Raw genomic sequence first — 144,179 nt, 5'->3', positions numbered from 1 at the left:
GTTATCTGGGTTTCTCCTGTGATGACAGCAGAGATGTGACACGAGCACAAATCCAGTAGACAGTAAAAGTCCTTAATGGCAAACGTACGTGATGTCCCCGTCTGGTTCCATCCATAGCACTTTTACGCAGCGCATTGGGGAGGTTTGCCTCTGCGCGAGCCCCGAATTTGTATTTATTATTATTATTTTTTTTAATATATACCTGCGGGTTTCTGTTGTGCAACCAAAATATCAAATGAAATCGCAATCGCGTGGCGTCAAATGAAGTCAAATGACATGTCAAGGCAATTTTCTGTGTGTTGTTTGGATGCGTTTGGTGCACAACGCGTTCCAAATCAATAAACAAAATGCAGCGTCTCAATTAGCCATGAACTCACCTGCTTCGGCTTGGTCACGGGGGTTCTCCACGATCAGACGCGCTCCAACGCGCTCCGCGACTTCGTCCTGCCAATCATCCCGGTCCTTGGTGCTCCTATAGCCGCTTTTTTTTTTTAATTCAACGCGTCCCGTCCGGTCCCGGTCACCTCAGCGCACCCTCTTTGCCGAGCGCGCGACGGTGACCTGCTCCTCCCGCGCGCCACCCATCATCACTGAGGGACCGTATCACTGCCACGCGCTCCTCTCCTCCACCTCTGATGCTGATGATGCTGATGCTGCTGCTGCTGGTGGTGGTGGTGATGCTGGACCAGATGAGAAGAGAGAGAACGCGCGGTGGTGTGGTCTGAGCATGCGTAATACTGGCGCCCCCCCCCCCCCCCCCCCCCCCCCCCCCCCGCGCGCGCGCCTGCCAATAAGTCTCTCTCATATTCATATAATGATAATAATAATAATAATGGGGGGATGAGGAATAGAGGTCGTAAACAGGAGAAGACTTCAGGTGTCCTTGCAAGCAGCCGTGTAAAACAAGGGAGGCCAATGACAAATCAATGTCATTATGTCATTATCAAGAGCTTTGATTATATTCAGACATAAACTGTTGGTATAATTATGTAAATATGATGTCCGTCCCTGCTGGGGTTGCTCATGCGCTGGATTAGGATGTAATGAAATGTGTTGTATGAGTACAATGTTGAGCCTTAACCTCCAGATCTCAACCAAGAGCTAGATCAGTTGTCGTTTTAGTTATTTATGATTTGCCTCCATGTCGAGGGCATTGAGCTGGGATTTGATTACATGAAAAATCCTTCTGATGAAAATCCTGCATTGGAAAAAATAGATGGAATGGAAAGTACGTTTGGCAGCAGGAAAAAGGGCTAAATCACAAAGAAATGGGAACCAACCAGAGTCTTGGAGTCATTTTTCAAATAATCACAACTAGGGCTTATCGGAGGAGATAGGGGGAAAGTGGAATCAGATTTTTTTTTTAGCACGCAGGACATAACAGGATTACTCCAACATCCACGAATCAATCAAAATACAACTCAGAGAAATAATGATGAATTCCAAGTAGTTTGATTCTGCAACAGTTTATTTGTTAATGTATCTGGATTTCCATTAGACCTGTTTTTGTCCAGATTGAGACCTGGTTTAGTCTTGATAAAGACCTAGTTTAGTCTTGATTTAGACCTGGTTTAGTCCTGATTTTGACTTAGTTTAGTCCTGATTTAGACCTGGTTTAGTCCTGATATAGACCTAGTTTAGTCCTGATTTAGACCTGGTTTAGTCCTGATATAGACCTAGTTTAGTCCTGATTTAGACCTGGTTTAGTCTTGATTCACACCTAGTTTAGTCATGATATAGACCTGGTTTAGTCCTGATTTTGACCTAGTTTAGTCCTGATTTAGACCTAGTTTGCTCCAGATTTCGACCTAGTTTAGTCCTGATTTAGATCTAGTTTAGTCCTGATATAGACCTAGTTTAGTCCTGATTTAGACCTGGTTTAGTCCTGATATAGACCTAGTTTAGTCCTGATTTAGACCTGGTTTAGTCCTGATATGGACCTAGTTTAGTCCTTATTTAGACCTGGTTTAGTCCTGATATGGACCTAGTTTAGTCCTGATATGGACCTAGTTTAGTCCTTATTTAGACCTGGTTTAGTCCTGATATGGACCTAGTTTAGTCCTGATTTAGACCTGGTTTAGTCTTGATTCACACCTAGTTTATCTGGATTTTCAGGCCCTAACTGGGATTTAAGCCGCTGCTTAAATGTGCATTATTGCTGTGTAAAAAGGGGTTTCAAACTGCCAGTGTGAATGAACATGGAGATAATTAAGATCGTTATAACCCATATAAAATGTCGATGATTGAAGTAAAACATAATTGGTGTTTCTCTGTCCATGTTCCCGTCACATTTTTTAAAGTCTCACTCCTCCCAACACCGGCCGACCGTAAATTGCTTTGACATTTTGCTCCTGTACACATCTCGTGGGCTGTGCTCCATTCAAAGTCAAATTAACCTTTTGCCAAATACAGCCCAGTTCAGGTCCGTCGAGAAATCGTGTACGCTTCGTTCGAGAAAAATAACCGATTTTCCAGCTGAATTCAAAGAAAATTGCCACTTCAGTTTTGTTTGTTCCGTATTTCGATTTCAGACTTTACATTAGGCCTTAGTTATTTTATTACTTGGTTTACGGATCCGCCGCACTTTATTAATGATTTCTACAATATAAATAAAATAAATTATTATAATTTTTTTTTATAAAGTACCGCCGACAACGCAAAATAGCATTAAATGAAATATAAAAAGCGGTATTAAGTCAAAAGATAAGAGCGCGTGAAGCAATTTTTTTGTCAAAATCCTGCGGGAGTCTGCGCGCGGCCCCGGGAGAGCACGTGAAGATGCGCGCGCCCGTTTCCTTGTCTGCTAGGCGCATCGATTACTAACAAACACACATTTTAAACCCGTTTACCACAATTTCTCCAGCGCGTTTTGCCGTGACTAAGGCTGCGCACTTAGAAGCGTCTGTTCTACCGATGCAAAACACGCTAAATCTACTGTTACACTCACCTGCGCGTCACGTCTCCCCCCCTCCCGTGGTGCATTTTGGGTAAACGAGGGGAAAAAAATCTTTTGAAATTGAAATTACATTTATATTTCACCCGCCTGTTCAATATATTTAATTTAAAAATCCGTAAACCAAGTAATAAAATAACTACGGCCTTACATTGAATAAACTAATCAGAATGAACAACTTTTGAATATTGTTTTTGTGTAATTTTATTTAAAAAGCAAAATTGGTAAAACCAGTAGTTATTCTCTTCTTGGATTTGGATTAAAAATGGGAAAACTAAAGACAGAACCGTACACGTGTTCTCGAGCCACTGCCTCTCTGTTAACACTAAAACCACTGACCAGCCAATCGCAATCAACAAGACAGATGGCAGTCAATGTGGAAAACACACTCACACTTGTACATCGACTTCGCCATTAGCTGAAGCTTGTGGTTGAAACCTCTGAAAATGACCAGGAATTAAATGGTACTAAGGCAACAGCTTCTATGTTTGGCTAATTATAGGTTGTCTACATTAGGCTATTGTTTCCTAGTCAACCACATGCATTTTCTGTCTTAATCGCTAAGTCATTGTGACAAGTTGAATTACACAGATTATCTCCTCGACGTGGCACCTGTTTGTGAGTCAGATCTGGACTGTACACATTTAGGCGAAAAACTGAGCTTAAATTAGAGCCTAAAATAGAACTAAAGCCGGAACTAAACATGGATAAGGACAGGGCTGAACTAGAACAGGACCAAATCAAGTCGACATGAGAATTAAACTGATCCCAGGACAAATGTGAATACATGGATACAATGTCCTGGTTTAGGCAATTTTTCTTAGCTTTTGACTTTATTTGTCGAACTGATGGGTTAGGCTTTGTTGGTTTGTGTCCAGTTTAGTCCTGATTTAGACTTGGTTTAGTTCTGATATAGACTTATTGTAGTCCTGATTTAGTAAGTAAGTAAGAAGTAAGTAAGTAAGTAATTTTTATTTGTATAGCACATTTAAAATCCAAAGTGCTTCACAATGAAAAAGACAGAGATTAAAAGATGATTCAAACCGCAGACAACAACAGACAGTAACAAAAAACAAAGAAGAAACATACAGACATAGAGACATGATACAAGTGGCATCAAATTCCATTCCTTTCACAGGCTCAGTAGCTGTTAAAAGCAAGTCTGAAAAAAATGTTTTTTAAAAGAGATTTAAAAACAGTCACTGATGATGCTAATTTAAGGTCTTGAGGTAAACTGTTCCAGAGGCGCGGTGCACCTTTCTGTGTGCGGGCACGGGGTGTGTCCAGGGCTGTGTCCAGCTGTACGGGGTGTGTCCAGGGGTGTGTCCAGGTGTACAGGGTGTGTCCAGAGGTGTGTCCAGGAGTGCAGATCTTAGTGGGCTTGATGGAGTGTAAAAATTGAGCATGTTTGAGACATAACCTGGAGCCGGTCCATGTAGCGATTTAAAAACAGTCAATGCCGCTTTATACTGGATTCTAAATTTGACAGGAAGGCAATGCAAGGCCGCCAATGCTGGAGTGATGTGTTCGTATTTCTTTGACCCAGTAAGCAGTCTAGCGGCTGTGTTTTGTACTAACTGTAATCTTGAACGATATTATTAATTTACTCCAGTATAAAGGGCATTGCAATAGTCCAATATTTAAGTAATAAAAGCATGTATGACTTTCTCAAGGTCTACTGCAGTAAAACATGATTTTAATTTAGCTACAGTAAACTGCCCTTTATTTAGTCCTGATTTAGACCTGGTTTAGTCCTGATATAGACCTGGTTTAGTCCTGATTTAGACCTGGTTTAGTCTTGATATGGGCCTAATTTAGTCCTGATTTAGACCTGGTTTAGTCCTGATATAGACCTGGTTTAGTCCTGATATAGACCTGGTTTAGTCCTGATTTAGACCTGGTTTAGTCTTGATATAGGCCTGGTTTAGTCCTGATATATACATAGTTTAGTCCTGATTTAGACCTGGTTTAGTCCTGCTATAGACCCTAGTTTAGTCCTGATAAAGATCTGGTTTAGTCCTGATAAAGACCTGGTTTAGTCTTGATATAGGCCTGGTTTAGTCCTGATATATACATAGTTTAGTCCTGATTTAGACCTGGTTTAGTCCTGCTATAGACCCTAGTTTAGTCCTGATAAAGATCTGGTTTAGTCCTGATAAAGACCTGGTTTAGTCCTGATAAAGACCTGGTTTAGTCCTGATATAGACACAGGGTAAATTGATATTTAGACTTCTTATGCAAAAGCTATCAGTATAAAACCCAAAGTGTAAACAAAGATGGCCAATAAAAACAGGTCTAAGTCTTTAAATTCAGAAAAGGTTTGATTTAAATAATCAAGAGTAATGTTGGAAAAGTGGTCATAATGTTCCTTTAGAAATTGCTTTGCATAACTGCACACAGATCCTTGAGCGCTGAAAGAAATAAAGCGTTAAAGGGAGTATTTATAGTCCTGAATATGGAACAAAAATAAAATGTAATAAAGAAAAAGCAGTGCATGTTTAGAAGCCTCGTTAAAAAGTTTCCAGTGGCCTCATTCACTCGCATCCGCGTTACACAACTTTGAGGTTGCTCCAGATATTGCTGACAGTGGCTGTAATGACACAAGTCGCCATGATCACTGCAAATCGACCACTTTATACACAACACCGTACTTATTTCAGATACTTTCCAGACGGCAAAGTTACCAGCCTAATTAATCGCTTTCAGAGGTTTGCTTACACCCTTGAGTCCTGGCCTCCTTTAAAACCCAACATTATATAAATCAGGGATAGCATTTTGTTTCTTTAGTGAGTACAAACGACACACTGTTGAAACATTTACCAATATAATTATCCCATTATCATGATGAATATGTCGCCTGATGAAGTGCTGAAATATCCTTGAGCATGTTTGGATTAACTAACTGTAAAATCATCAAAGCGTCGAGTAAAAGTAACTGCTGATGTATGTTATTGTCCGTATTTATCAGTTTATTTGTTCATACTTTCCTTCAGTGTCTGTAGGAAACTTGTGAAGTGCAATGACTGAAATCCAATGCTGCATCTGAAGATCCATCTCCAGTTGTCGAGCGTGTTGCTGGAGGTTTGTCGCGTTGCTATTGAGAAACTGTGGTGGAAACTGGAAGATCGATCACAAATGAGGAGAACGTGCAAACTCCAGCAAGAGCGAGTCCATGTACGGTCTGTGATATGAAGCTGGGTGAGACTCTGCAAGTAAAAAGAATCTTTAATTTAGTTGTATCAGTGTGAAACTTCATCTGTGATTCACTTGTATAAATGTTAGAAAGGCATTTTATTTGTAAAAATTGACAAAAGAACACATATTTGCCGTATATGACACTGAAAATTTGATTGGGCCTGGTTTAAATGTCTTGGTCCATTTTGTTGACATGTTGACTTGTAACTGTCATAAAATGTCAAATTTTGCCAATTTTTTTACATTTAAAACTGTGATAAATCAGGAATCGAAAATATTAGAATAAGATATCTTCAAATCTTTTCGTTCAATCTATGAATTTCTTGTTTGGTACAAGTTTATGTCCCCTTGGGAGAAAAGTGCACTTTAATAAAAACAACCGATCCAATAAATCTTTGGATACAAGTTGATAAAATGTAATAATAAAACATTATGTGCAGATATGACAGTTTTTTTCTCATGTCTATGTGAAAGCTTATTTTTTGAGATCGCAAACTGACCAAAAAACAAAATATGGGAGAATTTTGCCTGTAGTATCTTAACATAAACCATAATATCCATTGCAATTGAAAAAAAACAACAACATATTGCTCATTCCCAACTTTCAGTACCACTTTAGAATAACTACACCTTAATTAGCCTTTATAAAGCATAAACAAAGACTTAATTCATAATGATCAACTAGTTTTATAAGAATACCAGTTATTAATTCAGTATTTACTAAAGTAAACTATGACTAAACACTTTCTTCACGCTTTATCAAGGTGTGATTGTTATAAACCCACAACCCTGACCGTTAAAGTGATGTTTAATTGAACTGAAAACATTGATTCGATGCAAGCCGCACATTCTTATTCTGTGCTGTGCGGCTGTTCCGCTCAACACCTGCTCTATTTTTAATCTCCTCTGACCTCACCGGTGGTGCTTCTGCAGCTCTGACGCGATTCACTGCCTCTCCGCACATTTTTCTCCGAGTCTCTCCAGCTTTCGCTCACTGCACAGCGCCGATGTAAAATGTATGAAGGCTGGAGCGCCGTGAGAAAACACGTTCAAGTCCTGCACAAACACTCGACACCGGGGTCCGACGCTCAGCTCCTCGACATGCGGTGGACAGGGCACAGATGGTGGTCCGTGACTGAAGCAATGCATCACAGTGGCAGCTTGAAATGACATTTTGAAGGGCCGTATCTGATGTGCTCAAGTGGCTCAAGTGTGCTCTATCTCTTTGGTTTGTGGATTTAAGTGTGCTGCAAAAATCACACGCTCCGGTCCGTCGATGCAGTCAAGCAACGATCAATAAGGATTATATCAAGATAATATTGTGTCATTCAAATTTAGTTTATTTAAAAAAAGACTCACCCATCAAAGTGTGACATGTTGAAAATGTATAACAGTGTATGTAAAACGTTAAAAAAGGTTGTCTAAACAAAATGTGTTCAGAACCATCTTGTGTGTGTGTGTTTTTGTGTTTTTTCAAGAAAGGGGCAGATATTTATAAGTTATATATGTTTTTCTTCTCTCTGCTCCTTTTTGATTGTAATGGTGATGATTGTAATGGTGATGATTGTAAGGTGATGTAATGGTTTTGATGTAAATAACACACACAATTGAAATAAATAATGAAAATAACACTTATAATTTACTGGGAGGCATGGTGGTCACTGTAATAAACACCCCAAAAATCAATAATTTAACTTAATTTTGTGATTTGATTTGTCTACAGCGAACATTTCTAAGCAGATAATTATGCAAACTGTTTTTGAAAAGCATTTGGGCCAAATGTATAGACCAATGCATAAACCTTATCAAAGATTTTGAAACCCGTATGAGACGACGGTTATATCATCCCGCAAATAAAAAAAGCAATAACAAAAAAACATTGAATAAATTTAAATGCAGAAGTTCATTTGTATCTTAACTCATGTGGGGCTTGGTTCGCTGCGAGCCCATTCAGGACGTCCTGGGACCCATCCCCAGATCTTGCGCGAAGAGGATCCGCTTATTTTGCAAGTTTTCACCAATAATGTGAAATCTTTTTGGGGAAAATAATAAAAAGTTCAGTCTGACTCAGCTCTTGTGATCTCAGCCTACGTCAGCAGAAGCACAGCCTAAACTGGACTGGACCGGACTGGGACTCACACAATCGCTCAGGCTTCATGTCTTTGGGTCCCGGATGGACATAAACTTCTTTGTCTAAACGTCTTCTTTCAACTCTCGGCTCCTTCCATTTATTCTACAACACCACGAGTAAGTTATTTGACAGAAACTGGATGAGTTCTGGATGATGGAAACCCACAATCCACATACCGTATTTTCCGCACTATAAGGCGCACTGGATTATAAGGCACATTAAGTGAAACAAAACGTGTACCACACAAAATCGCTCCGAGGTCGATAAGCACAACTAGAATGAACCCATATATAAAGCGCACTGGATTATAAGGAGCACTGTTATTTTTGGAGAAAGTTAGAGGCTTTTAAGTGTGCCTTATAGTGCAGAAATTACGGTATGTGTTTTTGTGCTCTGTAACATTGTAAGAACATTTTGGATTTAATTTGTCAGATTAGTGTATTTCAATCACAGGTATATTCTGATAGTTTTTTCCAGAAACAGTAACAGTTATAATACATGCAGCGAGACGGAAAAGGTGTGGGCTGAATTTTATGCTTTAAAAGTACAAGTGCGCATTTGTTATTCACAGAAAGCAAAAGAAAACTGTGTAGTATTAGTAGTAGTATAGTATTGTCACAAACTAAGATTCAGAATGCATCTATCTGCTGAGGATTATACATTTTAACTTGTTTTTAAATTGGGAGAGAGAGAGAGAGAGATACATGATTTAAGTGCATCTGTACAATATATACCATATTTTTTTCATCGTTTTGGCCGGGGTGCGACTTTTACTTATATTTATACTTATATACTTATACTTCGGAGCGACTTATATGTGATATTATTTGTTATTTTCACACTTGCAACCGCATTTTATACTCCAGTGCAACTTATATATGTTTTTTCTTCTCTGTTATGCATTTTTTGGCTGGTGCGACTTATACTCCGGGTGCGACTTATACTTATATACTTGTACTTATACTCCGGAGCGACTTATATGTGATATTATTTGTTATTTTCACACTTGCAACCGCATTTCATACTCCAGTGCAACTTATATATGTTTCTTCTTCTCTATTATGCATTTTTTGGCTGGTGCGACTTAATAATACCTTTAAAAACATCTCCGTTCCTCTACGTTTGCATTGCATCTCTTAGAGTCAATGATGTTGTTTCAGACATACAGTGAGTAACAAAATACTCAGATATCTTTAGCGTAAGTGGTGTGTGTACAGTATTCAGATTAGACCGCAGCGTTTCACTCACTCCGCCGCCGTGATGAATGCCTCTGTCTCGCGCCGCTCCGCTCGTTTCGGCTCCATCAGCTCCTCCGTAATGAGAACCGGCCTCAGACTTTGAATTGACGACGCCACGATTAGACTTCCATAAACATCCAGTCCCCAAAGCTCACATTCAAATCCAAAAAAAGTGAATTGAACCAAGCTATTTGAGCGCCAAGTACAGATAGCTTGATATATAGCTTCAATTTCAACAGTTAGCACAGGGATAAAATGATCAAAACTACATACAAACACAAATATATTCAAATTCATAGCCACGCACATGCAAAATGTACATATAATACTTCAATAGATACGAATAGCAGTGCAAAAAAACAATGTTGCCCTTGAGACGTTGTTATAATTCACCTCTGCGCCTGAGAGATGAAAGCATATTTTATTTTCATTTTTTTTCTGCGAATCATAAGCATTCTCTGCCTTTAGATCATTTTACACTTTTCATCTTTTCAGAGCTCAAAGGGCACTGCTCACCCCAATGTCGAAACAGATTGAAATTCTTTCTTCATACTTCGACACAACATGTTATTTCTTTTCTAATTCCTCAGCATTTTTTTCCACATTTCAACTATTCAAGTAATGAACACATTTTTGATTTGTTTATTTTTTTACGGCACGTTCTGTGACTCCTGCAACAGCAACTTTTGGGAGACTTTTATTCAACAGATTCCAACCTTGAAAGAGACATTTTTTATTTTTATTTTTTACTTTTTTTATAAAGTTTTATGCTATTTTGTGGGTAAACCTAGGCAAAACAACAACAACTAAAAACATACAAACCTGTTGAGGAGGCTGATGGGGCCTTATATGTATAATTATATGTTTTAATGTGGATTATTGATAGTAAGAATTAAATCATTTTGACACTTTTAATGAACGTTTGTATCACTTCTCACGTCTTCACATCATCTCTATCAATCACATCTGAATTTGCACGTAAAAGCAAATATGGTGCTGATTTTCCAATGTTTTCTTTTCAGTGCGTGTTATTCTTCTATTAAGAACACGTCGGACTATAAAGGTTGATGAGTTCATTAATAGTTCCTGTGCATCTGTATGATCCATGTTCCTGTCAACGTTTATGAGCCTTTTCAGCAAAAACAAGCACATTTCACCATCAGCATTATCGCGCTCTGTGGTTTCCGCTGGTTCCTTCATGTTGTTCTTTTATTACAGCCTCGTACAATTTCACGCTTCTATGGGCTGAATATATTAAAGGTGCACTATGTAACTTCGTCCATCTCAATGATTGTATCCATGGAGATGTTCTGTGCTTTGCCTGGATCGTTTGACATAATATGGCTTTAAATGTATCTCTATTGAGACATCGGGCTGAGTTACAGGTCATATCTGTGGAGAGGGGGGGACAGGCTCAAGATTGATGTTATTATGGAAGATTCCAGGCAAAGTAATAAAGTCTCCGTGGAGAAGAAAGGTTATAAAGTGCACAGTTAGTTAATAAAAGTCTGCGCCTCAGTCGTTCAGGTGAGTTCCACAGTAAAAGAAAATGGAATTCTGTCGACTGAACAAATGTGTCAAGAGTGAAGACGTTTAGCCGCTCATCAGAAAGATACAAGGCACTGAATGACAGAGGAACTGAAGAAGCCACTTATGTCTTCACTCTTAAAGCTTCTGAACAACTAACAGAATTACATTTTATTTTCCTCAGTAAAATCCAACATTATCTGATACAGATTCCGATCCTACAATAAATAGCAAAACACTCTTTTTCGATAATTCAACTCTATTCATTGTTTCTTTAACATTACCATGTGGTCTTATATTCACATATAGATCAGGACATTTCTAAAAAATATTTTAAAAAAGATCAAAAAGAATAAACCAGAGTTTGCATATTTCTCCTGGATGGGTTTTCTCTGGACACTTTGGCTTCCCCCATCAAAACAAAACATGCACAAAAGATAAAATCCTCCTGCTAACGTCCCGACCAAGCCAAGCTCAAGCACTGCTGGGCCCCTGAGTGCTGCACTGTGGCCCCATGAAGCACTGATGTGTCAACTGCTGAAGAGAAATGTCCCTCACGAGGAATGAATTAAGCATTCCTTAAATAGTCATGTAATCATACTTTATTATGGCACAATTATAAATACAAAAAGTTCTGAGTAAACCTATTATTTCTACAGTGATATTGTGAAAAAAATGATAATAATCAATTAGATAACATTCTTCTCGGGAGAAGCTGCAAAAGATACTCAGAGTTCTACACAAGTTGTAGCTTTCAATTCTAAATTATTCATACACACCGATGACAGACTTCCTACGCTTCTATCTATAATTTAAATATTTTATGCATTTTTAATCGTGGTGCATGAAAAGTTGAACACGTTGTTGAATCCAAAAAGAACTGATAGGATTCTCAATAGGATAAATGATATATATCAACTTGCACCATAAGTCAGTCATTCTGTAGAGTCAAACCTGTGGTGATTAATGTAACTAATTTATTCATTTTAATTCTAATAGTTTGTCTTATATGTTGTGTTTGTATATTTGCTTTATAAATCTCCAAATCGCACATCTTTATTACATCTTACCTTAAAGCAGTCATCTTATAATTGCATTTCTGGATTTCCCTTCTCGATCAATAAAATGCCGACCTAATCTTGGCAAATGTCCTGTTAATTTTCACTTGTTAATCTAAATGTTCCCAACGTTTCTCTTTTATTCTCTTTTGCTTTCCTCTCCCAAACTATATTTTCCCCTCCTGTTTCCCCAATCCAAACTGCAGCTACAGATCAGACGCTGCCCAGACTGAATGAACTCCAATACTCTAAAATGGCCTCTCCTTTTTGGCCGTAACCATGGAAACACTTCTACTTGTCCGCTCATCCTTCCCGTGAAATGCCCCGGAGCTAATGGATAAAGCAACGTATCATCTGTATTGGGAAAAGGAAAGGACCAGTTTGACAGAATATGTTGTGTTGGATTGTTATTACACGGTCACAGTCTTACTTTGCCATCTCTGAAACTCTTAGATATAATGTGTATTTGAGGGATAAACGCCATATATGTTAGAGTCAGGGTACTTGGTTCAGGTGGTAGAGTTGTTATCTCCTTAGTGCAACGTTAGAGGTTCAGCTCCATCTCTGACCTGTCCATTCTGCTTGACTTTACCTGTGGTCAGAGACGGTTGGCACAGATTCGCAGCCATGTCTCTGTTTGTTTGTTAAAATTGTGGCTACAGCGGCTAAAAATAGATTAGAGTCGAATTTAAACTCCGGTGACTTCTCATTCAATTCAGTCACTTCTAATTGTTAATGATGTATATTTATTTATTTATTTTATCTTTAATAGTTTTCCCCTCCATCCCTTGTTGGGTTTTGTCTATAGGAGTTTTTGTTTATAGGAGATCTTCTATTGAGAGTGTTTTTCAAACTTCCTATAAGTAATCTGTTATTTTCTTCTGTATCTACCTCTGTATCTACCTGCGTTGCAACAATGAAATTTCCCCATGCGTGGACAATAAAGGATTATCTCATCTTATCTTATTTTGAGAGGTCCATATCCAAGCATTCATTTCAAAACATTTAATTTTCTACTGCTTGTTTCCATTAGGAGTTGCTGATGACTGGAGCCTATCCCAGTGACTTTGGGCCTTAGGCGGGGCACACGGGGGCCAGCTCGTCACAGGTTTAACACAAAGTCATAGACAAACAATTACTCTCACATTTATTCCCTCGGGGCAATTTACAGTGGCCAATTTACATAAATCATGCATGTGTTTGGATGGTGGGAGGAGAGAACCACGGTAACGCGAGAAGGACATGCACCGTCTCTTTATTATTGTATTAACGCTTTGCAATCACGTGTCAGTAAAATAAATTGTTTTGAGCAGAGTTCAGACTTTGGAGAAACACATTTAAACCTTAGCATGGACTTAATTCACAATAACAAATGCAGTATTTTCCGGACTATAAGTCGCACCTTTTTTCATAGTTTTGCGACTTACACATATATTCATACTCCAGAGCAATTTATATGTGATATTATTTGTTATTTTCACACTTGCAGCTGCATTTCATACTCCAGTGCAACTTATACATGTTTTTTTTCTTCTCTATTATTCGTTTTTTGGCTGGTGCGACTTATACTCCGGTGCGACTTATACTCTGGAAAATACGGTAGTTTATTCAGAATGATTCAGGCTTATTAAATACTTAAAGAGCCTGTGTCTGATTTTTTTTTGCAAGTCATGAAGTATAATCTGTTGTGTTCCAGTGCAGAAATATTGTAAAAGCATCTATTTTGGGTGAAAATGAGACAACAGCCTGTTCTCTGCATCCAATGTTAGCGTTTTATTAAGCGGGAAGAGTGTCGTTAGCATGCTAATGTCTGTTAGCTCATAAACTCATCAGTGAATAATTAGGATGCTCTGAATGCAGTAGGTGAGGTGGAAAGCACAAATTTAAATGAATTAGATCTGTTTTTCACATTTTTCAAGTATAGCGCCTTTTATTGAAATGCCTGAATGATTCTTAACAAACTATTTGTTCATCGTCCACTAAGTTTTTATTCATGCACATTATTCATATTGTTGAAAGCCATCACATGCTATTAAGTATTGTCCCGGATGTCCTTGTTTCAGTGACTATTATAATCTAAACCTTCGATTTCACTTTGACAGTTCGACCTCGCTTCTCTGATCTGAAGCCAAACCGACAACATTGGAGAAACCCTTCAGGAGACATGCAGTGAATGTAATGCACTTGTACATTAGATATAGATGAAGGAACATTTGGTCAAGACAAAATGTGTGTCGATGATAATGTTACAGGAACCAAGCTGTAAAGCAACAGGACAAAACGTCACAAAAACTGAATGTCAAAATGATCATAACTTGCACAAACTACCTGACAACTATAATGAGACCTAAGGGGCATTAACTGGACATTAATGCGAGTTTTTTATGGACGTTTTCCCGCCGTTGTGTGTTGTGGCCATCAAAAATAAACAGTATTGGGCAAATAATAGTTTCCCAAAATATGCATTATTGAAGAGTCATGCAAATTCATACTTAAATGTCTGCTAAATATGATGTATTACTGCACAAAAGAGGACTAACAATTTTAAATGCTGTAGCGGAATTCACTGAAAATATAGGAGAAAATGTGTGAAATATGAATCGCAAGTAAGAATGATAAAAGCATGGTTGAATGACATTTCATAACTTACACTTTCTAGATGAAGATTTTGTGATATCATTTCTGTCTATAATATGCTAAAACATATTAATCTAATAATGATGTATTTTTAACTCATAAGTATATAAGATGAGATGTGGAGATGTGTTAATGTACTTATTTTTGGCAAGAGCTGGAATGAGTTATAAATGCAGGCAGAGGTTTCGCTAATTCTTTTGAAGTCCCTGTGATAAAGTCAAGGCATCATTAATACGAATCGGAAGCAAACGTTGTTATCCATCTCTGGGTTAATTCTCAGTGCACCGTTACATAATATATTACACATCAATCATCTGCCACGGGGGGAGAGCTGAATGTTTTTTAATGACGAGCTGTAATTGCGTTTCTTCCTGGTGTATAATATTAGCATTTATAAAGGGGTGTTTTATATTAATTACCACCATAAAAAACACCCTTTATTAAGCAACTTTTTGATTGTTGGTGTCACTGTTTTGGATTAAATTTACATTCATTTTTTACAGTATATTCATGCACACATAAAAACAAGATGCTATTTTGCAGAACTGTCAAAGTCTGTACAAAAGAACAATGAAATACACATGTAATATGTAATAAAATATAAAAGTTAGTGCCTTCTATAACTGTTTGGAAGGAAAGTCCCACAATCCTGCCCCAGACAAATGGAAGGAGTTGGAAGGATGGACACATTTCCAAATTTGTACGGTGTGACTTTTCTGTCAGAGGAGTTGCCATGGGAATGCCAGCTGCCAGGAATATTCCACAGAAAGGCATTTATCTTTTCACCAGGGAGCCAAGCATACTGTCATACTCAAAAGCAATTAAGGCCATATTCATGTGCATATAACTGGTAAATAAGAGTGTTTACTTACCATTAGTATTAGTATTATTTTTATTTTTTATATTATTAGTCTTATGCTAGCTATTTTTACTTTATTTTATTTTATTATTATTTACTTTATTTTTGTTTATTTTTTTATATTTTATTTTTATTTTATTTTTTTATTTCTATTTTTATCTTTTTATTTTATTTATTTATTTCCTCCATTCCCTATTAAGATATGAGAGGAGTTTTGTTAATAAGAGTTTTTTGTTTTGTTTATAAGAGTTCTTTTATTAAGATAAACTTGTACTTATACTTAAAACTTCCTATAAGTTATCTGTCCTTCCCTCTGTATCTACTGCGTTGTAACACCGAAATTTCCCCATGTGTGGACAATAAAGGATTATCTTATCTGATCTTATATGACATGACCGGGCTGAGTCAATGTTTCTGTAAAAATACAAATAAAATGAATGCATTATTTCAAGATTGGTCTGCATTCTGTCTATAATTAAGATCGGGCAGTGTCAAGGTCAGCTACTTTGATTCCCTTGCGTTCAATCAAACCTATAAAGGAAAGGTAAATGCTTCGCTCTTCTAAACATGTTTAAGAGAAGTTTAAATGTGGTTTGTGCTCTGTTGGGATTTAGGCAAGTTTATTTGTAGAGCACAATTCATACACAAGGCAATTCGAAGTGCTTCACATATGGAAAAAATGCATCAAAATCACAAAACAAATGAAGTATGTCGGTGTAATCCCTCATTCGTCCAGGCGTGTTCCATAGTAGAAAAAGCTTCAGTTGTAGTCATCTGGACTCAGTTTGAAAAAATAGACGTTTCAACTCTCATCCAAGAGTCATTGTCAATAAAAGAATTTAGATCGAGAACTCCGATATTAATACTGTTCTGTGGTAAGACCCGCCCATTGGGAGGAGCCTTCCTGAAGTAGAAAGAGTTGTTTGTTTCAACAAGGGGGGAGTTTCTGTTGAAACAAACAACTCTTTCTACTTCAGGAAGGCTCCTCCCAATGGGCGGGTCTTACCACAGAACAGTATTAATATCGGAGTTCTCGATCTAAATTCTTTTATTGACAATGACTCTTGGATGAGAGTCGAAACGTCTATTTTTTCAAACTGAGTCCAGATGACTACAACTGAAGCTTTTTCTACTATAAAACAAATGAAGACATAAAAGAGAAGAGTGCAACTCAAATCCGTCATATGCAAAGCTTTTAGCCAAGATTTGAACATTGTCAGAGTAGAATTTTAGTCGAGATTAGATATAGTCAGCTATGGACCTTTTGCATTTACGGTACAAAAACAAGGTCCGCTCAAGATTTTTTATTTAAAGCAGTAAAACAAGGTATGGTCAATAGTCTTGACTGCTTTTTGGCCCATTTACCTTTACGATTGCAGTACTTCCTTAAGTCCAATGATACGATTTAACACAAATTCAGTATATTGAAAGTATTGAGATATATTGGCACTGACACTGACTGAAATGGACTGAGCTGGAAGTTTCTTTATAGACTAAACACACACAACACACAAAGCATTTGATGAGGAACACGTTTCTCAGAAGAGGCGTGATAGCTTCTTTGAATAATCCAAAGTAGCCTTGCATATTCAAGGACAGAAAAATATTAAAGTGAATAGAAAGAAAGAAACAAACAAGATTTCATTCACAAATTGATTGTATTACACAGCACTGTCTGTATTTCCACTGTGACCTGAGGCTGTGTGTAATGTACTGCTGTATTTATGACCCCATGAATCTGACGTGGTGTGGACATGTCCTCCCACAACATAAATTATTTATATGGGATTTAGTTATGGGAGCTTGTACATGACATTATGGGCGACATTGACAAAACAACCGTACGAAGCACTTTGTACATCAATGTTGTGTTTTCAAAAAGAAAGCGTTGGAATTTAACAAGAATAATTCCAAATTGTGCTCAAAACTGCTCCCAGCAATAGCCTAAAGGAAAATAATAATGACTGAATTCAGGAATTAATTTTGAAATAGGTGAACACAAGCAACTGGGAGCTTAGGCAAAGTCTTTATTTCAATTGTTAGAACTAATTAAAAATATAAATGTACAATGACTCATCTTCAAACAGTTTATATTCTTGGGAGAAAGACGAAGAATAATAATTATATTAATAATATTAATATAATTATTATATAAGATATTTTACTGCCATTACATTATTTGGCAAGACACCTCACTCACTTGGGATGGATGAAAAGCTCTTTTATACTAAACCAATGCATTCAATGTGTAAAAATAGAATTGTGATGCGCAGGCACTATGTAAATATCAAATGTTGGTGGAATGGAACAGTCAAAACATAAGCGGCAGGGGAAAAAAGCAAACCTGCTTTAACTGCATTTTTAGACTTTGAGACCCAAGTAAAGCACATCGATGCCTCATAAGGCCATCCTGCACAAACTTCAGGTGTTTGCTTTCCGGGGGAAAATGCGTGTCTGTACTCATGGTTACGTAAGGAATCGCTTGCAACAAACAAGAATCAGACTCACAATTTCTTCTCCATGTATCATTGCATTCTGGAGTGCCCCAGGGTTGTGTTATTGGCCCAACCCGCCCCAAAGCTGTTCTGCGTTATTACCCCAAAGTGTTAGAACGAGCCCAGCCGCATGTGCTCACGACACGTTGTACACTCTTGCTCTAGCTACAGCGAGTACTGGGCCAGGACCCACAGGCATGAAATGTAATGCCCCAAAACTTTGTGATTATGTTTGTCAAACAGTCTGTCAGAAATATATAAGACAATCGGTTCTTTGATCGGGATTTTCAGGGTACTTCGCTCTCAAACTGATCCCAAGAGTCTCTAAAAGCACAGTAGGAGATAGAACGTTCTGTCCTGTCCATGTTAAAGAGGCCGACACAGTCTCTTCATTTAAGACCAGGCTTAAAACCTCTTTGAAATTGCTTATGGTCAGGACAGTAAGGAACAGAAAATCTATATTTTTCCAGCTACGCTGCCCTAGGAGCCACTTTGCTGGGGGAAGTATGGCAGCTTGAGCCCTCTCCGCTTCTGACTACTTTTCCTTTCAACAATACTGTCAGACACGGTCGATGCTGTAGATACGGATGTTCCTCAACTGCCTGAGGAACGCTCTCAACTCTAGATGAACAGTTCTGCATCTTCCTGGATGAACTTGTTAGATGAACCGCCCTCTCTCCTCCTGAGTGGTTCTGACTCCAAAGTCTATCTGCAAATTGAAGCGTGTCCACCAGTCCAGGGGACCAGGATCTCTCCTTCACTGTGGTTCTCCCGGAGGTTTCTACTTCCTCCCAAAGGGTTTTGTTAGTTTAGTTTTAGAGTGTCTAAGGACAGGGGATGTTGGAACATTGCTAATTTCCTATGAACATTGTTTAATCTGTTTTTCACTGTTGCCCTTCAAGGCAACTGCTGTTGTGATTATGGGCATTACAATAATACATTTAAGTGAATTGAAAAACTGAATTTCCTTAAATGAGGCAAAACAAAATGTGACATTCACTGACTCAAAATGTAAGCATCTTGTTTAGAAACTGTGTAAAAAGATTATGTGTTCAGATTACGTAAAACTGTATCCACCAAGAAATAACAAACTTGTAAACTTGGAATCTTTCTATCATCACATTAGTCCTGTTCTCAGGTCTCTGCACTGGCTCCTGTGGCTCAGAGAATAAACTTTAAAGCAGCTCTGCTTGTGGACAAGTCTCTCCATGGCCTAGCACCAAAATACATCTCAGACATGTTAGTGCCATATGAACCATCTCGGACTCTGAGGACCTCAGGGACCGGCCTCCTGCTAGTGCCCGGAGTCAGGACTAAACATGGACTGGCCTCCTGCTAGTGCCCAGAGTCAGGACTAAACATGGACCTGCCTCCTGCTGGTGCCAGAGTCAGGACTAAACATGGACCTGCCTCCTGCTGGTGCCAGAGTCAGGACTAAACATGGACCTGCCTCCTGCTGGTGCCAGAGTCAGGACTAAACATGGACATGCCTTCTGCTGGTGCCAGAGTCAGGACTAAACATGGACCTGCCTCCTGCTGGTGCCAGAGTCAGGACTAAACATGGACCGGCCTCCTGCTGGTGCCAGAGTCAGGACTAAACATGGACCGGCCTCCTGCTGGTGCCAGAGTCAGGACTGAACATGGACCGGCCTCCTGCTGGTGCCAGAGTCAGGACTAAACATGGACCGGCCTCCTGCTGGTGCCCAGAGTCAGGACTAAACATGGACCGGCCTCCTGCTGGTGCCAGAGTCAGGACTAAACATGGACCGGCCTCCTGCTGGTGCCAGAGTCAGGACTAAACATGGACCGGCCTCCTGCTGGTGCCAGAGTCAGGACTAAACATGGACCGGCCTCCTGCAGGTGCCCAGAGTCAGGACGAAACATGGACCGGCCTCCTGCTGGTGCCCAGAGTCAGGACTAAACATGGACCGGCCTCCTGCTGGTGCCAGAGTCAGGACTAAACATGGACCGGCCTCCTGCAGGTGCCCAGAGTCAGGACGAAACATGGACCGGCCTCCTGCTGGTGCCCAGAGTCAGGACTAAACATGGACCGGCCTCCTGCTGGTGCCCAGAGTCAGGACTAAACATGGACCGGCCTCCTGCTGGTGCCAGAGTCAGGACTAAACATGGACCGGCCTCTTGCAGGTGCCCAGAGTCAGGACGAAACATGGACCGGCCTCCTGCTGGTGCCCAGAGTCAGGACTAAACATGGACCGGCCTCCTGCTGGTGCCAGAGTCAGGACTAAACATGGACCGGCCTCCTGCTGGTGCCAGAGTCAGGGCTAAACATGGACCGGCCTCCTGCTGGTGCCAGAGTCAGGACTAACCATGGACCGGCCTCCTGCTGGTGCCCAGAGTCAGGACGAAACATGGACCGGCCTCCTGCTGGTGCCAGAGTCAGGATTAAACATGGACCGGCCTCCTGCAGGTGCCCAGAGTCAGGACGAAACATGGACCGGCCTCCTGCTGGTGCCCAGAGTCAGGACTAAACATGGACCGGCCTCCTGCTGGTGCCAGAGTCAGGACTAAAAATGGACCGGCCTCCTGCTGGTGCCCAGAGTCAGGACTAAACATGGACCGGCCTCCTGCTGGTGCCAGAGTCAGGACTAAAAATGGACCGGCCTCCTGCTGGTGCCCAGAGTCAGGACTAAAAATGGACCGGCCTCCTGCTGGTGCCAGAGTCAGGACTAAACATGGACCGGCCTCCTGCTGGTGCCCAGAGTCAGGACTAAACATGGACCGGGCTCTTGACTTAAAACTGTTTTGTTTAGCTGTGCATAAAACTGAAATTATTTAATTTGCACTCTTCTCTTTTTATGTCTTGTGATTTCTGTATTTGAATGCGTTTGTTCCTGTTGTGGGAAGCGCTCTGAATTGCCTTGTGTGCCTATTATAATATAATTAGATCTAGATTACTGCTCAGTGCTCATCTGTGGCTCTGTTGGGGCAGGAAAAAACTCACATGAACTGACTTGAACGCCTTCAACAGCGATGCACACGATTCTCCATTTGCTGCGGATTTTGATATTTCTCATGCTTTGATTAAACATTTTTGTACGTTAAATGATGACAAACTGTTTATTTAGTATCGTATTGCATTATCATATATTACCAAATAGAACTGGAGATTAAAATGTGTGTTGAACGGATACATTTCTGTTGCAAATACGTACTTACATTGTCACTATAATGTCAAAAAGACCAAACAATACATTTTGAGAGCTTTTGTTTGTTAATTCATTGTTTCCCTGAAAATGTTAGGGGCAAATATGAAAAGAAAGTCAGTCCAGCCCAAGTGAGCCAGGCCAAGTGGAGATCTCAACGCTGGACCTGAAATACACTGAACGGTTGTTATTAAAATTAGAGGCCAAAAAGTGACGTCTCTGGAGGAACAGACCAGAGTATTTGGCTATAGTGTTTCTGTCAACATATGAAAAACTCAAAACTCATTTTAAAAGTGAAGTAGAACTGTGTATTAAATTGTAATGGCCTATAGTGTCTTCAGACTTCTAATAAAGTTCATTTTATGTTACATTGCTCTAGTTAGTTTCTGAATGTCGCCCAGTCAGCTGATTATGTCCAGGTTGTGCCCCGTTTATGGCTCCTAGTTGCCAAGATACTGCTCCAGCCCCAGCAAAACCTGTTACACTGATGTAACAACACACAAATCCAATGGTATTAAGTTTAAAAAGTTGTATTGCAGTGTTTCACAAGTCTTGTAGTGACGTGTTGCTTGGCCTGGTTTGGATCTTGGAGCAGTTTGGATCTAGTTTCCACATGTAGTTTTCACTATTTGACAAAACTAGCAGTACTTTTAGTCCCTTTTAGTCAACTTTTAGTCAACAGAAATACCCGAAATACTGAAACTAGAGCTAGAGCTGAAACTAGAGCTGAAGCTGAAGCTAGATCTGAAGCTAGAGCTGAAACTAGAGCTGAAGCTAGAGCTGAAACTAGAGCTAGAGATGAAGCTAGAGCTGAAACTAGAGCTGAAACTAGAGCTGAAGCTGAAACTAGAGCTAGAGATGAAACTAGAGCTGAAGCTGAAACTAGAGCTGAAACTAGAGCTGAAGCTGAAACTAGAGCTAGAGCTGAAACTAGAGCTGAAGCTAGAGCTGAAGCTAGAGCTGAAACTATAGCTAGAGATGACGCTAGAGCTGAAACTAGAGCTGAAGCTGAAACTAGAGCTAGAGATGAAACTAGAGCTGAAACTAGAGCTAGAGCTGAAACTAGAGCTAGAGATGAGGCTAGAGCTGAAACTAGAGCTAGAGATGAAGCTAGAGCTGAAACTAGAGCTGAAACTGAAACTAGAGCTAGAGCTGAAACTAGAGCTGAAACTGGAGCTGAAGCTGAAACTAGAGCTGAAGCTGAAACTGGAGTCCAAAGCGGAGCTGGTTGTTGCAGAAACACCTGGAGCGTTGGCACTTTCAGTTTTATGAAAATAAACCGTTTCAGTTTTTCTGGAGCTGAAACTTCTGAAGTACTCCTTGTCAGAGTTTTAATTGTACGTCATTTTAGTCATACTTTTTTAGACATTGTGAATTTGTGTCACGGGTGAAAACTATGTTGAAATATTTCAGTTGACCAAATGAAAACACTCCCCCATCAATGTCATACAGGAATAATGTGCTGTAACAAAACAATTGATTTGAACTCCGTAATGAACCGCCCAGTGTGAAATCAGAAATAGACCATTCATTGATTGCGCCTTATAATCCAGTGCGCCTTATACGGTATATGAAAAATAATCAAAAATAGACCATTAACTGATTGCGCCTTATAATCCAGTGCGCCTTATAGTGTGGAAAATACGGTATTGTGAGATTGTGAAATACCATTTGCCAACCCCTCTTTATCAGTCAGCCGTGCTCGGTGGTTCAATATTAGGATTTATATTAGGATTAATACTGACCTCGAAGCGATTTTGTGTGGTACACGTTTTATTTCACTTATGCACCTTACATATGAAAAATAATCAAAAATAGACCATTCAATGACAGTGCGCCTTATAATCCAGTGCGCATTATACGGTATATGAAAAATAATCAAAAATAGACCATTAATTGATTGCCTTATAATCCAGTGCGCCTTATACAGTATATGAAAAATAATCAAAAATAGACCATTAATTGATTGCCTTATAATCCAGTGCGCCTTATACAGTATATGAAAAATAATCACAAACAGACCATTAATTGACAGTGCGCCTTATAGTGTGGAAAATACGGTATTGTGAGATTGTGAAATACCATTTGCCAACCCCTCTTTATCAGTCAGCCGTGGTCGGTGGTTCGAATCCCGCTCCAGCTATATAAAAACATTGGTAGAGCGGTCCGATCCCCAGGCCCGCAGGTTGTCGGTGCGATTCCATCTCCCACAGATGAATAATGCTGGTGTGAGAATGTACAGTTTGTAAAGAATGCCTCGAAGGTAGAAAAGCACAAACCAATAAATGTGACCTTTTACCTTTTACATATATCAAGCCAGCACAGATGGAAGGCTTCGTTTTGTGTGTGTGTGTGTGTGATTATAATGAGCATTTATTTTCAGGTTCGACCCTGAGACGAGGAACTGGCTGCAGCTTTTATGGAGAAGACGTGCGGTTGCTATGGCAAACACCTGCGCATCCAACGACAAGCAGACCTGTGCTTTTGAACGTGTGCGATTTGTGAGACATTAAAATAGAATAAAGAGAGATACTGTCAGCCTTATATTTCACATGTCTATTTACAGTCGTTTATCCACTGTTCAAATTTGATTGGTTTAATTTAATTGTTAGCATGAGCAAGAATACATTACATTCTGCATCAGTTCTTTAAGTTAGTAAGTTCATTAGTACATTATGGAACATAACAGAGCAAGAAGGGTATGTTCAACCAGAAAGACGTCATAAAAACATAAATAATCATTAGACGACTTAATTTATTCATTTTCTTACACAATCTGCAAATGAACAATACAGGCCAAGTCATTTTCCCAGCATAATTAAATGTTATTAAGTCAGATGAAACGCAGCAGTCCTTTCTCCATTAATGACACCTGATAAGACCAAACAAAGGACCGTACGGGCACATGTTTGATTGTTTCCTATGGCGTGATCAGATGGATGCGGGCGGCATAAGACCGGACTGAAGAGAATGAGTAATGCGAGAATACACAGGCGGCAATTGGGTTTAAACCACGTCCAAATCCTGCTCCAGGTCCACGGAGACGAATGACACGGGGCGTTTGCTCGTTTCTTTTTTGCCTTCAGATAATAAAGAGAATCAATGGTCAATTTGAAATGACTCACTCCCATTTTTTAAACTTGTAATCCAACTGATTCAGGGGGTTTAGAAGAAGTGCTGTAGTGAATGTGTCAAGATTATTAACACATGGTGAAGGTTTATTTCAGGCAATGGATATGTAATCATTCTTTTTGTACAGCACTGGAGATCACATCCACTGAAGAGTTGTATGATTCATGTTATAACACTGAGCCACAGCTCGTTCACAGCACATGACCTTATTCAAGTCGACCTATTATGCTATTTTATTCACACTATGTTTTATTACAAGCAGACACTTACAAGCAGTTATTGCACTATTAAACCTTGAATTTCACACATTGAGATGCCATAAATAGAGATAAAAACCTGTAGGCATGGAGTGCTAAAGTGCTAAAGTGCACACATGAGGGTCCTTTACAAGTGACTGGTTTTATTCCATGTGTGTCCAAATAAAACATCAATTGTTTTACTTTTCTTTTTGTATATTTTTAATAAAAAATATGTAACTTATATAGACTTAATTTTACAAAACAAAATTTACAATGCCAGGCATTAATCTTCGTACTTGGAGGTGATACTTCTGTGGCCACAGCTGCCCTGAGGTACAAGTGTAGCTGGCTTCACATCTACGCCTCTGGTGCCACTGACTGCCACCAATCGCTCACACAACGGTCATGTTCAGGGTGAAGTGTCTTGCCCAAGGGCACCATGACAGAATGAATCAAACAGTGGGTTTGAACTCTCTACAGTCTGTGGACATGTAAAAGCTTTAACATCCATCTATAACATCCATGTCACACTTGTGGATTCTTCAGGCTAAAAGTGTGTGTTACAGTGATTTAACGTCCAATTAAAAGGTCCAGACTCAGGCTCATTATAATGCTATTATCCCACTGGTCGTCTGCCTGTGGCCAGTGAACCACAGACTGACGACGTAAACAGAGGACAGTCTCCCGTTTCCTCACATGTGTCTCCTCACAGTGTCTCCTCACATGTGTCCCCTCACATGTGTCTCCTCACAGTGTCTCCTCAGTGTCTCCTCACATGTGTCTCCTCACATGTGTCTCCTCACATGTGAACAGTGTCTCCTCATAGGTGTCTCCTCACAGTGTCTCCTCAGTGTCTCCTCACATGTGTCCCCTCAAATGTGTCTCCACACAGTGTCTCCTTACATGTGTCTCCTCACACGTGTCCCCTCACACAGTGTCTCCTCACAGTGTCTCCTCACATGTGTCTCCTCACACGTGTCCCCTCACAGTGTCTCCTCACATGTGTCCCCTCATATGTGTCTCCTCACATGTGTCTGCGCTGTGTCGGCGGGTCCCTCCCATTCCGCCGCTCGCCCCTGAAGCGCGCCTCCGCAGCGGCCCGTCATGCGCGCCGTGTCCGCCAGAGGGCACCTGAGGCCCGGTCTGAGGCTGCGCCGCTCCCGCTGCATCACAGAGACGAGAGTACCACCAGATGGCGGTTTAGGATTGCTGCTCTTCTCGCAAGGCGCGGTTCCGCTCGCACGTCCAATTTTCAATATTAAAAAACGCACCTTATGAAAACAAAAATTGCTTTATTGTTCCGGTAGGAGATAATCGGCTCGGAGATGGTCGCTAAAGGTGAGTGCGCGGTGTTTTTGTGCGGGTTTTGTGCTGGGCAGGCAGACGGAGCACAGATTAAAGATGGTGGACGCAGACAGGGAAGACTGGCCGATGGGGGGATGGGCGCTAGCGGCTTTCTCTCTTCCTCAGTTGCATTACAGCCGTTGCTACCGGGGCTTTTAGCATCGGAGCTAGCCCCAAAAAAATGTCACCTCGACAGCGCGGAGAAGGCGCGCGCGCGGGGGCCGTGTGACACCCGTCCGCATCGGCCCCGCTCGACTCCGGCTTGTCAACAAACACAAGAAGACATCCATGTGACGTGTGGACATGCTTCTTTTTGTGTGTGTGTGTTGCTGCGTGCACGGAGCATCACCCCGTTTCCCTCGCGTGCACAGCCGTGTTATTGTGGTCGTGTGCGGCGTTTGCCCTCCTCTCGTTGCGGCGGTGCACGCGTTGCCACGTCGCCGGCTGCACTGTCCCGACGCGATGCATTCTTTTATTTGATTTGCACACACACTCTTCCATCTTTTCCCACTTTCCCCCCGCGTGTCAACATCATCTCCCCCGCGCGCGCTCCCTGTTCTTGCCTCAAGTTTGTGGAGTGCAAGCAGCTGACTTTTTAATGCGCAAACAAACACCTCATCGCCGGATTTGACGCCTTTCTGCAGCGTGATTTCCGTTTTATTTCTCCTGCACGCGTGGAGTGTTATGGCGCGCCTTTTCCCTCTGTTCCCGCCCCCTTCTGTGCGGGAAACGGGCAACATTTTAGCGGGGAAACGTGATCACGCGAGGGGGATGGGCTCCAGGGAGGTTTTTGCCCGGGCATGTTTGCACCGGTGCTCCGGTGTTGGCTGTCCGCTCCTGCCCGCCCCGTGCAGCGTGTTTGTCGGGTTGTTGTTGTGGGTCAAAGTGCCTCCAGTGTGGATCTCGGAGTGATTACATAACTGCATTGTTTACAGTCTGCAGCCCAGGGATTCTTCACATGGAAGTGTTGGATGTGTGGCTGTCTTCATGTCCTGAGTTGCAATTTGACATTTGTTTTTTTTTTTATTACAAGTGCAATATGTATTCTTGCATAGCTCTATGACAATTAATATTTATTACAACATATTAGTTCCATTTTGAACTCTATATATGCATGATCTGTGGTATGACAATAAAGGAATAATACCAAACTACTTCCCAAATACACTTGGCCTTGGACTGTCAAGACTCACAATGGAATCAGCCAAACAGTAGCTTAGTCCAGTGGTTCTCAAACTGGGGGGTCACGGCTACGGGTTCTACTTTCAGAGATTAACATAGTTTGTATAAATAATGGCTTTAAAACATGTATGCAGTCTGTATTTCAGTAATTATTGAGTCTATAACGTGAAACAGAGCTGAAAAAGTCTGATTTAAAAGTGCCGTTCAGGAGCAAGCCCAAAAAACCGCAACCTGCAACTCAACGTTTGCAAGTGACTGTACAAAGAATGGCGCTGTTCACCTGATTGTGCCCTGACCACTTTGTCCTCTTTTTGCCGCAGATTGGCACTTCCATTGTAAGGGCACTTCTGTTCTGCACCAATCACTGAAGTGGAGAACAAGGGAAAAGTCTTGCAGCTAAAATCTGCTATAATGTACATTTATTTGTGTAAAATACCCTATGTTCATGCGAGCAACAACGCACCGATTCTCTGGGCGGCCTGAAAACGATTTTTTAGTCTGTGTAGAACTTGTTTTCTCTGGAGGTCGTCAGCCCTATGTTCACTAATACAACCAGAAGGAGGATTACGTCAGATGGCGGCGCTCAGGGCAACTTCTGTAATAAAGTGGATACAGAAGCTGACTTTGCAACTAAGATTGCAGAAGTTTTTCAGGGGAATTATATCTGGATGATATGGGAAACATTGAAAACACATGGTTGACAACAAGGTAAATGTAGATTCTTCTTTGTTGCGCTACCAAATTAACTTATCTTGGCCTATTTCCTGAAAGTTAAATCAAACACTAGACATAAAGCTTTATAATTTGCTTATGTTTTGTGTTTGGGGTGGTGAATGCCCGCGGTTGGAACTGGCTTCAGATGGTAGAGCTCTCAGTCTGCTTTACCTGAAGTTTCCCTGACGGACACCATCCAATTCAATTTTCAATTTATTTTCGCAACGCCCAAAATCACAGCAGCAGTTTCCTCGAGAGGCGACAGTGAAAAACGGATCAAACAATGTTCATAGGGACTTGGACCAGCATTGCCCGTCACTGTTGGGTTCTATGGACTTCCCTGTCTGTACACGCTGATTTATGCCTATTTTATCTGAACGTCACAATATTCACAAATATGTCGTTTAAAACAGAGCTGGAGACAAATCTGAATTCTTTAGTGGAATTTGCTATTTAACTGCCAGATTGAAGATTGCCTGACCTGGTTTATGCTTGATATCTCTGTAAATACTGGACCTGTCTACATGCAACAGAAATCATCTCTGCCCCCACAATCAAACAAAACATATTTTTTCACTTTAGCTTCAAGTGTGCAATGCCGTTACATCAGTTAAACGACTTTAAGACTTTAAGATTACCGTAACAGGGCAAGTTTGTGCAGCCGATTTCCATTTTAACAAATACTGATAAGGTTTGCATTTGTGGATGCTAAATTCAGAGATTGCGTTCATAAACTGTAAACTTTGCCCATTCAAAGATATATTTAGTTTGAGATTGTTATTTGATATGGAAACTGTCTTTAATATCCATAGGTTGGACATATCTATTTATGAGTTTCCTCTCCCTTTTTAATGCAACATTTTGAGGACTTTTCCACCGTCAAAAGATATATTTGTTTTTCAGTTGTTAATGACTCTGGCTACGGCTCTACATTCACGTCATTTTGAAACCCATTATATAATTATCACTGCTGCGTATGAAGAGATTCAAGATGCCGTGTAGCGTTTTATGTGTGTTTTGTAAAGAGGTTGAGCAACATAACAAATAAGGCTGTGTGTGTGGACAAAAATAGGTCAGTGTACATGCGTGGGTGCTGTATGTAACATGTTTGGCCTATTTCCATTGCCATTATTTCTATATCAGGGATGGAACTGGGTCTAGTCAACTTACTTGGATGGTTTTAACTAGTAAAGGCAATAGATAGTTTGGATAAAAGTATAAATTGAGTTAACTTATTGATTACCCTTTGCTTTCTGGATACACTTGCTTCATCCAGTACAAATAACAGTTGGACAAAATGTATTCTAAACCACAATTTCGAAGTGTGTTTTTAACTTGTTGTCTCAATAATGAATGTGCAACAACGATTTTGCAACATTTATCATTCTTAACTTTCTCTCCAAAATATAAATACCCAAGTCTGGACGACACGAGCCTTTGTGTGTTTGTTTGATGTGTTTTGCAGTACATTTGAGGAAGAGTCAGTCATGTAACCACCCAACCCTTTACTTAGACTTAACAAACTGGTGTGGCGGGAGCAGTTTTCCCCGTGTGTCTTAAATCCTTTGGCTCGGTGCCGAAGTGCTTCCCCAGAGTTGAAATGGCTGTATTGTTGGAACTCGAGCTGTAGTTTTAATAACAGCAGAAAGTAACAGCAAAAGACAGAGATGTGTAACGCTGGTTTTCAGACGACTAAATGTTTTATACTCCATTTAAGAAAATGTATAGTCATCCCTCCATGGAGACATTTGTGCAACAGAAAGTGCCCTCACTAGAATAAAAATGCAAATGAGATGTCAGTTAGATAGAAATAAATCTAACATATTTGGTTTGTTTATGTAAATGATCTTGGTTAACATATTACTCATACAAAAATTCCTATAATTGGTACTGTGTAATGTCTGTTCCTTCCTTCCCCCATACGACGACATCATATTGTAGAATCTGAATATAATATATTATATTGATATACCTTTGAAGAAAGACGAGTTGTTTCAGTTCTGGATGTTGCATTCTATAGCTTTTGTTTTGAACCTCGAAACAGGAAATCTGTCTTTGGCCAACTCCTTGAGCAAAGGTGACAATGTGACAGTTTCAGAATCAGATCAGAATCACAAAAGGTTTATTGCCATTGTCAATGAACGAAACTCACAAAAACAGGAACTTGCATTGGTGATTCGGTGCAACATACAACGATGAACAGTGTGTGACAAATGTCAAGCACATTACATATTCCTCAGGGCTGTGTCATTATCCACATATGCCTCCACGGCTCTAGCTCCAGGATATAGATTTAAATGGTCCGTTTGCATGAACTCAGCTCTATATTTACTCAATGTTACTGAGGTTTCTTGGCTTCCACTGGAGCTACTGGCAGTAGTGGAAGAAGTATTCCGTTTTGTTAAGTAAGATACAGCTGCAATAAATTACTCAAGTAAAAGTCCATCCATCCATTTTCGACCGCTTTATCCGGGGCCGGGTCGCGGGGGCAGCAGTCTAATCAGGGACTCCCAGACTTCCTTCTCCCCAGACACTTCCTCTAACTCCTCCGGGGGGATCCCGAGGCGTTCCCAGGCCAGCCGAGAGACATAGTCTCTCCAGCGTGTCCTGGGTCTTCCCCGGGGCCTCTTCCCGGTGGGACATGCCCGGAACACCTCCCGAGGGAGGCGCCCAGGAGGCATCCGGAACAGATGCCCGAGCCACCTCAGCTGGCTCCTCTCGACATGGAGGAGCAGCGGCCGAGCTCCTCACCTTATCTTTAAGGGAGCGCCCAGCCACACGGCGGAGGAAACTCATTTCGACCGCTTGTATCCGCGATCTTGTCCTTTCGGTCATTACCCAAAGGTCATGACCATAGGTGAGGTCAGAACGTAGACCAAACGGTAAATAGAGAGCTTTGCCTTTCGACTCAGCTCCTTCTTCACCACAACGGTCCGATGCAGCGACTGCCTCACTGCAGCCGCTGCACCGATCCGCCTGTCGATCTCACGCTCCATCCTTCCCTCACTCGTGAACAAGACCCCGAGATACTTGAACTCCTCCACTTGGGGCAACAAGTGGAGGAGTTCAAGAAATCACATAGAAATAAGATAAGATAAGATCACCTTTATTTATCCCACAATGGGGAAATTCTAGTGTTGCAACACAGTAGGTACAGAAGTATAATAATAAAAAAACAGATAACTTATAAAAAACACTCTTGAAGAAAAAATCTTATACTCTTAATAAATATAACAATGATGACACTCTTATTTACAGCTGTTATATGGACAGAGAATATTGCACCAGGATGATTGACATTATGTCACAGTATTGTACATGATTATGACAGTATTGCACATGAGTATGACAGTATTACACATTATTATGAAGATGAATGTAAATAGTATACTAAGATAAAAGTACTGAAGTACTCATTTACAAATGTGCTTTAAGAGTTAAAGTATTATCAGATATAGAACTGTTAAAAGGCTAAATGTAGTGAATTTGCTGATTTTAAGCCTTTTTTAAAGTTTTGGCAGAATGCCACCATAAACCTGATAAATATTAAGACTTGATATAGTTCTCTTTGTCATTGTTTAGTTTGGTTAGCTAGATTTTGTGTAGTCTTCCTGGTTTAGTTTGGATAAACCTTTTATTACCTCAAGTTTAACCTTATACCCAGTTTAGGTTTAGTCATAGACCTGTACAAAATTGTTGTCCTGTTTTAAACTTTTACCATTATACCTGGTTTTAGTCTTGTTTTTAGACCTGAGTTGTGTCTTGATCAGTCCTGGATACTCTCTGGTCGTACTTTTACATGAATACTTTCAAACCATCCAGAACGAACTGCACAAATGTTTTCAAATGTTGAAGCCAGATGCAGCGTGAGTAAATAACCTGTTAATTACTTGTTTCCGTCGACAACCTGGGTCATTTGTTACTGGCGATTCTCCAAACAAACAAAATAGTGCTCTTTTCTTTCTTTTCACACTGTTGTCCAACGAGGTCATGGGTCGCTGAAGCCTATTTTTGCAACACTCACAGCCTGGACAATGGGCGATTAGTCACACAGCGTCGAGTACGTTTTCTCCTTTGCCACCAGTTTGTTTGGCATTTTTTAGTACAATCCTCCATTTTATCATTTTTTCCAACTTGGATTCGGGGAGAGTTTTGTTCAGTACGCATAATTTAATATAAACTTTAGGTTATGTATTGGCAACCCCCCCAATAAAAACATACACACAGCTTATTACTCATATTTATTCATTATATTGCTATACATGTATATTGTCAATGTTATGGGTAATAATGTTTTTATCTCATTTGTCTTAACTGCCTGATTAATATTACAGTCAAAATGTAATCAAGACATACATGGCATAGAACCAAAATATAAGATAATCCTTTATTGTCCCACATGGGGAAATATAAGTATATAAATAAAACCAAAAATAAGACATGAACCTAAAATACTGCACAATATCTTAAAAACTAAGGACAAAAAAAGTACCATATTTTCCGGAGTATAAGTTGCACCAGCCAAAAAAATGCATAATAGAGAAGAAAACTGGAGTATGAAATAAGATTGCAAGTTTGAAAATAACACATATCACATATAAGTCGCTCCGGAGTATAAGTCGCACCCCGGCCAAAACTATGAAAAAAGTTGCGACTTATCTGGAAAATACGGTATTTCCATTCATTTTTGTGATTGGCTTCATTCCATTTGGGCAAAGATTAATTGTCAAAATTATCCCAGCAAAGAAATGTATCACAATTACAACCGTTACTCTCTATCTTGAATGCATTTGTTTACTTGCGGTTACAGCAGTGAGGTGAACAGTAATGAGATGTGTTGTTCAGCGACGTCTCTGGTTTACCTGCTCGGCTCCGCTGCGTTCGCTCGACTGTGAAGCTGCCTCCATATTTCACCACCGGCTTCAGGGTTAGACACTGCCGTTGTCTATATTCTGCACATCACTGGTGCATGGATGAATGTACACCACCACTATGTACGGGTTCGACCTCACGTGCTTTAGTTGTGGGCTTCTAAAATCAGAAGACGATACCACAAACTAAGGTGGGAAACTGGCGTAAAATTGGGCTGTGCTGTGTAAATCAAAGTCCAATTGTTTAAAACTGGCAATAATAATCACAAGCTTATAGAAGTTTATCCGGTTTTCCTTGCCATATCACCAGCCCTAAGACGGTTACTTGTGCAGGTTCAACCTTGCACCGTGTTTACAGCGTCTATCTCTTGCTCATTAACATGCACTGCTCCTACCAAATAAATAATGTTTGCTTAGGGAGACATAAAATATACCGCTCCATGGAAAGATTTGAATGTGGTGTGAAAAATGCTTTTAGAATGTCTTTTGGAATGGGTTGAACTGGTGGCAGAATTCACGATAATGTGGTGAAATAAGGTTGAATAGCGTCTTTAGGCTTCCATTTTTTTGGGAAAGAAACTTGCAAACACTTTTAGGTTAGTCTTTTTCAGCTCTGTTTCACGTTATTGACTCAATAATGACTGATATGCACGCTGTATATATGTTTTAAAGCCGTTATTTATGTAAACTCCAGGTTTGTGTCACCATTGTGAGCAATGGCTTGGCTCAAATTCAAGTGCAAGAGGGACATATTTTCACATCTGTAAAAATTATAGTTGAATTTATTTTCTTTGGCCTTGGCTTTATCTTGTTGAGAATTGTAGACAGGCTAGAGCTGGATGAAAACCTGCTCTATGTTAAAGCTTCACCAAATAAAAGGGTTATAAAAGTATTATTACCGCACCATTTTTCCTTCTGAACGAAAGTAGCGTTTTGGTGGTTGGAGTTGTGGCTGTGTCGTTTGCTCTCTGCTTTGGGGAAACATTTCTCTTGCTCATATTTTGATCTACCGCTGCAGCAGTGACAGCCCCGCGTTTTTATACGAGGGCTGTGCAGAAGAAACGCGTTATTAAAGACGTTAGAGCATCAACCTGCACTGCCGACAGCTCCCCTCACATTCATACATTCATAATGCAAAAAAACACATTATTAATAAGAAGTAAAAATATTTTCTCGAGATTGGACTGTTGTTAGTAATTGCTCATGGCGTAATGTGTCATGGACCATGGACCTCTTGTGCAGTGCAGTTATTGGAAATAAGAGCATTTTAGAGAAATAGAAGCATTTCTTCCATGTCTTTACACTCCCTGATTAAATAAGTAATAAGTGTGCATGAGTGTGGTGACGGACTATTGTTGTTGGCCTTTTCTGTCAGTTAGTCTGCAATTATTACATTTATTTCTTTTGTACATTGAGACTTATATCTACAATTTCGAAAAGAAATGCTAATTTAGGGCTTCTGTATTGATTTTTCTTCAAATAAAGTGCATAATTTATCAGTTTGATACAATTTTGATTAAACAATGTCGCTATCTTTGTGATAACACATGTTTTATCATGAGTTTAGAATCTGTTTAGTCCAGATGAATAGTCCGCAATTATTTTCATAGTTCCATTTAATTCAGTTAATTGTCGCAGCCCCATGTGTAAATGATCTTTGGACATCTTGAAAGTTGCCATATATAATGAAGACATTTACTTATTACTGAAATTACTGTTAGGGATGGCATGATCTGGGCAAAATAATGAAAGATGAAAGATTATGGTGCGTTAAAAGAAGCGTATTGTCTGGTTCTTTGAGACGCATGGACCAGAACGTCTGATTGTGTAACTGTAGAAATCAGATTAAAAAATGATCATTGCCGTCGTTCGGGATGAAATACATCTGCGAGGCATTACATTAGACTTCCTGCCAGAAGATGATGTCGGCTTATAAAACCTGCGATTCGTTGCTTTATGAGGTACGTGTGAAACCGTGTCCCTCGTTTTATCAGGATCTCGTGGATTTAGCAGCTTGGTCTGTTTTCCGGCAGACAAATCCTTTTAGGTGCAAGGTTAACAACAAGTGACGCCACAGTGTTAGAAAATTCCACCTTCTCTTCTCTAGTGTCTGCTCTTTCTTGGCTCATTCATTTGTACACACTGTTACTTAATATTGATTCACGCGCAGCTGCCAAGTCAATTCTTTGGCTTTTGCAGAGTGGAAATAAAGTGGCTACAAAAGGACAGAAAGATTGGAGCGCCCCATTCAATGTGCTATTTGTGTTTTGATGGAAGAGTTTTAATAAGGATGGAGTTTGTCGTTAGGGCTGCTGTGCTAGTGCTAGAGTTACAAGCTAGCAGATTTAACTTACCGGTACTTCAAGTCAATCCTGTTTGACCAAGTTTCGATGTAATTATAATCAAAACATTAGTTATAGACAATTCAAATGTCTTTTTTGGTCATGATGTTAACAGATGAATGGTTTGTCTTCAAAGATAATGTATTATTTGAAAGGTAATGGAGATATGCAACTTCATCCAAAGGTTGTTTTCAATCTGCGGACCTAGTCTGAGAACTCCGATTTGTATCCTCCTCTGGGCTGCGTGAGCACTACCCACCGGGCGGAACCCCCTGATTGTAGCCTGTTCTGTTAACTGGACAATCTACGTTCCCACTCTCATCTATGGCCTAAAGAGGTAATGGCCACAAACGACAAAATCACGGACACAATCTAAATGAGTTTCCTCCTCAGGGTGGCTGGATGCTCCCTTAGAGATAGGATGAGGCGCTCAGTCACGCGGGAGGAGCTCGGAGTAGAGCCCGTGCTCCTCCACATAGCAAGTAGCCAGAGTTTGCTCGAGCATCTGGTGTTCTGGGCATGTCCCACCAGGAAGAGGCCTCGGGGAAGACCCAGGACACACTGAAGGAACTATTTCTTGACAATTTTGATGCTGATGAAAATACTCAACACAATATTTATAGGCAATAACTCAACACAATATTTATAGACACTAACTGATGAATGAAAATGAATCGCTGAAATCATTTGAACAGTAATGGTGTGGACTTTAAACATTTGCTCGAGCACTTCAGGGGATTCATTGAAACCAAGTCTTTTCAGAGGGACACAACATAAACGGAACATAAATGGATGATAGAAAAATGGTTCTTCCGATACATTATTAGTGAAAACCTCAAGTCTGTTTGGCATAATAAAGTCTTGTTCCATTGTAAACACTACTGTTGACTAGGCTGCTGTCCCGGTTCAGCTCGTACTCTCTGTTATCGGCTCATCTGCCACTTCAGCGTGTGGACGGGGGATTAAGGGGTTTCTCTGCTCCCTCTGACTCCAGCCGATTGTTTGACCATAACCTTCTGTATATCCCCAGACAATGTATTACCACCAACAACCTCCACTAGAGCTCAGCATGAGGCTCCTGCTGCTCCGGGTTTCTGCTCACTGCTGTCCGTCTAATAGGAAAAAGAAGTGACCGAATGAATCAAATGATCTGTTTTTCAAATTTGCAGATTTGAATTATTCGTCTGGGTAAATTGTCTGTTTAGGTCTCTTGGTTAAGATCAAAGTTAAGCACAGACTTTCCAATAGATGATGCTCTTGCTGCAATTTTATACATTTATCCAGGTTTGGGGCTAGCACAAGTAGTCATCTTACTAACTACTTTCTTTGCTGTTGCTTGATATGTGGGACAGTATATTGGTTTTATCATGTTGTTTTTAGTGCATTGATCCTAATTTCAACACGGTATTGAAATTTATGTGAACTCTATTTGAATACAGTATTTTCTGGATTATAAATCGCTCCGAAATATAAATTACACTAGCCAAAAATGCATAATAGAAAATAAAAAACATACATAAGTCGCATCTTTTGGAGAAATGTATTTGATAAAATCCAAGACCAAGAACAGACATTTCATCTTGAAATGGAATTTAAAATAATAACAGATTAGAGAACATGGTGAATAGGAGTACGTATACTAACGCTAACACCTTCAGCTACATGAGGCACAGACAGAACTGTGGTAAGTGTCTGGTATGTTAACGTAACATATGAACAGTTATTCAGATAACTATAGCATAAAGAACATGCTAACAAGTTTACCAAAGCATCAGTTTTACCCCAAATCACTAAATCCATTGAATTCTTCTTCCTCAGTGTCACTTCTAAACAACTCCACAAACTCCAGAGGAAGAGGAAGAGTAGATTCTTCTTCTGCGTTGTTTAGAGCCAAGAGCGCCCTCTTGCTGTTGTCAGTGTGAAAATGATCAACATACGAAATGCGGTTGCCAGTGTGAAAATAACGAATAATATCACATATAAATCGCTCTGGAGTATAAGTCGCACCCTGGCCAAAACTATGAAAAAAGGTGCGATTTATAGTCCGGAAAATACGGAAAATACACCATCGTCAGAACAACTGTTAATTCCCTTTGATTCACATCGTCAAATAGATTATCATTCCTCTAGTATGATGCTTGGCTTTATGAAAAGACACTTTCTGAATGTCAAAATACAGACAGAAACGACCAGATTAAAAGAACACGTACACACTCTTAAGCACGTTAAGATCATATATTTAACTTCAATACATTTTTCACTCCTAACAATTCTCATAATTATTATTTTTAGTTGCCTATGATTATATTCTGACCTGAATAATTACGGTTGTTGATTAACTGAATGTCTTGACATCCTTAATGGTCCACACTGTGCATATTTCACTTTCATTGCCTGTTGGTGACGGATGTATCTCGGTGCTTCCAGACTGTTTTCTGAGTCTAGTTGTTCAATAATAAAAAAGCCTGTTGTTTTTCTTTACACAGTACCGTCTTATTCAGTACTTTGATCTCAGCTGGAGCTTGCACATAGTTTTCCATAGTTTTCCCGGTTTTCTTGTAGCAGACAGATCTTTACAATGTCTCTCAATCGAAATCGCAATTTTAATAGTGGTTATTAGGCTGCAAATATTACGTAATATCATAGTATAGACTTCTACGAACTGGAAACTAGGGATGTCATAATACCAGATTTTAGTGTAGGGATTTAACAATTATTCATGAACATGACAAACAACAGAGAAATCTATAATTTTCTTTACTTTCAATTTTTCTAACATGTTAATATTCCTCAAGTTTGTGACCAGTTTCACAAAATCACCCTTTCTGAATGAAAACATAAAGTTAATGTGACAAAAACTGACATATAAAAGTACTTATAGATTTAGATGTATTTTTTGGACTATACAATTAATTAAAAAGCGGTAATTTTGCCTCTAAAATAGTCCTGATTATTCAATTTTTTTGTTACCTACGATTATATTGTGACCTGAATAATCACAATTATCCAAGAATCTAGATATTTTGAAAACAGAAATCGCAAAAAAATATCAGATAGTGCAGCCTTAACTGAAGTATGAAATGCAGTTGAAGGGGGTCTGCGTAACTTTTCTGCCAGTTTCTACCCGCCAAATAACACGTAATCGGACAGTGAATCTGCGTTATTGTTTGTTTGTGCACGAGCTTCACCTCTGGCCTAACAGACAAAGGTGCTCTGCAAATCTGGGCCAAGGTGAGTGCGCCAGCCGCAAATCAAAAGCACAAATTAGTTTATTTTTTCCCCCGTATTCCCTGCTGCTACTGGGCTTTCACACTCCCCCTCTCCCTGTTGCCTCTAAATCACCCCTTTCCCCCCTAACCCCATCCTCCAATTATACTGTAACCGCACAGAGCAGTCTGCCCATAAAGAAAGGGAAATTATACTATTTTTAATGTTGACAGTTCTTCTGATTATGCTTTGTTCATAGTATTTCTTTGGAGACTCGGAGGAAAAATCTACTTCTCAGCAAAGATGTAATCGCAGCATCTTTTCTCTCCCTTTGGCTTTGCTAAGATCAGGAAAAAAAAACCTATTAGCAGATGGTGTGGTGCAAGACCGCGTGATGCCACAATGTGTTATGTTAAAACCTGGCTTAAACCAGTTTTAATTATCGCAGTATAGACCTTGTTTATTATTATTTTAATTTTTTTACTTGGTCCAATTAGTAGAAAAAGTTCAGATCGAGATAACTAGTTACAGACACACTGACTTTATAAACCACAAGGGAAATTACTTTTAAAGAGCAATAGCATCCCTTAATACACACAATAAAACACAGAAGATACCAGAACGTGTGAATGCAATCAAATTAAGATAAAAGGATAATATAAATAAGCTTTAAGAAATATTTTTTTAACAAAAAGCAAAAACAAAAGATGGAATAAAAGTATAAATGTACCATATTTTCCGGACTATAAATGGCACCAGCCAAAAAATAACAAATAATATCACATATACAGTAAGTCGCTTCGGAGTATAAGATAAGATATTCCTTTATTGTCCCACATGGGGAAATTTCATTGGTGCAACGCAGGTAGATACAGAGGTAGATACAGAGGTAGGTATAAGTACAAGTATATAAGTATAAATTTATGTATAAATCACACCCCGGCCAAAACTATGAAAAAAGGTGCGACTTATAGTCCGGAAAATACGGGTATACACAAACTATTTTTTTTAATAAAATGAATAAAATAAATGATATGATGTTTTGTTTTCTGAATTTACACACTCCAAAACATGCAATGAGCTGAGAGAAGAGGTTTAATGACTCAGACAGAGCAGCAATCACACAAAAATGACACCAGAAATATGTAGATCTTAAGTTTTTAGATGGAAACACCCTTTTGTCTGTAAAAACTCAGCTCCAGGATGTTCTCAAATGGCCTCACTTCTGCTTTATCTGGGTAAAACTCTCATATTCACAGGCTTATTGCATCCTAAACAACTAATCGAGTACCAAAATACTTGTTTGTTGCTGGCCTATTGCTACAAGAATACTAACATCTACACGTTGGCCCTGCTACCACTGTAATCACTCAAACAGTAGTCAACATTGCACCTGTATTCTTCTGCTCTCGATGGATTTGTGTGTTTGCTGACATGTGGTTGACGCGTCGGACTCGTATAATCTCTCCCGTGACATGTGGGTAATCTGGTTAATCCCGGAGCCGGAGCCCTCTCGGTGTTTCAGGCCCAGCTCCGGTCTCTGCCCCGAGCCTGCGCGGAGCTGGCAGCTTGATAAAGTGCAATTATTGTGTCTGTGTCTAGCAGCTGTCCTGAGGGAGACTCTGGTTCAACACTACACTCTTTACTGTGAAGGTTTGCGGCTCCCAGGACCTCTCGTTCTTCACTCCCGTTAAATGAATGTTTGTGGAAAATGTACTTCGACAAATAGTATTGCGATGATATTAAAATTCCGATACTAAAATTACATTTTCTAAAGAGTAGATGGCGGTAAATGCACCTCTGCAACAACAAGATGACATTTTTTCTTACCATGACAAAACCAATTACTCTTTTAATAAACAAAATGTATTTCGACATATAATATTGGGATAATATTAAAATTCCGATGAAATTTCTAAAGTCTGAAGAATAAAGTAGATGGTGGTAAATGCACCTTTGCCATCAAAAGCAACAACAAAATGACTTTTTTCCCCAACCATGACAACAAAAGCAATGACACTGTTAAAAAAAAAAAAATGCATTTACCATGTATTTGTCCCATGGGTTTCAGCTTCCTGGTAAATGCAGCATTTTCAGGACTTTGCCCTCATACAAACGCTATGTTTTGTTTTATACTGTTGGTCACTATGGCAACAGTCCTAATTTCTCGTCACGCTGAAACCAATATGATTCTATTTTTGACTGATGATGATAATAAAACTCATTTTATACCTTAGCGAGAAGTAATGTCATTCTCTACTGAAAAATACTATTTATATTGACAGTAAATCCTCAAATGAGTATCTAGTTTCTGTGGAGGTTAGTATTAGTGTCTGTGCTGCAATTGTATGGATGAATATATAAATTAAGCATATACGGCAAAATGGTAACAACTTTACGAATGGAACATCTAAAAACCTTTGATGCGGTGACTAAACCTGCAATTGTCCATAACGACACCTCTCTCTGTCTGAGTGATTGGCGGCACTCGGAGAGTCCGTGGGCGCCGATCAGCAGCCACTTTTCCGTCCGTCTGCCAGGGACATTTGTGGCTATGCAGGTGTAGTTTGTCACGGAAGCGAGTGAATTTATTCATCAAAATGTGTTGCAAGAAAAGTCCTGAGAAAAAGAAAAACGTGCATAGAAAGCAAGTGAATTTCTTCCTCCATTAGTTTCATCACCGGCAGCTTTAACATTCCTGTTCTATTCCGCGTCTTAATGCCCTGAGCAAAAATAGTCATATCATTTTTTAAGTGTTTACCGAAGGCCAAATTCCTCTGGCTTCTTTAAATGTCTCTCCAGAACATCTTTATTTTCTGTGCCACTGCAGATTAACATAATTTTCTCATTTGGCTGCTTTCATCAGTGTCTGCTGCAGTGGAGATTTCTTTTGGACAAGAAAAGAAAGAAGCTGAAGACATGAGATGAGGCAGTTTGTTGTATAATTGGGAGTAACTATTGTAATTTAATTGGGCCATTATATATGTGAATAGAGATCAGTGGGATTATTCCGTTTGAGTACAAATTACTGTTGGAAATAATTATTTTGATCCATGTCATCGTTTTTAGATTTGAACTAAGAATTATTCTTTTTTCATACACTGTATATTTCTATTGGACGGCACTTAGGTAAGAGTCAAAGTAATTCACGGCTATTATTACCACTTTTTTGCAGATGCTATAAACCTAATATTGACCAAACATATATTATTTATTATTATTATTATTATTATTTTTTTTTTTTTATTCATTTTATTATTATTATTTTGGAACAACCCTTGTAAAAAGCAAAGTCTGAGTGAGAGAAAAAAAGCAATAGTATCTCAGAAGTTTTCAGTATTGTTATTATTTACCTCAGCCATGACATTTCTTTGCACATCCTCATGTTTTTCGGTGTCACTTGTCGCTCACATAACGCGACACCAGCTCCGTCACATGACCTGCGGCTCAGGACACGTTCAATCCTTTACAGCAGTCGCTTAGATGCAGCCATAGGTTAATTATTCACATGATATTGCAATATGGCCTTGGATTTGTAGATATATGTACTGCCACTGGCCCAAGTATTTCACACAGCTTTTATAACAGTAACTTTATATGATTGCCTAATGCTAAATATCCTGGTGGTATGTGGTCTTATGTTCATCATCCAACTAAGAATGTTAACAATGTGTAGTTAATCACAGATGAGTCAAGATCATGTGTCACTATTTAATCGTTTAAAAAAAGAGCAAGAATGTCACTAATTACTTTTTCATTAATAAAGAATGTTCATTGTTTTCACAGTTTGCAATAGTATTCAGTTGTGGCGCTTCTTCCCCAAATACATGCAACAGTAGAGTTTGATATTGTGACATCCCTGTACCCAACTGTGAAACGCACAGTTTTCTCTCCAACGTTAATACTTCTGTGGAGTGTAGTTCTGGGGTAAATGCTTAAAGACGGCGCATGATGCAAAATAGACGTTTTTAATCGTATTATAATAGTTTTCTCTTCTCATTAAACCACATCGCTCCGACAGTTTCACCGCTCCCCACTGATACACGCCCACTGCGCTTTACTTACTTAGTTCTGCGATTTTATTTTCATGTAGGATTCTTCAGCGTTAGCCATTTTAAATTGGGGAAAAAAAGAAAATCTGCTGTTTATTATCGTGAACAGAAAGCAGCACCTAATCATAGACATTCATAAACAACATGTGGTGAAGTAAGTCATTTTTTAGTTTCAATATTTCACAAAGTACAACATCTAACTATCACTGATCTTTCATGACACGTGCAGCAGTTTGTCGCCATTTCGAGTTTAAAACGACAAAGACACACACCGACGACCGCCGTAAAACGCACCCTGTTTTGATTGGATGATGAGGATGATGATGTCGTGTCTCGGTGTTTGTCGTGTCTCAGCTGTAGTTCATTTAAGCTCTCGCCGCTGCAGGCACGTGTATTTGATTACTGTACTTTGCCAGGCAATTAATAATGAACTAGCCATTATTGACGTTTAACTCGATAAGCGGTCAATAATCCCGGTGTGGAGCGACTGGTAAATGGATCCGTGGTTCAAACACCCTTTTGATTGTCGTAATTGAAAGTCTGGTCATGGTGATTGAATAAGCCCATGCAATAGTCAAACAAACCGTGGTACTTTTTAAAAATAATCTTACAAAGTACTTCATTGTCATACAACCCATTCGTAAAGATAGTAATAAAATAAAACATTCCATCACAATTAAGATAAGATAAGCCTTTATTTGTCCCACAATGGGGAAATTTCAGGGTTGCAACACAGAGTAGGTACAGACGTATAATGATAAAAAACAGGTAACTTATACAAAACACTCTTATAGAAAAACCTCTTAATAAAAATAATAATAACAATAATTTAACACTCTTTGACAATTGACAATATAAAAGTAGTTAAAGGTGAACTAACTATAGCATCCCATCTTAATTTCACAAAGAATTACTTAAAATAAAATTCTTGTTGTTAAAGATGTTAAGAAAATAATAAATGTTTGCCCTTACAGAGTCTCCTAGTATTTACAGTTATATGGTTTCTCACTATGCTTTGTTCTGCCAGTTGCGTTTGCATGTATTTAGCGCGTAATTAGCATTTCACAGAGAAATGGTCAGCGCTAGTGCAGGGGGAGGCAGAAAGACTACGAGTACATACAAGTTCTCAAAGCAGACTGCAAAGGTTTCTATTGCCTCCTGTTTGACCCTATCATTGCACCATGAGCCCATTACGCAACGTTAAATAGATCCGGTTAAACCTATTGGGCCGACCTGGCTCACTGTCCCGGGACACTGATCCGGTGGTAGCCCCAGAGCTGAGCCTGGAGCCACCTCGGGCCCCGGGTGTCTTCTGCCAGAGCTTAACTCTGTCGTAAAGTGGGGTTGTAAAGTATGCAGACCACAGCAGCTGGCAACGTGGACAGAGGAAAACCCAGTAAAAGACGATTTGGTTTTGGTTTTGGTCTGAAGGCTCATGTAAAAAAAAGTCCTTTAATGAAGCTCTCAAATAGACAATGTAACCACACACTTGTAGGACTGCATTTGAAAATCTAAAATCCATTGTTTTTGATATTTTAAGTGAAACCGTATTTAAATTTTTGGCGCTGTATTGGGAAAAATATGTCAGGAAAGACCCCATTTTCTTTGGCTGATTATATACAGTTTAAATAATGCACGGCACATTTTTAACACTTAAAAGTTTGTCAAATATACAGTTATTTCAAAATTGCCCCCAATTTGAGGCCGTAGTGTCTGTCGTCATGGAAACTGACCCTTTTGAAACCAAGCTTGTGCATCAAAAGAACTCACAAATAATTGAAAATGGCCACGCTCAAATTCAATTTCGATGTTAGAGGTTGAAATGCGCTGCCTCAAGTGCTCATGTGGTTTAAGATTAGTCTGTTATAATGACTCGGCTGTAAAGCGCGAAACACATTTAATACAAAGTAAGATTAATAGAGATTTAGCCTCGTGGAGGTGTAAGAAATGGGCTGCCACAACTTATTCAAACCTCTACTCATTTTACATGGGCTCATTTCTACAATTGGACACAACAAAACCAAGACTGCGTTTACAAAGCCTTGACTTGACCAGGACCGGTGTAACTTTTGGGAAAATGTACTGTACATTGTGATCGGTGATGCAAAAAGTCAAAAATAATTCCATCTCTCAATCTGTATTACTACAATATGAAGTTGAGCTGTGCAATTCATCACATTTCAATCAAGATTCAGTCCTGAAGCTTTTCCAGCACAATATTGAAAATTATTGCAATATACGACTGTTAAAGTACTGCAAATATCAATCTTATTGCACTATTTGAATATGCATTTTGACACAATCATTTCAGTTCCATTGGGTTATGTTCATGTCTTAATGTATTACTCAAAGTCTGTCAACATAAAAACTTAACAGAGACAAAACCGAGACTAAATCAAGGCTAATTTATAAGGAAAATCATGCATAAAATAACACTTTTCCTTTTTAAAAATAGTACATTTCTGTCAGATGGAGCAGCTTGCTGTTATTGCATTGTATTTAGTTTGATTCGATATTGATTATTGCATCAATCGATACGTTTGTGAAATATTGTGCCACCATTTTGAGGTTATTTATTGCATATTATTGTTAAAAGCATATAATTTTCCTTTAAACCTGGCTCATAGTCTCATAGTTGTTCAATAAAAGGAGAGAGTGACCATGAGTTTCCTTGTCATTTTTCATCGCTCGTACTAAATTTCTCTCCTGTTTTCAGTCCATGCTCTTGTGTTTGCTTTCCAGGAAAAGATTTTCTTAAATAACCGGTTTGGGAGCACTTAATGAAGCCTTGCTGTCAGACTTTCTCTGTTTGACAGGTAAAAATCTGTTTGGAAAGTTGCGGCACGGGCTATTTTCTAACTCTAATGATGGTGGAGCTCGTTTAAAGCGGATTCTGGTGCGCTGAAATCTAAAGATGTGCAAATGTTAAGTTTCAGTGTGCAAATGTTTAGATTTCTGAGGTTTGGCGATGCTGTTCCATTGTTACTAAAAATAATAGATGCAACAGTTGTGCACTGAAATGATCAGTTTGGTGAAGGAGCCGTCCTGGATCCACCCAGACATGGATACGTACGAAGGGAACGCCCACCGATGATGGACCTACGATGTTGGCGCGAAGCATAGTATTCATTTCAATGTAGAAGAGCTGCTCTATCACGTACTGTTCAACAACGACAAGAGCAAATGCAGACTTTAGGAGTTGTGTTGTAAAATAAAGTAAAAAAAGAATACAACTGGGCCCCTGGATCACTTTATTTAATACCCAACAACGCTAACGGCAGCAGAAGGCTAAATGAACCATGATGCTAGCGCCGCTTGCTGTATTTCAACATCTGCAGAACGATCAGTTTACTTTTGCTGGTTAACGACATGTCAACATCTGTTAAGACTTAATTGTGACTCGACTTAGTTGTGCTTGAATTACGCATAATTTGTCAGGAAGTGTCTTTGAAAGAGGGGGAAAAGTTGCGTTTGTATTGTCGACAAGGCGTTTCCCCCCCACGATGACGCGTTGCCCTCTTTTGACTTCCAAGTGCTGATGACCCAATGTTGATTAGTCTTTGAACTGCAATCAGAACGAACCGTCTTCAAAAATGTGTGATTTGGCTGTAAACATGAATTTGCTTGTTCAATATTTTAGTTTTAACTTGTAGAATTCCTTTTTTCCCCAATGCCAGTGGCGTAAACTCTCTTTCAAGCCTTATGTTATGTTGAGTTTATTTGCGGTAAATCTCATGCACGCTTTAGCCTCGATTGCTACATAAGAGTTGCTCAGTGCTGGCCTCCACCACTGTCTCTGGAGATAATGACCAATTATAGCAGACAGTGCAGGTTACAGTGGTGAGGAATTGGCCAGCGGGGACCAAGGAAGCGGTAGGCAAAGTGAGTGCGTTTGTGTGTGCGATTCCGAAAGGTATTTGTGCTTTAACAGGAGCCAGAAATACATCCAGCGGCTTCTGTGACCGCGGTGATGTAGGTTCTTCAGCGTGGAGAACAAAAAAGTTCAGTTTATTTGGTCAAAGTGGAAAATCAAATTGAGAATTCATGCAAAAAAAGTAAAAAAAAAAGTTTGCTATTGTGGATTTATTTGTATTTATTTATGTATTGCTGCAATTGAATATTGTCAGTACGTAACAAAGAACAACTTAATTCACTAATACTTTCTACAAGTTCCAAAATAATATCAAGTTTTGCCAAAAAAAAGTCTTAGATCGTGTCTCAAAACTGACTTTTTATATGTTTTATGTACAACACTGACAACTAGAGACTTAAAATAAATAAATACAATTTGGTTAAATTAAAAACCTTTGCATTGTTTGTTTCCTGCTTTAGTGTTAAAACTAGTATTAATAATTATAAGCACTTCTTATGATAAACGGTGAACGCTGCATTCAAAGGAGCTCTCACCTGGACTGGCCTAGCTTTAAGCACACTATTCCCCTTTGTTTACATAATTTGAATTGAATGTCAACTCTTTCTGGGTCAGTTGGGGGGTTATATCTTATCCTTTCATGCTAAAGAAGTACAACAGTTGAGTCTGGACAGAAGCCAGATAATGGAGCGAACACTGACAGTTTCATTCACATCCTATTTGCCCATTGAAGCAATTTTGGACGTCTCTAGGTCACAAAAGCCAACGGAGAACTCGGCTCAGTGTTTCTTCCATGCAAACCCTTTTATTAACAGTTATTCACCAAAAATAACCTTGCATCCTTGTCCTTTTCACAGATGAGAACGCACAACTTAATTGATCTCACATCGGAGAAATTAACTTGCAAATTGCGTTATCACGTGATATAATTAGTGGATATGGGACAGGATTAATGTGCGAGTTCTGGACACTAATGTATATCGTAATTTTCACCACTGTAAGATAAAATGAATGCCTTGGTGGTGATGTACTTTATGAGAGTACTTAAAGGTTTGTGTCTCCTGAATAACGTTTCAAACCTTTTACATAGGAATAATAATAATGATATTTTACAATACACTATGAACAAATGGATATTATTATTACATCTTCTCTTCTTCTTACCTTTTATATAACCTGCATATTCAAAAGGTTTTTTTTTAACATTGCCCTTGCGTACTGCTTCTTGGTCTTTAAGAATACAGTTTTAAATTATGTTTTTGTTCCAAACTCAAGGTCTTACAATAGAAAGTAAGTAGTTTGACTCAGATGGAAGTTGCAGCTGTTGTATTATTGTTGAATACAGTAAGAGTGTGCGATGTGATGCCTCAATGTTACCATGGTTGCAGCTCTTTATGTTTTGACCAAAGCCCGAACAGATCTATGGTGTTTTTAGATTCGCATCACCCGGTGTCTCATGGATTTGATTGGTCACTATAATTGTCCTGATAAAACATGTTTTATTGGTTTAGCGGCAGCTCAAGGCCATTGACATAAAGGACGTTTTACTGTCATGGTTTTCTCTGCTTATCATAGTGTAAAGAGCGTTTTCTTTTTATTTATATGTTTATATGCATTTCATAGGAGTGAAAGAAAACGTATAGGGTGGGCAATTTGTATTTACATGGGCAATATTTTCCACATTATTTTCACAACGCATCAGAAATTGAAAAAAAACAAACACAAAAAATTCAGGTTCACACAAAAAAAAAAACACAAAATTTCTTTAGAGATAAAACTATGCGGGATAACACTCTTAACGCTGTAATTCTAATTGTTTTAATTGTAGAAATTATTATCATTTCACCAGAATGACAATTGTGATATCTTAAAAAAGAAAAGAAAAGAAAAACAATCTTTACCTCCACCTCAAATTGGGACTTAAATTCAGTCTTCTTGCCAAAGTATTGATTTATTTTGTTTCATTCTGACTGTGAATGTCTTTATATTTTTGACACGGACCCTTGCTCCTCATCAGCTCTCAGGCTTGTTTTGATCGAGCCCTTCACTTGGATTTAGAGATCAAATCTAACGTACAGTCAAGCCCAGCGGGACGTCATTTAATGCATCTTCTTTATCCTGTCAACCCTGTGTTTAAACAGCAGACGAGAGATCAACTGATAAGATAAGATAATCCTTTATTGTCCACACATGGGGAAATTTCATTGTTGCAACGCAGTAGATACAGAGGAAAAGGACAGATAACTTATAGGAAGTTTAAAAAAACACTCTTAATAGAAGAACTCTTATGAACAAAAACTCTTATAAACAAAAACTCCTATAGACAAAACCTCTCATTTCCTAATAAGGAATGGAGGGGAAAAAATAAAGATAAAATAAAATAAGAACAGCTAGCGTAAGACAAGATAATACTAATAATAATGGTAAAATAAACACCATTTAAAAACTGGTAAAAGCCAAGCCAAGCTAAAGATGATAAATTATTCATATTCTTGCCATAATTGAGCAGCCCTAATTTCTACATGCAAAAATCAAAACAAAAGTAAGTAACAAGTAGTAACAAAAGTAACAAAAGCACCTCCCTTCAGACCGATGTAAAGCACTGATTTACCAGAACTCTGTCAGAACTGAAGAAGCGACTTGGATGAGCGGCGAAACATATTCTCTCTCAAAAACCTTTGGTCCAGTTGATTGATCAAATCCTGTTTCCGAGTGCGATTGAGCCGACCTACAAAGAGATGTAGCTAAAGACGGAATAAAACAAGATCCCGGGTCTCCACCTTAACTATCAGTTTCACTCAATCTCAGAAAACATGTCAAGTCCTTTCGACGCGGCGCTGATTGGCTCTCTGACCGCGTCCCTCCTCCCTCCCGAGCCCGCCCCCCTCGGCCAATCAAACGCGGCCCCCGCTGCCGGGCTTATGACCCGCGCCGTTACCATGGCGACGCCGGCCTGCCTCCCCGAGCTCCCGTCATGCATGTTAAGTGGCTCCAGGATGTTCCCGCGCTGTCTCTCCCTCTCTCTCACTTTACTCTCTCTCTCTCTCTCTCTCTTTCTCTCTCTCTCTCTCTCTCTCTCTCTCTCTCTCTTTCTTTCTTTCTCTCTCTCTCTCTCTCTCTCTCTCTCTCTCTCTCTCTCTCTCTCTTTCTTTCTCTCTCTCTCTCTCTCTCTCTCTCTCTCTCTCACTCTCACTCTCACTCTCACTCTGTGTCTTTCACTGTCTCTCACTCTGTCCTCTTTTTTTTTTTTAGATTTCTCATCTTTCTTTTTTCCCCTTTCTTTATTTCTTTCTTGGTTGGTTGGTTTCTTTCTTTCTTTCTCTTGTTTTTCTTTCTCCCACTTTGTTTTTCTCTACTTTTTAGTTCTCTTCTTTCTTTCCCCATCTTTCTCTCTAATTTCTTTCTTTCTTTGTTGGTTTCTTTCTTTCTTTTCTCTCTCTTTCTTATCTCATTGTTTCTCTCTACTTTTTCTCTCTATTTCTTTCTCTCTTTCTCTCTAATTTCTTTCTTTCTTTGTTGGTTTCTTTCTTTTCTCTTCTTTCTCTTTTGTTTTTCTTTCTCGTTGTTTCTCTACTTTTTCTCTCTCATTTTTCTCTTTCTTTCTTTCCCTCCCAATTCTTTCTTTCTCCCCTTTCCCCTTTTTCTTACTCTCTCTACCTCCCTCTATCATTCATTCATAAAGGTAGTTTGTCATCTTCATAAGAGGAAAAGATGCTTATGATTTATTCCCAGTACATTTAAAAGCAATTTCCTTTATTATTTATAGTATTTTTTATATATATTTAATTAGTTTGCTTCTTCGCTTTTCTAAGTTTTTGAATAAGGCTGTAGTAATTTGCCTCCATCCCCCATTCATAAAAGTGCACACACATGGCTGTAGTGTGAACTGCAGAGGTCCTGTCCCATCTGATCCCGTGTAAAGTCTCTCTGACCCTGGTGGTGACTTGAAGTATTACAACAACAAACCACTTTCCTTTACATCATGTGCTTATGTCTGACTGCATGTTGAGCAACTAAAAAAAGATGTCTTTGTTTCATTTAGACAAGTTATTCCAACAAGAAGGGCTCAAATGACCGCATTGTTTTTAGTATTTCTAACTTTATTTACAATTCATCACAACTTAGTTTACTGCTGTTTTCATTTGCCTGCTACAAATATATCTTAAAATTGTAAACACATATATAATTACTCCATTTAGTCTAAAGAAAATACGTGTTAACCTTCACATAGGAGGCGAGCCATAGCACAACTTCAGCCTCTGATATCACTTTGATGTTATTCTTCCCTCGTAATATCATTCTTATCGATCTGTTTTATAGTTTTACATTTTGTTCACACAACGGGTCATTATCATTTCTCAGGATAGCTGCCTCTTCATTTCCCGAGACTTCATTTAGAATATTAAAGTAGAGCTCACTCACAAAATGTGCTCCAGCAAAAGTGTCCACAATGTTTGGACAATGAAAAAATGCTCCTTTTTACTTCCAACTTTTGATTTAAAATGTGCAACATGCAACTTTTCTGGTGGAACGTATAAGAATGCATGTTTTTATTTTGCGATACACACACACATCTGTCATAACAAACAAGTTACAACATCTCCATGGCGACCAGCAGGAGCAGACCTAGCAGAAAAGTGACATAAGGCACCTTTATCATAACATACAACGATATGAAATGTGAACTATTTTTATGACTTCTATTGAACGTTCCGAGTTAAAAGTAGAACGTGACGAGGGAAGTCTTTAAAAAGTGATAGAGCATTACGTCTGGAGACTTCTTTCACAAATTATTCATGTCCTTCTGTCGGCGCTGCTGCTGTGGGAACGAGTACTTTTGTCAAACCTTTTGTTCTACTTTACAAAGCAAAGCCAAGTGTGTCCAAAGTGATACGCAATATAGTAGACTGTGTGTGCGAAGATAGAGTTGAATATACAGTAAAGGGTTTATTATGGTGGGATAAAATACACAAGATTAAATTAATTATATCTTCTGTTCAGGAGTCCCATAATATATATTGTGTGTAAATATACATTACTTTTAACAATTTTCCCAATTATTGAACAAAGTTATTTACATTAATGTGTATTATTCTTGTATAAAACTATATTGTTACATAAGGACTAATAAAATGGCTTAATATGAACAAACCTTCTTCAATCAATTGCATATATTTCGTGTGTAATTGCATTCTTGTCACTGAGTAGATTTAATTGTCCAGTAAAAATGTGATAATAATCAAATAACCCCCAAATTGGATCTGATTTTTGTGTTTTTAAACTTCCCTGTTCCCTTCCCTGTTAATCTATAGAAAGCGTTTGTATTTGAAAGACAAAATACAATTATTATTTATATTTTTGCCACATTATTTATGCAGTTTTTTCCTCGTCAAAACATGCACAGATATGAACAGAGAAAGAAGTTTAGAGTACTCACGTCAAATGTAACTGTTAACGTGACATTTCAATAATCCAATAACCCCTGAGATCATATAATTATCACATTTTTGGCATGTAAACATAGCCACTGATTTCTCATTCTCAGACACAGCACGGGCGCCTTGTGTGTTTCTGCTACTACTACTACTCCTGCTACTACTACTACCACTACCTCCCTTTCCCTCAATACAAACACTCTAGTACAAGTCAGTATTCAAATACACACTCTCTTAGCCTGCCCCCTACTGTTGCCCAGTGCTGCTCTCAAACACACATGAATGCAATTGCACACGCTACAGGCGCAAAAAACTCAAAATACTTCCAAAAATGTTACAAAAATATGCAAATACACGCTTTGCAATGGACAAAACTGAATTGAACATCCCAGAGCTCACGTTTCCGCGTTAAAACCTAATTAACCACTTGGAGAAATTGACTGGGTGGAGAACTTTGTGGATCATGCTGCCCCTAGTGGCGAGGTTGGGTTTTGCATCACGCTTTTGCCTCGTTCATTAGCATATTTAAATGAGTTCAGAACTAACAGTGCAATTATAAATGTTCTTGTCCTGTCTAGTGTGATGGTTTGACCTACTTTTACCCCAAAAAACTAAAGTTGTGAGCATTGTTACAGCAAGATTACATCATTTTCAGCGTCCAAAATATAGCAGAGATTACGTCATATATTTAAAAGTATTCTGTTAACCCTTCTGAAAACGCATTTTGGATATTGCGCGAGCCAAATAACCTTTAGTGTTCTTTTGCCAAGTGAAAATTGCTAAATGTCAAACTTTGTCATTTAGACCTTCACTGACTCATAATCTAATAAATATATAAACTTTTATTTTAACTTAAAAAAAAAAAATACATATATATATTAACAAATGCCGTGACTTTTGGAAATATTTTGAACCACACAATTACGTAATTCTCTTCTGTTCTGCACAATTTAAATTATTTTGAAGTTGCAGTTCTCAATGTGTCCAGTTGGTGTCCTCCTTGTTTCACTTTTCCCAACCAGTGTTTTGCTAAATTAACAGTTAGAATAATGTGTTGACCTCGTTAAAGATTGGAAACAAAGAATAAGTGCTTGTATTTTTGCTTTCACCTTCTTGAGGATCATTTTTGTGAACTTTGATCTTCAGGTTTGGGTTAAATCTCAAAGGAGTGTACAAATAATTCATGTACAAATAATTAATCATACGTTGGACTTTACCCTTTGTTGTCCTTGTTTGTAGTGGAAGAAACTTCTATCAAACTTCTATCTATGAATATTACTACAAATGGCAAATATTATTACATATATCGTTTGGACAAAGGATTTCAATATTATATTATGTGAATAGTATTGTTTGTGATTCTAGCTCGCCTCGTGTGACATTTTACGCTCGGGGCACAAACATTGATCTGTTCTTTTAAACACTCTTTTAACTGCCTCACTTAAACCGTTACAGTTGGTAATTGCAGTCATAACTATGAGTCACTGCATTGTTAAACGTAATTGTTATAATCTATTTAATGGCTGTTCTCATGTTCTGCTGCTGGGCTTTTATGGCCATGTCTTCTTCATAACCATTATTTCAATATTGTGACTAAGGCTGCGGTTACTGCAGGATTACTATGGTATTTTTCTATTTAAAAACAAATGAATAAGACTCTTTGTTTGAAAAAAAATATCAAAACGCCCAGAGAAATTATTCCTCAGAAAACTCAACTCCTCCAACAAATTATTAGGCAAGTTTTTCTGATTTTAATACAAAGAAAAAGGATTTATATCACAATGATAAACAATTTAATGTAATTTCTGATACAAAATAATAATATTTAAATTCGTTTTTCTACGTGGTCGTCTTCAAATTAATATATAGATTAAGAACGTGATAAAAGTCCAAAATTGTCCTATTTTTGGGATTTATTTTTAAATTTAATATAGATATTTTCTCATTTTATTTTTAGTATTGAGGAGTATATTATTTCTAATACTTTTGACAACTCATACAACACACAGAGTAATTCAAAGTGCTTTACAGAACAAGAAAAGGTGCATTAAAATCACAATACAAACAAATTATTACCTAAAAATCATTAAAAAATTGACTTTAAAAAGAATAGTCCAGTTAAAATCCTTAGTCACGTACAGTTAAAGAGAAGAACTACTATCACAATTACTGCAAATAGTTCTACTTAAATATAGTTAAATAGTTACTACTTAAATATAGTTACTACTTAAATATACTTACTACTTAAATATACTTACTACTTAAATATAGTTAAATAGTTACTACTTCGACCGTCACTACTACTACCACTCCCCGTTACCACGAGGTATCTGTACACAAACGATCAATATTCCCCGACTGAGCGTTGCTGTATCTCTGTGTGTTTTTGCAGGAGCTGGAGAGAGCTAAGTGCAGTCGCTCCTGGAACTTGCCCGGACACTTCCCCGTCCTTTTCCCCAAGCAGTGACCTCCGACCCCTGAAGAGACATCGACAGCGTTCTACCACAGCATCACCGACCGACCAAACGAGATGATCACCTCAGAACTGCCGGTGCTACAGTAAGTTTACACCGACCTGAAACATCTCGACGCCAACACCGTATCGAATACGATAGTGAACGTTGTTGAAAATGTCACGAAAAGATGTATTATTGGTGTGAATAAACGTGGGTTCTATTCTCACTACAAGCTTAAGTCATGTGTGGTTCTGGTTATTCTTTTTTATTTTACGCATAGACTTTCTCATTCACACACAAAGCTGGAACGAGGCATGAGTATTTAACATATATGTTTATTTTAAAATGAGTTTGGAAGCTCTATAAACGAAAACATTATAAACATATTCGTTTTTCTGGCTGAAACTGATGATTATTCTGGTAAACAATTAATCTGGCAATTATATCGATTGCAAAAGGCTCGTAAATGTGAGATTTTTTACCAAATTTGACAGAGATGAAGCTATAGAGATAATTGCATGAGAACATCTTCGGAGTATATTTACTGCTACATTTCCCCCCATTAAAAACACATTTTGTCTGAGTCATTAAACTATTATTCTCTCAGCACATTAGTTAACAATTCAGTTAGTCAATCGATGTGAACATATGTCTCCATCACTTACATCTTCTCTACATCGAAATGATTAAAGGCCATAGTATTTCTCACCTGGCAACGGTTCAGTGAGTAAGATTCAGTGAGTTTTTTTGTGTGTCGCAGGGACTCTTCCAACGAGTCGGGAGCCACAGACGCCGTGAGTCTGAGCATGAGCATGAGCGAGATCGAGGACCCGGAGGCCAAAGGCAAAAAGAAGAGAGGGCGACCCGGGAAACAAGCGCAGGTGAGGCTCCGAAGACCTTTGACCTTTTGTGGTGCACTTCACTTTCAAAGAGGGTGGTCTCTTAAAACCAATACAATTTACTTATAGACAATGAATCAAAACGTAGTGGCACTCAAGTCAGTTTAAAACACAAAAACATGCTCAAATCAAGGTAGTTTACGCCATTGAAACCATTTGTACTTCAAATTTTAACTATATCTGGATGATAAATATGATAAATAAAACATGTTTAGTGTAGCAAGGGTTAGGCTATCATTTACTTTATCTCAGAATTCACAACAATCAAATCAGTCCATACAATTCATGAATGATTATGATTGTTTTAGAAATTTGCTCTTAATAAGTATTAACAAATGGCATGTATGCAGTGGTGGAAAGAGTAGTGCGAAAGTACAAGTACAAGTACAGCTGCCAAAACCTTTCTTTACGTAAAAGTAATACGTGGACAGAGCCGCACTCAAAACTCTTTACTGTTTTTAAATGTAACTAATTACAATTACATGCTGAAATGTTACTGAATTACAAGTACATGTTTAAAGTTCTAATCAAAAAAGTACTCAAAACATTTACTCACTTAAAGTAAGTGAGTATTTGTAATTAAATACCTTCCATGATTTAACTTCTACCTCTCAGTCAGGAAAAAACATTGTATTGAGTCTTTGTGTTTTAAACTAATTTAGCATCTATAGAACAGTCTCTCAGAGTTGTTTCATTTCAATGCAAAAAAGAACAATAACTAATTAATACATTTTCTCAATCAGGCGGCTAATAAAAAGCCCCGGAGATCTCCGACGGACAAGCCCGTGAGCGTGGCCAGAGGTCGGGGCAAAGCCAACGGAGTGGCCCAACACAACGGGGACAGCACGGACCCCGTCACTCTGTTTGAAGTGGTCAAAGTGGGCAAGAGTGCCATGCAGGTCAGTGCGAAGGAGAGTGGTACATGTGGGGTGAAGCCTGGAGGATATGTACCGTATGTTCCGCACTATAAGGCGCACTTAAAAGCCTTTAATCTTCTCAAAAAACAACAGTGCACTTTATAATCCAGTGGGCCTTATATACAGATTAATTCTGATTGTATTTACTGACCTCGAAGCAATTTTTTGTGGTACGTTTTGTTTCACTTAATGCACCTTATAGTACGGAAAATACGGTTTGTAGTAAAATGATAGTTTTAAACTGTTAGCAAATGAAACGGGTTTAAATATTCCACAAAAATGCTGAAATTGTTAACTTTTTTATCTTATTTTTGTAAGACCTGAAAGATAAAAGACATATAATAATATAATAAACCAATAATAATAAACCAATAATATAATAAACCAAAAAATAAAGTAATCTCTATGTATGGTGTTATTTTTTTCCTTTAAAAACGATTTGATATACTATACCAATAAAACTTTTTAATCATGATCAGCTACATTTTAATATATAAAATAAACATAGGTCTCGGTTTAGTCTTTGGCAATTTGGTTGTTGTTGTGTTGTTCTTTTCTTGTTTGTTATTTACTTGTAAACTTATAAATGTACTTTTACATACAGATTTATTAGTTTTAATTGACTGCATCTTGCCGTTTCCAAACAAAATAATACAAATGTTTGTGCTTTCCAGTGTGTGGTGGACGACTGGATCGAGTCGTACAAACAGGACAGGGACATGGCTCTTCTCGACCTCATCAACTTCTTCATTCAGTGTTCAGGATGCAAAGGTATGACCCCAAATCAATACTTTTTTTTTATTTCATCTTGGGAAAACATAATATCTTCGACGACTATGACAAGTATGTGTGTCTTTCCAGGCACCGTCCGGATCGAGATGTTCAGGAACATGCAAAACGCAGAGATAATCCGCAAGATGACGGAGGAGTTTGACGAGGTAAAAACACTATTCAAACACTTAATTACATGTACTAGTAATGTTACAAATGGATTATGCTTTAAAAGATATGTCACTGCTGCTCTTTCTCCTCATAATTCGATCTGAAATGACAACTGTGATGTTTAATTTCCACTTCTGTAGAAATTCAAAACGCGTGTCTTGTTCTTACTTTACCAGAGCGTTAACGTTTGTGCCGCCTCTCTGTCTCCCTCTACAGGACAGTGGAGATTACCCCCTGACGATGCCCGGTCCCATGTGGAAGAAGTTTCGTTACAATTTCTGTGAGTTCATCGCGGTCCTGATCCGCCAGTGCCAGTACAGCATCATCTACGACGAGTACATGATGGACACGGTCATCTCGCTGCTCACCGGGCTCTCCGACTCCCAGGTCCGGGCCTTCAGACACACCTCCACACTCGCAGGTAATGGCTTTGAATCGTCTGGAGCATTGCTGAGATTGCTTTTTCCATATGGTTTAGTTTATCTTGAGGGCTCTTTAGTTTTTTTTTTTGTTTATTTCTGGTCAAAGGAGACGTTTTATGCCAAATCGACCGTGATATCATCGTTTTCTCTTCTCATTTACCCTAGTTCTCAGATTGTATTTTCGTAAACGGTGAAAGGATTCAACCTAATCCTGTAGCTATTTTTTTTTTTCAAATGGGGAAAATAAAATCAGCTTCTCGCCGCTGTGATCTGTCGCTATCCATAGTTGTCAGACGTCAGCGGATTTGTCTCTTTTACTAAGTTGTCGTAGCTCAATATTGTAATTTAAAATGTCCAAAATATAAACAAAAGATCCACCTGCGTCATATATAACAGACAAAGCATAATATGTATTTTTACTTCAATTATTTTGCATATTATTAGTATTTGTCTTCTTGGCTAGTTGTGTTTTTTTTCCTGTCTTTGTCTGTCTCTTGTCCTTTGTCTCTTATGTTGAAGGAGGTAAATTAATTAGTATATATTGCCCAATTTTTTGTTTTGTTTTTGTATGTCCTTAATTTCTTTTTGTTTCCTTATTTTGGAAGGAAAGTGCATGTTTTGCTGATTATCTATGTCCCTGTCTTATCTAAATAGTGCAATCCTAAATCACAAATAAAAACAATTATATATTTAAAATGAAAAAGCATAATATGTCTTTAGGTATTGCTTCAGTTTTAGTATTAAATTAGCATTTTTTTTATTCTCATTTTTGACTAACTAGGCTTTGGCTCATTCGGCCTCCTGCTTAGATACTAATTTCACTGGCTAGTTTAGTCCTAATTCAAACATTTTTAGTTCTTATTCAGCCTTGTATTAGTTAGTTTTTTGATCTGTTCAGTAAAAAAAGAGAAAATAACATTCTGACTTCCTGCCACAAACGCCAAAAAACACAAGCTACATCGAATACTCCTACACCTCTTTATAACAACCAGCCTCAACGTATTACTCCCAGCGTTGAAAAACGTTTGCGTTTGTGTCGTCGCAGCGATGAAGTTGATGACGGCGTTGGTGAACGTGGCGCTGAACCTGAGCATCCACCAGGACAACACCCAGAGGCAGTACGAGGCCGAGAGGAACAAGATCGCGGGGAAACGGGCCAACGAGAAGCTGGAGCTGCTGCTGCAAAAGAGGAAGGAGGTGAGGACAAACGGACATCTGTGCGTTTATATCACACACAAGAGATATGACACAAACACAGCACATCACAACTTGCAGAAAACAGGTTACCGTATTTTCGGGAGTATAAGTCGCACTGGAGTATAAGTCGCACCAGCCAAAAAATGCATAATAGAGAAGAAAGAAACATGTATAAGTTGCACTGGAGTATGAAATGCGGTTACAAGTGTGAAAATAACAGATAATATCACATATAAAGTCGCTCCGGAGTATAAGTATGTAAGTATAAATACAAGTTTAAGTTACACCCCGGCCAAAACTATGAAAAATACCGGAAAATGCGGTAAATAACTTTCCTCCTCAGTTATGTTCACGTTATTTCAAATTTCCTCGATTTTCTCTACCCTAAAATGGACTTTACTGAACTATAACTATATGATTACGTATTTATTTGATATAATGAATGTAATAAATAATCATCTTTTCATGTTTACCTGTGTCTGGATGTTGCTGAACTCGTCCTAAACTCCATCTAAACTCCGGTTTTCTCTTCACAGCTGCAAGAAAACCAAGACGAAATTGAGAACATGATGAACTCAATTTTCAAGGGCATCTTCGTGCATCGCTACAGGTACAAACGCCTTCACACGTCACACACGATAACGCTAAACCGCAGAGAGCGCTGACCGCCGCGCGCGTCTTTTCACAGGGACGCCATTGCGGAAATACGCGCCATTTGCATCGAGGAAATCGGCGTTTGGATGAAGATGTACAGCGACGCCTTCCTCAATGACAGTTATTTGAAATATGTGGGTTGGACACTACATGATCGGGTCAGTGTGACGGCTTAAAACCTTTAACTTTTGACTATTGTAAGGAACATTTATGGGGTGGTAAAAGGCTTAACTTTGAATGTGTCTTTACAGCAAGGAGAGGTGCGTCTCAAGTGCCTGAAGGCTTTGCAAAACCTCTACACCAACCGAGAGCTATTTCCTAAACTTGAGCTTTTCACAAACAGGTTCAAGGTAAAAACAAAGCATGCAAAATGTCGACGAATGCTACAAAACATTCAGTTCGGAGCAGATCACGTGAGAGTTTGTCGTTTGAACAGGACCGTATTGTGTCGATGACTCTGGATAAGGAGTACGACGTCGCTGTGGAGGCGATCAGACTGGTCACGCTTATCTTACAGTAAGTATTATTCAGCATTCTTCATACGTTTAGATGAGAAGAAAGGGGGTTTTGTACAAACTAGCAGGAAATGTATAAAAAATCTAGTATTTTTAAATGATATTCCTGAATAATTTGGTAAATCTGAAGTTGCAGGAGAAGAAATTGTAGCCCAAAAAAAATTGTACAAGTAGATGTACAAAGTATTGGTTCAAGAAACTACTAAAACTACTACTCAAGTAAAAATAATTGTCTGGACGTTACATCTGATTTATGATTCGAACTTAATGTAATTGGAAGGACAGAAAATGTAAATAATAAAAGGTATTTTAAAATGATATTCCACAAAAAAGGCAAGGCAAGTTTATTTGTAGAGCACATTTCATACACAAGGCAATTCAAAGTGCTTCACACAGGAGGAAAAAATACATTAAAATCACAAAGAAACTACAGAAACAGAAATACAATAAAATTAACTAAATAAAGAATAAAAATAAAAAACACCTAGCCAAATCCAAATTTATCTGACCACATTGGCAGGCATTCCAGAAAAAACTAAAAACTAAATCATGTCTGAATAAGCAGTGAAAGAAATACAGATTGTGTCAAACTAAAGCTTTTGTCACAAGTGGGAAGTGTAATAAAAACGTTGACACTGGTATGAGTACTGTTACACTGTCAAATATATAAAGTACTATGAACAATGTATGTACAATTTCTTTAAAAAGTTTATTGTAACTTAGTACTACCCGCAGAGTGCTTATCTTGTGAAATGTATTTTATTTATCTCCTAAAGGTAATATTAATCTGTTCATGAATCGCGTTCTGATAGATTTTCTTGTCGTATCACCCACCATTATGAACTAACTTGTACATAACGGTTTTAACAAACTACAATGCTTACTTTTAGGGGCAGTGAAGACGCCTTGTCGAATGAGGACTGTGAAAATGTGTACCACTTGGTTTACTCCGCCCACCGGCCTGTGGCGGTCGCCGCTGGAGAGTTCCTGCACAGAAAGTAAGCTCCACACGACCTGATGTTTAGCGTGTGGTATTAAGTGTCATATTTTACTCTAAATGTATGTGTCTGTGTACCTTGTCCTCAGGTTGTTCAGTCGCCATGATCCTCAGGCTGAAGAGGCTCTGGCCAAACGCAGAGGGAGGAGCAGCCCGAACGGAAACCTCATCCGCATGTTGGTGCTCTTCTTCCTGGAGAGTGAGGTAATCCATACAGTTATGATTATTGTATTAGAGTTCAGCACAGCGTATAGTGAGTGTTTTGTGCACACTGATGGGGATGGGCCGAGACACAATTCAAACGGACAAGACACAAGACAAGATGAGATTTTGACACAACTTTAAATAAATAATAAATTGTGCAGTTCAATTTACAATTTTGGCTTCACAACGTTTTCGCTGTCATTGTTGCATTTCAGGAGTGATTCTTAACCATAGAGTCAGGCCCAGAGTAGAGCCGCGAGCGTCTCCTTGAGGGCTGCACAATCAGTAAAATATCATATTTGAGCTATGGGTGTTAAAGGTTGGGCCTTGTTATAAAAAAAAAAGGTGAAGAAACCTTGGTGTAACTCAGCTGCGCTTCACCCCTCTTTTGGTTAATTGAATTTTACACAATACACAAACATCTGTCACTTATCTGTCTTATTCCTGTCCTCCCGTAGCTCCATGAACACGCAGCGTACCTTGTGGACTCGCTGTGGGAAAGTTCCCAGGAGCTGCTCAAAGACTGGGAGTGCATGACTGAGCTTCTGCTGGAGGAGCCTGTTCAGGGAGAGGAAGGTAAAGCTCAAGTTCACTGATGCAAGTCCTTTTTTTTTAAATTATTTAACCAACTAAAGGTTAGAGAATCAAACCGTGAAACAATCAGAAAGCAGATTAAACAATGATCACAGTATTAAGCAAATGGGTAACTGTCCCAGAGCATCCCCTGTTCTTAGACCCTCCTTCTCGGCATAAAACCCTGTGGAACCTCGAGGAGAACCACAGTGAAGGAGAGATCCTTTTTAGAATCATTTTACACCATAAAGTGGGACCAAACCTGGAACTAAACCTGGACTAGATCAAGATCACATTTCTACTTTTATTTTTTATGTAGTCAACACCTTATTTTCATGGTTTTATTTTATTATAGTTTATATTTTACTATTATTATTCATTGTATGTTACAACTATCACCAAATCTAGGTCCTGGATTATGAGTTTAGTTTACTGACAATGGCTTCAAATGTACTATATTCTGATTATAATTCTGACATAAAGGAAACATTCACACCATTTGGTGCCGGTTTGAGCCCAGTGTAATTCTGATACAGACTTCATTTGGTCTAGTTTTAGTTTAGTTTAGTTTATTTTAGTTCCAAGTTTATTCCTGGTTTAGTCCCAAATTGAATGTGGTGTTTGTGCAAGTGTGAACCCAGCCAACGTCTACATCAAGACTAAACCAGGACAAGTGTGAACAAACCCTGAAGAGGATAAAACAAATGATAAATTATGATACAAATCTTGTTAAACTCCAGCACGATTTCTTACTTGTGTCCACTCTCTTGTGTCTTTTTCCGCAGTACTATCGGACAGACAGGAGAGCGCCCTCATCGAGCTCATGGTTTGCACGATTCGTCAGGCTGCAGAGGCGCATCCTCCTGTCGGCCGCGGGACAGGCAAACGGGTAAAGCTTACTCTGCTGATGTAATAAAACGTTTATAACCTTTTTAAAACTGAAAATAAACAAGTCGTACATGGTTTGTTAAATATATTTCACTTTCATTCATTCCTTATACATGGATCTACTCCTTTCGAACGTTTTCTTTTCTTATGGTTGTTTCATTGTTGATTTTCAGTAAGTTTATTCTGTCTTTTTGTCCAGGTGTTGACAGCGAAGGAGAGGAAGACGCAGATAGACGATAAAAATAAACTGACAGAGCACTTCATCATGGCCTTACCTATGCTTTTGTCAAAGGTAAATGTGTAGCTGTTCTGTGTCGGTGTGAATGATGCGTTATCAGTTTGACACATGAGGTCTTCACTCTCCAGATAACTATTATCAGACTTTCTTTTGTCAAGTCGCATGTACAAACTCATGAATCTTACAAGAAAGAAAAGATAATCAGCACCAGATTTAGCGACTGCTGCTTTCCATCTGCAGGGAATATGTTTTATATTTTGTTGATTTGTCAAAAACGTGCTTATTCGACTCGGTTGAAGTTCATGTATTGCACAAAAAAGTACAATAATATCCCCTTTTACCCTTGTTTTGTAAATTACACTGCATTTTTTTTTTATTTCAACTAGTGTTTGTTGAGTTGTTAATGTTACCATCCTTCATGCAAGTGGTCATGATGTTTTGCCTTATCAATATAACGATATTTATACTATTTTGTGGCAATCCATCAGAAATGTGCTAAAATGTGCCCCTACAGTTCCTGCTTGAGGTTCAAGTCTTGCACAAAACATGAATGTACAATAAAATCAGCCACACAAATGCAAGAATGTCACTTTTATACCCTTGATATTTTATACCCTCTTTTCTTTGCAAACGTTTAGTATACTTTTTTATTTTAGACGATATACCTGGTAATGAAATTCCAAAAGAACGATTGCAACAGTATCTTTTTCTTTCTTTTCTTTTTAATAAACATTGCCGATCCCTACTAATCAGTTTATTTTCATCCACTTTATCATTTCAGTACCAGGCCGACTCGGAAAAAGTGGCCAACCTCCTCCAGATCCCGCAGTTCTTCGACCTGGACGTGTACAGCGCCGGCCGTATGGAGAAACATCTGGACGCCCTGCTGAAGCAGATCCGGCTGGTGGTGGAGAAACACATCGAGATGGATGTTTTGGAGGCCTGCAGTAAAACCTACAGCATCCTGTGCTCCGAGGAGTACACCATCATGAACCGCGTGGACATCGCGCGGTCGCAGCTCATCGACGAGATGACCGATCGCTTCGCACATTCGGTGGAAGATCTGCTGCAGGAGGTATGGCCCGGTTTGACCTTGGGTTTGGTGTGGTGACGTATACAACAACACGGACAAAAATCAGAAACAGCCCCTTTAAGGTCTTTTTTAGGCACATTTAGTTGAGCTGCATTTGTTTTGCCCCAGCACAGATGCATTATAAAAGCAGCTCTTATGGTCAAAATGAGTGTGCTGTTTGCTGTCTGCATCAAATTATAGAGCGTTTTATCACATGTTAGCATGCTAGTTGTTGCTATCTTCACCGTGATTGACAACCAAACTCTGCTGTGGCCTCTGAAAGTTGTGAAAAGTGTTGATAAATGAACTGCGGGAAATAATTAGCATGTTTGTAACGTTGAGGCGATAGTTCTGTTTTTTCACATTTTTAAGACGGTAAAATCTGGTTATAAGACGTTGTAACATGATAGTAACGCCAGGTAACACAAGTTGTTACTTTCTACTTAATGTGGTAGGTAGATTGTGAAGGAGTTGAACTCAAATTAAACTTCAACCCACATCAATATACGTGTCGGGGTGCAAATACAAGGCAACTTAAAAAATAGTACAAAGTAATAGTAAAAACCCTGCATAGCACAATCAGGGGGCAGATGTCCAAAACATTTCTGAAAATAGTCTTTTTCAGATCGCTTTTCTTTCTTTATTTGAACTAAAGTTACCAAGTTTTGATTTGTCAGATGCTTTTGAAACTGACATGAAAAGGTTACACTGATTAACAGGTTGTTTTGTTTTGTGAAGAAGTAAAAGTGTATATATTTATCTGCGTTCAGAAGTCTTGTGTATGTGGCTCTTTAAAGGTTTTGTGTTCTTACAGGCTGAAGAGGCCGATGACGATGACATCTACAATGTGTTGTCGACTTTGAAGAGACTCACAGCCTTTCATAAGTAAGTGTAAAACAGTAAATAAAGCCGCTTCAGGCCCAACAGCGTAAACATTCTTTTTTCTTTCCCTTTGTGTGCACAGCGCCCACGACCTGACGCGCTGGGACCTGTTTGGAAACTGTTACCGTCTCCTCAAAGCGGGGATCGAACAGGGCTCAATGCCGGAGCAGATCGCGGTCCAGGCGCTGCAGTGCTCTCACTACTCCATCCTCTGGCAGCTCGTCAAAGTCACAGAAGGGGCGCCCTCTAAGGTACTTCTAAAGATCTACAGATGTTAGACGTCTAAGTCATGTTCAAAGGTCCAATATTAGGGATGTCACAATATAAAATTTATGATTATTGGGAGGAAAAACAACACAATTGAACCGTTATTTGCAATTACTGAGGCAAAAACAACTGCAAAATCTGTCATTTTCTTTCTTTCTCATTGTCTTAACATGTTATTATTCCTCAAACTTTATAAAATTTGACTTTTTGGATGACAAATTAACATGAATGTGACAAAACGGCCTGATACAAACTTTTCAGGGACCATAGTTTGAATTAAAAAGGCTTAATTTTGCTTTTAAAATGGTCACAATTATTATTATTTTAGTCCTTATGATTCTGCTGTGACCTAAATAATCACAATTATTGATTAAACTAATAACCGTGACATCCCTAGTCCATATTGTCAGTCGCCCACTTGTATATGTCAGCAAGTGGGAATACATGAAGCTCCTCTGTGTTTATTAAGCCCATACCAGGCTCGTTTTAATAATTCCAGACTTTAAACTGCCTCCACTCCACATCTTATGAAAATATTTCTCTCTTGTCACATCTTCAAACAAACTAAAAACTACAAACCCAACCTTGTTTTGCAGATTGTGTTAGATAAGTAATGGATTAAGCATTATAATAGCTGTATTTATTCAAGTTTGCTCAGGCACTCGCTGTAGTTTATCCTCAAACGCCTGGTCTGTGACATATGGATCGGGACTGAAGCGTGCTCTCATTGTGACTCGTTCAAACACAGGACGATCTGTTGGCGCTGAGGCGAGTCGTCAAGTCGTTCCTGGCCGTGTGTCAACAGTGTCTGTCCAACGTCAACACTCCCGTCAAAGAACAGGTTATTATTTAAAACACCTTGACTGATTGATTGATTGATTGATTGATTGTCACTTCCTAAACACTCACTTTAACCATAATTTAATCACTCACTGCACTGTTCACTTTCTGCACTACATATGTAAATTCAACTGTAAATTTGTGTACATAGTAAGCCTATTTTTATTTTGATTCTTATTTTTTTTATCTTATAGCTTATTGTTATGTTTTATCCCATAGCAGATTTAAACTGTTTCTCTTTTTGACTTATTCATTGTTCATTGTTTTATGTTGCACCAAATCACCAAGACAAGTTACTATTTTTGTGAATTCTGTTCATTTAAAATGGCAATAAACCCCTTTCTCTTTTATGATTCTGAATAAAACAACCAGATTATACATTATACCCAGAGGCGTGCAATGAAGTATAGGTTTAATTTTAATAAATGGCATGAACTGTACTTAGTAACTATTTTTTTTTTTGTCGAGGGTTTTTACTTGTCCGTACTAAGTTAGTTGCACGTTTTAGTAAATAATATATAGTTACACACTTGGTTATAAGCTATCAGGTTTAGTTACATATGGTTTTATGTCGGTATAAAGTGGATTATGGATCAAATCTAACAAACAGAAAGTGGTTTAAACTGGAAAATCCATTTCCTAAACCAGAATAATTGAATAGCTTTCATTATACATTTTGTGTACATGACCAGGTTTAGTTGTACTTGTGTGTACTTTATCCATGAAATTAAGTGTAAGTACACTTAATCCTTCAGCAATAGAAGCAAGTCAGTAGTATTGAATTGAGGGATCCGAAACAGGAACAACAAAACATGAATATTCTTTTGTCATGGAGTCTATTATTTACAAAACCTGCCAACCCGGTAGTTCAGCAGCTCACATTTCAGTCGTGGAAAGTGAATTCTCCTGTTTAAAGTTTAAAATGTGCACTGTTAACTCGATCTTAAATTTAAAAAGACATATTTCCAGAGCCATTCATTCACAAACCTGTCCCGTCTCTCTCCTGCGCAGGCGTTCATGCTGCTGTGCGACCTCCTGATGATCTTCAGTCACCAGCTGGTGTCCGGGGGCCGCGAGGGGCTCCAGCCGCTCGTCTTTAACCCCGACAGCGCCCTCCAGAACGAGCTGCTCAACTTTGTCCTGGACCACGTCTTCATCGACCAGGACGACGAGAGCCAGAGCATAGGTGAGGAGCGGGGCGCGTTTAAATCACGCAAGAGGAATGAAATACTGTAGATAACGAAAGGTTAGAGGTTAAATGTAAAGGTAAAGGCACCGAGACAGAAAAGACATTCAAATCACTATACGACCTACTACTAAACAACAGATGGAATAAAGTAGAAACTGTATAAAAACTGTGAAAGTTACAAAACGTACGGATTTAGCTGACAGCTTTATATTAAACTCTGAAGATAAAAAACACCAGTAATCTAACATAAATAATGAATCAAGGATGATATATATATATTTTACACATGAATTGCTGTAGTAGAAATATTGCAGACTGTATTACTCAGCATAATTGTTCATTTTAAAGCTTTGCAAATGTGGAATAATTTGGTTTTTTTTCCCCCTGTTAGGCCTTAATTATTTTATTACTTGGTTTACGGATCCGCCGCACTTAGATTATTGATTTCTACAATATAAATAAAATAAATTATCTTTTTTTTTTTTATATATATAAAGTACCGCCGACAAAGCAAAATAGAATTAAATTAAATGTAAAAAGCGGTGCGTTTTAGGCAAACCCAGAAGAAAACATCTTTTGAAATTGAAATTATATTTTTATAATTATATTCCGTCCGCCTGTGCAATATGTTTCATTTAAAAAAACGTAAACCAAGTAATAACTGCGGCCTTATTAAAAATCATATTCCGGTGTTTGTGAGATTGTAACGTTCATACCTTTTGTGCAGAGGGAGACGAGGAGGATGAGGCCAACAAGATCGAGGCCCTCCACAAAAGAAGGAACCTCCTGGCGGCGTTCTGCAAACTCATCATCTTCGACATCGTGGACATGCCCGCCGCGGCCGACATCTTCAAACACTACATGAAGGTCTGTCAAACTGCCGTCATCTAGACGCGCACATTAGGGTTAAAATCACGACTGTATGCTCATATCATCTTTCTCTCTCAGTATTACAACGACTACGGAGACATCATCAAGGAGACTTTGAGTAAAACCAGGCAGACGGACAAGATTCTCTGCGCAAAGACACTCATCCTCAGTTTGCAGCAGGTGAGACCTAAAGCCGAGTAGTTGTTTTGTGTAATCAAGGGGACATATCATCATTTTTTATATTATTTTAGTATTAATATATATGTACATTATTTTAGTATTGAACCATAACATAAGTAGATCATCATTTTACTTTTTGTGTGTTGTAAACTGCAATATTTGCCTAAAACGGCTTTGTAATAGAAACAGGTTTATTGACTTCCTGTTCAAAAAATGCAGAACTGATAAGCTCCGCCTCTTTACTGTGACATTTCACTATGAGCTGCGGATTTTCATTTGCACGTTTTCATTTTGAAAAGTGTCTACCTGACATTTTAGAACTCTACATGTATCACACAGAACACAGAATAGTACATACAGGAGGCTGTGGGAGGGGCTAGAGCAGGGGTGGGCAATTATTTTCCTCTGAGGGCCATATTCGAATCCAGGCCAGCCCGCAATCATTGGTGTGAAAAATAATAAATATTAAATATCAAATAAAATATCACTTTTCTGTCAAATATAGGCTATTGAATCTATTATTTAATTAATTTCACGTCATATTTATTAAAGATACAAGTGCAGACAGATGCTTGAGGGCAAAAAAAAAAAAAAAAATATTATTATATTAAAATATTACTTTGCATGTTTGGCGGGCCGGATTATAAAGACAAACGGGCGACATGTGGCCCGCGGGCCGCAGTTTGCCCAGCCCTGGGATAGGAGGTGGGTAAAAACAGGAATTTTCAGAGCACTCGAGCCTTAGTTGCAGGACATAACAGAATTTTAACAAATAGATATGCATAAACAAACATGAATCAATAAATAACTTTGTTAAAAGGTTGAAAAGCTAAGTAAAGAGTAATATGTCCTCTTTAATATATACATTTGGAAAATATAAGGGTTTTATTTGCACTAAATCTTAAAAGTTTGACAAGCTTCCAACAAGACAAAATTTGAATTAAAAACAAATTTTATGCCTTTTTAGTATTTATAATTTGGAGCACACTGGTTTATAGTTGGTCCTTTCTGCCTAACATAGATTTATTAATGATTAAAAAATGAGTGCATAAAAATGTCAGTGATTTGATCAGTTACTGTACTTGTGCCCTTGGACAATACACTTCTCGCTCATTGCCCGCTGCAGTTATAGTTACGTGGACAATACCTATAAACACTGTATATACTGGATGTTTTTTCGGGTATGAAACGGTTGTATTAAACTGTATCAAATCAATCAGTGTATAAAGGCTTCAGACTGAGCACGTGTCTGTGTTGCAGTTGTTCAATGAGCTGCTGCAGGACCAGGGCCCGAACCTGGACCGGACGTCTTCTCACGTGAGCGGCATCAAAGAGCTGGCCCGACGCTTCGCCCTCACCTTCGGCCTGGACCAGATCAAGACCAGGGAGGCTGTGGCCACGTTACACAAGTAAGACCACAGCGAGTCTGAAGAGATGATAGAATATGAGCTAAGAACTAACAAAAACAGTGAGCTTTTTACTCTCCACCCAGTGTGGCTAGTCTTTCTCTAAAGTTATTTGACAACTAGGGTTTTTACTAGCCACAGCCAAGTTAGGCCTTAGTTATTTTATTACTTGGTTTACGGATCCGCCGCACTCAGATTATTGATTTCTACAATATAAATAAAATCAATTATTATCATTTTTTTATATTTTGCTCGCCTGTGCAATATATTTCATAAAAAAAATCCGTAAACCAAGTAATAAGATAACTGCGGCCTTAGTTGTAAGTTTTGGTTAAAAAAAATGATATTTACATACACTTGAAATTTATAGTTTTTATTTTTCATTGTGGTTTTATGTCTGTTCAGGGAATTGGCGGTTTACATGAGCAAATTCATCTTCTAAACATGAAGATATTATATTATAAATAAGTGTACAATCAACCAAGACCAAACTTCAGCCATAAATAAACAGGTTATTTATGAAATTCAACTGGCTAAAGGGCCAAATGTATTGCGAAAATCAAATCTAACAGCATTTTGTGGTTTTGACTCTAACCTGTGCACTTCTGTTAAAGGGATGGGATCGAGTTTTCCTTCAAGTACCAGAACCCCAGAGGCCCGGAGTTTCCCCCCATCAACCTGGCCTTCCTCGAGGTCCTCAGCGAGTTCTCCTCCAAACTCATCCGCCAGGACAAAAAGACTGTGTAAGTACAATCTAAATCCACTGTGTTCAGAGTTTCAGTGCAGACGCAGGCCAACTCTGCCGTCTTGATATATAAAACTATAGAAAGACGGTTTGCACAGAATAACCAAGGACTGACGCGAAGTGATCAGTCTGTTTTGTATTTTACTTTTTTGTAAGTTGAAAATGAAACTGCAATCAATTTTAAAAGGGTGGAAGTTACAGCGCGGTGTAATAACCACATGGTAACTTGGTAATTAATAAATCTGTCTAACGGTTTTGACCAAAGAAGACGCGAAAATCAGAACGTGGCACTGTTTTTAGTTCTCTTGATACTAAAATGTTCACTCAATCTTGATACTAAAGGAAAGGATTGATACAGATTTAAAAAACATCACTTTTTATACAGTAGAATGTAATTTTAAATACAAAATAGTCATGTTTTTTGAGTAGTAGCATACGGTCTTATACCTGTTCTGATACTGTAGTTCAAGACCATTCTAAAACTCTTCAGGAAAGGTTTCAATACTTGTTTTAGTATCAGTTAGTGTGTCTGGGTATTGTTTTGTTCTTTTCACAACCCGGCTGTGCTGCTTTTGAGTATTTCTTTCCCCTCCCAGACGTCATTTAACTTGAATTCCTCACGTTTCCTCAGCCACTCGTACCTGGAGAAGTTCATGTCGGAGTCGATGTCGGAGCGCCGGGAGGACATCTGGCTGCCCCTGATCTCCTACAGGAACAGCCTACTGACGGGCGGGGACGAGGACCACATGTCCGTCACCTCTGGGTCCAGCAGCAAACCAGGATCGGTGCGCAGCAAGAAGGGACGGCCGCCCGTGCATAAGAAACGCATCGAGGGTGAGGCAGCTTTGAACACTACACAATCCAGCCAATGCATTATTTTAACTGGAAACGGATGAGCAAAGACTATGTTTACAATAATATATCTGAGAAAATGCTGCTTTTAAATCATGTTTTGCTAAATAAAGGAATCAATTTGTAATTTTTTGCAGAGGAGAGCAGCGTGGAGGGCTCGTGGCTGATGCGTAATGACACTCTACCGACACCGGGGGCGCTGCAGACCCCTCAGCTCACGTCGACAGTGCTCCGGGAGAACAGACCGGCCGAGCACATGGCAGACCCCGACTCAGAGCCGGGGTCAGAGAACGACTTTGTACACAAGTGAGTGTCCGGATGCGATGTACATTTTTACTTTTTTAACCGTGTTTCAATTGTGTTTGCGCCTCAAAAACAACATTATTACCCTTTGTGTGTAACTAAAACCTGGAAAAGCTCTAGTGTTTTAGCTCCACGCACCCTCACAGTACTAAATCTTTTCATTTCAAAGCTTATATGGCCTTCACTGTAAAGCATCGTGTGAACTATAGTCAAGCTGCTAATTTGTTGTTTCCAAAATACTTCAATCCCGACTGTGACCAGCAGAGGGAGTCAGACACTTGAGAGTCACTGTTTAAATGGAAAGTGGTCCACCTTTTCCTTACATGTGAACGTTGTTAAGTTAGAAAAATGCCAGATATAAGGCCAAACGAAAGCGAAACGTGACCATGTTTTTGGGCGCTTAGTCCTCAGATGCAGATGTCGTGGCTCGGACAGCAGAAGATGGAGGAGGTGAACAGGAAGGACCGATCAGGAATGAACTACATCAAGTCTCGCAGCAATCAAGGCGTGCGGCAGACGGTGTAAGTAGTTCCTTAATCATTTTAATATGACTATTTTGGAAAATGTTCATGGGGCTGTGCAATTTATCGCAAAAATATCGATGTTGCAATATTTGCTCATGCAATCATCGTTATCGAAAGAAAATAAATATATCACAGACAAAGTTCGATTTTTTTTTTTTTTAAGTCTTCAACATTTTCCATAATTTTAAGTTTTAATTTAGTCTTGGTTTAGTGCCTGTTAAGTTTTATTTTGCGTCATGTTTGAATAGTGTTTTAAGGCTAGTGATTTAACTAGCATTTAACTAATAACATAAATAATTTAGATATTCCTGAGCGTATTGTGTCAAAAGGTATTAACATATTGCAATAATATCGTTATCGCAAAACAAAACGCGGTTATCGAATATCACATCTTTCTGTCATTTGGCGCAGCCCTAAGTGTGTATTTAATGTCACTTTGAGAACGACTGGGGTTCAGACTGAAGATGGCGCTGTCGCTCTTTTCAGGCGAGGTTTGATGGAGGACGACGCAGAGCCGATCTTTGAGGACGTGATGATGTCGTCGAGAGGTCAGCTGGAGGACATGAACGAGGAGTTTGAGGACACTATGGTCATCGACCTGGTAAGACGTCTGGTCCTGGTTTGAATCGAGTTCAGTCCTGATGAAGAGTTTGTTTGGTCTTGCTCTAGTTTTAAGATAAGATATTCCTTTATTGTCCACACATGGGGACATTTCAGTGTTGCAACGCAGTAGATACAGGGGAAAGGACAGAAAACTTATCAACACTCCTCTCATATCTTAATAGGGAATGGAGGAAAAAAAAAAAGAGAAAGATATAAATATTAAAAGTAAAGTAAAAATAGCTAGCATAAGACTAAATAATACTAATGGTAAGTAAACTCTTAACCCTCTTATTTACATCAGTTATATGCACATGAATATGGCCTTAATTGCATGTGAGTATGACAGTAATTGCACATGAATATGACGGTATTGCACATGGTTAAGTCAGTATTGCACATGGTTAAGTCAGTATTGCACATGAATATGACAGTATTGCACATGGTTAAGTCAGTATTGCACATGGTTAAGTCAGTATTGCACATGGTTAAGTCAGTATTGCACATGAATATGACGGTATTGCACATGGTTAAGTCAGTATTGCACATGGTTAAGTCAGTATTGCACATGGTTAAGTCAGTATTGCACATGAATATGACGGTATTGCACATGGTTAAGTCAGTATTGCACATGGTTAAGTCAGTATTGCACATGAATATGACGGTATTGCACATGGTTAAGTCAGTATTGCACATGGTTAAGTCAGTATTGCACATGAATATGACGGTATTGCACATGGTTAAGTCAGTATTGCACATGGTTAAGTCAGTATTGCACATGGGGTGCACATGGTTAAGTCAGTATTGCACATGGTTAAGTCAGTATTGCACATGAATATGACAGTATTGCACATGGTTAAGTCAGTATTGCACATGGTTAAGTCAGTATTGCACGTGTTCAGGGCTAAACAGTGTTTGTTATAAAGTCTGACAGCAGCAGGAAGGAAAGACCTGTGAAACCTCTCCTTCACACAGCAAAGGAGAGGTTTAGTATTGGATAGATTTAATATTGTTTGCAGATGGAGACCAAGACGATACAAAAACGAGACACACACAGTAATGTTAATCATGAGGAGAAAATAGCAGAATATGTTATGTACTACAGTGTAATCCCATCACAACTTGATAGCAAAAGCAATAGGTGTCATAAATAGTGTAATGGGCTGAGAGTTTGTGATTGGACAAATTCAGATCTTATTAGGCCCGAGCGCCACAAGCTGGCGAGAGGCCTATTAATCTCGTAAGGCCGTGCGAAGCACGGCTGCGAAAGTGCGCACGTAGTGCGCACGAAATCGAGCGCGAAGCGCTCGCCCACTTCCAAACACTCACTAACGCACTCCTCCACTCATGCACGCCCCGTGCATACTAATTAGTTGTAGGAAAATGGAACATTACCGTTGTAAACGGGCGAAGCCCGTGCAAAAGTTCGCACTAAACGAGCACTTTACATTGGGATGACGACCGCGAAGCGGTCGTCATCCCCATATAAAGCACTCATTTGCGCTAAGTAGCTCACGAATACGTTCCCCATCTCTTGCATGTTCCGTGCATATAAGCATGTAATGCAAAAATTGAACATTATTACTGTATAGAGGGCCAAAAACACAAAGTGGGCGGAGCCCACTCAAAATTATCGAAAGTACCCGTCAGTGACCAGGGACCCACACCATGAGGTAGGAAAGCGCGAGCGCTTTCCGAAAATGTATAGTTTATGATATTTGAAAAATGGGAAACATTGTTTTCGCATCGGAATATTATTCTTTCTTTCTTTCTTTCTTTCTTTCTTCTTCTTCTCGGGACCAACCCCCCTATTTTTCACCCAGTGAACATTGACGAAAAGTCACAAAAATTTGCACACCTCTAAAAATCGTGCCTCTCTACATTCTGGCTATTTCCCTTTTCTAAAATAAAAAAAATTGGCGCGTCAGCGCCACCAAATGTACCAAAAATGCATTGAGAGATGGGAAATGACCCAAAAAGAATCTGATCGTAGAATCATGAAATTTGGCGCAGAGGTAGATGGTGACAAGAGAAGTAAAAAATATTATTACGGCAACGCCGTCCCCCGAACCAAATGTCGGCCATATTGCTTCAAAAATGGCTAAACATGACTTCGGAGTCTTTCCAAACGTCGTACTTTTACGAACTCCTCCCAGGGCGTTGGCCCTAAAAAGCTGAAATTTGGTGAAAATGCTACTGAGGAGTGGGACATCAAAAGTTATCCAAATTACATTGATACCTCTCACGGTCTCTGTGCGGCGAAGCCGCAAACTGTAACTAAAATTTCAGAAATCTCCCATATTTAAAATTTCTGCCGTTTGCGCAGATAAAGTCCGAATTGCGTCAAATTAGAATCAGTTGTTAAACTCTTTGCCCTAAACCTACTTGAAGTGAAATAAATTCATTTGGCGCCACAGCGCCCCCTACAGATTTTATATGGAGGTTAAATGTTTAGTTTTGCGAAATTATATGAAATTTGACACACAACTCAATTTTAGCATCCCCATCAAAAAAGTCAATGAGACCCATGTCATAATTGTTATGGCGTTGCCGTAACGATGACCGAAACCTCCCATGTTATTCCAATGGGGCCAGAACATGTTTACACTTTAGACTTTCACAAACTCCTCCCAGGGCGTCAGCCCTATTAACCTGAAATTTGGTGAGACTCATCTTCAGGACCATCAAAAGTTATCCACATTTTCATTCAAAGAGTCACGGTGTCTGTGCGGCAAAGCCGCACATTTTGCCAAGAATTCAAAATAAAATTGCTTTTTGATGGTAAAACAAAGGGGAGAACATGTGACAGCGTCACAGATTCAGCAGTAGGCGTGATAAAAGGACAATTGGGGCGCGTTAGCGCCCCCTCCTCTTGCGGCGTGGCGGCGGTGTGGCGGCGGCGTGGCGAGGGCCGATCATTGCCGCTTGCGGCTATATTTATTATTATTTAGCAATTCTTTTCAGCATCTGCAAAACCATTTCACACTAATTTTACCTTTGACACAACAGACAGACCTTGCCAAATAAATTATATGTATTATTTAGTTGTGTCTTTGAACTAGACACACAGTTACAGCATATGTGGTTTATTACAGAAGAAAGTGCATCTGATTTTCATGACATGAAAATAATTTAATAAATAAATAAAAATACCTTAGCAACTGGTCCACATATAATTACATTCGAAAAATAATAAATCCTTCATAACACTGTACATATTTCTTGCTTTTTGCATAATGATAAGACAGGTACTATTTTTATTTAACATTTGTGCTTTAAATCCTTTCAGTATTAAATTATCTATTCCTGTCTTGTGTTATATAATTCCATCAATCCTGTGTTATTGAACATATGCAGCGCTTTAGGGCAGTCTATCTGTTCATAAATGTGCTATATATATTTGACCTTTGACCTGTATTTTTAGCCCCCATCCAGAAACAGACGAGAAAGAGCCGAGCTAAGACCAGACTTCTTTGATTCAGCTGCTATGATTGAAGATGAATCGGTTTGTAGTTTTTATTTAATTTAAGAACCTTTAAGATAGTATTTTATTTTTTAATTTTACCTGACTCTCTCTCTCGTTCCTCCTTTGCAGGGTTTCAGCATGCAGATGTTCTGATTTGGTAAAAATAACAACCCCACAGAGATAGTATTATTATCAGGATTCAAATCAGGACTTTAAGCGGTTTTGGGACGTCTCCGACACCCGTCAATCAAACTGTTACAAAGGAGAAAAGAACATTGTCGCGTCTTCTTTCTTTGCCGATGGGACGTTTGTGAAGTTCATCCACCGTCGTCCGGGTTCCTCTCCTCGTCCACATTTCAAACGCGGGGGATTCTGCGGGAGCCGTGGTGTCCTGCTCTCTCTCCCCCCCTGCTCGGCCTGTTAGCGTGTTAGCAGTAACTTCGAAGGCGCTTTTCGGTCCAGCTGTTCCTCCGGCTAATCCCGACGTGGGACGGGTGTACAGTTTTCTTGGGATTGGACCGCGGACACTCACTGTACAGCTCCCGGTTTTGGTGTTGCACTTGGATCCGCCTGGTTCGACATAGAGGATCACTATTAAATGTTCTATATCTTTGCTCTTACTATCCCGATGCGTCTCCCTCCGCCTTCGAGGAGAGTTCAGCGGTGCTGCGCGAGTGAATGACGATTAGGGCTGACGAAATAGTATTAAAAATATACTTGCTGTGATGTGCTGTGGCTTTTAATTCATGGGAGGAATTAGGACCGTTGCAATTAACAATTCAAAAGAACCATGAATACAATTTTAGCAATCAAACTTGAACCCCGCCTAAGGCCCGAAGTCACTGGGATAGGCTCCAGTCACCCGCGACCCCGAAAGGGAACAAGCGGTAGAAAATGGATGGATGGATGGAAACTTGAATAAAATCACGCCAATTGCTTTAGTTAAAATGTGTCCAATTCAAGCTTAATTTGCCAGATTCAAACTAAATTACAACTCAACCTTTTCTGAACAGATTTTAGAGGTGTTATCTTATTAAAAAAAACATTGTAGGGCTGTGCAATGAATCAAGTTTTAGTAACACGTTGCATAAATCATGTGTAAGAAATGCCTTTTTGTCTGTGTTCTTACTTATTAGACTATACTTCCTTACGTTTTTGTTCAGTAAGTAATTGTTCAGAATAATCATGAATACATTTATATCATGAACGAATAGCTCACCATTTCTGGGGCGTTTTGCCATTGCATTGGCTGATTAAAGTAGACGAGCATATTCATATTTTGCAGCCCTAATTGTCATGAAGTGGACAGTCACGCGTGAAGTGAACGACGCAAAGGCCTTGGACTTGTTGGACGGCTCCTTCACTCAGATCTCAGTTCGGCACACACACCACTCCTGTTCCACGTTTTTAAGCAAAATATAAAAAGACAATAAACATATTTTAAAAATCAGTAGCTTTAGTACGAAAAAGGTTTTAAGTGTTTTTGTTTCGTCCGATGTTTGTACAGCCTTTTCTTGATATGTATTATCTCGTTTGTTGCCAAACCTTGTGGCCTACATACTCCCGCATATTTGTAACTCATGCTATAGGATTTAAAAGCGTCGTATGGTTTCGATTGTACCCGGTTCACACACTTAAAAACTCGAGATTTAAAAGTATTTCACAGATTTTATTCCTACAACAGTGTTATTTAATCTGACGTTCGTATATCAGTGCCGTGATGGGTCTCGATGGCTTGTTTGAATGTGTTCATATCATTATTCGCTCATTGTTAAACCAATCACAGCCTCGTCACGTTTGGCTGCACGGCGTCTCCCCCTGTAAATAATCAGGAGGCAGGCGAGTTGGCACCACGTCGCTCTCGAAGCTCCCGAAGCCTGTTTTTGTTTAAGCCTAAATTCTTTTTAATAAAATAAAACTTGTAATCAGTTTATTGAACATTGTTGTGGGTGTGTGTGTTTTCTTATAGTTACTTTTATTTTTACTGTATTTTATCAACTTTAAGGACATTGAAATCGACTGTCATGAGAATTATTTGGTTGTGAGAAGTAAAGTTGTCAAAATGATCTATATTCAGATGCTTCAATATATCAAATCAATACAAAAAATGCATCAAAACTAGATATTTAAAGAAGTATCAATACAAGTTACACCGTACTGAATGAGTTTGACATTTTTGTAAGAGTGAAACATCTGTGAAGTGAGTGAAGGTGATGACATTTAACTGGAAGGTTCCTGGTCCGATTCAAGCATCTGCCTGGTCATAATATATTGAACATTGTTGTGGGTGTGAGTTTTCTTATAAAGATGTACTTTTATTTTTACTGTATTTTCACAACTTTAATGAGGACTTCATAATTAGGGGCAGGTATCTACTGTCATGAGAATTATTTAGTTGTGAGAAGTAGTTGTCAAAATAATCTATATTCAGATACTAATCAATACAAAAAATTGCATCAAAACTAGATTTAAACAAGTATCATTATGAGTGAGTTTGACATTTTGACACTAGAAGGTAAGAACACTATGTGAGAGGAGTGAAACATGAGGAAACTCTTGAGTTAAAGGTGGTGCCTTTTAACTGGAAGGTTCCCGGTCCGATTCAAGCGTCTGCCCGGTCGTATCGTCGTGTGACGGGAGAAGAAACTGTGCCCACCTCTTCTGTATGAACGTCGTGTCGAGGTTCTGGGCGCGGATTGGCTGCAACATCTGTAAGCGCAACCATCCACCATGAGGTCAGCAGTTCGAACCCCTAATCAGACCTTTGCTTATGAATGAATGTCGTGTTTGGAGAGTGCAGTAAAGTGGAACGCTTAGACACCATCAACTTGTAAAGTGAAATAAAAGTATTGTTCTCAAGTTAAACATTTCCACCATAGGAAACAGTGCTATATATATATAATTCACAGCATTATAATTGTAGCATTATAATGGTTGCATACAAATTCTGCTGAAAAGGCATGAGACCGATTTATTAATCCAATTTCAAAGTAACCATTATCTTTATGAACAGGATTTCTGCTGTTTAAAATAATCAATTCCATGTTGGACAGTACAATCTCAATAACAAATAACTTTATTCATCCCTTAGTGGCAATTTAATTAACCTCATAATAACCTCTGTATTAGTAATGGCATCTTCAAATCTAGTGTCATAATCAACATGGATGTATTTATTATTACAAAGACGAGCAGATGTCGATCATTTAAAAAGGCACGGACGTTTCCTGACCTCAAAAAACAAGTCAAAGTCAAATCTATAAAAGATGTACAGTGTCGACTGGTTTCCAACACAACCGTTTTCACAGACCGCGACCGACACGACCACAGCTCTGCACTTTTATCTCACATTTCCAACAGCATCATACATTCTGACACAAACTGTTCTTTTCCCATTGGAGTGGTAATTCAAAACTGCGAGAGGGTCCAAACTCATCCATCTCGAGTATCCCCTCTAGTCCACCATGTGAAGGAAGTCTTTGACCCCCAAGTGCTTTGTAATCTTGCATCCGTAACAGTCTTTCACAGAGGAATGTTGGCGTGCTTCTTCCAGGGGTTGGTCTGCCGTTTACTGGCCAGAACCTCTAGATCTCTGCAAATCTTCTTTCGGGTTGTTGCTGGCTCGATGATGTCGTCCACGAAACCTTGAGGTAAACACACAGCGGGATAACGTTAAAGTCAGCGATTACAGATTTATGAAGAGGAAAATATTTGCGGTAAGATTATAAGATGGATTTTGGATGAACCTCGGACAGCGGCGGGGAAGGGATTTGCAAACTTCTCCACGTATTCCGCCTCCGCCTCCGCCTGGTTCTCCTTCCCTCTGAAGATGATCTGAACGGCGCCCTGAGAAAAGACACAGAACATGTCACAAAAAGAGCAGCTGGTGCACGATTTACCTTCTTTTCATTCTTGCTTTAATTACAGTTGCTTTATCTATGTCTTGTACGAAAATAATAATAATTAGGAAATAAAATGGCTAGTTAAATGTGCACTATGTAACGTTTTGGGTGGAGGGTCTGCCGCCTGCTTATTCCCATAGAGATGGTATTGATTGGCCTAGAATGTTCCACGGTATGGCATTCAACTCATCTCCATGGAGACAAGCAGGTGACAACACTAGGTCAAGTTGCAGGTCAGATCTGTCAAATGAGGAACACGGCCACGGTGAGAAGGCATGTTTTTAATACGTTTTTAGCAATAAAAACACCCACACATGCAAGATATATTAACCTAATGCCATATTGTGGAACATTTCAGGCATTTCAATGACGCACCACCAGAAATATTACACCTTTAAACTGAACTTAGAGTCTGTGTAGGGTTTCTTTAGTTAATGGCATAGTAAATATACCTTCGTTACCATCATTATTATTAACTAAAATCATTATTTATTTATTCTACTGACAGAAAAAACACATCATACGGCCAGTTGTGTAATAATTGCGACCAATCAAATGAAAAGAGAATCATTCATTTTGTTTTATCACTGGCTATAATTGCTAAAATGCTAATGCTAATGCTAATGACTATGCTTCTTCTCACAGAAATGCAACTTAGGCATAACATTTGCCACTGTGACATCTCGATCATGATGGTTTTTGTTCTGTGCAGACCTTTTTTTTTTCCATATACGTTTTGTGTCGTTGTTGTACATACCTTCGCACCCATCACAGCAACCTCAGCCGAGGGCCAGGCGTAGTTCACGTCTCCTCTTAGATGTTTGGAGCTCATCACGTCGTAAGCTCCACCGTAAGCCTGAAACATCCACGATAAAAGAGGTCACATCGCTAAAGAAGTGGTGAAGGTGACATTAAAGGGTAGAAGAGCTTTTTCAGTTTTAAAAAGGTCCCAGATCATGCAAAATCGACTTTTCAGAGCTTTTAGCCTTCTTACAGTGCTATTTGTGCCTCATATATGTGCCCAAAGTGGTTTTTTGATTGATTCCCGCAGTTTTTAAGCTAGATAACAGTCTATATCCTTTCCTCGGATCTGCAAATGGACGGGGGCTACCCACAAGGGCGCGTCATAATCACGGACCTGCCACACCATTCCCCCTTCTCCCTCACAACACTTATTATTATCAAATATACCCTGAGAATAGACTACGAAACAGGAAATATAGCATGATATGGGATATTTAAGAAGGAGCGTTTGCAGACAAAAACAACCATCATTTTGTTTATTCTGCCATATAGTTTGGCTGTTTGATTATCCCAGTTCAGACCTGATAAGTACAGGTTTAGTCCTGGTTTGAACCCAAATAAGTCCAGTTTGTGTGTTGCATATTCGTAACTACAACTTTCCCATAAACAAGTGGTACCAAATATAGCGCTGTTATGCATCTTTCGTCCTGTTATGTGACGGTTGTGTACAGTAGACCGATACTTCCACTTCCTCTTATACATACCTTTCTCGTAATTATAGTAATTTTGGGAACTGTTGCCTCTGCAAAAGCGTACAGCAGTTTAGCTCCATGTCTGATGATGCCTCCATACTCCTGTGCCGTGCCTGAAGAAGATCACAATAGAGACAGTTACTTTTGTATTTATAGATGAAAACACAAGACGAATATAGCTGTGAGCAATTGAAAATAAAAATGAGTACATTGCAGTTTTTACGGGCGAAAAATAGGACCAAACAGAAGATAAACTGGGCCAAAATGAGAATGCATAAGGTGTAGAGTCACATTTAAAAGGAATACCTGGCAGGAAGCCCGGCACATCTACAAAAGTGATGATAGGAATGTTGAAAGCGTCACAAAAGCGCACAAAGCGAGCTCCTTTTACTGACGAGTTAATATCAAGACAACCTGGGGAAAAAAGGAAAACCAATAAACATCTCATTCTATTAAACATTACAAATTGAGTTACACAGAGACTTACCAGACGCCACTTTAGGCTGGTTTCCCACAATGCCCACAGTGCGTCCGTTCATTCGAGCAAATCCAACCACTATGTTCTTGGCGTAGTTCGGCATGATTTCGAAAAACTCCCTTTCGTCAGCGATCTGGACAGACCAATGGGAGCAATTACATTAACTGCATGTGCATTATTGTTAAATCATTGGCTTGTGTAGACCTGTAGATGATGGTCAGCAAAAAATGATTACGTCAATGTGCTGAATGGTATTTAACCCGCACTGCATTTATTCATTTTTTAAGTATTTATCCATGTATTTTTTAACATATTTTGCTTGTTTTGCCATCTGTGCAGCACTTGGGAGACTTTGTGTTGGTAAAATGTGCTATACAAATAAAGTTGCATTGGATTTAGAGTGGTGTGGTGACATAAAACAAACTACAGTGCGCCAAAGGACACAGTCACTCAGCAGGTTCAACATGTGTGCGGTGTTTCAGTTGAGACACCACTAGGGATTCGACAATTAAAATCGGAATAATTGTGACAAATTTCAAATCGTCGCTATTTTGACTGTCGACTTTCAAACGCACGCCAAAAGAACAGCTGCAGTATCAAACCAACATCATAAAATAGATAATTAATTAATTAATAGCACACTTTATTTGTATATATTTGCCATCTAGAAGCCTTGAGGTAACATATTTTTTATCTGGTTGAACAAATTGAACACAATATTTGACCGATTTCAAAAGTGAGTGAGACTTACAGCATGTATAATGTCCAACATGTCATAGGCTTTGGTCGACTCAAATGGAACAATTGTGTCCAAAAATGGCACAAGGCGATCACTACGAACAGATGAATATGAATCAATAAATAAAATTAAATTAAAAATTAAATTAAATTAAAAAAATAATAATAATTAAAACAAATTAACGCTCAGTTCAGATGACGTGCAGTGGGTTTTAAGTTATGTTTGTGGGGTCTTTTCACCTTGGGTCGTGGCACTCTCTGATCGGCGCTGCGTCTTTATTGCTGAGGGGCAGGAAGTTGAAAAACTCCCTCAAGTTGAGCAGGGCATCGATGTCGTTTTCAAATGCACGATGAGCCACGCCTAAAAAGACAAAGCATGTTCAGGCTTTATTCTTTCTACTCTGTGTCTTGTGGGTTCATAGCGTGTTGTTGGACATGTACAGTGCTGTAATATAATGCAAAGCTAACCAGAGACGGTGGTGTGCGTTTTCGCTCCTCCCAGCTCCTCCTGAGTCACGTCTTCATTCGTGACGGACTTTACCACATCTGGACCCGTAATGAACAGGTACGATGTGTCCTATAAAACCACATTTGGTGTTAATTATAGTAGATAATAGTGGCAAACGTGTATGTGTACAGAGCTCAACAAGCTTGCCCAGTTTTAAAGTAAATTTGCCATTCATTTTTCTCATAGTTTAAAGATGTGACTGAGGATAACCAGCTTTGTGGTTATTAATTTCTAAATGTGGTTGTTTTCAATTTAAAAAAAACAACAACAACCACATATTTAATACTTAAAAATATTGTTAACATTAACAACAGATTTTAGATCAAATTTGTAGCGTTGACCGAATAGCCTCGAATAAGCTTTCAAAGTTTTATTATACATGTTTTTTTTTCCTTTTCTCAGAAAATCTATGGGAAAAATGAATGGTACATTTACTTCGAGAACATAGTTGGTTGGGCTCCCTACCTTAACCATGAATGTAAAATCAGTCAGTGCCGGGGAGTAGACGGCTCCTCCAGCACAGGGGCCCATGATGAGGGAGATCTGAGGCACCACACCGGATGCCAAAACATTTCTCTGAATAAGAAATCCAAACAAAAAACACATGTGTCTTGAACTGTTCAGCATCATAGATCATTTCCAGTTTTATCATTTTTTTGTTATTGTCAGTTTTAATTTAAGGATTCTCGGATGTAGTGAGTTTTTGTACCAGGAAAATATCTGCGTATCCTGCAAGAGACTCGACTCCCTCTTGGATTCGAGCTCCTCCAGAGTCATTTAAGCCGATCACTGGGGCCCCGACCGTCATGGCCTGGTCCATTATCTAAACAGAGAATACATTTATCGATTTATTTTATATCATAACGTGAATACTACTGATTAAATGTCAGCACATATCTTACTTTGCATATTTTTTGTGCATGTGCTCCAGACAAGCTACCACCGAACACAGTGAAGTCCTGAAAATAAGAGATAACACATATATAAACATACATAAAAACAGACACTCCCTCAGCATGTGGTTGCCCCACTTGGGCCCTCAACAGAGTTAAAAGAGCCAAAAAACTGTTTATTTTGAACCGGGCAACACTTGAAGACAAAAAACTGATTCACGCTAATTCAGAATTACAGAGCACTGTGTATCTTCATCTCAAAGACACAAACCACTGTTTGAAGACAGTGAGAGTCAAAAAATAGTGTCCAGATGACTACAACAGCATTTTTTTCTACGATGGAAGACTCCTGGACAAATGCGGGATTACACAGACTCAGAATAATAGTTTAAAAAATGATACTATACCTGGCTGAATACATAAACAAGACGTCCATTAATTCTACCTCGGCCGGTCACCACGCTGTCACCAGGGAACTAAAACAAACACACATTAATCCGATTGTTTTGTGAAAACTCACAAAAACTTTGTATAAGTAACTGTACTTTGTTTCTGTCCTGCTCCATGCCAAAGTCAGAGCAGCGATGCTCCACAAACATGTCAGACTCCACGAAGGACTCTGGGTCCAGCAGAAGTTCTACTCGCTCCCTCGCGGTCAGTTTTCCCTGCAGCATACGACGTAAGGTATTGAATATTGTCATGACTTATTAAATTACAGTTCATACACTTAACATGCACTAACACACAGACTCCCAGGCTGTGACTAAATGGCATAAAACTGCAATGACTACATTACTCCTCCTTATTTTTGGATTTCTTTGCTGTAGGCCTGTTCGTAATGGCTACATATATATTTATCATATTCCCATCTGCGGCTTGCTAAACTATTGTATTTGTCATCTTTTACAAGCATGTTTTTGACAGGTGCAACAGACATTTTAGTTGTATAGTAAAGAGCAGTGTTTCTCAAACTGTGGTACAGGGCGCCCTTTGCAATTTAAGCATTTTACATTCTATTGATGTTTTTATCCTCCTTGAGGTTTATCATGAGAATGACTTTTTCTGTGGTTTGTCAAATTTTAAATTGTGTTTTCACTAAACTTAGGCCTGAAAAAGCCCAGGTTTGGATCTGGTGATACTCGAAAAGCCAAATATTATTAATGGTCTTTGGTGTGTTGACATGTTAACATGTTTAGAACTCTGAATTGAGTTCTTTCAAGAGTTTGAGTGACAAATATTGCAAGAATTAATCTGGCTGGCCACGTTAGTGAAAAGTCTGGCATAGAACAATAATATTAACACAAATGAATACCACAATACGTTTTAGACATTATGTCAATCCAACAAAAATGTGATAAAACAGGTATTTTGCATTTGTTAAGGTTTGAGAATCAGAACTATGTGAAATGTCTGTTAAAACAAGTGCAGAAATATAAATATATAGAGTTTACAACTCCCATTTGCATTTCTATTCCGCTATTTTTTGTATTATGAACTTTTAACTCTGGATCTAAAAGGTAAAAAAGCATAACTTTCAAACAACATTCATGATCATTAGTATTTTGTGAGACTACTCGACTCTAATAGGATCTGCAAGAAAAATAAACTTATCACGACTTTCTAACAAGTGGCTAACAGGTTGAATTTTAGCATAGCAAGGTTACATTTCACTGAAAGCATTAAGTAGGTCATCATCTAAAAGTCAGTCGCAAATGGAAATCATATGTTAGTAATTCAGCTGCTTGAACTGAAATAAAATGAAGTTTCAATCAAGTACAACAAAGACGATTGAGCTCTGTTGTTATTACCCTTTTGTGCTGGGCATCGATTCTGTGTTGACCTCCGCCAACTACCGCAGCCTTCCGTTTGTTTTCGATCCTCTCTTTCACGGACAGATGAGTGACCGAGTACCAGCGGCTGTGCCTGGGCCCGCTGCATTGTTGAACCGTCTGCACATGTTTGAACTGGGCCAAACTCCTGAACGACGTCCTCAGTCCATGAAGAACTCCGCAGCTGCTTCGAGCCACACCGAGCGCCGCCATGTTTTTTCTGCGTACACAGTGACAGGGGGTGGGGCACGCACGACGGAGATTTCAGCCAATGGGGACCGGGGGATGGTGCTCTCAGCCAATCAGAAAATCAGATATTATTTATGGTTCCGGTCGGTGAAATCGTGATCGACACATCCATGTAAAAGATCATAATATAATGCAAATTGATGGGTATGAATGTTAAAGCAGAACTACCTAATCATATGTAATGTTGACAGGTCAAAACGGATACATTTGGATGATGGCATGGTAAAAAAAAATATACATAGCAAGTCCACCAAAAGGGAAGATAACATTTTAATTGATTGTGTTGTACAGAAACATGCAATAATAAATAGCTTATTCCCCAGCAAATGTGGCATTGTAGCCCCTTAACATCACTCATGTGCTATTCTCGATCATTCTACTCAGTATTTCCACCATGACAACAGATTGTGTAAGAATATATGCAGTAACAATAAATTTCCATGATGTTCGCCGTCAATTCATCAATTTGCACATCCTTCGTGGACCTGTAACCAGGGTAACACGGTGAAATATCGCGTGAGTATCCCCAGCCAACATGCGAACAACTCTCGCGTGATCTTCATGCCTGTCGCTTTGAAGAAAAAAAGTCGAATAGCAAATGATTGATGCTTTGGGAAAACGGCTCGTTAGCTATGTTTATAGAGGCGACCACAACATCTTATCCTATCGTGAATATAATCTGCAGAGTTTCACACGGGATCTTGAAAATCCCTTCTATATTTGCAGCTGAGAGCGACTCCAGGGGCTCGGGATCACCGTAGATTTCTGCTTGCAATTTGGTTAGCCGCGCTAACGCTAACTGGTTAGCTTTGTTTACATGAAGTGCGCGCCTGGATCACTGCTATTTTCCCTCTAAACACATTTGGACATTTTAAGGCGGTACATTGACCACTACTGCATCAAAGAAGACCCTCTTTTGGATTCTGCTTGGATTTTATGTTCCCACAAGTCAACTCTGGTTTTAAACGCTTGGCTGATGTCAGGAGCTAGCATCAACACGGCAATGCTAACCTTTGGATCATGAATCGTTTGATCACGTAATTCTTTGTTGGGACTAATGCGTCCACGGGCGCAATGTGAGTAGATAGAGCAAGGCCGCGCACATTTCTGACCCACTACGAACCCCCTATTCTTCTAAAACTGTGCTTTGTTGACACACAATGCATTGAACAGGCGGTGCTAACATTAGATAGCCACCTGCCGTGTGAACGTGCGTGTGTAGCCCCCTCACGATGATCGCAGCTTGTGCTGTTTATTAATAATTCATACGATGGATGCATTGAGACACTCGGGTGACTGATTGCTTCACTACGCGGTGTTGTTTCTTCGGGGCTCGGTCTTGGCCTTTCTCAGCCGCAGCGAGTAGATTTTCCCCGGACCGTGTTTCCAGAGCAGCGGAGGAGCGATGAACGGACTGAACGCCACCGCTCTGTACGTGTCCGCCAGCCGGGCCGTGCTTCAGTGTGACCCGCGGCAGCCGCACTCCTTGTCCGACATGTTCACACTCCTGCCGTTCTTACGACAGTCATTGTCGTGCTTCGTCTGTGGTGAGTACCGCCCCGTGCGCGTTATTACCGCGTCCTTATCATAATGTCATCCCGGCGCGGCGCAAGTAAAGCACTAATAACACGCTTCTGTTATTGACGTCCGTGGGCGTGCGTGTGATTGATCGTGCTCGCGCCGCGGTCTCCTTGGTAACCGCAGTCGTCTGTGCTCGAGTCAGGACAGATGACTCCTCTGTTGTTGTGTTGCTGCAGAACCATGTGTTTCTATTCATGCTTTATTTACATATTATTTTGCGCAGAGAGTGCCCCATTAACACTGGCTCAGCTTGTGCATCCAAGCGCCCAGTATTGACACAATTACTTCAAACACTTTAATCTATGATAGGGAGATCAGTTAAGATATTTTAAGCATAACATATTTGTCATCCAAAAATGCTTAATATAGCTTCCTCTTATATTTGAGTGTACATTACTATTGGTTATTATGATGGTATGTCTCTGTCAAATGCATTAACAAAAACACTGTGCACTTGTTAATAGTTGCTGTTCTTGTCTCAGGTAAACTTCTCCAGGACCCCATCTCTCCTGCACATCCAGACTGTGGGCACAGCGTCTGCTCGGGCTGTAAAGGCCAGAAGATGCGGGTCAGACTGTCGTGTAATCGATGTAAGGACTACTCTTTGTTCCAGGAGAACAAGCAGCTGTCTCTGCTTGTGCAGTGCTATAGGAAGCTCTGTGTGTATGTGCTGCACTCGCCGCTGTTGCAGTCTATCAGCAGTGTGGGAGGCTCTCCGGAAGTCATGGCCTTGTTAGACGAGGTGTTGGTGTCTGAAGAGGTGATAGATGATCTAAACTTGGTGCAGGAGGAGATGTTTTCTACTGCTCCAGAGTCCCTCACGCCGACCGAAGCGCCAGCGATGTCCACTGAGGTTACTGCTGTTTCTCAGAGCTCCTCAGACACACCATGTTCAAACGGACCACAGGAGTGTAATGGGGAGCTGCTGGAGGACCTGGACCCCTCGTCTCCTGAGCTAGAGGTGTGTGAGCTGGTGGAGGAGCCGCCCACTGCCCTCTCCGTGTCTACTGCGGGCTGTGGGGGCCTGGAACTGAGTCTGACCACTGCTCCTCTAACCACAAGCACAGGCACCATTTGCTCTCTCAGGGATGGGGACGCTGGCAGCAGGGAGCTGGAGGAAGGAGAGGTGCTGCTCCTCAGTGTGGAGGAGGTCTTACAGACTTTAGACCCTCTTCAGCCTGGCAGAGACTCTCCTCATTCAGAAAGGACACTCTTAGGCTCAGACCGAGGGCACACACAGATGTACATTCAGTTGGACTCAACCCATAACTACACACAGATCCAAACAGACAGGACTAACACAGTGACAGCACATGGTGCTTACACACACACACCCACCCTTGACCCTCCACCGATCCGCCTTAACCGCAAACGCTCCCGTTCAGAGAGCGACAGAGAGAAGATCAAGCCCCTGCCCATCTCCTCCATCCTTCAGGGCTCCACATCTCATGTACATACTAACCCCTCCCACACAATGCTGCACACACAGCCCTCTGTGCCCTCTATAACTGTCCCAGCACACACGTACTCCTCCCTCTCCAACGGGACTCCTCCCAAAACCAGTCGACCTGTACAGAACCACAGTAAAGCCAGGAAGCATGTCGACCCAAACCCTAAAAAGCCCCATGCCAAGCCTCGTAGCAGTGGAGGCTCCAAATCCAAGGACCGTAACAAAGAACAGCGTCTGATGTCAGGCTGCATCATCCCCACCGCACCCGTCCGGCCTCCATACAAGAAACCAGTGGAGAAGAAGGGTTGCAAGTGCGGCCGGGCCACACAGAACCCCTCTGTGCTCACCTGCAGGGGGCAGCGCTGCCCTTGTTACTCAAACCGCAAGGTGAGAAAATTAACTTACTAAGTATAGCACAGCATTATTATTATTATAAGGTCAACTTTTGTACTGGCATAGATGAATTCTGAAATCATTTCAAATGTGTATATTTCTGGCAGGCCTGTCTGGACTGTATATGTCGCGGATGCCAGAACTCCTACATGGCAAACGGTGAGAAGAAATTGGAGGCGTTTGCGGTGCCAGAGAAGGCGCTGGAGCAGACGCGGCTCACTCTGGGCATAAACCTGACGAGCATCACGGCAGCGGCTGCACTCCGTAACCCGGCAACCACCAGCATCCGCGGCAACACCCTCCTCAATGTCACCACGGCGACAGGCTCACCAGTACCCACAGCCTTCCTGTCGCCCAGCTCGCCACAGGAGCCAAGCTATGAGGACAGTCTGGAGCTGCTCATTGGATAATGAAAAAGAACAAAAACAAACAAAAAACGGAGAGCTTGTCGATTTGAATGTGAGAACTGGTTATTTTTGTCAATCTGCACCACCCTCCTCAAACCAGTGGGGGGCGACTAAGGCAGCTATGGTTCTGTCCTGTATGTTCTCTGCTCTTCTGTGTTGAAAATGCTGAGTGGTAAGACTAGCATGGGTGTGCCAAAGCCTCCTGTTTTGTGCCTGTGTGTTCCTGTATGTAACTGCCTGTCCCCAGTTCAACATTTCTCTCTTTGGTTCCCACGTTTTGACCGCTAGGGGGGTGTTTTTCCCCCTCTCTCAAATAGAAAGACCACATCCATACTGTATACAGCAATATTAGGAAACTGTATCCGATTTTTCCACACGAGCCTACCAGGTTTTTTTTTTTAAATGTATGATCAAGTATTTCTGTCTCCAGCTACCAGTATCATGACAACCAATACTAACCCCTGTATGTTAATTGTGAACGAATCTTGTGATTAATCTATGGACCATTGTTTTTCCCCACACACGAGACTGTATGCCTTTTTTATAGATCATCAACCTTCACTCAAACCACGTACTGTCGAAAGGAGATTGAATTCGTCTCCACGGCGACCGTGCGGGGGCAGCAAAATAATGTGTACACAACATAGATTTACTGTGTCGTCAACGTGCGAGGTACATCGTAGACTAAGCGCATCGTTTCATTGATTGGCCAAATGACGAGCTAAAAAAGAAAAAAAATCCCACTCATCGGTTACCATAGCAATAGAAGCACCAAACAAGGAGCCTTCCGAGCCCTTGTGCACACACGTTTACAATATTGTTTTCTATATTATAACGAGGGTTGTACATGGTTGTGTGCTTAGATGAACTAAAGCCATAGGTTGTTATTGACAAGATTATACTATACCTTACCCTCTGTGCGTGCATTTACCTTTTCGCCTGTAGTGTCCCCGACTGATGATACAAGACCAACTCAAACTATTTTTGATACCAAATGTTCAATAACTGCTTCCACTGTACTTGTGTTTAACTTGTTTTTCGTTCAGCACCTTCACGCCCGTCTAAAACCCACCCCAAGGCCGCTCGCTGTCCCCATGTTATTGTTTACCGTCTCAGCTCAAACGACATCCTTTTATGAATGAAGTCAAGTCACAGCGACCAAAACCATGACCGATGCATCTTTGACCAGTGAGGAAGCAGTGAGCGGGTAGCGCAACCGTGTGATCGGAAAGCAACCTTTGTTCTGCGTTGTTTCAAAATGTCTTTTGTTTGGGCATTACTTGAACCCCAGTTGAGTTTTGGTATTGTTTTTTTTTTTGTTTTCATGTAAAAGCTCTTGCATAAGGAGCGACTTATTATTGCTGAAACATTCACTGCCATAATATGGAAATGTGTATTACAACATGAAATAAAAGATAGTTTTTTACTTTTTCAGTTTGTTGCCTTTTTGTCTAACTAAAGTATATGTTAAAATGTGACCGGCCTGTGGCGTTCCTGGAGTCACAGCTCAAGATTTGAAGAAGGATTTATTCTGGCAACTTTTGACAATCAAATGCAGGGAATTTCATGCTGTAAGAAAATATAGCGTAACCTGTAGATACTGAGCATAATTATATGTCATAATATTGTCATGAATACTGAGGGTTTAAAATGTTTGCGGCAACTTGATACAAATGTAAAGATATTAATACATAGTTATTTTTTTCCAGTGCAACCACCAAACACTAATATTGAACATTACACTCAGAATCTTGTGAGAAAACACATGGTAAAAAAATCATTTATTTATCCGTATGACAATATATTATATTTGACACTGTACAAACTCTATACAAAAATCACATACTTTTGTACATAACTCAATTCTCATGGATTGCCTCATTTTCCACATCATAAGCTACATTGCTGCATACAAATTGAAACTCACATACTTAAAAGGTGCAGATATGACTTTTCTGGCTTGCCTGGAATGTTCCATAATAAGGCATTAAACTTACACATCTTGCGTTTTCTAGCCTTGGAAAAACAGGCAAACATCTCCACGGACACAGGCAGGTGGCCAACCCTCCACTTACACCGTGTACCTCTAAGTTGTGTATAAATCAAGTCAATATTGACACGGCGGCAGCTTTCAACAAGCCATTATTGACCAGCAATAAATGTCAATGTTTGTTCGGCGTAGTATATCGTTTTGTGATGTTTTCCTTGTGCATGAAAACACTCCCACAAGTCTCTCCTTTTTGATCCTGTTCAGAAATTCTTAACCGTTCCATTGCCGTCTGGTTGAAATTGTCCACATGAACCAGTCTCAATTCTTTCTCCTCGTCTCCATTCTTGGATCATTAAATGCACATCTCCTGTTGGTCCAGCTCTGCCACAGTTGAAGATCGACTCTCTTTCTGTATTATGTTTAAGGTACTTGAACCCTGGTTGAGTATTTCCCTTTTGGCACGGTTTCAAAAATGTCTTTCCTTTGGGCATTACCGCTCTGGAACCGGTCTCGGTTCAGCTAGCGCTTTCAAAATTTTTCTGTAGTCGCAATGTTTTTCTTTTCATTTCTATCCCACAAGAAAGGCCCCAAAATAGCTGGCCCTCCCGTCCATCTCCATCGTGCTGGCGTTGCTGACGGTGATGAAGAGGCGGTCTGCCGGTTGGAGGAAGGCGGTCCCGGCCTGGTGGAGGGAGAACAGCCCGGGCTCCTGACCCCGGGGCCAGCACACGCTCCGGGAGGACTTCATCAGGAGAATGGGCACCGTGTATGAGCTCATCTGGGCACCACAAAGCAAAGCCAGTGTTACATATTGCACCAAAAGTAAGTCATGAAAACGTAAACTGGTGTCATATTGCACAATGGTGAGCGTCATTCAAAGGACCGGCTCTTTTTGTATTTATATATATTTAAGAAGCCTGTCTGTTCACTATATTTATATGCATACATTTAAGATAAGATAAGATAACTTATAGGAAGTTTGAAAAAAAACTCTTAATGGAAGAACTCTTATAAACAAAACAAAAACTCTTATTAACAAAACTCCTCATATCTTAAAAGGGAATGGAGGGGGAAAAAATTCAAAATAAAAAGATAAAGATAGAAATAAAAATAAAATAATAATAAAATAAAACAAAGTAAAGTAAAGTAAAAAATAGACAAAATAATACTAATAATAATAATGGTAAAGTAAACACTCTTATTTACATCAGTTATATGCACATGAATATGGCCTTAATTGCTTGTGAGTACGACAGTAATTGCACATGAATATGACGGTATTGCACATGGTTAAGTCAGTATTGCACATGGTTAAGTCAGTATTGCACATGAATATGACGGTATTGCACATGGCTAAGTCAGTATTGCACATGAATATGACGGTATTGCACATGGCTATGTCAGTATTGCACATGAATATGACGGTATTGCACATGGTTAAGTCAGTATTGCACATGAATATGACGGTATTGCACATGGTTAAGTCAGTCAGTATTGCACATGTTCAGGGCTGACAGTGTTTGTTATACAGTCTGGCAGCAGCAGGAAGGAAAGACCTGCGGAACCTCAATGTGAACCTCATATGAACACAATATGAAGATTTTATTCAATTTGTCCAAACGCGTTTCTTTGTATTTCAATAATAGCAGCCGAACACATGTGGAGTGTTGCATAATCTGCTTTGATGCTGTTTTTGGAGTTTGTTCAGAGGAAATTTGTGTAAAATTATGGTCTCTTTTGAAAAGTTAGATCCGTTCTCTTAAAAGAGTCATGATCAAATTATTTGATCATGACATCGCTAGAAGAATCCTCTTATAAACATTTGATGGCACATAAACATTGTGTACCAGCAAATATTAATTCATTATTCTATTTTTTCCAGCACTTCAAGTTGTCTAGATAAACACATATCAATATCATCATTTTAATTGGCAAAACAGCCACATTCAGGTCCAAACATGCCACAGTGTATGAATAGAAACATCTGAAACACGGACATTAGCTTCATCTTCTACGTTATGCTGCTGTATCTCTTCATAATCGAACCTTTTTGTAGATGTACTGGATCAGCTCTGCTCCGTCCTCCATCCTGGCCTCCCCGGCCTCCACCTCCGCCTCCCCAGTAGAGGGCAGTCTGAAGTACGTCTGGGCGTAGACGTAGTAGAGCCCGGCCTTGGGCACCAGCAGCTCTCCTCCCTTCAGCTCCATGTTCAGCAGGAAGGACAGGCCCCGCTGCCCCTCCCACGCTCGGATACGCTCCCCCAGGTAACCCCTACTGCCCCGCGAGCCTGGAGAAACACAACGGGACACAGGAATTACTCAATATTCATGTCAAAATCACTGTATTTTCTCAGCTAATAATTACAATATCAACTTAAATCATAGTAAAGGCATAAATATAATCATAAATCATAGTATATATATTTCAGAGTGGGTTGGAAGTGGCTCAAGCTCACTGGCTGGATCGTTTGACCAAAAACCAGCAGGTTGTCGGTTGAATCCCGGCACCAAACAGTGAAAAAATACATTCGTTGTGTCTATTTGTGTGTAAAATGGCAATAAATAAATGTGTGTATGTTAATGTTGAGAAAAGTAATATTGAAACGTATAAAATGAATCAAAAAAGCGTGAAAGAAATGGGAGAAAAAAGATCATTGTGATGAATAAGTGCGGTTGGAACAGCTGAATAAAGTATCTACAATAATATAGTAAATTAAAGGTGCATCATGTAACTCTTCTTGTGTAACCTCCTTGTCCTCATTGAGATTTTTGCTTTACCTAATGTTCTACTTTTGATTTAAACATTTATCTATTAATTTCATGCAAGTTTTAAGTTATTGCAAGCTTTTCAAGGTATTTAAAGCAATAAACTCACCTCTAATCGAACAATAGTTTAATGCCGCACTGTGTAACATTCATGGTAAATAAGAAACGACTTATTAACTTCATAAGGAGTGAGCATAAACACAGAGACTACCGAAACAAACCGCCCGCCAAAATAAACACTTTCAATTCTCTCTTTCAGTTGCGCGCGTAATGAGTAATCCGGTAAACAATGGCTGCAGGAAACGCGCCTGTGTCGGGCTCACAAAAGGGCACGCAGCTGCGGTTTGATGGACGCAGGTATGAGGATTAAACGGGGAGCAGCCGGGAGCACATTCTTCCTCTCTGCCCTCAGAAGTCCTCAGGGCCCGGACGAGGAACGCACACGCTTTAAAAGATGTGCTTTGTGACGGATCGGAAGTCACTGATCGCACACGTCCAAACCCTTCTGGCACTTTTCCATGTGTCAGAGCATCGCATGATAACAACGTGACTTTAAAGGTGCATTACATAACTTTTCTGCTGGAGGGTGGGCCACTTGCTTTTTTTATTTAGTTCATTTGATTGTATTTTGTTCATTTTATTGTATTTCTGTCATTTCGTTGTGATTTTAATGCATTTTTTCCTGCTGTGTGAAGCACTTTGAATTGCCTTGTGTATGAAATGTGCTCTACAAATAAACTTGCCTTGCCTTGCCTTGCCTTTTCTCCTTGCTTTCTCTATCTCCATGGAGACAACACCGGGTCAAGCAAGTTACAGGTCAGATCTATAGAGAGGCAACCCCGCTCAGAGTAAGAATGGCACAATTATTATTATTTTTGAGCAAGAAAACACCTATAATGAATTTACATGCAAGCTAGATAAGTTTAATGTTTTAATGTGGAAAATTCCCCAGTAAAGCATCTCCATGGAGACAAGCAAGTTCAGCTGCCCACTGGAAATCTTACATAATTTACCTTTAAACCTGTGTTACCAGCCTTTACTGTTGTAATGAGTAAAATCCCTGACAGAGTATACATCACTCACTTTGTGACAAAATCAGACCCCTGCGTGCTGTCTGCATTTAATAATGAAGTATTTTATCCAGCCCAGCTTTCCTCTGCCTTCTGTGAATGACTGTGAGGTGAAATGTGAATGAATATTAATGATGTACCAAAGCTCGGAACGAGTTAGAGTTAAATACATAAGTTCTTCTTTCATTTCTTTAACATTTGCCTTTAGATTTGATGATATGACAATAGCAAAAGGTCATATTCAACATATAATGCAGTAATGTGCAGATGTAATACTGTGATTAAAATCAGGGTGGAATAAAAACAACTATAAAACTCCTAAATCAACTTTTTAAACCTAAATTGATGGGCTGCTTTGATCCTTTTGCGCTCATGATGATTCCCTCACCTTCGGCTGCTGAGGTCTCAGTGGACGATGCGACTCCGGTCACATGAGCCGCCACTTTGGAAAGAGGAACGCCGCGAATCGCAGGACGCAAGAGCGGCAACTTGACCGGCACCTCACCTGGAACAGAACACGCATTTCATATTTAGATCAAGTTTAGCGATCTAATACATGTAGATGAGCTATTTGGACATACTTTTCATAGTTTTGGAGATCTCTTTTTGAATTTTGTTTTCCATTGCCTAAAAAGAGGAAATAGATTTTAGTTTGTTGTGCTTTGTGAACACACATTTATTGCACACATATTTAAGTCAAAAAAGATGATTTCAATGACAATGTACTACTTGCATAGCATAGTATTTCTCTCTATTGACCCTTTTTAAAGGTGCACTATGTCACTTTTCTGGTAGAAGGTACGCCACGTGCTTGTCGTCATGAAGATGTTATTTTACCTTTACCAGTCAAAACAGTAAGAAGAAATGATTATTTACAATGTTGCTTGGGGGTGCTTTAAACGCGCAGTGAACTCAGAAACAATTTGCTTTAACATAAATTAATACAGAGTGAGAATAAATCAGCTGTCAGTCTTTAACATGTCCTTTAGCTTTAATTTAAAAGCAGAGGAAAAAAACATAGATTCCAGTTTCAACAAGTTCCAATCATCAGCAGCGGCGGCACATGTCAAATGTCATGAAGCTGAAAGAGGACCTGACCTTGTGACCTTTTAACTCCATAAGCTGCAGGTATCGAGTTCCGCGGATCGAGATGCTAGTGCTTCGACTCAAATGTTTCACAATATGGCATTAAACTCCCCCTTTGCACTTTATCAGCTACAGGCCTGACAGCAAAACAATCCTAAAAAAACAAGCATTCTTACGGCGCGCGGAGTCGCCTTTCCACAAATCTGACCTGTAACGGATAAAGTGTAAACTCCCATTTCAAAGCCCAAGCCATAACATCACCATGGAGACAAGCAGAAGAGTCACGCAGTGCACCTTTAAAGCCTGCAACACTAAAATGATATAGAAACAGAAGGCAATAGTGGATGGACCTTCTCTATGTGGGAGTGGAGCTGTTGTGTGACTTGCCAGCAGGGGTCGCTCTTCTTCCCCTCGGCGGCGCTGTCCCGGAGCCCGGAGGGTGGATTTGAGTTCATCAAACAAGACACGCTGCTCCTGGAAAAACTCTCCTTCATCTGACAACAAGAGAAAGGCAAAAAAGAACTAAAAACGACACTGAAAACGCGTGCGTAAAATGCCAAACGCCACTGACGCGCCACCAACAATCAGTATTCTCACTCAGAAATGTGCCTTTTTCGTGCAATAATGTATAATGTGATGGTAAATGTTGCACAATTGTTACGCAGCATCACTTTTGGACTTCACATTGCATCTTATTACAGTGAATCCGGTCGCGCCAGTGCAAGAAATGGCTTGAGTAGCAGCGCCAACGCCACTTTGTGCCACTGTAACGAAGTCATGTCAAGAAAAGGACACTGTACCGACGCTTTTTAGAGGCGCATTGCACGACATTTAAGCCCAGATCATGACAATCGAACCCGCAACGCGTCTCTCCCTCACACTTACCGTGCTGAGGACCTGGCTGAAGTACATGAAACTGACAGAAACGGCGATGGTTTGAATCAGCACGGCCCCGAGTATAATCATTCCCAGACACTGCGGCGAGACGAACGCTGCCATGTCAACGCGTGTATCGTGCAGGGGGGGGGAGATAAAAGTACAGAGATCGGTGCGGGGAAAAACGAAAAAGAAGTGGAGTAAAGTTCGTTTTGCTCCGCAGCGTCCCGGGACAAGTCAGATCAAGCTCCGCCGCATTTCTGTTGCGGAGCGCGAGGCAGCGGTGCGCGAAAAAGAAAAGGAGAGCGGGTTTTCTGGAGGAGGAGCGCGAAGAGAAAGAGGGAGAGAGAGAGAGAGTGAGAGTGAGGAGCTGTGGAGGTATAAAAGTGATACTGGATATAGGTTATGGGAGAGATGGGAGAGAGAGGGAGGCTGGAGGGGCGCAGCAGGAGGGGGTCTGTAACGGGACACTGAGGTGGTCCGTCGTGTGCGTGTTTTTGCGCCACTTTTGTTTAGTTTAGTATTGATTTTTGGTTTGGTTTGTCCTGTGGTTGATTCACGTGGTTTTGTGCTGGCTTTGTCCTTCTGTTTCACTGGGAGATGTGTAGCCCTGGAATGGCAATAAAACATGCTATTAATCCATGTTGAATGACTAGTTTATTGCTTTTGGAAGCGCATCTGACAGAAATGAAGACATGTAAAAATGATTTGCACAGAAGTGTTTAATGAAGTCGATTTGATTGTCATATCCATGTGCATATAACTGCTGTAAATAAGAGTGTTTACTTTTGCCACTATTACTATTATTATTTTTGTCTTAGGTTATTTTATTTTTTCTTTCTATTCCTTATAAAGAATATGAGAAGTTCTGTCTTTAAGAGTTCCTTTGTTTATAAGAGTTTTTTGTTTATAAGAGTTTTTCTATTAAGTTTTTATTTAAACTTTCCTATAAGTTTATCTGTTCTTTTACTTCTGTATTACTATTATGTAATACTATTATGTATTACTATTATTATTTTTGTCTTATTTGTAATCTTTCTGGCCGATCTTTTTCTGCCCTGTAATTCTTTTAATTCCTTAAAGCTGCACAATGTAACATTTCAGAAAGAGGGTCTGCCACCTGCTTGTCTCATTGATCTTTTTGGAGAGCAGGTGGTTCAGGCCGAGTTATAAGTCAGATCTGTGGAGAAGTCGGCCCACATTAACGTTTACGCTTACGTTTTTTGAGTTTTTGTTTGTTTAATGCCATTTTGTGAAACATTCCAGCCTAAGCTTCCGCCAGAAAAGCAGCGTCGTGCACCTTTAACTGTCCCACCAATTAGAATTAGTGGTTCAAAATGAATATAAAAATGGTGATGACTTTATAGATGCTGATAGTATAATCGTTTCCATGTTTCCACAGTCTGAACTTTTAAAAAATGTTAATATGTGCCCCAGATGTGGCTCCAAATAATTTTGATTGTTGTTCACACACAACGTTGAGCAGTTTTTTTGTTTTTTTTTGTTGCATTAAACACAATTTTGAGAGGCTTATTATTCCCAGAGAGAAAAGCACTTTGATGCACCAGGACTGGCTTTATGGATCCCAGCTGAAGGCAAAGTGTAATTATCCAGGTTACATCAGGCCTTGCAATAAAACATGAAAGATACAGAGATCATATGTGATTGGAACAACGTGTTTCATTTTAAATGCAACCACAAGTCTGTTCTTCTACTGGACTTTGCGTGATTCACGTCAACTTCCTGTTTTTAGGTGCCACTATAAACACTTATTAACACTTAGCACAATACTTTTATTTCAGAATGGATTTATTTTCTTTCTTTTTGAACATTTGTGTCTCTTTCTACGCCACAGATACATAAATATACAGTCTTCTGCTTTGAGTTTCAAGTTTTTATGTGAAATGTAGTTTATTTTTGTAGCATACGGGAACATTTTACAGTTTGTTCTTGTAAAATGAAGCACTGAACAAACAGCTATAACAGATCATTTATCATCTATACAAGGACGTTTTTGTGAGTGTGTGAATTTTTATTTATTTCTGTCCCGAAGGCTTTATTTGACAGACAGATGGGGTGTGAAATGGAGAGAGAAAAAGGTGGAGACATTCCCCAAAGCAAATTCACAATGTGTGCAACATCTTCACAACTGCGCCACCGACAAGCGAGAAGTGTGCTCTCTGAACATACTCATTTTACTGAGACAAAACTTCATGTTGTCTCACTTCCCAGGGCTCCAAGTCAAGTCGAGTGTATGTGATCAAGTCAAGTCTCATGTGATCAAAGAAGTGACTCATCTGCCTTGTGTTCACACCGCTTGAAATTACATAATTTTTTTTATTTTCAGTTGCGTTCAGAGGCAAAACGTTGAGAGAGTGTGCGTTTCAAACCGCCGTAAAAGGCTGTATACTGTATATCGATGCATTTCTGGCCTCGATTGAAGGAAAGACGATCATACTTTTAGATTATTATCATGATTTTCTGAAGTATGTCGACGTTTGTTATCAGAGAATACGCTTCCTGGAAATCTATTATACATTCCTTGCAGCGGCATGTACTGACCTTTGACCCTTGACCCTTCCCCGACCCCAGCGTTTGCAGGTTTCCGGGTACAGCTGTTCACCTTTTGGATGAGACAAAACTGTCATTCCACTCATGATATATGGCAGTCGCAGGAATGAATCGCTCGACCTTTTGAGGAAATATGCCTGTACTTTTCTGCACTTTTTCCTCTGCTTCTTCTGGAGATATCGCATCAAATCGTCTGTATGAAAGTGAACGGCTGACACAAAATACTGACTGCGGTTGGACTACGTACCAACGACCACGTTTTTCCCATTTTAAATATAAAAGTACAAAACATAACATTTCCATTTGAATAGATTGTGAATTGTCATTAGGGGTCGTCAAAGGGCGCGGCACTGAGTTAGATTAACATACAGTGTACACAGGCCTATGTATTTACACAGTTGTGATAATAACTATTACGTGCAATATGAAGAAATATTATACTTTAATGTATTCTAAATATTATGCCTTCTGGTTTATAATGTTTTCTCCCATTTTACTGCACTACTGTACAGTATTTATAGCATTTCTTACTCATTCCGCAGTCTAAAGACAACTTTAAGTGTCCAAGTGCTCCCGGGACAATTCAAATGCAAACAGAATGTATTTTTACATCAACACACCTTGAACTCTGGCCTGCTCCTTGGCTCCTTTTTGGTGCTTTGTCGTCAGTATTATTGTATACGGTGCAAGAATGTGAAAATAATGATGAATAAAACTGATATTTACAGCTATGATATCATTATAGTAAAGATTTCTTAGGGACGGGAAGAGGCACGATTACCAAAAAGAAAGAATAATAAAAGATTTGACATAATACTATAGATAATAAATTGTGCTGTCAATTTCACAATTTCAGTTTCTAAAATTCTGCTTTTTTTAATTTAATATTTTTGCCGACATTGGAACTGCTACTTTTTTCAAAATGTTGTTTTGTTTTTGGCAAATGTAACACACACATCTGCTTTTACGACTTTACTGAATCTGGTAAGCAAAAATTGGTCATAATAATGTATAGAGGTTTATACAGATAATAATTTTGTTAATGGACATTTGAAAGGGGCTCACTTTTATTTCTAAGTGATTCACAGAGTATATTTACAGCCCAAATCAGTTTTTTCATCAAATTTGCACATTTACAGTGTCATTTCACTGCTCAATCTGGTTAAATCCCTTCTCTCAGCACATTCGACATTTTATAGTCGCCGCTTTGTCTAGATAGTACTAATAATTTCCGATATGTTGACGATTATTTCAATTATAGATTTCCAGTTCGTTGTTTCTCGCCTGAATCATATCGTCTCAACTGCAACTAAAATGTCTAAAAAAACGCTTTTAAGACACGTCTAGCACTTTCGCTCAGTAAGTAAAGGTTACACGTAAAAGAAGTTGTGTTACTGTTTGCCTGTTTCCTGCCATTGTGCGCTGATCTGAGAGTGGCGGCCGATTAGTGCCAAATGACCCACATAGTTAGGATTTCACTGGAGCTGCGCCGAGTGATTTCTCTCTCCCGGGAGTCATTCAAAACCAACCATTTCACCTTGAGTCGCTCCTGATCTTTTCATTTTCCGACCTCTAACTCTTGGTCTATTGTCGTCGTGAGGAAGTAGGGAGTTCACGAGAAGCGTATGGACCAAGCTCCCACTGCGAAGAGCACGCAATACCACTAAGAGAGTACTTCAAGAGAGAGCGGACTGAAGTACAAGAGAGTACTTCAAGAGAGAGCGGCCTGAAGTACAAGAGAATACTTCAAGAGAGAGCGGCCTGAAGTACAAGAGAATACTTCAAGAGAGAGCGGCCTGAAGTACAAGAGAATACTTCAAGAGAGAGCGGCCTGAAGTACAAGAGAATACTTCAAGAGAGAGCGGCCTGAAGTACAAGAGAGTACTTCAAGAGAGAGCGGACTGAAGTACAAGAGAGTACTTCAAGAGAGAGCGGCCTGAAGTACAAGAGAATACTTCAAGAGAGAGCGGCCTGAAGTACAAGAGAATACTTCAAGAGAGAGCGGCCTGAAGTACAAGAGAATACTTCAAGAGAGAGCGGCCTGAAGTACAAGAGAATACTTCAAGAGAGAGCGGACTGAAGTACAAGAGAGTACTTCAAGAGAGAGCGGCCTGAAGTACAAGAGAGTACTTCAAGAGAGAGCGGACTGAAGTACAAGAGAGTACTTCAAGAGAGAGCGGCCTGAAGTACAAGAGAATACTTCAAGAGAGAGCGGCCTGAAGTACAAGAGAATACTTCAAGAGAGAGCGGCCTGAAGTACAAGAGAATACTTCAAGAGAGAGTGGCCTGAAGTACAAGAGAATACTTCAAGAGAGAGCGGCCTGAAGTACAAGAGAATACTTCAAGAGAGAGCGGCCTGAAGTACAAAAGAATACTTTAAAGTGCAAGAGAATACTTCAAGAGAGAGCGGCCTGAAGTACAAGAGAATACTTTAAAGTACAAGAGAATACTTCAAGAGAGAGCGGCCTGAAGTACAAGAGAATACTTCAAGAGAGAGTGGCCTGAAGTACAAGAGAATACTTCAAGAGAGAGCGGCCTGAAGTACAAGAGAATACTTCAAGAGAGAGCAGACTAAAGCACAAGAGAATACTTTAAAGTACAAGAGAATACTTCAAGAGAGAGCGGCCTGAAGTACAAGAGAATACTTCAAGAGAGAGCGGCCTGAAGTACAAGAGAATACTTCAAGAGAGAGCGGACTAAAGTACAAGAGAATACTTCAAGAGAGAGCGGCCTGAAGTACAAGAGAATACTTCAAGAGAGAGCGGACTAAAGTACAAGAGAATACTTTAAAGTACAAGAGAATACTTCAAGAGAGAGCGGCCTCAAGTACAAGAGAATACATTAAAGTACAAGAGAATACTTTAAAGTACAAGAGAATACTTTAAAGTACAAGAGAATACTTTAAAGTACAAGAGAATAATTCAAGAGAGAGCGGCCTGAAGTACAAGAGAACACTTCAAGAGAGAGCGGCCTGAAGTACAAGAGAATACTTCAAGAGAGAGCGGCCTGAAGTACAAGAAAATACTTCAAGAGAGAGCGGCTTAAAGTACAAGAGAATACTTCAAGAGAGAGCGGCCTCAAAAGTACAAGAGAGTACTTCAAGAGAGAGCGGCCTCAAAAGTACAAGAGAGTACTTCAAGAGAGAGCGGCCTAAAGTACAAGAGAATACTTCAAGAGAGAGCGGCCTGAAGTACAAGAGAATACTTCAAGAGAGAGCGGCCTGAAGTACAAGAAAATACTTCAAGAGAGAGCGGCTTAAAGTACAAGAGAATACTTCAAGAGAGAGCGGCCTCAAAAGTACAAGAGAGTACTTCAAGAGAGAGCGGCCTCAAAAGTACAAGAGAATACTTCAAGAGAGAGCGGCCTGAAGTACAAGAGAATACTTCAAGAGAGAACGGCCTAAAGTACAAGAGAATACTTCAAGAGAGAACGGCCTAAAGTACAAGAGAATACTTCAAGAGAGAGCGGCTTAAAGTACAAGAGAATACTTCAAGAGAGAGCGGCCTAAAGTACATTTTCTTGTTTTCTGTACGAATAAAGCGCTTTGTAAAGGTGTAAAAGAGTTAAACAATTCCACAAAAACCATGTAACCTCTAGTCAAAATAAAGGTTTGGTTAAAGCTACACTATGTAACTTTTCTGATGAAGTGTCAGCTGCATGCTTGTTTCCATGGAGACGTTGTTGCTTTGCCAGGGATGTTTCAAAGTACGACAATAAACTATGAAACTGCATTTATTTAATTCAAAAACACACATCATTAAATGCTCATTCATTTTAAATATTCCAGACACAGCGAAAACATCTCCATGGAAACGAGCGCCTGAAAAGTGACATAGTGCACCTTTAAATGAAGAGTGTTTCTACCTCTATTAGTGTTGGTTCTGATGCTACAAATACATTAGAAGTACTATTATTATTTGTTATTTTGCTTTCTACTTTTATTCAGGCAAATACTTTGATACTACTGATGACGTTTTGTTTTATTACTAACCCCTTTAGAAGCAGCTTAGTCCATATTTCATATTTCACCCACAAAACTGACACTTTATGTTTATGTTTTCCGCCAGGCTTCCATCAGTCTGTCCCAGGGCAGCTGTGACTGTAGAAGTATCTTACCACCACTTCTGTTGCTCACTACATCGGCTGCTACTGCTATCATAACTTTTCTCTTGCAACAGCAATTATTTATGGGGTGGTTTTCTTACTACAAGCCAAGAATTGTAACCAGAAAATAATTATCACATCCTAATAAAAAGAAATAAAACATAAACATGTGGACGTGCTACATCAAATCTGTGCAATTTACCCACAACAAACAAACAAACAAACAAACAAACAAACTCCATCATCAAAGTCTGAACTCACCTCAAACAACTCAAACTACTACTACTACTACTACTACTACTACTACTACTACTACTACTGCTACTACTACTACTACTACTACTACTACTACTACTACTACTACTACTACTACTACTACTACTACTACTACTACTACTACTGCTACTACTACTACTACTACTACTACTACTACTACTGCTACTACTACTACTACTACTGCTACTACTACCACTACTACTACTACTACTACTACTACTACTGCTACTACAACTACTACTACTACTACTGCTACTGCTACTACTGCTACTACTACTACTACTACTACTACTACTACTACTACTACTACTACTACTACTTCTACTACTACAACTTCTACTACTTCTTCTACTACAACTCAAACTACTACTACTACTACTACTATTACTTCTACTTCTACTACTACTACTACTACTACTACTACTACTACTACTACTGCTACTACTTCTACTACTTCTACTACTACTACTACTTCTACTACTACTTCTACTACTGCTACTACTTCTACTACTACTACTACTTCTACTACTACTTCTACTACTGCTACTACTTCTACTACTACAACTTCTACTACTTCTACTACGACTCAAACTGCTACTACTACTACCACTACTTCTACTTCTACTTCTACTTCTACTACTTCTACTTCTACTTCTACTTCTACTTCTACTAATTCTACTTCTACTTCTACTTCTACTACTACTACTACTACTACTTCTACCACTACTTCTACTACTGCTACTACTTCTACGACTACAACTTCTACTACTTCTTCTACTACACCTCAAACTACTACTACTACTACTACTACTACTACTTCTTCTACTACAACTTCTACTTCCACTACTACTACTACTTCTACTTCTACTACTTCTACTTCTGCATCTACTACTATTACTACTACTATTACTACTACTACTACTACTACTTTTACTTCTACTACTACTACTGCTACTACTACTACTACTACTACTACTTCAAAGCGTCGCATTGACTATTTGAAACTATTTGAAACAACAACTACTATTACTACTAAAGGGAAACCTGTTTTCCCCTCATAAAACCAGGTAAATATAGATGTGTTGTGAAACATGTAGAAGTCATGCAAGTGGTATTCTGCACTACACCTGAACATTTAACAATACTTTACTTTTATATAGTATATTTAGATTTTCTCCAACGCATGCCCGTTTTTATGCTATATGTTGTGTTTTTATTACTGTTCGTTGTCATGTGTCGCGCCGAATCCTGTGTGTGTGTATTTTGTTCATCGACAGTGGCAATAAAACCCTTTTCCGATTGTGATTCCTGATCTTGTGCAGCGTTCAGTGCCCCCGCCGAGTTCCCAGGCCTGTCATAAAGTGAGTAGGAAGTGAGCTGCAGCGTGTCCCGAGGCCTGGAAGCCGACACCATGAGAGAGAGGTGCGCGTCCTCTGTCCCACCGTAACAACAAACTTTAAGAAGGTGTGAGAGATGAAATACAGGACGCACTCATGTCTCATATCGAGTTACGCCGCTGTTCCATTAAGTCACCTACATGTTTTTAATGTTGTAAGACTGTGTTAGCTTGAACATAATATCAGAATGTACAAAAAAACACTTGCGTTTAAAGGTGCATTTATGGGAGGGGTAAAAGTGTTACTTGTAGGGCTGTGTGAATAATACAGTTTTAAATGAGACTAATCTTTCTCTTTTTTTTTTTTTTTTACATTTCTTTTTTCCTTCAAGTTTTTCAATTTAAATGTACACAATCCATAATAACGGGGGACATGAGCTGAAACCAAAGGAAAATGATATTGATGTGTTGTGAGGAGAATAATACTGTATTTTTTGGACTGTAAGTCGCACCTTTTTTCATAGTTTTGGCCGGGGTGCGACTTCAGACTACTCCAGAGCGACTTATATGTGATATTATTTGTTATTTTCACACTTGCAACCGCATTTCATACTCCAGAGCAACTTATACATGTTTTTTTCTTCTCTATTATGCATTTTTTGGCTGGTGCGACTTATACTCCGGGTGCGACTTATACTTATGTTTATACTTATATCTTGTACAACTGGTGCGACTTATATTCCAATGCGACTTATATATGTTTTTTATTCTCTATTATGCCTTTTTTGACTGGTGCGAGTTATACTTATATTTATACTTATACTTATACTCCGGAGCGACTTATATGTGATATTATTTGTAATTTTAACACTTGAAACCACATTTCATACTCCAGTGCGACTTATATGTTTTTTTCTTCTCTATTATGCATTTTTTGGCTGGTGCGACTTATACTCCGGTGCGACTTATACTCTGGAAAATACGGTAATAGTAATGGCACAATGTGGGAAAACATAAATGAGGTTTTGACGTAGTAAGTCCAGCAAAGACGTCCCATCTTGCCCAAAATGTTTCAAATTTTTCCAGTTTCAAGTCAAGTCTGAAAGTAATTTTTTCCATGTGTCTGATGTCTGTTGTAATGTCAATCCAGTCCTTAATCGTCGGGGGGATTTGCGTCATCCATTTCCTTGTGATGGCTTTTTTTCCCCTGCTGCCACAAGTATATTCCAAAGATATTCGTTTATTGTGTCCACGGCGGGAGTTTTGAGGCCCAAGTCCATTGTTCTGAAGTCTATTGGGACGGTAACATCAAATATAGTCTGTAAATACTTTTGAACAACAGGACAGTCCCAAGAGACTAATCTTTCTCATCGTCTTTGATCAGTTTGGGTCTTTTTTTTTGGGTTAATTTAGTCAGTTAAAGCAATGTTCAAGAGTTCAAACATTGAAGGAAGACATTGTGTTGTGTTGAATTGTAATTATTAACAGTCGGCCTTGTTGTATATTCAGAATCCTGCAAAAAAGTACGGGTGAAATGCCAATTACAGGTTCTCATGTTTTTCTATAATGACTTGTTTTGGTGGGATGGTCCCGCATCATACATCATAGTTTTAAGTGGCAGATTGTGGAGAAAAATGTGAAACAAAAAATGTTTACGGGAAGTAAAGCTGAGTTCAATCCCTCTGTCTGTGTCATCAATAAGTGACTTTGGATTGAAAATGAGATCATTTAAATGCATTTCTCTGACAATATTAACTCTAATTTAACAAAGTAAAGGTGTTATAAGGTATTTTAATGTGTCGAATCATAACTATTGTGTAATTTATATGGATATCAGCCCTTGTTTACATATAAACTCTACCAAACTGAGGAATATTTGTGTGTAAAATCTTAAATATAAACATGTTCTGTACAGTTAATGAAAAGTATAGTCTAACCTGTCATATGCATATGGTAAACTTAATTATCTTATATAGAAATGTGTCTTTTTCCAGATCTTGAGCTTGGCTTGGTCAGGACTAACTGGAGCGTTTGCCTATTGTGCATGTTTTCAGATGAATGCGCAAAGGAAACCCACCAGACACGAGGAGAACATGCAAACTTCACACAAAAAGACCCCATCAGCTTGAACATCGAGCCCAGCACCGTCTGGCAGCAACTTCTGATGAAACAGACGAACTAAAGACTAAATTAAACACTAAATAAGTCTATAAAGGGGCCTCTGCTGGTCTCCATGAAGATGTCCTTGTGCCTGGCATGTTCCACATCATTATCGTGTGAACGCTTGGATTCCACAGCTCGCCAGTCGTCTCGGTTCACAGCTTTTCTGATCGCACCCACGTAGTTCACTCCTCTCCGTTGTCTGTTATTTTCTGTCCAAATTAATCGTGGTTTTCCCCTGCCCCTTTGTGCTGCTGTCCTCCCTTCAGGATGGACTCTTTGTAAGGCCTAAATGTGACCTAAAAACTCTTTCTTTTCTGGATTTTCTGCACAGCCAATTTGTCTTCTCATGTCCCTGTTGCTAACTTTGTTCTACAGGTCCACATCACAAAACGCTCTCAAGCTATCTCTTGTTTGTTTTGGAATAGTTTCTCATCCATACAGGTGTTAAGGGTGCAGTTTGGCAGTATGGAATTAAACATATTTTTAATTAATTAATTAATTTATTTATTTCTAAATGTTTTTTTATTATTATTATTATTATTATTTTTTTAATTATTATTATCATTTATTTTTTGCTTTTGTTTTTGATTTGATTTGATTTGATTTTTTTTTAATTTTTAATTTTAATTTTAATCCTTATTAAGAATATGAGAGGTTTTGTCTTTAAGAGTTTTGCTTATTAGAGTTTTTCTAGTAAGAGTGTTTTCAAGCTTCCTATAAGTTATCTATTCTTTTACTTCTGTATCTACTTGTGTTGCAAGTAATTGCACAAATTTCCTATTGTGTGGACAAATAAAGGAATATCTTATCTCCATGGAGACAAGCAGGTGACTCCAGGCCAAGTCACAGTTCAGACCAGTGCACGTTATACGCTTATGCATGTCGACACATATGATGAGAAATAACAACAATGCCTGCTCTTCAACAAACGCCTTTAACGAATACCACACTGTCGAACGCGAAGACGAAAAGTTACATGGTGCACCTTTACGATGGGCCTCTCGCAGTAACCACGGCGCGGAGCATGACATCATGTTTAACTTTGACAGCTCTCTCCTTCAGTGAAGAAACACATGTGCACCGCCATGAACTGTGACGCACTCCGGCCCAAAACCCAAACCTGTTATCAGTTAAAAGCTTCTATAAACCCTGCCCAATACCCCACGGGAATATTAACATCAGATAGGACCCCATCACTCCTACACGTACTCCCCAGACGCTTCCCTCCCCAGCAAGTCCTCTGAATAAAAGTTGTGGAATCTCCCCGAATTCCTGCGTTAAGGCTACAGCTGGCTATTGTCTCGTTTATGAAACAAAGAAAGTGCAAGAGCAGCACAATGCGCGACCCAGCTGCCAAAGAGGTTAGCGCCAGTGTGAGTGAGCGAGGGTGTTCCCCGCACAGGAAAGGTCCCAGTACGAGTACAAGAGCATAGAGATGACATGATGTAATACACGCATAGGTTAGAGTTTAATGTTGCTGCGCACTCGAAAAGAGGAAGAAAATAGACCAGGCAGATGTATTTAAAGAAATGTCAGTGGCTATGTTTGAACGCGCTGGACTGGAAGAGTTTCTAAATACAGCGAGCAAAGATATGTGTTCAGAACTTCATTGGGTGGTATTTAGAAAACTTTACTAATATCATAAGAATAAGTGGCAGTACTTTATCACGCAGTTTAGGCTTTAGGTGTTAGAGAAGAAAATAGAATATACAGCTCTGATAGTGAGTGCAGGCAGGGTTTTTCTTCCCAGATCAGATAAATAAATGCATATACTATCATTTAATGCAATTCAATGTGAAGTATTCTGTAATTACATACATTTTCAAAGTATTCTTCCCAAAACCGCTGATGGCTCTACAAGTCCAGGGGTAAATGCTCTTGAGAACATGTGTTGTAGGGCAGTGATGAACAACAGAGTTTTCCTAAAACCTGCTTGCATTGTAGTATTTTAGAATGAGGGATGTAATAATAACTCAAATAGTGCGATATCGTCTCTCACAATGATATCATGGGCTGTCACTATATATCAAATTATTATCTTGTTTTGTTTTGTTGCAGTAGCAGCAGTTAAAAAAACAGAGGGAACTACATGACCTTTTGCTCTATTTCAGTGCAGACAATATGAATAAACAACTGTTACTTGTACTTTAATACTTTATTTCTTTGGAATATGAGTCAATATTCATACCAAAAGCTTTTCAGGGCATTTTAAAAGAAAAAAGTAGCAGATCTACAATTCTGTTTGCCTCTTCTCAGTATTGCTTATACTCAATGTTGTTACTAAAGCAGCACAAAAAAAAAAAAAACCTGAAGTAAAAGTATTCCATGAAAAATTATACTTAAATAAAATTCGAAATAGAAAAATTAATACAAAATTATAGGTATTTCACATTGATTTTGAGTGTTGAATTGTGATTTTAAATTAATGTATTACTTTTTCATTTTTATTTATATATTTCTGTTTGCATAAGGCCCAGATTTATACTCCAACCCCTAAAACATGCTCAAAAATGACCCCTCAGCTCAAAATACGAAGAAATCAAATTCAAAAGTATCTGTAAAATGACCTGGGTAAAGTACAGATACCGGAAAGGAAAGACAAAAATACTTTTATACTTCATTAACATGTACCTGGAGTCTGGGTGGGCTTCTATAAGTACTTCGATTCAGCCATAAATAGGATGATGCTTCAGGTAGGAGTTTATTGTACATTAAATTATCATACATCAATTCCATATCTAAGCCTGTATGAACTTTACTCCAGCATCTTTCCAGTCACAGCAGTGGAATACTTTACACTTGCTTATCGACTCCCCTCTTTACGTTGACCCACTTAACATATAGGACATATAGGACAAGTTAATGATGGACAAGCTGTGACCACGTACAGCGTGTGTGACTCGGGCCGGTCGCTAGAGGGCGCTGTTGGGAGGAGCAGAAATGCCAGGATAACGTTGATTCTTTGTGGAAGGTGAGGGACATGTTGGAGCAGGTTCTCTGTGGAAACTGTGGTTACAGCCGCAGGGGTCGGATCAGTGTTGAGTAATTGTGATGTAATATAAGAAAAAACAACAACCGTCAAATGAGAAATGTGTGTGTGAAGATGAGCTGTCGTGGCTTTAACAGAATGACAGTTACATAAACTTATTTTAAGTCCAGGCCACAGGTAGTGCTCACTTACATTTACTCTAATGTCATGTCATTTCCTCTAATTTACTCACATTTACTCACATGTACTCACATTTCTTCACATTTTACTCACATTTACGCTCATTTACTCACATTTACGCTCATTTACTCACATTTACTCACATTTACTCACATTTCTTCACATTTCTTCACATTTACTCACATTTATTCACATTTATTCACATTTATTCACATTTCCTCACATTTCCTCACATTTCTTCACATTTCTTCACATTTACTCTCATTTCCTCTCATTTCCTCACATTTCCTCACATTTCTTCACATTTCTTGACATTTCTTCACATTTATTCACATTTATTCACATTTCCTCACATTTCCTCACATTTCCTCACATTTCTTCACATTTCTTCACATTTCCTCACATTTATTCACATTTATTCACATTTACGCTCATTTACTCACATTTACTCACATTTACTCACATTTACTCACATTTCTTCACATTTCTTCACATTTACTCACATTTATTCACATTTATTCACATTTATTCATATTTACTCACATTTCCTCACATTTCTTCACATTTACTCTCATTTCCTCTCATTTCCTCACATTTCCTCACATTTATTCACATTTCTTCACATTTCTTGACATTTCTTCACATTTACTCACATTTATTCACATTTATTCACATTTCCTCACATTTCCTCACATTTCCTCACATTTATTCACATTTCTTCACATTTCCTCACATTTATTCACATTTATTCACATTTACGCTCATTTACTCACATTTATTCACATTTATTCACATTTCCTCACATTTCCTCACATTTCCTCACATTTCTTCACATTTCTTCACATTTCTTGACATTTATTCACATTTCTTCACATTTCTTCATATTTACTCACATTTCTTCACATTTTCTCACATTTATTCACATTTCTTCACATTTCTTCACATTTACTCTGATTTACTCTCATTTACTCACATTTCCTCACAATTCCTCACATTTATTAACATTTCTTGACATTTCTTGACATTTCTTCACATTTACTCACATTTATTCACATTTATTCACATTTCCTCACATTTCCTCACATTTCCTCACATTTATTCACATTTCTTCACATTTCCTCACATTTATTCACATTTATTCACATTTACGCTCATTTACTCACATTTATTCACATTTATTCACATTTCCTCACATTTCCTCACATTTCCTCACATTTCTTCACATTTCTTCACATTTCTTGACATTTATTCACATTTCTTCACATTTCTTCATATTTACTCACATTTCTTCACATTTTCTCACATTTATTCACATTTCTTCACATTTCTTCACATTTACTCTGATTTACTCTCATTTACTCACATTTCCTCACATTTCCTCACATTTATTCACATTTATTCACATTTACGCTCATTTACTCACATTTATTCACATTTATTCACATTTCCTCACATTTCCTCACATTTCCTCACATTTCTTCACATTTCTTCACATTTCTTGACATTTATTCACATTTCTTCACATTTCTTCATATTTACTCACATTTCTTCACATTTTCTCACATTTATTCACATTTATTCACATTTCTTCACATTTACTCTGATTTACTCTCATTTACTCACATTTCTTCACATTTTCTCACATTTATTCACATTTATTCACATTTCTTCACATTTCTTCATATTTACTCACATTTCTTCACATTTTCTCACATTTATTCACATTTCTTCACATTTCTTCACATTTACTCTGATTTACTCTCATTTACTCACATTTCCTCACAATTCCTCACATTTATTCACATTTATTCACATTTCTTGACATTTCTTCACATTTACTCACATTTATTCTCATTTACTCACATTTCCTCACATTTCCTCACATTTATTCACATTTATTCACATTTATTCACATTTCTTGACATTTCTTCACATTTCTTCACATTTATTCACATTTACTCACATTTCTTCACATTTCTTCACATTTCTTGACATTTACTCTCATTTACTCTCATTTACTCACATTTACTCACATTTCCTCACATTTATTCACATTTATTCACATTTCTTGACATTTCTTCACATTTACTCACATTTATTCACATTTATTCACATTTATTCACATTTCTTCACATTTCTTCACATTTCTTCACATTTCCTCACATTTATTCACATTTATTCACATTTATTCACATTCACTCATCTACATTTATATGAGTAACATGTCCTTGTAGTTTTTGGACTCTATGTTTTCACTCCACCTTGAGTCATATTTAATTTGAAGTAAAAGTACCTCTACATGAGTAAAGGTTTAGGTCACGCTTCCCAAGTGAGTAATAAGTGATAAACTTCTGTTGACAATATTAAATGACTTGAACATTTGTGATTCTGCATGATACATCATCTTAACCAATTATAACTCTGACTTTAAATCCTGGCAGTTACTCTTACAAATATTCTTACTTACTTGAGTAGTTTACCCACGTTCCTTTTACTCTTACTTGTGTAATTTCTTAGACTTTAAGTAAGTATTTTTTTTAATAAATAATATGAAAATTATGCTGAATGTGCTGAAAATGTTATGGACTTTCATCTGTTTGGAAATTAGCATTTTCTTTGGTGTTAAAAAATAATAATAAAACCTTTAACATCTAAATAAAGATAATATGTAAAAGACACATGACTGTTGAACAATAATGTAATAATATATATATGTATACATTATATATACAGAGTGCATCTTCACTTTGATATATATTTATTTGATTGTACTTTACTTTATAGTATAATATAAATTATTACACCTTTTTTCATATTTCAATACAAATAAACTAAGATATGTCACATATCATGCAGTTAAAGTCATTGTGTAAAGTAATTATTTTGACAACAAATCTTTGGATTTCCACTTTATTAGAAATCACATCAATGTAAAAAAGAGTTTCTTCAGATAAACCTAAACACACATTCAATACATTCTGTTATTTTTGTTACATGTTCAAGTTTTTCCAACGTTCAATTCCATTTTAAGGCAACAATAAGTCACAATAACTAAACAATACAGTACTCCATTCTCCCTGTGAGGAATCTGTTGAATCACGCTCGAATCTCTCTCAAAACTAATACAAAATAAAAATAAATAATGTGCACTTGAGCAAAGCAAGACGCCTTTTTGCAAATAGTGGAATCAAACTGTTATATTTTTATCTATCTATGAAGTACAGGACTTTGGACTCTCCGTGGAGGTCCAGACTTTACAAGGCTTCTATATAAAATGTGATGATAATAAAACTGTGGTTACTGGTCATAACTGATCCTCTGAAGACTTGACAAAATAAAACCCAAGCAGCATAATAATAATAATTGCATCCCTCTTTTCACTTTTACAATTAATAAGTACAATTTGTAGTATTCGACAGGGGCAAAGGCCAAAGTGGTTGTGCAGTAACCAGAAGTGGGACAGGTCAGGTGGTCCCAAGCAGGATTGTAAAAGTATCTCTATATTTTACAATAAATATACACGTAACAAAGAATATCTACAACTTCCTCTCAAGTCTTTTTAATTCTTTATTTACTGCAATGTCAGGAGGAAATATAAACCTCCAGTTGGGCATTGCTGGCAGTTCCTTCCTTAGTTTGTTACTCTTCTTTCAAAACGTTTCAAATCCTAAATCCAGCTTTAACTTGTTAAATTCACCAAATGCCATACAAAATTGTGCCCATTTGGTGGTTGTAAAATACTCAATTTGGAGCAAACCGTAGCCATCCGTAAAATCACTTAATCTGTCGTCTCATCCATCCCAGAATGCTTTGCAAGTCCCTTTTAAACACACAAATGAGGCATAGCAAGTCCACGTTCGCTCCACATTAAAGTGCAGCGTCCAAAATGTTTGTGGTTTGTCACAGTCTTTCCTCGTGATGCTTTGTAAAAATCCTCTCCAAGGCGTTTTATCCTCGCCGTTTGTGTTCTTTCCGTTCGCTCAGAGTTCAGACTTGGCAGAGGTTAATGCCGGGCACGGGCCGCTCCACCACCGTGTCTCCGTCTACATCATAAACATAATCACATCTGTGTGGCAGCAGGGAAGTGTCCGACATCGCCAAACTCTGGGTCCCCACGGATATGACAGTGCCTCTCTAGAAAAACACAACATATATAATGAGTGGTTTTGCTATGTCAGAAATACATGTGCTGTGTGGAAAATGAAGTGTTGTGGGTTTCACCGGGTTTGCAATTCTCTAAGTGGCCACAAGAGGGAGCCAAACACAAATGTGTTCACATAATTTACTCCTGGTACAGAGCAGATTACAAAATAACTTTGGATGATATTATATTACAAAATAACTTTGGATGATATTATATTACAAAATAACTTTGGATGATATTATATTACATATATATACAGACAGATGAACAAGATATTTATTACTAACAAAAAGTTATGTGGATTTTACTTTATTTATTTAGTTTTTTTTTCCTTCTGCCATAGAAGACTTTGTGGCAATATTGACCATTATGGTCATTTTAAAACATATTTGATTGTATTTATTTATATTTGCCTTTCAACTGGCTAGAAAAAAAAGATGAGTTTCGAAGTCAATCAGTCAACAATTATTTTTTCACTACGTGTGAAGGCTTCTAGAAAGAGATACCGGTAATTCACAAATAAGCTGTAGCCTATTATTGATGAAAATATGAATTTTAGATTTTTTTTCTTTTCTTTTATGTATACGTTTTATTTCTGAATGCCACTGTATTCTTTAAGGTCTTTTTTACATGTGTTAGAGTCTGTATTTTACATAATCATAATCATTTGAACAGTCAACTAGTCCAGATTATTCAGATTAATCGTTATTACATTATATCAGATATTATAGATTTACAAAAACAATCAAAGTGGCACTTGTAAAAAAGTGTTACTTGCCAAAGTCCACCAGTGTTTTGGCTTTAAACTGGGTTGTCTTAGTAACATAAAGCTCTAGGTGTGTCTCTGTGAGCGAGTCGTACCCTTTTGGAGCTTCTGGAAGCCGCTCGCTCAAAGTCCTCCCGACAAATATGAGCCATGATCCCAGCGGCCAGCGCGTCTCCCAGGACGTTTATCATGGTCCGGAATCGATCCCTGCAACAAACAGAAACAAGCTCCTGAACTGAACCGCGGCAAATCATTTAACAAGAACAGAGAGAAACATATCATTCATTTTGCAACAATAATGTTTCAGTCAACATTTAATTTAGGGGCCAAATCTGTTTTTTTCTTTCAAAGAGTCGCTTACATTATTCAGTTAATAAGACCTAACAATGTGTTCACAAAAGTGAGCAGTAAATCAATGAACAACTTCACAGCAAAAATGTATTGTGTATATTAGTTGAAATTTGTGAAACATTATGGTCTATTACTATTACTACTATTGTCAATTTCAAGTACATTTTTGCAGTGTTTAAACTGTCAAAGCAACAGATCTTGTAAACTATATTCAAATTTAAAAAAGGAAGAAAATCTGAATTTAAAAGTGACATCCATCGTCCCACTATCAGCTTAAGACATTTGATCCTAGAATAACAGAGGAACTTACAGGACCCAGTCGATGGCCACGATGAGCGAGATGTCGGCCGGAGGCAACCCCACAGAGGTCAGGACTATCACCATGGTAACGAGTCCGGCCTGAGGGATCCCGGCCGCCCCGATACTCGCCGCTGTAGCTGTAATACTGGAAACACATAAAATATTAGTGTTAATTTAGGAATAATCTCAATGTCAGATGTTTCTATTGCTTAAGTCCTGGGCCAGTCTGGGTTTGGCTTTGTGGTGGTTAAGTTTTTGGTTCTATACGGACTGTTTTTCACTCAAGTGTGGCTTCAATTTAATTTGGATTTACTCCATGTTTTTGCAGATATTATGGGAAAACTTGATGGTGGTTACAGGTAAAAAAGAATAATTATTTAACAGCTTTACTTCTGGCTTACTTCTGGTTAAGTTTTTTAGTCTGATTGGATTTGCTTGAGTCTAGTCTTGTTTTTTTATTGAGGTCCAGTCCTAAAACTCAGAACTCTGGGCACGAGGATTATTTAAGCGATGAGGCAAATTTAGAATTTGGATTTTGAAAATAATTCCACATTAAATTGTATAAAAGAGACGCTAATGTCTCGTTAAAATCCTGTGTTCCTTGTCTAATTCAGTTTTAAAAGATGATGCTCTGAAACCAAAATGAGTTCTGAGGTCTAATAATCACTGTTCCCCATGGATAAATGAATAAATGGATGACTGTTTAAATAGATAATAATAAATAAATAAATAAAATTAATAAATAAAATAGATAAAATAGATAAAATAGATAAAATAGATAAAATAGATAAAATAAATAAAATAAATAAAATAAATAAAATAAATAAAATAACATAAAATAACATAAAATAACATAAAATAAAATAAAAGAAAATAAATGAAAAATAAATAAAAAATAATATTCTCTCACCTAATTGTTACCAGCTGACCAAAGTCCAGGTCGTATTCGTTGACTTGAGCGATGAAAATGGCGGCCACTGCTTCGTACAGAGCTGTGCCGTCCATGTTGATCGTGGCTCCCACCGGCAACACGAAGCGAGCGATCTGCCGGTCCACGCCGCAGTTCTCCAACAGACACTTCATGGTGATGGGCAACGTGGCTGAGCTGAGGGCGGAGAATTAGAGGCGCTGAGTTCAGGCTATCAGCAAAATTGTGTTAAAGAAGAGTCAGTTAGCAACAAGAGCCTGTGCAGTATCAAATGAAAGAATGGATAAGTTGATGTTCACAGTGAAAATGTCATGTAATTCCCTATCATTTCAGAGCTTTTGATATGAAACAAAGTCAGAATTACAGTTTAAATCTATGTAGAATTCTGTAGTTCTAAAAGTACATAAGGTATTTTATGTTTTAGTGTGTCACATAGCAAAAGACAAATTCAAAATGTGAATAGTTTAGAAAAGTTAGGTCCTAGAGGGTGTGCTTTTATTTTCTAAAATGTTAATGGGTTATAGCAAGTATATTGCTATCTTTTCAAAACCTTTGTACTCATAATATCCATTATTTTGAGCGTTTTCAAATGGGCAAATAAAAAATCATGACTAAAGTGTGTATAAAAAGTCATGTTGCTGAATGTCATTTACACTTACACTCTCGGCCGTTAGAGAATAAACCTATTTGGACCATAAACCTATTGGGACTTTATCCTTAACCTAACGACACCAATTACCTGGAGGACGTTGCCAAGGCGATGACCAGAGCCTGCAAAAGTCCTCTGATGTAGGCGAAGGGGTTTTTCCGAGTGAAGAAATAGAAGAACATCGGCAGGAGGATGAGTCCGTGTACAAAGAGTCCTGCCAGAACCGTGATGAAGTACATGCCCAGCTTCTCCCCCAGATGCGCCGGGTCGTGCATGTCCAGGATCTTACCGGCGACCAGGAACACGATGCCAAACGGGAAATACCTGGGAAGCAGACGGGAGAAAAGGCTTGTGAACTAAAGGGTAACACACAATAAAATACAATGTGGAACTCAGACATGTTTTTTTCCTCATCGATGCTTGGACAAGATGGAAAAATTAAATGTAAACTCTGGTCAAAACACGCCAAACGACATCCATGAATTGTTAAAGTGCATATGACAGGTTCTCATTATTTTCTGATTATTACTTAGTTTAGCGGGATAGACCCTGTGGTATATATTTATCATGGTGTTAATTCTGTGAAGTGGCAATTGTGAAGGAAAATAAAAAAATTCAACTGGAAAACGACTGGAAATCCCTCTGTGATGTCATCAACAAGCGACGTTACATCACAAATTCTGAGACAGTTTACGCACAACCGACACGCTTTTCTGACAGTTTAAACGAGAAACAATTCAGCAAAATGAAGGTGTTATGGGGTATCTGTCGAATCATAACTATTGTGTAATTTATAAGGAGTTGGGCCGTTATTTACACTATGGTTGCTAGGTAACAGTTGTGGAATTACATCTACCCATGTCGCATCTACTGCTCATGTCCAACCAGGAAGTAACACTTTAAATGTCACCAAAAATGGTCAAGCTGGATGAAAATAGGCAACATGTTTGGTCAAATCTTAAACATAATCAATACAGTGATATTTTGTCATTAGCACTTGAAATTATGAGCTCCTTGATGACTAAACTACATGTTGGAGGTTACTGTGAGATGTCTGTATAAGAAAAATAAATTACTCTTTAATTCAATATGTCGACATGTATCTTTTGAGAACAAATCTTGCTAGTTTTAAATGCTATATCAACCACGTCCTGTCAATTTATATTTGGTGACAGCAACAGCCCACATTTCCTATATAAAAGTACTGTATTTTCCGGACTATAAGTCGCACCAGCCAAAAAATGCATAATAGAGAAGAAAAAAACATATATAAGTCACACGGAAGTATGAAATGCGGTTGCAAGTGTGAAAATAACAAATAATATCACAATTAAGCCAAAGTATATATGTATAAATATAAGAATCACCTCGGCAAAACTATGAAAAAAGGTGCAACTTATAGTCCGGAAAATACGGTACATGAATGAAGTCGGAATCACAACTTCTCATCTCGGAAATCCAAGCGCATGAATGCACAATATGAGGCAATTTCATTTCCCCACTGTGAGATAAACAACTTAAAACATTGTACCGAACTAACCATTTTATGAGCGACGATTTTGCTCTCTAAACTTCCAAATGTCATGAGCCGTGGCTTAGCAGTGTCCTGTTCTCAGCCCCACCACTGACGTCTCCGTGAGAAAGTAAACCTTCTCATCCGCAACCGTTCCTTTCCACCTCTTCACATTTCACAAACGGGATTAGAGACACTGAGACTAAACCGGGGGCCGAACCAGGAGCCGACCGTGCACCAAATGTGAACGCAGTGAACGAATACGAATGAGCAACACAGCAATGCATAAACAGCACTTTTCCTGACGCTCAAAGTCGTTTTACAGTTGCAGAAATGATTCAATCTCTTTCTTATTCACACATCATCATGTCTTGGAGCTGGGATCGAACCCCTCTGGATTTATGGGCGATATCGTGACTTCATCTGACCCCGAAAGACAATAGATGCGTGACTAAACATCTGATTTGTACGTCTCTAACGCACGTCTCTTACCACATGGCGGCGTTGATGATCTTCATGACGCACTCGTTGACGCACTGGCACACGTTCACCAGAGGGGCGCCGCGGTCCCCCATCTTACCCAGCAGCAGACCTGAAAGTGCAGATGAAGCAGTTTTAGTTTCACGTGGATACGCCAATTGTGTGATCGACCATAAACAGGCAAAAACATGTGAAATATTCGACAAAACTGCCTCCGAACACTTTGATTAGATAGTGACACTTTGTACTAGGTGATAGAAGTAAAGGACGTATAATATGCACCCGTTTATCTGTGGTCGAAAGTCGATAATCATGTTTTATTATGGCGCTTCATTAAAACGAACGGGTTAGAACATTTGCATTAGTACCAGGAAGTGCGCAGCTATTCTAAACATGTCACTGCTGGAAGGGGCTCAACAGTAAAATCCCACTATTTCCCCCATTTTTGAACAAAAAAAAAAAGAAAAGGCCGAACAGTTGTAGGATTTATCAGCAGAGTTATCAAACACGTCACTAGATTTTAAGTTTTAATTGTGTTTTTTGGACTGAAAACTTGGGCATTAGTTAACACATGGGCACATAAAGTCTTAATATTGCAATTTTAACATATAGTCCATGGGAAAAAATGGTGGGAAATATGCTTCTGGAACTGTTGAGCTCCATAAATCCTGGAAGGTGAAGAGAGTTTCCCAAGGACGAAATGGCTGAACGCACAACGGATCAAACCACCTAAAGTTCAACTGTTTCTGCTGCAGTCTCTTGATGTATTTGTACTTTTCTCACATTTCCCCAATAATACAGAAACAATTAAAAAAAAAAAAAAGATAAAGAGAAGTAGGCCTAATGCAGTTACTTTTGCCCCGCACGCTTTGAAAATAATTTACAAAGACGTTTTGGTCTGGAATCCAACCCAGTCGCTCCAAATTCCAAAGGGAGTGATCGACAAGCGGATCAACCAATCAGACAAACGCATCGTCCGTTCGTGTCTAAAAAAAACATGGTAGGTTACGAGGAAAAACATAAAAATATTATAATAAACAAGTGACGCACTAAACTCTGTGAATTTGAGGTAAATGAAGTTATATATTTTGCTCTTAATGTTCCGGAAATATTTGAGAGACACGTGACACAAATTGGCGGCGGTGGTTGGACAGGTTCATGCTTGAAGAGTTTTTTTGACGACCCCTAATTGTCCAAATCCAGACCCTTCGGCATTTTAACAGAATGTAGGAGGAACACGCTGGTCAGGCAAAGTAAATACCCTGAATACCTCGTGTTATAAATCCATCTACATCAGGGGTGTCCAAACTTTTTTCACTGAGGGCCACATTTTGAAACGTATATGTAGCAGAGGGCCACAAACAACCCGACAACGACAAAGTGAATCATTCGACATAGTTTCGATGCCTCTACCTTTAATAAGACTTGGAAATAGGTTAGTATAACATTAAAATACTTGAATTTTTCCAATTTTACAGAGAAAGTACAACTTTTTGTTGTTTGGACCAACTTATCAGTAAACCAGAGGGCCAACATAAATTGGACTGAGGGCCGCATTTGGCCCCCGGGCCGTAGTTTGGACATGACTGATCTACATGCTTTTTGATCGCGCTAAAGTCTTGTGTTTTCTGCGTCTTACCCATGGTGGCGGAGAAGATGACGATGCCCAGTACGTTCATGCCTTTGCTGGTGCTGGGGACCATCTTGTACTGGATGTCCGGAGCGGGGGTGATCTCCAGGAAGAGGGGGTGTCCCAGCTGGGGGTTGTGGTAATCCGGCATCACGTACACGAAGTTGGCCTGAGACTCGACTTCGTTTGTGCGCACGATCGGAATAAGGTCCGTGCGGTACTGGGAAAGAACAAGAGAAATAAATAAACCCAACAATACGTACGAAACATGAATAAATCGATTTCAGCCGAGTCAGACATCACAAGAATAGAAAATTAATATATTGAAGTGTATAAAAAACCTATACGATGCAAATACAAGATAGATACTCATGCCAAATATGAAGTACTAGCTTACCTGCTGAAAGGTGGCCTCAACCAGGTTTGAAGGAATCATATTTCTACAAAAGAAAACAATAAAAACATTGTTATTTAAAACTTTGGCCGTATGAAAATTAAACTCTTTGGTTTCGATTGTAGAACAAGGCGGAAAACAAAGAACTGTACGATACAGTTTATAGTGTGAAAATGAAAATATTTTAAATCTGGATATATGTCTGGAACTATATTGTTGTTATCGATGATGTGATGATGTTGATGTTATTTCTTTGCCAGGAATATTCCACTGTAGTTTGGCATTAAATGCTTCAATCTCCACGTGACAACTGAAAGTTACAGGTCAGTTCTGTGGACAGGTGTACCACAGTAGTTTCAGTTCACAGTCGTTTTTCAAGGTACGTTGGCGCAGTAAAAATACCGTATTTTCCGGACTATAAGTTGCACCTTTTTTCATAGTTTTGGCTGGGGTGCGACTTATACTTATATTCATACTTATATACTTATACTCCGGAGCGACTTATATGTGATATTATTTGTTATTTTCACACTTGCAACCTTATTTCATACTCCAGTGCGACTTATATATGTTTTTTTCTTCTCTATTATGCATTTTTTGGCTGGTGCGACTTATACTCCAGTGCGACGTACATATGTTTTTTTCTTCTCTATTATGCATTTTTTGGCTGGTGCAACTTATACTCCAGTGCGACTTATATATGTTTTTTTTTTCTCTATTATGCATTTTTTGGCTGGTGCGACTTATACTCCAGTGCGACTTATATATGTTTTTTTCTTCTCTATTATGCATTTTTTGGCTGGTGCGACTTATACTCCCTTGCAACTTATAGTATAGAAAACACGCTACCTGCAAAACAGATAGGTTTACTGCAGTAATGTGGAACCAAATCGCAAACCTCTGCAGTGGCAATTAACTGTTCCCACGGACGGGAATCTGGCAAAGGGCTATTTTTACAACTTGCGTCAACGGGCCCTGAGCACACGGCGGTAATCCAGGCAGAACACAAACGTCTTGCCCGGTGTGAACACAACCACATGAGTTTCCCAAAATAAGCTGGTTTAAGATCCCAGGACAGAAGGTTCGCCCATGGCCCTGAGGTAAGCAGGCACACAGCAGCCTGACAACGCTCGGTTTAAGCACTCTGGTACAGGCTTAAAAGATCAGGGTCTATTATTATTGGCTGACTGATGCTGTAACAGTGACGCTGCAGGTGTCTGACGCAGCGATGGCGAGAGTTTAAGGGAAAATGCTTGCTATTTTGTCACTGTCGTTTTCAAATTATTCCCTTTTTTAAAACTTCACAGATAAATTGTGGAGATTGCTCTGAAGCCCTGAATAGACAACATAAGTGTCCTTAAAGTGTTTGAGTTTTAACCATGATAATCCACAAAACTGTCATGTTTTCTTTTATTTGTGCGTATTTGAATAGTACTTTTTGGTCCATCTCCTTCTTGAGTTTCCAATGCAACGCGATCACTGGCATTATTGTCTTGTAGTAAAGTTGTATTTTGATTGATTCATGAAAGTTTGGGTTGTCTGTATTGTCATTAGAGGCACAAGAAGTGCTCAGAAAATTATTGTTTTCACCTACCACCTAAGCCCGCCCACTACTCTGTACTCACTTGTGATTATTCCAAAAATTCAGACTTGTTGAAAATGTAACGTGGCCATTTTTAAACAATAATAACACATAAAAAATGAAAGTCAATATATCTGTCTCTGTTTAAGCCGTTTTAGATCAATATTGCTGTTTATGATGAAGGAAAAATAAAGCAAATCATATGTACGTACATTATAAGTGATAAAATGTCGTCTTTGAGCATTAAATGAATATACATGCAATAGAACAGCTAGATGACAATATGAACTGTAAATATGACCTTTTAGGCTCAATTTAGTCCAGTTACGTAACTGTTCGTCAGATAATGAGCTTATTGTTTGAATCCCCTTGGTCTTTGCTGCTTTTAAGTGGTGCACAAGGCTTTCATGGCTATTAAGGGTATTACAAATGAAATCCCCCTGTTGAATAAACGTGAAGTCGCCTGTGTGACAAAGGGGTCAGCACAGGGTCAAATGCGGAAGATTATCTTACTTAACCTATGGCTTGGGTGTACAGTCACAATGCAAACGGATTAAATGGTTAGTGATTTTAAAGATGCTAAAGCTCCAAGATCTGAGCGCAAGCTAGGGCCGTAACAACAACTAAATCATTTCATATTTAACTTATTATTCTGCTCCTCTTGGTCATATACAAACCTGCTAACCAAACAGATATTTTGAAATACATTTGTTAGTTTCCGTGGTCATATTTAAATAATCCTTGACGTGGTTAAAATGTGTATTTTGTACATTTTATTTTCAGGGGAGACGCTACAGTTTCAGGTTTTGTACACACTTTTGCCGGAACCAAGACACTGCTCAATCTTACTTTTATTAGTTCAATAATACACTTTTACCCATATTTATGCAACAATAAAGAAATAGTAAGACAATATAACCTGATTTTGCTTTAGATGAACTAAATTGTTCACTCACTTGTATTGCACATTTAAATATTTATGTTGTTCACATACTAAATGTTATTCACATACTAAATCAGATATTAAATTCAACACTCAAATACATACTCACATACAAAATCAGATATTAAAATATATATAAAATTTGTTTCTAATATAATCAAAAATCCATTATGAAACAATTAAAACCTTCCGTTAGTAAATAAGTGCAATTTGGAGTATTTCCCCCACACAAAAAAACATCCTACTTTTATTTTATTTTAACTGCTTAGCAACAGAAACGGGCCCATTGACTTCCTGTTCGAAACGGCAGAACGGACAAGCCCCGCCTCTTCACAGTGCCCCGCCCCTTCACAGTGACTGTTCTCGGTAACAGGCAGGGGAAATTGATTAATTAACATGTTTTTATTTTTTGGATATGTGACCTTTTAGAACGCTACATGTTTCACTCCGAGTCTTGATTTTTCATTGTTCAATTGACTAAAGATATATAGTATTTTCTCCATATTCACCTGCAGTGTCACACCTTATTTAAAGGTGGTATGGACGATTTTTTTCAGCAAATTTGTTATCATATTTCCTCGTGGTGTCCATAAATCATTTGTCCTGCCACGTATCAATCATAAAACGCACCTACCGCTCACCTGCAGCCGCGTGCGGTTCGTCCCCACGTTTCCGCGTGCCTAAGCGCATGGATCTATCATAATATAGTTCCCTCAGTGTACAGGGCAAATTGAAGACGGAGAAAGACTGTTCGAGCTGACGCAGAAGTGGACCGAAATCTACGGGAGACGAGAGATGCGATGCGCTCCGTTGCGCTAATAAACAAACGCACGTTGAGAACGCGCCTGCGTTCTCAAATCGTCCATACCGCCTTTAACATCAGCAGCTTTTGACCATCTAAAAAACATCGCCTAAACCAGACTTGGAGAGACTTATCCATGCGTTTGTCTCCAGTAGATTAGACTGTAACGGCCTGCTCACTGGCCTCTCCAAACGAGTTGTAAAACAGCTGCAGTACATCCAGAACGCTGCTGCTCGGGTCCTGACTAGAACCAGGAAGTATGATCACATTAGTCCTGTTCTCAGGTCTCTGCACTGGCTCCTGTGGCTCAGAGAATAGACTTTAAAGCAGCTCTGCTTGTGTACAAGTCTCTCTATGGCCTAGCACCAAAGTACATCTCGGACATGTTAGTGCCATGTGAACCATCTCGGACTCTGAGGACCTCAGGGACCGGCCTCCTGCTGGTGCCAGAGTCAGGACTAAACATAGACTGGCCTCCTGCTGGTGCCAGAGTCAGGACTAAACATGGACCGGCCTCCTGCTGGTGCCAGAGTCAGGACTAAACATGGACCGGCCTCCTGCTGGTGCCAGAGTCAGGACTAAACATGGGGAATCTGCATTTCGATTTTATGCAGCTAAAATCTGGAACAGTCTTCCCGACATTTTTAACACAGATGGCATATGTTTTAACACCGTTCAACTGTTACACATGCTCGTAGAAACACTTTTAATTCGTTATTTAGTATTGCATTGTATCCATTTGCATGCAGTCGAACCAATGATAGACCTACATGCATTCTAAACTATCCATACGTTTCTTTTGATTGCTGCTGACCTGGAGGTGATGAGAGGCAGAATCAGCATCTTTAACATCCTCATGAGCAGCTCTCCGGGGAAAGAGAAGTAGATCTTGGCCTGCGAAGATCAAATAAATACATATAAGAACTGTCATTCACAAACAGTCATGGTTTAATACAGGGGATCCTTGTCAAGTAAACACATTTATATATTATGGGTTGTATGCCTATTATTATAAGATTATGCACTCAATATTAAAAAGTTATTAAAAACTAAGGGGTGAGTCTTTGCCAGTCTCATGACAAAAACAACACCAGTCGCTGTAGTAGCTCATTCAGTGGTGCAGTCGCTAAGCATTGCCCAAAATAAAGGTGCAGTGCTCGCCAGTAGTGCAGTGGTTTAAAAGGCCTTGCACATAGTGGTTGCTACCGCTGACTTTGTAGGTCCGGCTCCTGACCTTGGACATATCATGCTTAAAATGCTAATGATCGGTAGTGGGTGTGTCAAATTAAACCTTAAAATGAACAGTTTGTCAGGAAGTCACATGAGGCCTTGGTTTGTGCGAAGTAAGACAAATCAAGCCGTATATGAGCATAAAAGGTTATATAAATTCAAATATATTACTATAATCGACAGCAAATTATACACATTGGTAACCTTTAAAATACATTTTATATTATTTTTAATACCTCAAAATTTCCAGTAGATGGCAGTGTTTTGATTGTTAATTTCAGCATTGATTGTGCTGTGTCAAGTTGGGAGGCTATAATGTCATATGGCATAGAATTTAATGTTAGACCAATCATTTTAAGATTCCGATTACCAAATGTAACGTTCATGCAAGTTTCTCGCATCTTATCGGGTTTGTATAGGGCTCTTTTGTTTTCTTTTTAGCAATGTTTTGGCTGAGGCATTTCAATGGACTTTTTGCACCGTGGCCAAACAATGACAGATTTTGACAGTAACGTTCGATCCCAAGTTCCATATTATCGGCAAGAGTATATTAAAGTCCCTCAAAAGCCAGCAATTGCAATTCAACTTGTATGATAATGTAGAAGGAGGTTTTGATGTTAGAGACATATTTTTTTTGTATTTTTTTGTATCCAACATATTTTTTTAACGTTAGAGACATTTATTTTTTAATGTTAGAGATATTTTTTTAAACTTCCTATAAGTTATCTGTCCTTTTCCTCTGTATCTACCTGCGTTGCAACAATGAAATTGCCCCATGTGTGGACAATAAAGGAATATTTTATCATATATTCTTCCCCTATGACTGAATTAACGGCATGCACATTTTGAGACCCAGAAACCCTTATTTATCTCCTTTGTCTACACTTTACCATGTTATATCCACTTCTGTCTTACCTGAGTGGAGAGGTTGAGGGAGCGGAGGAAGAAGCCCAGCACACACCCGGTGACCACCGCGAACACGGACAGCGTCAGGAGGCCGTTCCTCTTGCTGTAGTCTTTGATGTACGCCCTCATTTTCAAAGGCACAAACATCTTAACGATACTTCCCAGGAATCCCATTATGACCAGCTACGTCCTCGCGCAGAAAACTCCAAATTAACGCTTGAATGCCAAAGTTTCCTGTAAATAAATGTAGGAATCCATAAAATAAACTCCAATCTATTCAAACGAGTCCGCTTGAGTCCGTCCAAGGAGAGGACAGGGAAAAGTGAAAAAGGAAGAGTTGGGTAACCAATTCGCAGTAAAAGGATTAAGCCTATCCAGAACTAACAAATTGGCTTAACGGAGCATCAGCGCTGGTCAGTCTCGGTCATTACTACATTGTTCCAACTCCTCCCATTCATAAAGTTGTCTGACCTTTTGGATAGTGACTTCAAAGTGACATAACAATGAAAATGTTGATGTTTGAATGCTTTTTTTAAGCGGTAAGACATTTGTGGTGTGTGAGCGACTAATTTATGGTAGGCAGAGGGTCAGAACACTTCGGCCAATCAACATCAGAGCTGATGTGGCTTAGTTTGCAAGAGTGGAGAACGAAATGCATGGAACTGTACATGACTCTGAGTGTGTACTTGAATCAAACACAAACAAACAAATACATTTTATCTAGTAATACCGACTTAATCTATTGTCTCCTATAGGTTAAGTTTGTCTGGGGATATGGGGTCACGTGCTTCACCAGAAAACACCACCAAAACTGTGTGCAGAATACATTCAACATCCCCATTGAACGAAAGCAAGAGGCCTTAAATATATTAGTACTGTACGCCTATAAGTGACTATTTGCAGACATGTCTTTCACAGTTTTAGTGCAGTTTTGATTGCACATTCCCTAAGTTTATGTACAGTTTCCTCGATATATGTGCACTTTTGATTGCATTATTCCCTCAACCTATGTGCACTTTTGATTGCATTATTCCCTCAACCTATGTGCACTTTTGATTGCATTATTCCCTCAACCTATGTGCACTTTTGATTGCACATTTCCCAAGGTTATGTGCACTTTTGATTGCACATTTCTCACGTTTATGTGCACTTTTGATTGCACATTTCCCAAGCTCATGTGCACATTTGATTGCACATTCCCCAAGCTGAGTGGAAGCGGGACAGAGATGATTGGGGGACAGAGATGATTGGGGGACAGAGATGATTGGGGCAGAGGTCAGCGCATTAGACGTCATTGCGCTGCGCTCTCCGGTGTTGACTTGGTCGGGGTCAGGTGGGTCGCGGGCAAGTCCCTACAAACGTCAGAGGCTTAGCCGGCCTCAGACCTGAAACCTCGCTCAACCTTGAACATGACTGTGCACTCGACACTGGACTTACAGAAGAGCGGGCAGATGGAGAAAGATAATACATGTGGTTTTATTCTGGCTTTGTTTTGTATTTTGTCCTATTGTCAGCAAAGGCAAATCTAATTTAAGACTGGGGTCAATAATTATAAATAATTCTGGTTCGGGTTTGTTTTCTTTTTTTTATTTACAACTGCCTCCGTTTCAATTAAAATGATTATGTGCCAGCAATGTAATAAATAAATAAATAAACAAATAATACATTTCAACTAAGGGTTATCAGGAAAATCTACGGCTGGCTATAGCTCCCTCTGTTGGATCAATGCAGTCAATGCAGATCAGCGCGGCAGATCCTTCAAACCCACAGGAACAATAATCATGAAAAATGTGACGAAGCAAAAAGTGTTAAAGAGTTTAAGATGGAGTTACATGTCATGGATGTCCTCTAAAGCCCTTCCTATTTAATGTTTTAATGTTAATTGTTTTTTGCTGTCAATAGAGAAGTCACACAATCCAGCATTCAACACCAAACTCCACACAAGTGCATTTAAAAACAGTAATTCAAATGTATGTTATTTATTTTGGTTTAAAGAGTTTAAAAATATACATTTAACTTAAATATATCTTAAAACTGTAGGTAATTTATCAGGGAACTGTTTTGTTTTGAGTACCGGTTTTATGTACTTCATGGGCTTTAATAAAAAAAAAAAATGTCTTTCTTAATTTTAAAGTTCTTTAAGTATAAAATATAAAACTGAAGCTGCACATGTATTTATAATTTCTAAGTTTAATTTTATATACAGGTTTAATATGTCTCTTAAATTAAATCACAATAAAAATACATTATTTACCGTATGATTAACTAAAATTTGCCCAGTGCAAGAGCTTTAATTTATTACAATATTTATGTCAAAAATCTGCACTTTTCTTGGTGGCAGTTGTCCACGGTTGGTTGGTTGGACTTGTAGTGAACAGGAAGTGAAAGACACAGATGAAAATGTCTCTAGTCTTCATCATTTTGTGCAGTTTTCTGATGCGTTGCTTGAACGCGTTGTGCTGCCCCCTGTCTGTGTGCAGTGGGAGTACAGCGGCCCGTCCTGACCGTCCTGCCCCCGTCCAGAGAGGAGCTGCAGAGGGGCAGTGCCACGCTGCTGTGTGTGGCCAGCGGGGGTTTCCCCTCTGATTGGACCCTGGGTTGGAGAGTGGGCGGGGCCTCCAGAGAGGGGTCCCTCAGCCCGGGGGTCTTGAGAGGGGACGGCCTCTACAGCAGCATCAGCGTCCTGAGTCTGTCCACAGAGCTCTGGAGAGACACATCAGTGAGCTGTGAGGCCCATCGAAGTGGACAGAGCCCAGTCACTCAGAGCCTGGAGTCACTGTCCTGCTCCGAGTGAGACACGTCCACATGAGGACACACTTCACCTGCTCTATGGGACACGCCCTGGGTTTGACTGAGCTGATGGAGGAGTCAGGAACAAACATGTGACTGTGCAGCTTCACATGTTGTTGTTTTATGGCGGTTGGCATCAGAGTGTCGCATTACTGCCAGACTTTATTCCCCAGACTTTGTCGTAGTCCTAAAAGTTCCTCTTCCAGTGCTTTGACTTCCAGTGCTTTGACAAAGGCCAAGAGGTCATGAGATGCCTTTGTTATTGTGAGATGCCTTTGTTATTGTATCCTATAGAAGTTCTTGTTGTTGTTGTTGTTTTATGGCGGTTGGCATCCAATTGTTGCATTACCACCAGACTTTATTCCTCAGACTTTTCGTAGTCCTCAGACTCTGTCGTAGTCCGTAAAAGTACTCCTTCCATTGCTTTGGTGTTACAAAGCCCATGAGGTCATGATATGTCTTTGTGACTAGAATAGTTGTTGTTGTTTCAGAGACCAACCGGCTTTATTCCAGGGAGACTCTTCTTCATCTTCCTCTCCTTCTTTGACGTTCGGTGCTTCCACCGTACAGCTTTATTCTTTAGGCTTCATTCTATAGGCTTTAATATTTCCACTGATGTCGCCGCTTGGTAGTCGTGCGTCTACGAGACTGGGCGAGGACAGGAGACCACCCCCACCCCCATCTCGTCACTCTGATCACTCTGACTCCCCAAAAGCAGACCCCCATCACTCCGAATCCCATTTAGCGCCTTTGGCCTGTTTTCTATATCTGCCCAATCAAGCTCCTTTGTTCCAAGGAATCTCCCTGCAGCTTTAGCAATGATCCTGATCCTTTCAGTTCTACTTTGAGTCTGAGCAGCACAGTTTACAACATCCACCATAAAGAGTTATTCCTCCCCTCAGACTTTGTCGTAGTCCTTAAAAAATCTTATTCCATTGCTTTGGAAGTACAAAGCCCATGAGGTCATGGGACGTCTTTGTTGTTTTACAAAGCCCATGAGGTCATGGGACGTCTTGTCGTTTTATCCTTTAGAAGTCCTTCTTCCATCACTTTGGCGTTTCTAGTCCCATGAAGTCAAAGCGCGTTAGACCATCCTCTTGCTCCTCATCCTCGGCTCAGTCTCCAACACCCCCCAACTCTATAAACGTTTACCCAGCCCTGTGTTATATAAGTAAGCAACCACAGCCTGACACAAACCCTGTGACTGGATCGCCAGAACGTTCCTCAGATTGAACTCCCGCCCATTATTCCGAAACCACAAGGCCAACCCGGCCCTTTCTCTATCATAAGCCTCACAGCAAATCAGCACATGCTCGACAGTCTCTGGCACCCAACAGTGACCACACAGACCGGTCGGATGTTTGCCTATCCTACTCAGTGACCAATTGAGTCCAGTATGGCCAATCCTCATGCGGGCGAAGGCCCTTTCCTCCCACGCGTTCCTGCCCATAGACCTGCAAGGACCCACACTACCCTGTACGTGATAGAGATGCCGTCCAGTAACACAGTGGCTCCAAAATTCCTGCCAAAGGCCGACCACATGACTCTTGATAACGGGCTTGATTTCAGATTTGCTTAACTCAACCGCCACATCAATTGATGGCCGCCTAAGGGAACGTCTAGCCAGTGTATCAGCCATTTCGTTACCATCCACCCCCAAATGTGCAGGGACCCAAATGAAGGAAACCCTCACATCCTTCCTGGACAGGGAGAGCATCAGACAGAAGATGCCATTCAACACATCCTGTCTGCAATCCGATTTCCCAGATTTAATGCTTTGCAACGCAGAAAGGCTGTCAGAGGCCACCACAATGCCGCAACACTGTAAAGCAGATTCCGCCCATTCCAATGTCAACCGTATCGCTATGAGTTCCGACGTGAAAACAGAAAGGCGATCTGTCAACCTCTTCTTGACCGCCAGCCCCAGGTCAGGCACAAAATAAGCAGCGCCAGTACGCCCACTCTCAGGATCCCTAGACCCGTCGGTATAAATAAACACATCATCTGAGCACTCAGATGATGAGTGCCTGATAGGTACTCGATTTCTCCCTCTCACCCATAGAGCGCCATCATCAGCATAAAGGCTCCTCCCAACAGACCCATCCACGTCGTCAAAGATGTCCTTAATCATAACATTGAACAAGATAGGGTTGTACACACTCCCCTGAGGGATCCCATTCTCTACCTCATAGACCCCAGAGTAAGCAGCGCCCACTCTGGTTTGAATACGCCGGCCAGACAGAAAACTCCGGACCCAGTTAAACAGTTTACCCTTCACACCACACTTCCGCAGCTTAATGAGGAGCCCATCCTTCCAAACCATATCGTACGCCTTCTCCACATCAAAGAGCACCGCAATAACCTTTTCTTTCTGAGCCCTGGCCAGCTGGATATCAGATTCCAAATACAACACGGAATCCATGGTTGTTGTTGTTGTTGTTGTTGTTGTTTTATGGCGGTTGGCATCCGAGTGTTGCATTACCGCCAGACTTTATTCCTCAGACGTTTCGTAGTCCTCAGACTCTGTCGTAGTCCGTAAAAGTACTCCTCCCATTGCTTTGGCGTACAAAGCCCATGAGGTCATGATGTGTTTTTGTGACTAGAATAGTTGTTGTTGTTGTTGTTGTTGTTGTTGTTGTTTTATGGCGGTTGGCATCCAAGTGTTGCATTATCGCCAGACTTTATTCCTCAGACTTTGTCGTAGTCCTCAGACTCTGTCGTAGTCCGTAAAAGTACTCCTTCCATTGCTTTGGTGTTACAAAGCCCATGAGGTCATGATATGTCTTTGTGACTAGAATAGTTGTTGTTGTTTCAGAGACCAACCGTGGCTGTGTTTGTCCGAGATGACCTAAATTACGTTGTTGTCAGTGTGAGTAAAGCGCCGGAGGCCCTGGCGGTGAGGGTCTGGCTGGGTGGTGAAGCTGTTACTGTGGTTAACCTTTATAATCCGTGTGGTGAGTTAACGTTAGAGTCCTTGCATAGTATCGGTAAGGATGTTCGGGGAAAGGCCGTGTGGTGTGGGGATTTTAATGCGCATAGCGCTTTGTGGGGCGGTAGTGGTACCGATAGGTATGGGCAGGTGGTAGAGGGTTTTATCAATCAAAGGGAGTTGGTTTGTCTGAATGATGGGGGTGGGACCCGCTATGATATGGGGACCGGTGCGGAAAGTGCAATAGATCTTACACTTGTGTCCAAGGAGTTAGCTGGTGTTTGTAGTTGGGAGGTTCTTGGTAATCTTTCTTTTGGTAGCGATCACTATCTAGTCCGCACCGTGATTGGCTTTGGGAGCTGTGTGGTCAGGGGGACGAGGATCCAGAGGTGGCAGTTGGCAAGGGCGAACTGGGGGGCTTTCCTGAGGAAAGCTGATGATGGTTCTAGGGTTCTGCAGGAAGGAGGATTGACTCAGGTGGATGATCTCAATAGTGCAATTGTCTCGCTCATCACGCAGTCAGCGGTAGGCACGATTCCTAAGAGTGGTGGTAGTGGACATAGGAAGCGGGTGCCGTGGTGGACTGAAGCATGTGGTCATGCTGTTAGGGCGAGAAATGCGGCGTTTCGCCGGCTAAGGGTTGCCCACACTGAGGGTGCCCTCATTGACTACAAGAGGGCCCGCGCTGTTGTGCGGAAAACTGTGAGAACGGCCAAGAGTGCCTATTGGAGGCGGTATTGTTCCAAAATTGGGAGAGAAACGCGTCTCGGGGATGTTTGGGGGATGATTAAGCGGATGCATGGGGTTGAGCGCCGTCATGGGACCCCGGTCCTAATACTGAATGGTGTTGAAGCAGTCAGCGACGTTGACAAAGCTGAACTGTTGGCCAGCACCTTTGTGTCGGTGCACAGCTCTGACAATCTCTCACCTGCGGAAAGGCACTACAGGGAGAGTACTTTGGCCCAGAATTCTGAGCTGATGCCCGGAAACGTAAAAAGTCCCTTAGCTCGTCCGAGGGTTCTGGGAATGAGCAGCAGGATGAGGCTGAAGCTATTGATATCCGGGGTGAGAGCAGAGACTGTAAGGTGATCATAAAGCTTGCACAGGATAGTGCATCCTTTAAGGAGTGGAATTCAGTGGCATTGTCAAAGAGCCTAACTGTAGCTGTGGGAGTGATCAAGAGTGCGAGTGTCCTTAGGGATGGCTCGCTGCTGGTCATGTGCAAGGACGCGGCTCAGCAACGGAAGGCGATTGGAACTAAACGTCTGGGTGGAAAGGACATTCTTGTGTCTGATGCTGAAAGAAACACGGTCAGAGGAGTTATCGTAGGTGTCTCTACGGCAACGTCTGTGGATGAAGTTAAGGAGAATTTGACTGGAGTTACGGTGGTGGACGCTAGGCGTTTGAAGGTGACCCGGTTTGGGGTAAGATGTGACAGCTTGTCGGTAATGGTAACACTTGAAGGGAGGTGCCTGCCTAGTAAGGTGTTCATTGGGTACATGTGCTATAGCGTCAGGCCATATGTTCCACCGCCCCTGCGTTGCTTTAAGTGCCAGCGCTTTGGGCATATTGCAGCGGTCTGTAGAGGGAAGCAAAGATGTGGTAAATGTGCAGGAGATCACGAGTATGGGAAGTGTGACGTGGGAGCAAAACTGAAGTGCTGTAACTTTGGGGAAGAACATAGCTCTGCCTACGGGGGATGCAGGTTTAGCAAAAGAGCTGCTGAGGTGCATAAAATAAAGGTCTCTCAAGGTATATCCTATGCAGATACAGTCAAGAAAGTTTCAAGTAACGAGTTTAGAGTAAATACAGAGAGAGGAGCCAGCGCTGCTCCCAGCCAGGGCGAAATGAGAAAGGCCAGCGTGGCTCCCAAGAAGTGTGAAGGTTTCAAGAGTGGAGGTCCCAAGTGTGCAGGTTCCAGAATTAATGAGAATACCCTGGTTGTGGATAGAGAGGATTTTGTACTCTTTATGGTGGATGTTGTAAACTGTGCTGCTCAGACTCAAAGCAGAACTGAAAGGATCAGGATCATTGCTAAAGCTGCAGGGAGATTCCTTGGAACAAAGGAGCTTGATTGGGCAGATATAGAAAACAGGGTAAAGGCGCTAAATGGGAGTCGGAGTGATGGGGGTCTGCTTGTGGGGAGTCAGAGTGATCAGAGTGACGAGATGGGGGTGGGGGTGGTCTCCTGTCCTCGCCCAGTCTTGTAGACGCACGGCTACCAAGCAGCGACATCAGTGGAAATATTAAAGCCTATGGAATGAAGCCTAAAGAATAAAGCTGTACGGTGGAAGCACCGAACGTCAAAGAAGGAGAGGAAGATGAAGAAGAGTCTCCCTGGAATAAAGCCGGTTGGGCTCTGAAACAACAACAACTATTCTAGTCACAAAGACATATCATGACCTCATGGGCTTTGTAACACCAAAGCAATGGAAGGAGTACTTTTACGGACTACGACAGAGTCTGAGGACAAAGCACTGGAAGTCAAGGCACTGGAAGAAGAACTTTTAGGACTACGACAAAGTCTAAGGAATAAAGTCTGGCGGTAATGCAACACTCGTTTCTAGTCACAAAAACACATCATGACCTCATGGGCTTTGTAACGCTGAGGACTACGACAGTCATACCTCGTGCACTTGGATGCCAACTGCCATAAAAAACTACAACGACAACAGTTTGGATATTACGGCAACATAGAGGAACGCCTCGGTCCGTATGACGGGGAAGAAGAAGAGGAAGCGTGACCTGGTCGGTGACGATATGAACAGCGGGGAGGACTCCCCTGGAGCCACTGATCCTGTGCAGCGTAGGGCGTCTTCTTGCTCGTCTATGGAGGGCTCTCTCAGTGAGGAGCAGGGCGGGGGGGTTGCAGATATCGGGGATGTGAGTTCAGAGTGTAAGGTGTTCATAAAGCTCGCGCAGGATAATGCGTCCTTTAAGGGGTGGGATCCGATGGCGTTGACAAGGAGCCTGACTGTAGCTGTGGGAGTGGTCAAGCATGCGAGTGTCCTTAGGGATGGCTCGCTGCTGGTTGTGTGCAAGGACGTGGCTCAGCAAAGGAAGGCGATTGAAGCTAAGTGTCTGGGGGGGAAGGACATTCTTGTGTCTGATGCTGTAAGAGGCACGGTCAGGGGAGTTATAGTAGGCGTCCCTACGACGACATCTGTGGATGACATAAAGGAGAATTTGACTGGAGCTAAGGTGGTGGATGCTAGGCGGTTGAAGATGACCCGGGATGGGGTAAGGTGTGACAGCCTGTCGATAATGATTAGATTTGAAGGTGGGATCCTGCCTCGTGTGGTGTGCGTTGGGTACATGCGCTATGGCGTACGCCCATATGTTCTGCCGCCCCTGCGTTGCTTCAAGTGCCAGCGCTTTGGGCATATTGCAGCGGTCTGTAGAGGGAAGCAGAAGTGTGGTAAATGTGCAGGAGACCACGAGTATGGGAAGTGTGACGACGGAGCAAAACTCAAGTGCTGTAACTGTGGGGGAGAGCATAGCTCTGCCTACGGGGGATGCGTGTTCAGCAAGAGGGCTGCGGAGGTGCAAAAAGTTAGAGCCTCTCAAGGCATATCCTACGCGGATGCGGTCAAGAAGGTGTCTGGTAGTCAGGTGACGGTGGATGCAGTGGGGGCTGCCAGTGCTGCTGGTGTCCTAGGCGACAGGGGAGGGGGCAGCGTTGCCCGCAGCCAGGGGGAGGTCCCCACTGGGATGCCCGTGAGTGTGGCTTCCACGGGCAGAGGCCCTGTGGGTGCGGAGGATGTACTGGTTGTGAAGAGGAAAGATTTCTTCCTCTTTATAGTGGAAGTGATTAACTGTACTGGGCAAACCAAGAAGAGATCCGAAAAGACTAAGATCATCGCTAAGGCTGCAGGGAAGTACTTTGGAGCTGGGGGCCCCGAGTGGACGGAGATAGAGGATGCGCTGCGGGAGGGCGCCCTGCCCCATTCTGGCAGTGGGAGTGGGGGGGCTCCCGATGCGCCGTCAGGTTCCGGGGGCTCATAATGGCGGTGGTTGTCTTGCAATGGAATGCGCGTAGTCTTCGTGCTAATGGCCAGGAATTTAAGCATTTTGTCTCTACCTTGTTGAACAAGCCTCACGTTATGTGCGTGCAGGAGACTTGGTTACGACCTAGGTGGGGTTTTGGGATACAAGGGTATGTGTGTGTTAGGAATGATAGGGAGCAGGGTAGAGGCGGAGGTGTGGCTGTGTTTGTCCGAGATGACCTAAATTACGTTGTTGTCAGTGTGAGTAAAGCGCCGGAGGCCCTGGCGGTGAGGGTCTGGCTGGGTGGTGAAGCTGTTACTGTGGTTAACCTTTATAATCCGTGTGGTGAGTTAACGCTAGAGTCCTTACATAGTATCGGTAAGGATGTTCGGGGAAAGGCCGTGTGGTGTGGGGATTTTAATGCGCATAGCGCTTTGTGGGGCGGTAGTGGTACCGATAGGTATGGGCAGGTGGTAGAGGGTTTTATCAATCAAAGGGAGTTGGTTTGTCTGAATGATGGGGGTGGGACCCGCTATGATATGGGGACCGGTGCGGAAAGTGCAATAGATCTTACACTTGTGTCCAAGGAGTTAGCTGGTGTTTGTAGTTGGGAGGTTCTTGGTAATCTTTCTTTTGGTAGCGATCACTATCTAGTCCGCACCGTGATTGGCTTTGGGAGCTGTGTGGTCAGGGGGACGAGGATCCAGAGGTGGCAGTTGGCAAGGGCGAACTGGGGGGCTTTCCTGAGGAAAGCTGATGATGGTTCTAGGGTTCTGCAGGAAGGAGGATTGACTCAGGTGGATGATCTCAATAGTGCAATTGTCTCGCTCATCACGCAGTCGGCGGTAGGCACGATTCCTAAGAGTGGTGGTAGTGGACATAGGAAGCGGGTGCCGTGGTGGACTGAAGCATGTGGTCATGCTGTTAGGGCGAGAAATGCGGCGTTTCGCCGACTAAGGGTTGCCCACACTGAGGGTGCCCTCATTGACTACAAGAGGGCCCGCGCTGTTGTGCGGAAAACTGTGAGAACGGCCAAGAGTGCCTATTGGAGGCGGTATTGTTCCAAAATTGGGAGAGAAACGCGTCTCGGGGATGTTTGGGGGATGATTAAGCGGATGCATGGGGTTGAGCGCCGTCATGGGACCCCGGTCCTAATACTGAATGGTGTTGAAGCAGTCAGCGACGTTGACAAAGCTGAACTGTTGGCCAGCACCTTTGTGTCGGTGCACAGCTCTGACAATCTCTCACCTGCGGAAAGGCACTACAGGGAGAGTACTTTGGCCCAGAATTCTGAGCTGATTGGGCACCAGCCTTCGACTCAAGATGACCTTGACCTTCCGTTTAGTTTGTTTGAGCTAAGGAGAGCACTTTCTAAGGCGAAACAGACAGCCCCGGGTAAAGATGAGGTGTGCTATGACATGCTCTCTCATTTGACTGATGACACGCTTGGGCTAGTCCTGGGTCTTTTCAACCGTGTTTGGGATTCAGGTTGTGTTCCATCTGCGTGGAAACAGTCTACGGTGGTGCCGGTTCTGAAGCCGGGTAGGCCAGCGTCTGACCCTTCAAGTTATAGGCCGATTGCCTTGACGTCGCAGCTCGGGAAAACGATGGAGCGCATGGTTACCGAGCGGTTGGATTACTTCTTGGAGAGTCAGGGTTTGCTTCCCGCGCACCAGAGTGGTTTCCGTAGGGGCAGGAACACCATGGATTCCGTGTTGTGTTTGGAATCTGATATCCAGCTGGCCAGGGCTCAGAAAGAAAAGGTTATTGCGGTGCTCTTTGATGTGGAGAAGGCGTACGATATGGTTTGGAAGGATGGGCTCCTCATTAAGCTGCGGAAGTGTGGTGTGAAGGGTAAACTGTTTAACTGGGTCCGGAGCTTTCTGTCTGGCCGGCGTATCCAAACCAGAGTGGGCGCTGCTTACTCTGGGGTCTATGGGGTGGAGAATGGGATCCCGCAGGGGAGTGTGTGTAGCCCTATCTTGTTCAATGTTATGATTAAGGACATCTTTGACGACGTGGATGGGTCTGTTGGGAGGAGCCTTTATGCTGACGATGGCGCTCTATGGGTGAGAGGGAGGAATCTCCGGTTTTACGAGGCGAAACTGCAAAGGGCAATACAGCAGGTGGAGCAGTGGACCCTGAAGTGGGGGTTTAAACTGTCCGTACGGAAGTCTCAAGTGATCTGTTTCTTCAATGGACATAGGGACGTCTCCCTTCGACTGCATGGGCAGGTGCTCGAACAGGTCAGGGAGGTAAGGTTCTTGGGGGTCACCTTTGACGAGAGGCTTAGTTGGCGTCGGCACATTGATGAGGTCAGTGGTAAATGCAAAAGGGTGAATAACTTGCTTCGTTGTCTATCCGGCCAGGACTGGGGGGCCAGCAGAAGGTCGCTCCTGGGTATTTATCGGGCCGTCATGAGGGCGGCTATTGATTATGGCTGTATAGCCTACATGTCTGCGGCTGAGACTAACTTAAAGAAGCTTGATGTGGAGCAAGCCCAGGCCTTGCGCATCTGCTGTAGGGCTTTTAGGACCTCCCCTGTCTCGGCGCTGCAGGTTGAGTTGGGGGAATTGCCGTTACGGCTCCGGAGGCTAGAACTTCTGTTGGCTTACTGGGTGAATGTGCAAGGTCATACGAGCTCTCACCCGGTGAGGGACTTTCTCAGGGTTGATGGGGGGCAGAGTGAGGCTGGCGGTATGATTTTCAGCCAGGTAGGAAATGCGAAGGCGCGGCTTGCGGGGGTTGGTGATCTGCGTGTGAGCCCGTCGGTGGCTTTGTCTGCTATAGCTCCGTGGAAGTTTGTCCCGGCTCCTGTTGATGTTAGCTTGCATGGCAAGCTTAGAGGAGTCGCTGGGAGGGCACCGCAGTTTGCCGTTCAAGCGCTCATCGATAAGCACTCAGGTGATGTGTTTATTTATACCGACGGGTCTAGGGATCCTGAGAGTGGGCGTACTGGCGCCGCTTATTTTGTGCCTGACCTGGGGCTAGCGGTCAAGAAGAGGTTGACAGATCGCCTTTCTGTTTTCACGTCGGAACTTATAGCGATACGGTTGGCGTTGGAATGGGCGGAATCTGCTTTGCAGTGTTGCGGCATTGTGGTGGCCTCTGACAGCCTTTCTGCATTGCAAAGCATTAAATCTGGGAAATCGGATTGCAGACAGGATGTGTTGAATGGCATCTTCTGTCTGATGCTCTCCCTGTCCAGGAAGGATGTGAGGGTTTCCTTCATTTGGGTCCCTGCGCATGTGGGAGTGGATGGTAACGAAATGGCTGATGCACTGGCTAAACGTTCCCTTCGGCGGCCATCAATTGATGTGGCGGTTGAGTTAAGCAAATCTGAAATCAAGCCTGTTATCAAGAGTCATGTGGTCGGCCTTTGGCAGGAATTTTGGAGCCACTGTGTTACTGGACGGCATCTCTGTCACATACAGGGTAGTGTGGGTCCTTGCGGGTCTATGGGCAGGAACGCGTGGGAGGAAAGGGCCTTCGCCCGCATGAGGATTGGCCATACTGGACTCAATTGGTCACTGAGTAGGATAGGCAAACATCCGACCGGTCTGTGTGGTCACTGTCGGGTGCCAGAGACTGTCGAGCATGTGCTGATTTGCTGTGAGGCTTATGATAGGGAAAGGGCCGGGTTGGCCTTGTGGTTTCGGAATAATGGGCAGGAGTTCAATCTGCGGAACGTTCTGGCGATCCAGTCACAGGGTTTGTGTCAGGCTGTGGTTGCTTACTTATGTAGCACAGGGCTGGGTAAACGTTTATAGAGGTGGGGGGTGTTGGAGACTGAGCCGAGGATGAGGAGCAAGAGGATGTTCTAACGCGCTTGGACTTCATGGGCCTAGAAACGCCAAAGTGATGGAAGAAGGACTTCTAAAGGATAAAACGACAAAGACGTCCCATGACCTCATGGGCTTTGTAAAACAACAAAGACGTCCCATGATCTCATGGGCTTTGTACTTCCAAAGCACCGAACGTCAAAGAGGGCGAGGAAGGTGAAGAAGAGTCTCCCTGGAATAAAGCCGGTTGGTCTCTGACACAACAACTATTCTAGTCACAAAAACACATCATGACCTCATGGGCTTTGTAACGCCAAAGCGATGGGAGGAGTACTTTTACGGACTACGACAGAGTCTGAGGACTACGAAACGTCTGAGGAATAAAGTCTGGCGGTAATGCAACACTCGGATGCCAACCGCCATAAAACAACAACAACAACAACTCGGATGTCAACCGCCAGAGACTGAGCCGAGGATGAGGAGCAAGAGGATGTTCTAACGCGCTTGGGCTTCATGGGCTTAGAAACGCCAAAGTGATGGAAGAAGGACTTCTAAAGGATAAAACGACAAAGACGTCCCATGACCTCATGGGCTTTGTAAAACAACAAAGATGTCCCATGATCTCATGGGCTTTGTACTTCCAAAGCACCGAACGTCAAAGAGGGCGAGGAAGGTGAAGAAGAGTCTCCCTGGACTAAAGCCGAAACACCAAAGTGATGGAAGAAGGACTTCTAAAGGATAAAACGACAAAGACGTCCCATGACCTCATGGGCTTTGTAAAACAACAAAGACGTCCCATGACCTCATGGGCTTTGTACTTCCAAAGCACCGAACGTCAAAGAGGGAGAGGAAGATGAAGAAGAGTCTCCCTGGAATAAAGCCGGTCACAAAGACATATCATGACCTCATGGGCTTTGTAACACCAAAGCAACGGATGGAGTACTTTTACGGACTATGACAGTCTGAGGACTACGAAAAGTCTGAGGAATAAAGTCTGGCGGTAATGCAACAATTGGATGCCAACCGCCATAAAACAACAACAACAACAACAACAACCGCCAGAAAACAACAACAACAACAACAACAACAACAATAAAGTCTGGCGGTAATGCAACACTCGGATGTCAACCGCCATAAAACAACAACCCAGTGTTTTGACAAAGCCCAAGAGGTCATGAGATGTCTTTGTGACTTGTCGTAGAATAGCTGTTATTGTTTAAGAGTCCGACCGGCTTTATTCCATGGAGACTCTTCTTCATCTTCCTCTCCTTCTTTGACGTCCGGTGCTTCCACCGTACTGCTTTATTCTTCAGGCTTCATTCTTTGGGCTTTGATACTTCCACTGATGTCGCTGCTTGGTAGCCGGGCATCTACGAGACTGGGCGAGGACAGGAGACCACCCCCACCCCCATCTCGTCACTCTGATCACTCTGACTCCCCAAAAGCAGACCGCCAGACTTTATTCCTCAGACTTTGTTGTATTCCTTAGACTTTCTTCATCCATCACTTTGGTGTTTCAAAGCCCATGAGTTCAAAGCACGTTAGAACATCCTCTTGCTCCTCATCCTCGGCTCAGTCTCCAACACACCCCAACTCTATAAACGTAAAGAATAAAGCCTGGCGGTAATGTAACACTTGGATACCAGCCGCCATAAAACACCATAGAAGAAGAAGACGTTTACCCAACCCTGTGCTATATAAGTAAGCAACCACTGCCTCACACAAACCCTGTGACTGGATTGCAAGAATGTTCCGCAGATTGAATTCCCGCCCATTATTCCGAAACCAAAAGGCCAACCCGGTCCTTTCTCTTTCATAAGCCTCACAGCGAATCAGCACTTGCTCGACAGTTTCTGGCACCCGACAGTGGCCACACAGGCCGGTTGGATGTTTGCCTATCCTACTCAGTGACCAATTGAGTCCAGTATGGCCAATCCTCATGCGGGCAAAGGCCCTTTCCTCCCCCGCGTTCCTACTCATGGACCAGCAAGGACCCACACTACCCTGTATGTGAGATGAGACCCCCCGTAGACATGGGCGGGGTCTCACTGACCCCCGTAGACGAGGGAGGGGTCCTGCTGACCCCCCCGTAGACGGGGGGGTGTCGCTGACCCCAGTAGACGAGGGCGGGGTCGGGCGGACCCCCCCGTAGACGAGGGCGGGGTTGGGTGGACCCACGTAGACGAGGGCCGGGTTGGGTGGACCCCCGTAGACGAGGGCGGGGTCTCGCGGACCCCCCGTAGACGAGGGCGGGGTCTCGCGGACCCCCCGTAGACGAAGGCGGGGTCTCGAGGACCCCCCTTAGACGAGGGAGGGGTCCCGCTGACCCCCCGTAGACGGGGGCGGGGTATCGCTGACCACCCGTAGACGAGGGCGGTTCTCGCAGGCAAGTAAACGCTAAAACTAAAACAATTACACAACGTCGGCAGGATTCGAGCCTGCGCATGGTAAACCGCAACGGACTTCATTTCCGTCGCCTTAACCGCTCTGCCACAAGAACGATACGCCGATATCCCCCTCCCGCGCCCCTCCCCATGTAAGCATTATCCGCATTAGCAAGCAATGCCACCTACCCGGCTTGACCTGCAGGTGTCGCAATTGCGCACGCCCATTTTACTCTCTCTCTCCTTCTTCATCTTAAGGACACAATTTTTATTTTTATTTTTTTTTCCCCATCCTTATTATTTCAAATAAAATAAAATAAACTGACACAATAGCATTTTTTCCCGGCGTTGTCACATTCTTTATTCAAAATTGTTGCATTCTTTATCCAAAATAGTAGCAGGCACCAACACCCCATTTAAACGAGTATGCGTCGTATTTCGGTCTCCCCCCCTTAAATGTCACTGCTCCCGGAGCCGTAGTAGCAGTAGCAGCGGCGGCAACGGCAACGGCAGCGGCAACGGCAGCGGCAACGGCAATGGCAGCGTTAGCGGCAGCGGCGGCAATGGCGGCAACGGCGGCAGCGATTGCAGCAGTAGACGTAGTCGTAGTCGTC

At 40.2% G+C, this 144,179-nt stretch overlaps 5 protein-coding genes and 1 gene segment (V, D, J or C); 3 read left to right on the top strand and 3 right to left on the bottom strand.

Moving 5' to 3' along the window:
* The first annotated feature begins 25,780 nt into the window (after nt 1–25,780).
* Nucleotides 25,781–75,956, top strand: stag1a (STAG1 cohesin complex component a). Its single transcript, XM_072457320.1, has 32 exons — nt 25,781–25,966; nt 54,039–54,205; nt 54,863–54,983; nt 55,745–55,900; nt 56,593–56,689; nt 56,780–56,856; nt 57,077–57,281; nt 58,328–58,479; nt 59,016–59,089; nt 59,168–59,291; nt 59,385–59,483; nt 59,570–59,649; nt 60,539–60,646; nt 60,735–60,849; nt 61,308–61,425; nt 62,208–62,311; nt 62,510–62,602; nt 63,330–63,623; nt 64,435–64,505; nt 64,585–64,753; nt 65,518–65,610; nt 66,621–66,795; nt 67,526–67,665; nt 67,747–67,848; nt 69,109–69,257; nt 69,869–69,997; nt 70,631–70,833; nt 70,989–71,157; nt 71,559–71,675; nt 72,165–72,279; nt 75,703–75,783; nt 75,874–75,956. Exons 2-32 carry the CDS (start codon nt 54,177–54,179, stop codon nt 75,895–75,897), a joined length of 3,783 nt encoding a protein of 1,260 aa, XP_072313421.1. The 5' UTR covers nt 25,781–25,966; nt 54,039–54,176; the 3' UTR covers nt 75,898–75,956.
* A 2,841-nt stretch (nt 75,957–78,797) lies between these two features.
* Nucleotides 78,798–85,833, bottom strand: pccb (propionyl-CoA carboxylase subunit beta). The gene is made up of 15 exons (XM_072457778.1): nt 85,568–85,833; nt 84,305–84,424; nt 84,167–84,235; nt 83,769–83,825; nt 83,576–83,689; nt 83,332–83,442; nt 82,827–82,935; nt 82,599–82,719; nt 82,372–82,453; nt 81,630–81,753; nt 81,449–81,556; nt 81,155–81,255; nt 80,404–80,502; nt 79,491–79,590; nt 78,798–79,388 (listed from the first exon to the last, which is right to left on the bottom strand). Exons 1-15 carry the CDS (start codon nt 85,799–85,801, stop codon nt 79,267–79,269), a joined length of 1,671 nt encoding a protein of 556 aa, XP_072313879.1. The 5' UTR covers nt 85,802–85,833; the 3' UTR covers nt 78,798–79,266.
* Nucleotides 85,834–86,395: 562 nt separating this feature from the next.
* Nucleotides 86,396–91,102, top strand: LOC140370258 (E3 ubiquitin-protein ligase MSL2-like). Its single transcript, XM_072457327.1, has 3 exons — nt 86,396–87,384; nt 87,901–89,255; nt 89,369–91,102. Exons 1-3 carry the CDS (start codon nt 87,243–87,245, stop codon nt 89,669–89,671), a joined length of 1,800 nt encoding a protein of 599 aa, XP_072313428.1. The 5' UTR covers nt 86,396–87,242; the 3' UTR covers nt 89,672–91,102.
* Nucleotides 91,103–91,432: 330 nt separating this feature from the next.
* On the bottom strand, nt 91,433–97,602 carry LOC140370472 (tumor necrosis factor ligand superfamily member 10-like). The gene is made up of 6 exons (XM_072457638.1): nt 97,466–97,602; nt 96,931–97,074; nt 96,076–96,121; nt 95,883–95,999; nt 93,705–93,946; nt 91,433–92,436 (listed from the first exon to the last, which is right to left on the bottom strand). The coding sequence occupies exons 1-6, from the start codon at nt 97,577–97,579 to the stop codon at nt 92,227–92,229; spliced, it is 873 nt and encodes a 290-aa protein (XP_072313739.1). The 5' UTR covers nt 97,580–97,602; the 3' UTR covers nt 91,433–92,226.
* A 17,253-nt stretch (nt 97,603–114,855) lies between these two features.
* On the bottom strand, nt 114,856–127,890 carry LOC140370989 (excitatory amino acid transporter 5-like). Its single transcript, XM_072458267.1, has 10 exons — nt 127,703–127,890; nt 126,372–126,451; nt 122,234–122,276; nt 121,846–122,056; nt 120,219–120,318; nt 118,304–118,537; nt 117,547–117,741; nt 116,647–116,781; nt 116,081–116,192; nt 114,856–115,209 (listed from the first exon to the last, which is right to left on the bottom strand). The coding sequence occupies exons 1-10, from the start codon at nt 127,865–127,867 to the stop codon at nt 115,063–115,065; spliced, it is 1,422 nt and encodes a 473-aa protein (XP_072314368.1). The 5' UTR covers nt 127,868–127,890; the 3' UTR covers nt 114,856–115,062.
* A 1,063-nt stretch (nt 127,891–128,953) lies between these two features.
* Nucleotides 128,954–130,487, top strand: LOC140370988 (Ig kappa-b4 chain C region-like). The segment is given in 2 exon segments: nt 128,954–129,026; nt 130,174–130,487. Coding segments are annotated over 2 exon segments (387 nt in total).
* Nucleotides 130,488–144,179: the final 13,692 nt, after the last annotated feature.

This window comes from Eucyclogobius newberryi, unplaced genomic scaffold (genome assembly GCF_026437365.1).
Source record: "Eucyclogobius newberryi isolate DKJ021-1_F unplaced genomic scaffold, fEucNew1.0.hap1 SCAF_21, whole genome shotgun sequence".
NCBI lineage: Eukaryota > Metazoa > Chordata > Actinopteri > Gobiiformes > Gobiidae > Eucyclogobius > Eucyclogobius newberryi.
Note: the sequence above shows the minus strand (reverse complement) of the source record. Positions and strands in the feature narration are given on the sequence as shown.

Excerpts from the sequence above, each read along its gene's own strand:
- stag1a (XM_072457320.1), top strand. The coding sequence starts at position 54,177 with ATGATCACCTCAGAACTGCCGGTGCTACA. Across the intron at positions 54,984-55,744 it reads GACCCGGGAAACAAGCGCAG|GCGGCTAATAAAAAGCCCCG; the intron begins GTGAGGCTCCGA and ends TTTCTCAATCAG. Across the intron at positions 64,754-65,517 it reads CAGAAGGGGCGCCCTCTAAG|GACGATCTGTTGGCGCTGAG; the intron begins GTACTTCTAAAG and ends GTTCAAACACAG.
- pccb (XM_072457778.1), bottom strand. The coding sequence starts at position 85,801 with ATGGCGGCGCTCGGTGTGGCTCGAAGCAGCTGCGGAGTTCTTCATGGA. Across the intron at positions 84,236-84,304 it reads TGGAGCAGGACAGAAACAAA|TTCCCTGGTGACAGCGTGGT; the intron begins GTACAGTTACTT and ends TGTTTGTTTTAG. Across the intron at positions 81,256-81,448 it reads TGTGCCGGGCTTCCTGCCAG|GCACGGCACAGGAGTATGGA; the intron begins GTATTCCTTTTA and ends GATCTTCTTCAG.
- LOC140370258 (XM_072457327.1), top strand. The coding sequence starts at position 87,243 with ATGAACGGACTGAACGCCACCGCTCTGTACGTGTCCGCCAGCCGGGCC. Across the intron at positions 87,385-87,900 it reads ATTGTCGTGCTTCGTCTGTG|GTAAACTTCTCCAGGACCCC; the intron begins GTGAGTACCGCC and ends TTCTTGTCTCAG. Across the intron at positions 89,256-89,368 it reads CTTGTTACTCAAACCGCAAG|GCCTGTCTGGACTGTATATG; the intron begins GTGAGAAAATTA and ends TATTTCTGGCAG.
- LOC140370472 (XM_072457638.1), bottom strand. The coding sequence starts at position 97,579 with ATGGCAGCGTTCGTCTCGCCGCAGTGTCTGGGAATGATTATACTCGGG. Across the intron at positions 96,122-96,930 it reads TCCACTCCCACATAGAGAAG|GCAATGGAAAACAAAATTCA; the intron begins GTCCATCCACTA and ends TCCTCTTTTTAG. Across the intron at positions 92,437-93,704 it reads TCCAGTACATCTACAAAAAG|ATGAGCTCATACACGGTGCC; the intron begins GTTCGATTATGA and ends TGTGGTGCCCAG.
- LOC140370989 (XM_072458267.1), bottom strand. The coding sequence starts at position 127,867 with ATGGGATTCCTGGGAAGTATCGTTAAGATGTTTGTGCCTTTGAAAATG. Across the intron at positions 126,452-127,702 it reads CCCTCAACCTCTCCACTCAG|GCCAAGATCTACTTCTCTTT; the intron begins GTAAGACAGAAG and ends TGATCTTCGCAG. Across the intron at positions 122,057-122,233 it reads TTGAGGCCACCTTTCAGCAG|TACCGCACGGACCTTATTCC; the intron begins GTAAGCTAGTAC and ends GTTCTTTCCCAG.